Source organism: Tachyglossus aculeatus, chromosome X4 (assembly GCF_015852505.1).
Source record: "Tachyglossus aculeatus isolate mTacAcu1 chromosome X4, mTacAcu1.pri, whole genome shotgun sequence".
NCBI lineage: Eukaryota > Metazoa > Chordata > Mammalia > Monotremata > Tachyglossidae > Tachyglossus > Tachyglossus aculeatus.
In genome coordinates this window covers 57,532,732-57,676,910 of record NC_052098.1, presented here as the reverse complement: position 1 = coordinate 57,676,910, position 144,179 = coordinate 57,532,732, and the positions used below count along the sequence as shown (strand labels likewise).

Sequence of the window (144,179 nt, the reverse complement as noted above, 5' to 3'; positions counted from 1 at the left end):
CTTAATCCTAATGAGGAGCAGACTAGATAACTCTTGTAGGATGCCGGGAAGATCCAGTGTGCGGATACTAAGTGATTTGAGACAAGCATGCATCGTAGAAATGTAGAACATTTTAGTTTTGCAAAATGGAGGCTATGATGTCATTGCACTGGGCAGTGTGCCTCCTGTAACGTGTGTCTCCTTGTCCGGAATTCAGGAGAATGGCTGCTAGTAACCCCCAAGTCACGAGTGAAGGGCCGTAAAAAATCTAAAATCAATGCAAAGTTACTCCCTTGCAGAAGCTGGGAGATTGGATGCAGAGTGAACTTTTATGACATATCAAGGAGCCTTGTTTTTGCCATGCTACTTTTGAGGTGGTGTTGTGATTTCCATTTAGGAAATCCCAAACAGAGAGATTTGGGGTTGGATTGTATGGAGCGGTGATCTGATTGGGTAAGGCTGAAGATTCATTCTGTAACTAAAAATAGAAGAATGGATGAGAGATTCCCCTTCAAATGGGGAGCCTCCAGATCAAACCACAGGATGAGCTTTTACTTCAGCCCCTAGTTCTAGATTGTTTCTCTTGCCTCTGCTTGCTGAAGCCAATGAAGCAGGTGTTTTTTTTTTTGTTGTTGTTGTTTGGATAGGTGGCTCTGTAAGGAACCACTAACGTTAGTGGCATTGAGGAGGAGACACTTGTGAAAATGACCCTGACAGAATGATCAGAGAAGTAGGAGAACAATAAGTCCAAGATGATGAATATAAGTTCCATGGGGAGTGGGGGAGAGCTCAGAAGTTTGTCAGTCGTAGTTTTGAAGTCAGCAGAAAGATCAAAGATTGAGTCGTGTAAGGGGAACTTTGACAAGTGAACTGGAGTGAAGGGTCTAGAGGAGAGTCCAGAGTACAGTAGTCTTTTAGAAAATAGAAACCCAGGTTGTACTCCAGCTCTGAAACTGGCCTGCTGTGTGACCCTTGAGCCAGCCACTTAACCCCCCTGTACCTCAGTCAATTCCCTCATCTGTAAAATGGTAGTAAGATCCCTGCTCTCCCTCCCTCAGGTTGCAAACCCCGTGTGGGACAGAGATTGTCTCTGATCTGATTATCTTGTATCTGCTCCAATGCTTAGCCCATAGAAAGCACTTAATAAATGTTATTTTTATTTGAGTGGGTCAAGAAGAGCATTGGAGGAGAGGCATTTTATGCAGCGAGTGCAGTTATCTTAATCCGCCAGACAAGAGGAATGCTCAATGAATTCTTGAGGATGGGAAGAGTTGGGATGTTTGAATGTACTTGGAGAGGAGCCAAAGTAGGGTACCAGAAAAAAAAAAACCTAAATTTCAGAAACAGCGGTTTCCTCTTGTCTGGTCAAATGACATTTGTGTCTTTGATTAAATGACAGATTGAAATGAACAATTCTAGTTCTGAAAGGATTTCTTGTTGTTTCTCTTCCTAGGGACAGTGTATGTTGTCTGGGTGAGGAAGAGGGTCTCTTCTTTCTGTCATCAACCAAAAATCTGCTATTATCAACAGACTTTGTGCTGTAAATCTGAACATCACTAATACAAATAGAACTTTTTAAAAAGTTCATTTGAACTAAAGAAATATCCAGAAAACCATTCTTGGTAAACACTGGTAAATTTAAGATGATTTTTGAGTTGTTGGAATTTCCAAAGGACTGTCATTCATTCATTCATTCATTCAATCGTATTTATTGAGTGCTTACTGTGTGCAGAACACTGTACTAAGCGCTTGGGAAGTACAAGTTGGCAACATATAGAGACGGTCCCTACCCAACAGCGGGCTCACAGTCTAGAAGGGGGAGACAGACAACAAAACAAAACATATTAACAAGATAAAATAAATAGAATAAATATGTACAAATAAAATAAATAAATAAATACAATAATAATACGTACAAACATATATACATATATACAGGTGCTGTGGGGAGGGGAAGGAGGTAACACAGGGTGGATGGGGAGGGGGATGGGGGGAGAGGAAGGCAGGGGGCTCAGTCTGTCAATTATTCTGTATGATGGAGTAGTGGAATCAGTCATATTTGAGTGCTTCCTGGGTGCATAGCACTACTAAATGCTTGGGAGGGTACAATGTAACAGAGTTGTTAGACGTATTCCCTGCCTACGTCGAGCTTACAATCTAGAGGGGTAATTTAAATAACATAATTCATATGTCAGTACATTCATCCTCTAGTGTACTGATGTTTGTCGCTATTCTCTGGAGATTAGAGGAAAAACCGAATATAGATGTTACTGTCCATTTCATTAGTTCAGAGTACAGTTAGCACTGATAACTCCAGGACTCTGCCTTTTGCAATATTCCTCTGTAGTCATGAAGCTGAAAGTGAATTCTTCAGCCTGTAGGCTGAAGAGATCGTAGATATGAGAAGTGAAATGAGCTGCTCTTCTTTTTCTGCAAAGTTTTTGAAAGAGGGAAGATTTGCCCGATATCTATTTGCCTTTCCTTCCTCCCCAGCTAACTTTATAGTTGTACCTCTCTTTTGACTCTCCCACCTCCATTTCCTTGCTTGTGCTTGGAATTCCCTCCCCCAGCAAATCCAACAGACCACAGCTCTCCTCTCATTCAAAGCCCTCCTAAAATCTCACCTCCTCCAACAAGCCTTTTCTGATTAATTTCCAGCAACCTAAATCATATTTTTAAAAAGCCCATCAGCCATCCCTTGAACTTACTAATTTATTTATACCCACTCTCAGCACACTTGTCTATACATATATTCAATTATGTGTCATGGCTACTTTTTGTGTTTTTTGGTATTCATTAAACACTTACTATGTGCCAGGTCCTGTAGGATACAAGCTTATCCAAGTTGGACACAGTCCCTGCCCCACATGGGGCTCACAGTCTTAATCTGCAATTTTCAGATGAGATAACTGAGGCATAGAGAAGTAAAGTGACTTGCCCAAGGTCTCAGAACAGACAAGTGACAGAGCCGGGATCAGAACCCAGGGTCCTTCTGACTCCCTGGCCCATGCTCTATCCACTAGGCTGTGCTACTTCATTTTTGAATATTTTTATGTCCATCTCCCCATTTAGAGTGAAAGCAGGGAACATGTCATTTGGATAAGCTATTCTTCTTTAAAAGGAGACGCTTCCACTTAATGGGTGTAAGATCTTATATATACATTCTCTCAATGTGTGAATGCTTGACTTAGAAGAATTCAGCAGGAATAATATTTTCCAACTTTTCAGACTGGGGTCCTTAATGTTCAGGTTTGAAAAACGTGATCTGACTGCCATCACATATTTAATCCCATTAGATCTGATTTACCTTTGGGAGGCACCCAATTCCTCTGCTTTTATGTCCAGGCTAGGCAGGCAGAACTGTAGTTTTTTTTTTTAAGTGAGTCTTAATGGTGATGTAGCCTTAGTGATTTGAAGCCTACCTCCAGACAACACCCTCTGCACTTCAATCAAATACATGTTTGCGTCATTCTAATACCTCCACCTCTGTCTCCTTCTGCACTGCCTTGTTTGGGCAACCAGGGAAATTGAGGGAGGAGAAGTAGATAGGGGAGATGGAGGGAGGACCGTGGATCCCAAATATGAACAGTTTCCAGTTTGGTACGGAAAGTGATAGGACACAGTTGAAGGACTTTGAGGAAGAACTACATGATCAAAGCATTGAGATTATTTTAATGGAAGCACTGTGTGCCGAATAGAGAGGAAAGAAAGTAAAGAAAAGGAGCAAGTCTCAAGGTACTCACCGTACCTTGATCTCATCTATCTGGCTGCCAGTCCCTCGCCCACCTCCGGCCTCTGGCCTGGAACTTCCTCCCCTTTCATATCCAACAGACCATCACTCTCCCCACCTTCAAAGCCTTATTAAAATCCCATCTTCCCCAAGAAGCCTTCCCTAAGTCCTCATTCCCCTACTCCGTCTCCTTTCTGTGTCGCCTTTGGACTTGGATTTATCATTTATTTTAATGTATGTCTCCCACACTAGACTGTGAGCTCCCTGTAGGCGGGGAACATGTCTACCAACTCTGTTACATTGTACTCTCCCAAGAACTTAGTACAGTGCTCTGCACACAGTGAGAACTCAATAAATATGATTGATTGAAGTTTAGCTGTGATGAAGCCAAAGAAGCAGGATTTAGTGATTGGGTCATTGTTTAGGGTTTTTGTGTGTGTATGTGTGTGTGTGTGTGTTTTCATATTTAAAGATGATACCTTTAAAGCCATGAGAAGCAGCATGACTTAGTGGATAGGGCATTGGGCCTGGGAGTCAGGAGGACCTGGGATCTAATCCCGGCTCCACCACGTGTCTGGTGTGTGACCTTGGGCAAGTCACTTAACTTCTCGGGTCCTCAGTTCCCTCATCTGTAAAATGGGGATTCAGACTGTGTGCCCCATGTAGAACAGGGGCTGTGTCCAACCTTATTAACTTGTATCTACCCCAGTGCTTAGAACAGTGCTGGGCACATAGTAAACACTTAATGAGTACCATAATAACTATTATTTATTATTATTATTACCGCTGAAGCTGAAGTTTACCTATTGGCGTGTGAGTGGCTGACAAGGCTAATATAGAACTTACAGTCCCAGTACAAGGCTAATATAGAACCTACAGTCCCAGTCACACTACAAATTTCTTCCTTTGTTGTAATGTTGTGTTTTTTGTTTTCACCTCCTCGCTCAAAGCCCTACTGAAATCATATCTCCTCTAAGGGGCCTTTCCTGATTAACTCCACATTTCCCCACCCTATTCACCCTTCCTTCTGCATCGCTTATGCTTTTGGGTCTGTATCCCTTAAGCACTTTGATAACCCACCCTCAGCCCCACAACATTTAGGTACATATTCTTATACTCTGCCATTTCCTCTATCTATAATTGATTTTAATCTCTATTTCCCCAAATAGACTGTAAACTCCTTGAGAGCAGAGATTGTATCTTCCAACTCTGTTGTATTCTACTCTCTCAAGTGCTTAGTTCAGTACACTGCACGTAGTACACACTCGATAAATACCATTGATTGATTAGGGCTGTTTTCACTTAAAATATCTAGAACTTTGCTGGGGGCAACTTTGTGAACCATTTTTTTTTCTCCAGAAATCTGGATAGGGATTCATACTTGTTTGCAAACCATGCAGTTATTAATAAAAAGTACTGTATAAAATTAATGTTATGGAAATGGGTGTCTTCTTCCTATAAATATTTTAACATGGGATTTATGCGTGTCCTTTTGAATTATGTCTCATAATTGGCCTGCCTACAATATATTTGCACAGCAAACTGAAAATCAAATCTTCTGGTTGTATTCGAATAACCCTTTGCAACTCAAGAAATGGCAGTTTTATATTATGTAGTAATTTTGAAATGAATTGTGATCGGCCAGTATTTTAAGTTTGAAGGGTATAAGAGCAATTCTTCTATAACTCTCATACTTTTAGAGTACTATAGACTGCTGTAAAATCTCACTTTTGAGCAAAACTACCAAATTGGTTCTTGCACAATCTGGAGAAAACTTGATTCCCAGTATAACACACACTGCTGATAATAGGTGTATTGAAATTGCTGGTGCAATATAGTCTGTTTTTTTGAATATACTTGCTATTTTTTGCACTTGTATACCTCGAAAATAGCTTGAGTTGGGGAGAGAGTGGTGTACATGTAAACAGAAAATGTGATCTTGTTTGTTTTCATATTGAGGTTTTTAATGACAAAAGTTTAATGCTTGTGTTTCTGAGTGTGCAATTTAATATCTTCAAAGGGGATTTTTTCAGTGTTATTTTAAGAATGAAAATGAAATACTAAGTCCAGAGGAGAGTTAAGCCTTCATCTCAGACACAGTTTTTAAATATTATTTTTTTTCTTTCTAATCCCGTAGTATGGATGTTAACAAAAGCTGCTAATAACAAAAGGGTTGCTTCTCTGAAAGTGAGTAGCCACCAGATCTGACCGTGGAATGAGCTCTGCCTCCCCCCGTTTTTGGATTATTTCCAGTTTATTTCCTGGCTGGAGACCTATGAGATAGGACTTTTCCTGCCAGATAATGGCACCTCCTACTCAACCAGAGCTTTATTGGGTCTCAGCCAGAAAACCCCAACTTTCTCCTACTTTCCCTTCAAGGGAAATTTTCAAGGTTAGGCCTTTTTGCTTTCTTCCCCCTCCCCCTGCACCTGAGATTGTTTTGGTCAGGGTGAGAGGGGCTTCCTTATTTGGCGCACAACTTAAAGAGAGGTCAGGGAATAGGGGAGGGTGGAAATTCCCTTGGGCAAGGACCCCACTTTCAGATTCTCATGCAACACAGAATTGGGGACCCTGTTCCCTCACTGGGATTCTCACCCATCGTTTTATCACTGCTCACCCTCCCTGCCCTTGCTTGGTAGAGTTTCTTAATAGAGAAGCTCTTGGAAGTGGACAGCATAGCCCAGTGGACAAAACACGGGCCTGGGAGTCAGAAGGACCTGGACTCTATTCCTGGATCTGCCACTTGTCTGCTGGGTGACCTTGGTCAAGTCATTTCACTTCTCTGGGCCTCCGTTACCTCATCTGTAAAATGGGGGTTGAGCTTGTGAGCCCACATCTGTAAAATGGGGATTGAGATTGTGAGCACTCTGTGGGATGGAGTCCGTGTCCAACCTGATTAACTTGTATCTACCCTGGTGCTTAGTACAGTGCCCAACACATAGTAAGCACTTAAACCATGCCATTTAATAGAAAAAAACAAAAATCCCAGAATAGTAGGAGAGTGGAAGGGATTGTACCCTGATCTTGCATTCACAGGTGCAGCCGAGCTCTCTCCTGGTCTCCCGTGCTCTAACCCGTGGCAAAGTTGTGAAGCACTCACCCCGCCTACCAGACCAGGTGACCTGCTACACAGTAGGGAGGCATATTCCCTGGACCTCCTCCTTGCCTCACTCATGCCTCCCTCCCACCTGAAACTCCCTCTCCCCACTGCTCACTGCTCTCCCCATCATCATCATCATAATTGTGCTGGTTGTTAAGCTCTTACAAGGTCCTTGTGAAATTCCATCCTATATGGAAAAACTCTAACCTGTCTAAATTTTTGGTCATTTGTATCGCCAATTCCAGTGGATGGATTTTTATTCAGCCAGATTGGAAATTCCTTTTGGTCAGGGATCCCACCTTTACCTTTATTGTGTTGTTCCAAGAGTTTAGTAGAGTGCTCTGTGGTACTGTCCAGAATGGCCTAGTGGGAGTCAGATGGTCATAGGTTCTAATCCTGGCTCTGCCATGTGTCTGCTGTGTGACCTGAGGCAAGTCACTTTACTTCTCTGTACCTCAGTTCCCTCATCTGTAAAATGGGGATTAAAACTGTGAGCCTTTGTGGGACATGGACTTTGTCCAACCTGATTACCTGTATCCACCCCAGCGCTTCGAACAATGCCTGACACATAGTAAGCCTTTAACAAATACCATAATTATCATCATTGTTATTGTTATTATTATTATTATTATTACAAGCATACGCTGTTTGGAGGGTAACAATCCCCCGAGATACAAGAAGACATAGAGAGCCCAAGTTTACAACAGGTCTATCTTCACTGTAGCATTCCAGTGACCACTGGCTCTCCCCCTATCCCACCCCCCACCCCCAACCCCAGGATTCACAGTCACAGCATAATCTGGAAGATAGAACCCCAGAGAAAACAAAGAAACAAGCCCCTCACAATCAAAGCAAAACTTCAGCCCAACTCCTCACGCAAATGACTACAAATTTTGTAAACAAGAACTTGCCCAAAATAATTGATTATAACACTTGTGGTTTGTAAGCGCTGAACAAATACCGTACTAATACAGCATCCCTTACACTCTCTTTTGTCATGTTGCTGCTGAGGCAAGAAGGCAACCAGCAAGCAGACAGGCAGGGGTGCTGTACCTAGCGAAGTCGAAGTGAGAAGATTGCCCGTATGCAGGTTGGAAGTCAGTTGAAGGGAGGAGGGTTTAAAACAGTTGACTACAGTGAGGATTGAAGATTACCGTTGGATTTAATCTATCTATACTATCCCCCTCCCTGCAGTGCTCATTATGTTTACAGGCTATGCGAAATTTGTCAGGGTTGCTAACACTCAGAAGACAAGAATAATATTTAGGGTGCCCCTGATAGATTAGAATAGGGTGTGTGTGGGAAGGTGTCTATCATAAACAAGCAGCATGGCATAGTGGATAGAGCACAGGCCTAGGAGTCAGAAGATCATGGGTTCTAATCCTGGCTCTGCCACTTGTCTGCTGTGTGACCTTGGGCTAGTCACTTCACTTCTCTGTGCCTAGTATCTTCATCTGTAAAATGGGGAGTGAGACTCTGAGCCCCACATTGGACAGGGACTGTGTCCAACCCAATTTGCTGGTGTCCACCCCAGTGCTTAGTACAGTGCCTGGTAAGTGCTTAACAAATACCATAATTATTAAGACATGTTCAAGGTAGTACCCATGGAGACAAAAATCAAAGCACAGAAACAAGGTAGGGGAAAAACTAGGTAGGTCCCAGCATAGTAGAAGGTCACCTAGGAGGGGCGGGGGATTATAATGAACCCAGAATAAATGTTAGTAATGGACTGTGGTTTTATATAGAGTTTGAGCCCCATGTTGGGACAGTGACTGTCTGAACTGATTATCATTATCTACCCCAGCACTTAGTACAGTGCTTGACACAAAGTAAGCACTTAACAAATACAACAGTTGTTATTACTTTTATCGTATAGATTGGGATAAAATGCAAGCTGACAAGAAAATAATCCAGGTGCTGACTGGGTGTCAGCACCAACGAAAAGGCCAACCATATTGGAAATAGTACGAAGAGTACTACTGCTACTTGTGGTGTTTGTTAAGCACTTACTCTGTGCCAGGCGTTGTACTAAGCACTGGTCTAGATACAAGTGAATCAGATTGGATACAGTCCCTGTCCCACATAGGGCTCACAGTCTTTATCTCCATGTTACAGATGAGGTAATGAAGTACAGAGAAGTGAAATAATTTCCCCAAGGTCACACTGCAGGCAAGTGATGGAGTCAGAATTAGAACCCAGGTCCTTCTGACTCCCAGGCCCATGCTCTACCCACCAGGCCCCACTGCTTCTCCACTACTACCAGGCTAATTGTGCTAAAATGTTAATTTTAAGGTTAGGGAGCAGGTTAGATCTGATAATGTAGCATTGATTTTGTGCATTTGAAGATGATATTCAGTTGGGAGTTGTGCTCTCAAAGAACCTTGTGTTATGGGAAAATCACATTAGAATAACCATCAATTCAATGGAAATTAATTACTTAGGGGGCAGGTGGTTTGACGATACCACCATGGTTGAAATATTTGGATACAAATTCCAGTATAATTGTTTTGTCCAATAGGAGCAGAATGCTTTTCATTCTTGCCACACATTATTATTTTACTGCATTTAATAATGATGGTATTTGTTAAGCGCTTACTGTGTGTCAAGCATGTAAAATTGCAAAAACACAAATATGGTACAGTACAGCAAGGCTGAAGCAGAGTCTGGGAAGCGTAGTTGACTGACAACACACATTGGTGCATAACTGTTTCTTCCTCCACCAAACCTTACTTATACCAACTTGTACTTCATATTATTCCCAGAACAGACTCGTTCCCAAATCCTTCCATCATGGTGTGTCCAGTTTGGGTCATGAAAACATGAGAAGTAGTGTGGCCTAGTGGAAAGAGCCTGGGACTGGGAGTCAAAGGACTTGGGTTTTAATCCCAGCTCTGCCACGTGTTTACTGTGTGACCTTGGGAAAGTCATTTAACTTCTCTGTGCCTGTTACCTCATCTGTAAAATGGGGATTAACACTGTGAGTTCCATGTGGGACAGGGACTGTGTCCAACCAGATTAACTTGTATCTACCCCAGTGCTTAGTACAGTGCCTGGCACATAGTAAGCACTTAATAATAGATTATTATGGTATTTAAGTGCTTAATATGTGCCAAGCACTGTTTTGCAAATACCATTTTAAAAAAATGTGTTATAGTAGAACTGTCTGTACTTAAGAACTTGCAAACCTTGAGTAGTTGACTTTCCACTGAAAATGTTTGGCTATGTAAGAACTGGGAAGAAATCATTTTGTTCTTTACTTCGGTCAGACCCTGCTTGAGTAATTGTGTCCAGTTTTAGTGACCATATTTAAAAAAAGGATTTGGAGATACTGGAAACAAAAGTGATAAAAGGTGGGAAAAGGGTCCCTGGAAGAAAAGGTTAAAGAATTTGAACTTGTCTAACCTGAAAAGAAGAAAGCTGAGGTGACTTTGTTCTAGTCAAGTATATGCAGGTTTCTCTATAGGTGGAGTAGCACAGCCCACCATCCTTCAGTGCATTCTTCTCCTGCTTAAACAAGCTACCAAGAGAAGTTTTGGAATCTCTGCCTTTGTACCTTTCTACCTTTCTACCTTTAAATTAAGAATAAACCACCATCTAATAATTAGTATGGTATTGTGTTTCCTATGTATCAAAGCCTTGTGCTAAGTAAGAGACGAGGTAGATTCAAAATAATCAGATCAGACACAGTCTCTGTCCCGCATGGGCTCACATGCATTAATTCAATCATATTTATTGAGCGCTTACTGTGTGCAGAGCGTTGTACTAAGTACTTGGAAAGTAGAATTTGGCTACAGAGTCTTTAAGAAATGGATAGAGTAGATGTCTTGGCCACATTTTACAGGCCAAGAGGCCAAGAGGCACAGAGAGGTTGTGACTTACCGTAGATCACACAACAGGTTAGTATATGAGTGGGAACTAGAACCCAGGTCTAGAAAACTGCATGCAAGACTGTAGATGATTAAGATATATATATGCTCTACTTCCCTGTCTGTGACCTCAAAAGCTCACCATTCTAAAATGGAAGCTAAGGTGAAGGGTGGTTGAGAAACAGAATTGTAAGAAATGTTCTGGTCTCCTTATTTCCCAAGCAGTTCCAGGAACTGTTTTTCTTTCTTTCCTTCTTCCTTCCTTCCTTTTCTCTCTTCTTTCTTTCTTTTATTTGTTAAGTGCTTATTATATACCAGTCACTGCATGGTACCAAGCACTGAAATACAGTTTAGTCAGGTGGACACAGTTCCTGTCCCATATAGGGAACACAGTCTTAATCCCCATTTTACAGATGAGGTAACAGAGGCACAGAGAAATTAAGTAACTTGCCAAGGTCACATAGTTATAGGTAAATAGTAACTTTCTACCTTCTAGCCTGAAGTTCCTCAAGTGAATACAAAGAGTGATTACTAAGAAGCTTAAACTAGAAGATTCATGGTGAAAGATTTTGTTAATCCCAATCAAGCACAAAGAAATGAATATCTGAGGTATAATTTTTATGCAGTGGTTTTATCAGTGGTTAAATATTTATCAGTTTTATGAAGTTCTAATAATATGTGCTGGTGGCTAGAAAAAATAATTGAGTATTTCTGATTTACATTTTGTACCAATGCTTATAGGAGCAAAATTTTCATTGGGGCAGGAATGGAAATGAATGCTCATGGCTGAATCAATCAATCTGTGGTGTTGATTGCATACTGTGTGCAGAGCACTGTACAAGTACAATACAGCAGTCAGTCAGTTGTATTTATTGAATGCTTACTATGTGCAGAGCACTGTACTAAGTGCTTGGGAGAGTACGGTATAACAATACACAGAGACATTCCCTGCCCACAACAAGTTTACAGTCGAGAGGGGGAGAGAGACATTAATATAAATAAATAAATTACGATTATAAAAAATCAAGGAGAAATTAAGAAATACAATTCTGAACATTAAGAATTTTTAACATTTACATACCCAAGCTTTTGATTTGATAACTTTAAGGCTATAGGTTTACTGTGGAAGAAATTTTCTGGAATTTTTTTGAAAAATCTTTTGACTATTTTCCTGGGATACAAATGATTCTCAAAACCTTTATATAAGCTTTAACTTTTCAAAATTATTATCCTTCGTATGTCATGCATATGATTTGACTGAAAGGTGCAACTACTGTTACATGTTAAAACCATGGCATGTCAGATAAAAGTTTTATCACTGGGATTCCCAACCCAATCCATTTTCCATCCATAGAAATGAACTGTTCTTTGAAGAGTAACATGCAAGAATTTGGGCAGATTTCCTGGTAGGTAGCATCAGTGATGTGGTCATAAAACATGCGTTTGTTTTAAACACAGCAATCAATGATAATGAAGTGTTAGCTCCTCCTGGGCAGGGTTGGAGTCTGTCAATAATAACTCTCCCCCAGCTTCAAAGCCTTTTCCAAGGCACATCTCCTCCAAGAGGCTTTCCCTGACTAAGCCCTCCTTTCTTCTTCCACTCCCATCTGTGTCGCCCTGACTTGCTCCCCTTATCCATCCCCCCTCCTAATCCCACAGCACTTATGTCCATATCTGTGATTTATTGTTCTGCAGTGTTATGAATTATTTCTCCAATTTTCAGTTGGTGTGATGCAAACATACCTTTTTCATTACTATGAAGAGACAGTCTAGTCTAGTGTGCAGAGCCCATGATTGACAGGCCAAAATTAGTGAGTTTTTCTCAGGACTTTGTAAATGGGTCTTCCAAAATATCTACACATTTCTCATTATATCTTTGATCATTGTGGTTCAAGTTTTAATTTCTTGGGTATGATCTTTAAGGAATCAATAATGCATATTATATTTGTGTGTGTGTGTGTTGTGTGTATCACCTCTGAAGAACAGAAGGCATAGATGAATTAACATTCACAACATACATTTTTGGTGCAAAATACCTACATTATAATTATACTTGGAATTAATATTTTAGATGGGCTACAGAAATGTGGTTGGTATTGGAAGCTAGTTGAAGGAACAGTACACCAAATGATCTCAAAATTATGAACAAATGATTAGACACTGAAAAGTATTGAGTAAATCTTCTGGTTCAGTCAATGGAGAGGGTGCTCCAGATGTTTGACCCCTACTTCAAAATAAATTTAGCCAGTTCTCCTGTATAGTTTCACTATGCATTCTGGCTAGCTTGCTGTTGGTGAATTAGAGACTGTTCTTCACCAGTGCTCATTTAGATGACTAGAACCCAGTACGGAGTTTGAAAAAATGGCCGTGTTCAGCATCAGTCGAGGTGCCAGTTTGTTTTTTTACATATACCTCTTCAAGAATGTATCCCCTATGTTATAGAACAGACTAGCTCATTGGCGATTATAATCGTTGGTGTATTTCTCGTATCCATAGGAATATTAGATGATTAGTAATATCCAATGACTCATATGGGTCTGATTTAGCAATCCTTGATTTCTGTGGCTTGTTTTTATATAAATGATCACCTATCCATCAGTAAGCTAGAGTGTTCCATTTCTTTTCTATGTTTTCAAGTCTTCAAATAAAAATGCTTCAGGTTAAAAGTATTAGACTTTTTAGTAATATCGACTGCTTAATTTAAATGTCACAACACTTATCATTTTAGTTCATAGGTGACCACAGTGTTTTTATATACAAGTAATGATTTGAAATCATTCTTCTGCTCTCCCTCAGCACAGACATGCTGAGAGGTTTAAAAATAATCTATGGACATCCAAAAATTACTAGGTCTTGCACTTTTCATTTCCCTCACCCACACTTGTTGGTCTCACACCTCACTTCCTCCTCCAAATCACACCCACAGCTACAACTCCCCTTATTACTTGTTAGTGAATGCAAACTTGAGGGTATCCTAATCCAAGCACTTAGTCAATCAGTGGTATTTATTAAGCGCTTACTATGTGCAGAGCACCAAACTGAGTACAGAGTAGTGGAATTAGCAGGCACGATCCCTGCCCCTACTGAGAGCTCACCTCCTCCAGGAGGCCTTCCCAGACTGAGCCCCCTCCTTCCTCTCCCCCTCCCCCCATCCCCCCCGCCTTACCTCCTTCCCTGCCCCACAGCACCTGTATATATATATATAAATATGTATAAACATATATATATATATATATGTTTGTACATATTTATTACTCTATTTATTTTACTTGTACATATCTATTCTATTTATTTTATTTTGTTAATATGTCTGGTTTTGTTCTCTGTCTCCCCCTTCTAGACTGTGAGCCCACTGTTGGGTAGGGACCGTCTCTATATGTTGCCAACTTGTACTTCCCAAGCACTTAGTACAGTGCTCTGCACACAGTAAGCTCTCAATAAATACGATTGATTGATTGATTGCCCCATGATGAACTTATAGTGTAGAATGGGACAACAGTCTAAATCTGGAGACTCTATTGTCAGTGGCTATCTTGTTGCAGAGGGTCAAGACAGAAAGAGGAGGTGGTAATGGCAGCTCTTGGGGGATTTATGTATTTGTAGAAGGTTCTCTGCAACTGTAGATTCACAGTTGGGTTGTTGAGTTATGCTTCCTTCCTCCCTCCCTCCCTATCCCCTTTCCTTGCCTCCAGAGTGGCCTAGAGGATAAAGCATGGGCCTTGGAGCCAGAGGACTTGGGTTCTAATCCCCACTCTGCCACTTGCCTGCAGTGCAACCTTGGGCAAGTCACTTCACATAATAATGATAATAATAATAATAATAATAATAATAATAATAATAATAATGGCATTAGGTGCTTATTATGTGCCAGGCACTGTACTAAGCTCTGGGGTGAATACAAGCAAATTGGGTTGGACACAGTCCCTGTCCCACAAGGGGCTCAAAGTCACAATCTCCATTTTACAGATGTGGTAACAGGCCCAGAGAAGTGAAGTGACTTGCCCAACGTCACAAAGAAAAGTGGTGGAGCCGGGATTAGAACCCATGACCTCCTGACTCCCAGGCCCGTGCTGTAAGTTTCCTCAACTTCAAAATGGGGATCTGGTACCCGTTCTTCCTCCTACTGGACTTTGAGCCCCATGTGGGACAGGTACTGTATCTGGCCCGATTAACATGTATCTACCCCAGTGCTTAAAACAGTTTTTGACACATAGTATGCGCTTGGCATATACCATAAAAAAAAAACTAACTCTCTCTCTCTCTCTCTCTCTCTCTCTCTCTCTCTCTCTCTCTCTCTCTCTCTCTCTCTCTCTCTCTCCAGGGCATACATAGATCTCAGGCAACCTCGGGGTTTATAATTAAAACCCCTACTTCCCAGTGTTTCTACCTCAGAAGAAATTGGGAGACCTGAGGTCCAACTGATGCCTTTGTTAGCCCTGTATGGAACTATATATTTCCTCTGCACCCCCAAATCTCCTGTTTTAAATGGTGGTTACTTATGGGGTAGAGAAGGCCATTGGTAGTGATTCTGCTAGTACATCCTGTGGGGAGTGCAGTCCCATTTGGTTCTCCCAAGCCAAACCTAATCAGCGTTTACTGACCATCACCAATTACTTCAGATTGTAAATTCCCTGAAGGCTGGGACCATGGTTTTTTGCTTCAGCTGTATGTTCCTGAGGGCCTAGTGTAGTGCTTGGCATTTGGAATTTGCTCAGTATATGCTCCTGCTGGTGATGTGAAAGCCTAACAGAAAAGTAATGAAAAGGAAAATAAAAGATTATTAAAGTTATTTTAGGCCTACCACTTGATTTCTTTTTGGCCCCATCTAATTTGTTTTAGGTCCTGTGAAAATGTGAGATTGACTTAATCAGAAACCTTTGACATCATTCTCTGAGCTGCAGGACACTTTAATAAGTTTGAATCACAGCATAGTTTTTCAGAAAAGAATTTTCTGTTGTGTGGGAAAGTTAAATTAGTAGCTTAATCAACTTTTCCTTGGAATTTTGAAAGCTCCGCTTACTACTAAAGAGGCTTAATCAGCAATTGCACTTTCTTACTGGCCCCACACTGTTCAGTTGATGCTGAATCTGGACCAGACTTGTCAGTCAGTGAGTCAATCATATTTACTGAGCTCCCCAAAGTCACCCCTCCCCCTTCTCCATCCCTCCCCCCCAACACTCTCTGATATATATATATATATAGTATATATATTTTATATATTTTGTATATAGCTTTAATTCTATTTGTTCTGACAACTTTGACACCTGTCTACATGTTTTGTTTTCTTGTCTGTCTCCCCCTTCTAGACTGTGAGCCCGTTTTTGGGTAGGGACCGTCTTTATATGTTGCCAACTTGTACTTCCCAAGTGCTTAGTCCAGTGCTCTGCACACAGTAAGTGCTCAATAAATATGATTGACTGAATGAATGAATGAATTTATTGAGCACTTAGTGTGTGCAGAGCATTGTACTAAGCACTTGGGAGAGTACAATATAACAATAAGCAGACACATCCCCTGCCCACAAGACTATTTCTATGCCCCGTGGCTGTTTTCTCTAACTTGCTTTCTCTTTGAACTCTCCTTCCCAAATTACATATTTATATACACATCATCTTTAGTTCATATTAATTTGCCTGCCCTGGATATTTGTTCTCTTTCTTAAGACATATATCTGAATAGCACATCTTAATCACTTCCACAATAACCGGTTATCGTGTATTTAATAGGAGGCTTTGAGATCAATGACTAAAGGTTTCTTTTCCATACTAAAATCTAATATCGAAAATTAGGTAAGCATTTTTTCAGTCTATAATTTTTCAAGAATACCCATGTCAGTGGCATCTGTGAGTCTTACCTCTTTTAAATATCTCTGAAAATACTGAGTTCTATCATGTGAGTTACATTCGGCTGTGTGCATGTGTACAACCATTTTTTTTTGACACCACATCGTGTTCTGGGTTAGAAAAATGTTCATTAATTCTGCCATTGCATTCTATCCAAAATGCATAGCGAGAACACATGTTATAGGAGAACTGACTGTACTCTCCATTCATAAATAGGCTTCTAAAAATAAACAAAAAAACCTTCAAAGATTTATTTGCACATTGCAGGAGAGAAGAATACATTTAGCTTCCCCCTTTTTGAATTTTAATCTGCCAATAAATAGGATTGTCAGTGTGAAATGTCAGGTTTTCCATTGAGAACATCCAGTAACAGACATTCAAAGCAGGTCTTACTGGAGGAGAAGAGAGGAAAAAAGAAAATCAATATTTGTGACAGGCCGACTGTGGGAGTATCTTTTGACTGTCATTGCATAATGATAGTGGGAAGCCCAGAGGAATGCAGTACTCCAAGAAGAATGCCTTTGTCTGTTGTGATTGATAACTTTCAAAGGATGATACCCGAGTCTCCATCATGTTCTTGAAATCATGCTTTCCAGCATCATTCTCCGTCCTTCACTAATTCCAGAGAGGCAGGGAGGGGCAAGAAGAGAAAAGGGGAAGGGAGAGAGCAGGAGAAGAGGGAAAGAGAAGGCATGAGAGAATGGGGAAGAGGAGCAGAGGGGAAAACCAGTAAGGGAAGGAGGGGAGCAAAGGGAAAGATGGGAGTTAGGGCCAGGAAGGAGCCGGGGGCTCGCCACTGCCATTCACTATTGCGTCCCGTCAATCAATCAATCAATGCTATTTATTGAGTGCTTACTATGTGCAGAGCACCGTTCTAAGCACTTGGGAGAGAACAATACAAGAGAAATTAGCAGATATGTTCCCTGCCCCTAATGAGCTTATGGACTAGAGATAATCAACAGAAGCCACGTTGGAGGCCTCTGGGAATCAACTGGGATGTAGGCACTGTGTGTGAGAATCAAGCAGCCTCTTCCTCCATTCCTTTACTTTCCTGCTGCTGCTTTTTGGACAGTGGCCACAACACAGTCAAAAGTGATGTAAAGCAAGGTTTTGCGGGGCAAAGCAAGATATTAATGATTGCAAGTGAAGATGGTTTAGACTTTTCTATAGTTGTCTGTGTAAATGGGTGTTTTCATTACGTGTTCTGAATAGAATGCTATTGAGAAACTAGGGGATGCTCTGACAGCCCACTTCTGGATTGAGCATGATCTGTCAGAAAAAAGTTGTACGCAAGCACCCTGTATATAATGCTTCTCCATAATGCACGGTTCTTCAAGAATGCAACTCTTATGTTTTAGGGAATCTGACTGTAGATGCCCAAAGGTTTAAGAGCTCTAAAGAGCAGATAAAATGCAAAATGTATTTATTTTACCACCAACTGAGTTTAGCAGTGATCAGGTACCTTTCAGTTACTTTTCTCAGTATAATAAGGGTGGTCTTTGCTTAGCAATTTACTCCGTGCCAGGCACTGTACTAAGCGCTGGGATGGATACAAGATAATCAGGTTGGGCACAGCCCCTGTCCCGCAAGGGGCTCACAGTCTATTGAGGAGTGATAGTGGTACTGTGACTTTCATTTCTCGTCGTCTTCCTTGAAGTGTGGTTGTTATTTTCTTAGTATTAGGAATGTTCTCATGAATGTTATCATGAGAATTAAAGTGATTGTCATGTAAATGCTTCCTCTACCTTGTAAGAACCCCAACTTTATTTTGGAAAGATTAATAGAATTTCATTTGTTGTACTGTTGCCAGAAAACTGAAGAATACAGGTCTTAAGAGTATCATATTTGTGGATTCATAAGTCAATCATCTTTCTTAAATCACTATTTAACTCCTTATTGCTTCTAGTAGAAAGCAACTTCAAAATATTTAGTTGGCTCATACATGTATTTAGTTGGCTATGATTTGGAGTACATTCTTTATACATTAGCACTCCTGGAAATACCACATAAATCAGATGGAATTTTCAAGCAATCTCATAGCAAAAGGAAATGAATCTCTGTGGTTTACTTTTTATGTGTCTTTGCGTGCAGTTAAATATCAATACCATTGTGCCAATTAACTTAAGTTTGTGACAGAGGCAGGAAAAAGTAGGAGCAGGGAAGTAGAGTTGTCTTAATATGTGCCAGTGATCTCGTAGCTATAGATCATAAGCAAAGATTAAGCAGAAATATATCATGGACTAGTAAGAGGCAGTGGATTCTAGTAGTAACGTTTGGAAGTCGATGACTGTCCTGGGAAAATAAATATCCCATGATTGTTTAAATGAGGGAACATGTTGAAGTCTCAGAGAAATGTTGAGTTTCTAAGTAGTCTTCAGAAAACTGACAATGCTGTGATTGCTTTGGTCTGGAAAAAGATGCATGCTGATAAGCAATTTGTCATTACTCCTGGTTGCCCTCTAGACTGTAAGCTCATTTTGGACAGGAAAGGTGTCTGCTAATTCCTTTTTATTATATTTTCCCAAGTGCTTAGGACAGTACTCTGCCCATAGTAAGTGCTCAATAAATAACATTAATTAAATAAGCTCCTTCTCTGGACTGTAAACTCCTTGTGGGCAGGGAACATGTCTGCCAACTCTGTTGAATTGTGCTCTCCCAAGTGCTCAGTACAGTGCTCTGCATATAGTCAACACTCAATAAAGACCATTGATTGGATATTGATTGTCCCACCCAAAGGAAAAATCATTAACATAAGGCATCGATCACCTGAGCGTGCCATTGAGAAGGAAGAGGGAGAGGAGGAGGGAGCTAGCTAGTCAGAGAAGAAGCCCAGCCATCTTCGGGAGTTAGTGAGGATGAAGCGATCATGAGAGTCCACTGCAGGGCTCATCTGATGCATGGAAATCCTGAGGCTAAGTCCTGTAGACAGTGAGTCTCTGAACTGGGGGTTCCCTGAGAAGGACTGTGATCAGCAGGTGAATGGACCAGAGAAAACTTCCAGCGTTATTGCAGGTGCCTCATTTGGTGAAATACTATTAGCCTGTAATGAATTAAAAACCCATTAAGTTCACTAACCTCTAGAGTCTGTGTGAGCAGAGTGCAGGAAGAAGACTCCCCGCCGTCTGGGACACCTTCTTGCAGAGTGGGGGAAGTGAAAGAGAAACTTCTCTGAGCCCCAGCAGAGAAGCAGCGGGGGGGCCCCTCTAGAAATCCAGGATATGGTGGCAGGATTCTTAAGTGGTGAAACTTGGGGGTACACCTCAGTGTGCTCTTAAAAAGCATTATTTCACCTCATAAGGGACAAGATGAGGGTTCATAAGTGGCTGAACGGACCACCTCCCTCACCCCCGTCCCTGCACCCCCAAAAAAAAAACTGCCACCGTGCAACCAGCAATCTGATTGAGTTAATGAAGAAATGATATGCTGTGCGACAGTAGCTAAGATGGGACCTGAGAAATTTGACTGTTAAATCACTTTTGGGTGTGAATACAGTAGAACCTGGGAAAAAAGGGGTAACACATCACGACATATTCCCTCTAAGTAATACTTCAAGACTCTGTACGTGACACTTTATCACGGTCAGTGTTATATAATTTTTTTGTAGAATTGTAGCAGAATTCTGGGTAACTATTTTTGTACCCAAAAAGAGTTGGCTTAGTTCTCCAAACGAAAGTGCTAGTCAGCTATGCTCCATCTTTGCATATGTATGCACTTTCTTTTCTTTTGCTTGGCCTGTTTCAGTTTGATATATCTAGCTACCACCCTGCCTCTCCTCACTGTTGATTAATTACACATAGGATTCTCAAAAAATGGCTAGCTACAAAGTCAAATCTTGGGGTGAACCCAGTCTCATTTTCTGTCCCCACATCACTTCCAGCCTCTCCTCTGCACTGGGTCACCCACCCCACCGTTGATTCGTCCACCCCAATTGCAGCGGAGCTATAACAGAGTCGCTCCAGGGCTATTAGTGTTTCTTCTTCTACACTTGCATCCAAAGGCTTAGGAAGTTTGGATATATTTGATAAATTGTCAGACTAAGCCCCAAATCATCTACTTTCAACTGAGAAAATTCTAGTGTTTGTGTGAAAATGTACAGAAGTCTTAACTGAAAACTGTGATGTGAGCAAATGCAAATTCTTACAAAAAAGATCTGTAGTAGCAAGTATCATCGCCAAGGTAAAAGTTTAGAGAGTACATGAAGTACTCTAAACTGTTAGCTCGTTGTGGGAAGGGAATGTGTCTGCCAACTCTGTTGTATTGTTCTCTCCCACGTGCTTAGTACAGTGCTCTGCACACAGTAAGCGCTCAATAAATACCATTGATCGATTGACTGAAGTATTACGTAGGCCCGAAATAACAGCTAACCAGTTCAGCCTTTGATGTAAATGAGAGCAAAAGGAAGTCTTGAAAGGAGTAAGCCTGCAGTGATAGAAGACAGCAATCTTTATCTCAAAGGTGAATATAGGTCTCCTCAGCTCATCAGTTAAATAGGAGCCTTCCAGGATGCCAGAGAGACCGGTACTGCTGGGGAAAAAAGGCTTCTGGGGCTGCCCTGCCTAGGAGGAGACCTAAGACCCACCCAGGTGGCTCCGGCTCTTCTTCCTCCTCCTCAGGGTGCCTGTGCAAAGTAGCCCCTCCAGCTACAGAGTTTCTTTGTCTGCTAGAAGAATCTCACCGCCATTTGAAGCTTTCCCCCGCCCCCTCGGTGAACTGCAGAGGAAGCTTCTACTGCAAAGTAAGTCCCACACCTTCCAACCCAGTACAGGGTAGGGGGAGGGTAGAAGGACATGATCGCCTCTTCCCCCTAAAAGATGGGGTATCCCCGCACCAGGAGTCAGTCTGTGGAGTGTCTTGACAGCTCCCTCTTTGGGCCCTTCCCCCTCTGCTCAGGCAGAGTGAGTGAGGAAAGGGAGTTTCTCAGTTGGGGTGCCTCCTGGGCTTCCCAGATGGCCCCTGGGAGACCTTTCCCCTGGCCTTCCCTCTGGTCTGATGGTCAGCATCCCTCCTGTCCTTCTAAACCCAGTGGCTTCTCTGCCATCTGGGCTGCTCCACCGCCCCCCAGGAAAAAGCCTGACAGTGGGGAGGAAAGGTCTCCAGCAGGGAATCAGACCTCCTCCCTCCCAGAGCAATGAAGGTGGCTTGCTTGCCCTCCCCACCACAAGGAAGACCTGAGCTCGACCCCCTCCCATCCCCCCTGCTCCCCACTCCTGGCGGCCACCTCTGGGGTGGGGGAAGGGTCCCAGGCTCCCTCGGGGAGCCTCCTTCCCCAAGCACCACCCCCGTACACCACCTGGCCAGATCCACACTGGCCCCTCCAACTCACATCTGTCTGGAGCACTAGTTGCCTGCCTCCTCCTGCCGCATCAGCCCAATTCAGGTGGTAGAAAGGGCCTTCTTGAATTCCAGCTGGGACCAAACTCCTAACGAGAATGGCAACCATCTTTTGAATAACAGTGTGGGAGATGTGAACCGTCTCATACTTTCTTTCCGATTGGTCATTGGCGGAGGGATGTAGAAGTGATATTTCCCAGAGCACCCCAGCCCTTTCCTCTTCTCCCATCCACCCCCTTAGAGAAACAGGCTGCTTTTCCAGCCAAAGAAGGCTGGGGCTTCTAGCCTTTTAAAGGATGGTTCGGGGTTTGTTTCTTTGTTTTTCCACTGCTGGAGAAATGGGTTTGGTAACAGTCACCCTCCTCTGGATCAGAACTGGCAGGGGGATTCCTCGGGGGAGAACTCACCTCCCTGGGGGAACTGGATGATGGAGTCTGGGAGAGGGACCCCTAAGGGGTAGATCCCCAAAGAGGAGGCCCCTTATGGGGTTCGCCCGCTTTCCTATCAGCTTAGGAGCTAGAGGCCAGCTTCTCACTGCTCTGGCGGCTTTTCCTCCTCCTGCTTGTAGGTGCAATGGCTTCGACTTCCAAGCGTGCAGCCTGAAAGTGGCCATCATGAGGATCAAGTCTTTCCAATCACCGGATGGAGCAGTGTAAACGCTGCACGGATCGCAGCGCTCTACCGGCGCCTGATGCACCGCTGCTGCCCATGGGAACCCAGACGAGGTAAGCCGCCCTGCGCCGACCACAGCACCAGCTGATCCCATCCCGGTCCCCTCAAGCCCACCCACAACCTCTGCCTCCTCCAAGACAACAGAGGGCCCCCGTGCTGGTGCAAGCCCCAGTCCACCCGCTACCGGACCTTCTCAAGAAATTGATTTGCTTCAGTGGTCCCGTAACAGGTCCCTTCATGCCCTCACCAAGTGGGCAGGAGATGCAACAAGACAAGGGAGGCCACTGGAAAAAAGATCCCCTCCTGCAGGGATTCACTCTGCTCTTTCTCCCCAGCAAGCGGTAAATCAGAGGGGCAAGTCGGCGTCGACGTGTCGGCTTCCCGAGCGGACAAGGAACAGAATCCCAAAATACCTAGCTTTATGGAGATTTTGGAGAAGATGGAGGAAGAGGGCGCCCTCAAGGAACTGGTCCCTGTATCCTGAGGCCATAGAGCAAGAGTGAGACATCCCTCCCGGTCCCCCACCCCAACTTTTCTCCCAGAAAATCCAGGCCAATGGCTCTATTCCACCCCAGGATTATGGAAACCAGAGAGGCTTTCCTGAAGTTTTCAAATCCCCAACGCTCTCCATTTGGCAAGGAGAAGCCGTTCCGAATGCACAGGAATGCACTAAAGTTCCAGAAGGCCCCAGGGGCCAATAACTTTGTCGAAGATGGGGAGGAAAGTGAGTGAAAACCTAATCCAAAATCTCCCGGTGCTGCACTGGATGCCATGTCCAAAGGACAAGACCAGTCCACTGTCAAGGTCTACCATGCTGTGAGCAGAGCGAGCAGAGTAGCAGAGCCAGCTATGTAACCTACCTCACCCGATGCTAATGAAGACTGCGGGCCAAAGAGGAGAACAATTTCCCCAAGGTCTCACTCTCAGCAGTGCTGCTGATCAGTGCTGATGACAGACTGGATAATAATTATAATAATAATAACTGTGGCATTTGTTAAGCAATTACTGTGTGCCAGGCACTTTACTAAGCGCTGGGATGGATACAAGGCAATCGGGTTGGGCCCGGTCCCTGTCCCACATTGGGCTCACAGTCTTAATCCCCATTTTACAGGTGAGGTAACTGAGGCCCAGAGAAGTGAAGTGACAAGCCCAAGGTCACACAGCAGATAAGTGGCAGAGCAGGGATTAGAACCCAGGTCCTCCTGACTCCTCTGTGTCTAGCAGTCTAGCAGTTTTTCCAGAAGGGATACAGTCCAGCATCTAAGATAGGATGCCCTGTGAGGGGCGCCTGTCATGGCCAAGCCATGCATGCAATAATCCATCCTTCAGGAAAGAAACCCTAAGAAACTATTACAGCCCTAGTTTCAACCCCAGTGGACCCCAGATTTAAGGAGTTTCCAGGCTTCCTCATGATGCTTACCCTATCGAGAAAGCAGAGAAAAAAGGTTTCTTGGAACTAGGAGTGTGCCAGAGAGCAATTAATGAGCTAATACTCCAGAAGTGTGGCCAAGACCAGGGGAGGAAGACTAATAGCTACCACCCACCTCTCATGCAAGTGGAGCCCCACCTTCAAATACTTTAGGAAAAGGGAGACTGCAGAACCCATCCACAGGATCACTGACATTGTTACAAATATCACATAAATTAATAATAATAATGGTATTTAAGTTCTTACTTTGTGCCAGGCACCGTACTAAACACTGGGGTAGATACAAGGTCCTCTAGACTGTGAGTTTGTGTGGGCAGGGAATGTGTATGATGTTATAGTGTACTCTCCCAAGCACCTAGTACAGTGCTTTGCACACAGTAAGCGCTCAATAAATATGATTAATAAAGAATAATAAATAAGATAATCAGGTTGGAGATAGTCTGTGTCCCACATGGGGCTCACAGTCTTAATCCCCATTTTACAGATGAGGAAACTGAGGCACAGAGAAGTGAGTGACTTGTCCAAGGCCGTACATCAGACAAGGGACAGACCTGGGATTAGAACCCAGGTCTTCTGACTCCCAAATCCATGCTCTTTCCACTAGGTCACGCTGCTTCTCTGTTCACTTTAAGACCATTGGGCAGACCCCTAGAGAGCTCTCACCTCAAAGGGGACATGGAGGCAATTCTATGAAAAAAGCGAGGCTCTTGCAAGATAAAAATGGAGTCTATTCCCAGAAAAGAATGGGGTAAGGTCTTCTACTTTCTCTCCTCTCCCCACACCAAAAAAAAAAATTAAAATTGGGAGGTATGAGGCCCATCCGGGAATATCAGAATATCAGTCTTCTAATAAAGAAAGAAAGGTTCCAGATGATCTCCCCACAGAAAATCACCCCTCTTGTATAAATGGGGGAAGAGTTATGCCTCCTAGACCTCGATGCTGCCTCCACATCTGCATACACCCAATCTATCGAAAACCCCCGACGCACGCATGCGCGTGCGTGCGCGCGCGCACACACACACACACACACACCCCTCCCCCCCCCCCCCCCCCCCACACACACACACTTCTAGTGCAAGGCCCTGCTAGTTGGGCTAATCTCAGGCCCTTGGATATTTACCAAATGCTTGAGTGCCACGGTAGCCTTATCAGAAAGATGGAAATGCACGTGTTCCCATAGTTGGACGACTGGCCCCTCAAGATATGCCCATAACAATCAACCCAGAGGGGCTTCAGGGTGACACTTCACAGTTGTGTTTACATGGTTAGACTTCAAACTCCCCAAATTCTGACCTCACATTACCAAGACTGTCATTGGAGTGCCACTTAACACAGGCCAACGAAAAGTTTCTCTCCAAGAGAAAAGAGCTGAGGACTTTCAGGACATGATCCACTCTAATCATGTCTTCCTGAAGGACCTTGGCACAGACCTTTTCTTTTTTAATTTAAATGGATGTCACACAACCTTGGACGCCATACCACTCGAGAGGCGCCAAATGTGGACACCGCAGTTGGCCTTGAGGACCGGATGGTCTCCGGCATCTCGATCCCTGCCAAAGATATCAGAATCAGTAGCACGGTCACCAATTCCTTACAGAGGTGGGCATCTACCCAGAAGACTATGTCTGGAAAGAAGTTCAGGACCTCACTGTACCAGGTGTGCTCATCACGGATGCATCACCAACAGGATGGAAAGCCCTCACGTGAGGAAAAATATACCAGGACATCTGTTTACCCCAAGAGTCAAATCTACATATCAGCATCTTGGAGACGGGAGTGGCACCGAAGAGCTCTAAGGCCTCACCAGACCTACTCTGAGCTCAAGATGTCAGGTTCAGATGGACGATCAGGTCACAATATGATCATTTTTAAAAGCCAGGTGAACCTGTTCCCCATAACTGTGCGAAGATACGCTGGAAGTCTGGCAGCGGAGACTAAGGAACAGAGCCTGGCTATCAGCCTCCTATCCAGCAAGAATGCAAAACACAGTCACAGATGACTTCGACTCTGATGCAGGTACTTTCAGCAACCTGGCATCTGAGGCAGTTGGAAGCCGTGGAATCTCAGCCTTTTCTGCCAACTGAATGGAGCGCCTGGTGGGCCGGATGAAGCCACAGGCTGTATGTTTTGCCCATCTGTGCTTTAGCTGGTAGTCTTAACTGTTTCCTGGATTCATAAAACTTCTGGAGCTTTTATCTTAGAACTAACCATAATGACCAGCTACTGATTCTAGAATACTAACTTTAATGCATATCATGATGTACAGGAATAGTTCTGTTCCTATTACACAGGTTAAACTATATTTTGGCAACTCATTCTAATTCATATTTACAAAGAATCTAAATACATAGGGTCTAAATTTTCAATTTCCCTTCCGTAGTGGATGTCAGGTATCCCTATGGTCTGTGCTGAAAACATTGCTTTTTTTTTTATATGTCCAAAACTTTTATTGAACATTCACTCTGTGGATTCTGTACTGTGCTAGATTTTATATAATAATTATTTAAGGTCATCCCTTCCTCCAAGAGCTTGCACTCTATTAGGAAAGACGGGAGAAGTAAAATTAAATGGTAGAAACACATGAACGTATTTTTGACCTACTGCAGGCGCCTAAGTGATTGAGAATAATTGAAAAGGTGGGAAGGATAAGTGATTTTGGAGAGGGTAGAGTGATCGTCAGTTGTGGTGCATCTGGAAAGCCTGAAGCAGAGTTTTGAAGGAATCGAGGACATGGTTTGGTGGAGAGAAGGTAGGGACGGTGCACTAGAAAAAGTGTGCGTGACATCTCAGAAACAAGTGAGGGTGAATTGTGGAGGACAGTAAGCAGGTTTACATAATGGAGAGACCGGAGGCAGGGACACTGACGAGGAGGTTGCTGTGGTAATCCAGATAAGAAAAGGCCAAGTAGGTGGTGGTGGGAATCGAGAAATATAACTGAAAAAGAATTGGCGGGCTTGGTGACAAGCTAGATTAGGGAGTGAAGGAGAAAGAGGAATCAAAGGTGATTTCACAGTGGTGTGATCCGGAGGGTCGTGAGATGACCAATGGGGAGGAGAGAGGGAGAAGGATTTTAAGGAAAAGAGATTAGATCTTTCATTCACTTGGGTTTTGTGTAACTTTCTACATGGTATGTGGAAGTGAAAAGTGAAGGGTCCCCCTCGGTTAAAGTGTGCGCCATATTTTTGACTCCATTTATCCATTACCGCCATGTATAATTTAGGAGATTCATTTGCAACTATAACGTGTTTAGGAGTTTATGAGAATGAGCGTTGCCATCGCTCTTCCCTAGTATCATTATCACTGTTTCCGTCGTTATCATAAGGGGTGGATTCAGCTCATTTCTATTTGCCAAGCACTTTACTAGGCTCTCTTTCCTCAGCAGTGGCAGCAGACATTGTGGTTAATCAGTCAACCAATCGGTGGCATTTATTGAGTGCTTAGCGCGTGCAGGCAACCGTCCTAAATGCTCGGTAGAGTCCGATAAAGTAAGTAGACCTGACCCCTGCCTCAGGTAGCTTACACCGTAGTGGGGGAAAGGACTGTTTCCTGTGGGTTTCCGATGTGACCATAGTGATGTGGTTGTTGCAAGCCAGAAATCTGTAGGACCACTTGTTCTCAAAGTGGTTGTGCTGACAGGATCCTGCACCAACCACCAAGCTGTGCCAGCAGGAGCACTTCCACCATAATCTCAGGGGCAGGAATTCCTGCAGCATGGTGGTGGAGCTTCTGTCACATCCATCCCACAGAGCAGAGGGGTGGAGTGTCCAGATGGTGGCTGCAGGCTCCCATTGGTACCGCCCAAACGGCAATGGACAGTGAGAGTCCCCATCTCCCCTTCTCCCTTTGCACATCTTTTCCTCCTCCTTCCTCTCCCCACTTCCATTCTCCCATTCCCTTTCCCCTTCCTTCCCTTCCTCCTTTCTCCCTCAGCTGTTTCCCACCCTCTAGGCTGTAAGCTCATTGTAGGCAAGGAATGCGTCTGGTGTATCGTTATAGTGTACTTTCCCAAGCGCTTAGTACAGTGCTCTGCACCCGGCAAGTGCTCAATAAATATGACTGACTGACATCTTTGGCCCCCATCCACACTCAGGCCCCCCCCCCCCCAAGATTTTGAGTCACATAATTTATGACACAGCACCTGGACCGTTGATGCCCGGGTGTAATAATGCCACCCCTCTTTCCTCCCCCTGAAAATGATGCCCAGCCCACACCTTCATCAGTGGGCCCAGGACTAGATCTGGTCATCATCACCCTGAGCCTCAAAATTGTGACTGACTGGCTTCCTCAGACGTTACTCCTCATCATTCAATTGTCATATTTATTGAGCACTTACTGTGTGCAGAGCACTGTATTAAGTGCTTAATCGCACAGGCAATGTGAGTTTTCCTTAGATCCTCAATTTGGGTTGAATCCCTTCTACTTCTAGCCTATCAACCAGGTTCTGCAGAAGATTGCCCATGCCTGTCCTGACCTCATTTTATAAGCCTTCAGGGCATAACGCAAGAGTCATTTAATCATTATTGTTACCATTAGCATTTCTTGAGGGCTAACTGGATGATAGGTGCTAAACATAAAATTAGATCTAATCCTTGTTCAGACTTTTCTCCAAATACCAGAGAGACAGGAGAAGTAATTATGGGTGTTAAATGTTAATGATGCATTGTATGTGTGCGTGTGTGCTTGCAGAGGCACATGCTTGAACAGGCACATCGTATCTGGTGTTGATAAATGTTTGTTTAATATATTCTCAAATACATATCTACAGGAAGGATCAAAATTATTAAAAACAGATGGGCATTAAAATACACTGAATTGCCCGTGAATCTTATTCAAGCATGTAAACTTTGATTTACATGTGGTATTTTTTTGTCATTTAAAAATGATATAAATGAGTTTCTTTTGGTGAATAAAGGTCCCAGATGCTCTCATTTGAAATTGTGAACTATAAAAAATGGAAACCCCCTATTCAGTGGGTCAAAACGTGATACATTGTTGGTTTGAACTTAAATCTGAGGTACACTTTGGGGTGAGTTTAATAATTTATAATCTGGGGAATGGACACTTGCTGTTCTCGAAAGGCAGTTGAAGTGCATTTTGATTAAAAATGATTATGTCGACACCCTTCAAAATCAACTCTTTAAGAATCTGTTCTTCCCCTGTAATTAATCCCAAGGAATAACAGCGGGGGAAGTGGCCATTTCAAATTGATCGAGGTTATGTGCAAAACATCAATCATTCAAACTGATTTTTGTGCCCAACCAATTTGTGATTAATTGGGTGGGCACTGGTCTGAGGCACCTGAGTACTCAAACTGTGCCCATTTCCTGTCTTATTTGAGTAATGAATCAGCTGGGTTTCTGCCATTCAGTAATGTCCGTCCCACTTTATCATGAAATCAACAGGATAGCATTTGAAAGTGTATGAAACATCCAGTTGAAGTTTTTCTTGAGTTATCTTTAGTTTTAGTTATACAAGTTCCAGATCTTCTTTTCTCCTCACGTGTTTCCGTGAATTGACTGCATACCCAGTTCTTCTATAGGCGTACGTTTTCAATGGGCATTTTGACTGGGATGCTGTTAAAGAATTAGGGATGATTTTTCCAACAAGACAAGTCTGCTTGGGCTTGGCGAGCTGCATTATTGGAAGAAGGTGCTCATGTGCATGTGCCTCTCGTGAGTGATGCTGGGCTGGGTGCTTATGGCAGAGTACATTTTTCTTAATATACAGTTTTGCAAGGACACAACCCTCAAATTATAGAACTGGCCATATTGTGCTTCTAGTTCCCCAGAGTTAAGCTGTACTGCTAATGTAACCCTATAAACCTAAGTAAATCTTAGTTTAGCGCCTTATAATTTTCTTCATTACACTATGAGTTCCTCTAGTCTCTAATAAAATCTAAGCACATCTGCAAGGATGTAGAGCAAAAGCTTTGTTTTTCAGCACGTTCGGGGAATGAATGGTGGGAGTTAATAAAACACTCAAGATAACCGAGAGGGTCTTTTAATGTAAATTTTTAAAAGTTTAAATGCTCGATTGAAAAGTAATTATAATCAAGTTCTCCTATGATGCAAAGATTGCATTCTTGTGAAACCTCACCTTAAGGAAAACTCGTGTTGTAGTACCAGTTCCGCTGCCACGAATGCAAGCAGTTTCTTCAATGATGTTGTATGCCAAGCCCAAACAGGCTCTCGTTGTCAGAAGAACGTTCCCCAATTCCCTAATCGCATTCTATCCAAAATGACTATTGACAGCCCATATTATGGAAGAACTGAGTGAAATTGAAATGCAGTAACATATATTAAGCTTACAGAGAAACTCAGCAATCAAGACAGTACAACGCTTAATTTTAAAAAACAAAGACACAAGGTAAGATGTAACAGAATATACTTGACACTGAAATTAAACTGTATATACGCTGATGTATTCTTTCTTTTGAGATTCAGGAGGCACCTGAGAACTTGACAATGCCTTGGGGTCAACATCAGCAATCAATTTTATACATATTCATGTGTGTAAGTTTATATATGTCTATGCTTCATGTTTAAAGATGACACTTCTAATGATAAAATCATTTATGTGCATGTGGGTGTGGCTGAAAAGACCAATGCATAACTGACATACTATTTCATAGAGTGTACCCTGTAAAGATCCTTGCCGCACAGATGCATTTGCCCTTCACAGGGGCTGTCTTCATTTTTGAAACTTCCTCTTGGTATCCTGGTCCTCATGAAGGCAATTTGTCTCCTGATAGGTGTCCACCAGTCTGTTCTGTCTCCTGTTAAGGTCTTTCAGATGGTCCGCGCTCTATCACATTGTTTGAGGCTGTGCCTCACTTTGTTGGAATACATTTGTTAATAATAATATAAATTGGTGGTATTAGGTGCCTACTATGTGCTGAGGGCTGAGGTAGATACAAGGGAATCAGATCAGACACGGGTCCCTGTCCTGTATAAGCCTAAGGGGCAGGGAGAAGAAGGATTGAATCCCCATTTTACAGGAGAGGAAAATCAGGCCCAGAGAAATTAAGTGACTTGCCCAAGACCATACCAGAGGTAAGTGGCAGAGGCAGGATTAGAACCCAGGTCTCGTGATACCCAGGCCCATGCACTTTCCTTCAGACCGTCATACTTCTGCCCTCCCAGCCTATGTGTGTCCCCATTCAGCTCACTATAAAGCAGCTAATTGGACAGCTTGCTCCCATCCTTTCAAAACCTCACATATCCTTACTGAAGCTGTGTTGATGCGAGCATTGTTTCAATACTGGTAAATTACCTCTGTACCAGGACCTTGTTGCTGGTTATCTTATCCTTCTTGCTGTTAAGTGTGGTTTGTAAGTGATGCCGGTGAAATTACTCAAAAAGTTGGATGTCTTACTATGGGCCAAGCACTGTTCTAAGCATGCACTGTTCTAAGCACTGGTGTAGATAAAAGTTAATCAGGTTGGACACAGTCCCTGCCCCATATAGGGCTCACACTCTTAATCCCCATTTTACAGATGAGGTAACTGAGGCCCACAGAAGTTAAGTGACTTACCCGAGGTCACACAGCAGACACATGGCGGAACCAGGGTTAGCACCCAGATCCTTCTGACTCCCAGGCCTATCCTCTTTCCACTGAGCCACACTTCTGTAGTAGATCCAGCTCTCAGCCATTTAGAAAGTTGGATCCCACTACAGCTTTAGAGGTTTTCAATTTGGTATGAAGCTTGATGCCCCCTTGTCACCCAAGTCTTGTTTATTAACATTAATTAACATAGTACTAACTTTAGATATATAATAATAACTATTATTATGGTATTTTTAAGCACTTCCTATGTGCAAGGCACTGTACTAAGCCCTGGGGTAGATACACGCAAATCAGGTTGGACACAGTCCCTGTCCCATGTGGGGCTCCCAGTCTCAATCCCCATTTTACAGATGAGGTAACTGAGACACAGAGAAGTAAAGTGAATTGGCCAAGGTCACACAGCTGATAAATGGCAGATCAGGATTAGAACCCGTGACCTTCTGACTTCCAGGCCCATGCTCTATCCATTCCACCATGCTGCTTCTCTATGTATAAAAGGTTGAGAAGATTGCGTTGATTCTATACTGACTTTAAACCCTGTTGTACTGCTCCCCAGATTAAACAATTGCATATTCTGCACTTTATTTTCAGGCAGTAAAAGCAGAAGACAAGTGAACAAGGGGATATCAGTGAGGTCTCTGTACAGTTTTCTTGGACTTTATGAAGGCATTTGGCACCATTAGTAGACCCAGATTTTGGACATTGGTTAGTTAAATTTAGCTGCCCTGAAAAGTTCATTAAGAATCTTAGATGACTTCATGGTAATAATAATTGTGGTATTTGTAAAACGCTTACTCTGTGCCAGGCACTGTACTAAGCGTTGAGTTGGATACAAGCAAATTGGCTTGGACACAGTCCCTGTTCCACATGGGGCTTACAGTCTTAATTCTTGCTTTACAGATGAGGTAACTGAGGCACAGAAAAGTGACTTGACCAGAGGTCCCACACGATATCCCGACAGGCCTTATCAGAACTGACAATGGTCCATTGCTCATCTCCAGTGGGATAAAGCAGGATCCCATTTAATGTATTCTAGGCAGCCATGTGGGAGGATGCAACAACCAGGATGCAGGGATTAGACTATGCTTCCGTTCCTCAGGGAAACTCTTCCAACTTAACAGACTGGGGGCATTATCCAAAGTTGCAGAGATAGGTGTTCAAGAATTGCTGTTCTCAGATGACTGCACCCTAGAAACACAAACTCAAAAAGACATGCAGAGGATCTCCAAATCAGCTAGGCATTTATGGGCTAACGTTAAGCCTGTAGAAAACCGAGCCAATGTATCAGCCTATGTCAGGGAAGCTGTACCCATGGTCAAAAATTCTCTATGGGCAGCCCAGAGCTACGTGCTTTCATGGGCAACACACTGACCCACAACACAATAGACAGGGCAGTAGATATGGAATGAAAAAGACCAGCGCATCCTTTGGGAGACTTGGCAAAAGTGTGTGGTGGCAACATGGTATTGGGCTGTAGACCCAACTCAACGCCTAAAGTGCCAAACTAGCTGGGAGACCCGATCCTTGAGCAGTTCCACCAGGGTCACTTATGGGCTGTCGGCAACGTCAAATGGCAAGACAGGATCACAGATAATAAAGTCCTGGATCGAAGTTAGTTTACCTTGTAAGTTATGGTCACCTCAAAACAATTCTGCTAGGGCAGACACATGAGACGGACGGAGGGCAGTAGGATACCGAAGGAGCTATTTCATGGTGAGCTGAAATTGGCAACCTGAAAACAAGGAGGACACAGGTCATGCTCTATTTCAGATGAAAGCTGGGAGTCAGTGACCACAGACCAACTAGCAAGGGGTCTTACAGCCAAGAAAGGAATGGCTATTTTGGAGCAGGAGCTTCTTAAGGATTGTGAGACAAGGAGGCAAGTGGGAAAGCGGTGCCAGATGCTGGAAGCGACCTTGGAGAAGTAATGTCGCCTGATAGAGCAGGGGCCTGGGAGTCAGAGGGATCTGGGTTCTTAGGCCAGCTCTGCCACTTGTCTGCTGGGTGACCTTGGGCAAGTCCCTTCACTTCTGTTAAGTTTCTGGTTACTCTGATGTAGGTTCGTGCAAAGTATAGTGATATCTGACAACTTTGTTTCAGGACTGTTGATTGAACTTGCAAAAAATTGGGGCAGTTTTTCTGTCTGATACTTATTGTAATAAATCACGGACAAGGGGACATTGTACTCTTCCACCAAAACATTCCTAAATCTCCTTTTCAAGTTGCAAAAAAAAATCTCATTTTCCATGGTAATGTCAGCACACCTCTCATGCGCCTCTCTTCCGTTTTGCCTGGCATTTTTTATTTCGTAAGTGTAGGGCAGCAATGATACTTTATCAATGATAGGACAATCCATAGAAGAATCAACAGATACATGACAGTATGGACCCAGACAGAAAGAACAACTTTTTGCTCTTCTTGGCTAACCTGTGTATAGTCCAAATGGTCCTGGAAATGTTCAGGTCCTAAAGTTCCTTAGCATTGATCCCAGGTGCTACATTAAAGGTTTGTATTGGAGTGAGGGAACCCTCATCGATGCCTGTTCTTAGAGCTTTCCAGTTGATAAGATGCTGCTTGAAAAGCTTTTATTATAAGTGTATAAGAACATAAAGAAAGAGAGATGGGGAGAGAGAGCTAGACATTCTTCATATACAAAGATGATGCTAACGATGGTGATTATGGTATCCGTTAAGCGTTTAGTATGTGTCATGCACTGTCCTAAGTGCTGGAGTAGATACAAGTTAACCAGGTTGGACACGGCCTTAATCCCCATTTTACAGATGAGGGAACTGAGGCACAGAGAAGTTGTTTGCCCAAGGTCACACGGCCGACAAGTGGCGGAGCCAGGATTCAAACCCAGGTCCTTCTGACTCCCAGGCCCATGCTTTATCCACTAGGCCATGCTGCTTTTCTATGATAATTGATGATGATGATGTTATTAAGCGCTATGTGCCAGGGATTGTACTAAGCACTGGGGTGGATACCAGCTAATCAGGTTGGACACAGTCTCTGACCCCCATAGGGCTCACAGTCTTAATTCCCATTTTACAGATGAGGGAACTGCCCAAAGCCACACCGCAGACAACTTCTGCCATAGTATTTCCAGGTAGGAGTTACTGAATATGAAAGCAAGCCTGATAAGGAAACGGTCCATCTTTACATATAGTAAAGAAAAGACAGTCACAGCTGTCTTTGAAACCCATGTTAGCCATCTATTTTTTTTTTTTGGAGGGGGGGGAGGGCGTATGGAGGATTTCTGCTGTTTCTGTTCACATTGTGGAATGCTCTGGGTTGTTCTCCAGTCTGAAATCTTCCCCACTGATGACATAGCCTCCACAGTTATTCCCTTACATGCAGAGCCAAAACTAGAATCCAAGTGCCCTGATTCCCAATGCTGAGGTCTCTCCACTAGATCAACAGCTTAAGTGGCCGAATTCAGTGACAGCACTAAGTTCTTTGTTGCCAATAAAGACCTGTAGTTGTGCATAGGGCTTTCCATATTTGGGCTGATACAAAAACCTCAGTTTTACTCATACCTACCAGTCTGTATCATTGTTCTGAATTTGGGAAATGATTCATACTCATCTACATGTTGCTTTGCTTATGTGCCTCAAGAGTACAGTCATCAATATAGGGCAGTTTCCAGATGCCGTCTCAAAACCTCAGAGTATTCATTATAATACTCATAGTCTGCTGTATGGGAATAGATGCCTAGGTCAGAAGTTTAGAGGTGTACTCCATGTTAGTTCCACTCCACAAGATGTAACATCTGGAGATAAGCCATTGTTGACATATCCCATAAGCCCTGATCCAGAAGTTCTGTTTGGTCCTGACTGGTAAATCAGTTTTCCATTTCCCACCCCTTCCAGAGCTGCTCTGCTTCCAATCTCCTGTTTGAGCAGTTTTGCACTCCCCCCCACCCCCCCAATACAAACCCCAAATTAGAGCCCTTCCTCTCTTTTCCCCTCTGGCCCGGTATTTTTTTTTTTAAACCAATGAGCCCCTAGTGACCTTCTCAAGCCTTACACCCTCACTGCCAGCAGGAGAGAGGTAGGAAAATGTTACCAGGGTCCTTGTTGGTGCTGTCCAAAAGCACAGATGCCGGGGTCCTGTCCTGCCTCCTAGTCCCAGATGCTAGGAAAATAGCATGGCTTTACTAGGTAGTTCAGGTCTGCTGATAATGTTAAGTCAGGCAGTCAGTTGTATTTATTGAACACTTACTTTGTGCAGAGCACTGTACTAGCATAGCCTAGTGGATAAAGCACGGGCTTGGGAGTCAGAAGGTCATGGGTTCTAATACCGGCACCGCCTCTTGTCTGCTATGTGACTTCACTTCTCTGGGCCTCAGTTCCCTCATCTGTAAAATGGGGGTTAAGACTGTGAACCCTCTGTGGGACAGAGATTTTGTGCAAACAGATTATCTGGTATCCACCCCAGCCCTTGGAACAGTGCCTGGCATGTAGTAAGCGCTTATCAAATTCCATAATTATTATTATTACTAAGCACTTGATAGAGTACAGTATAACAAAACAGACATATTCCCTGCCCACAATGAGCTTACAGTCTAGAGGGTGATTTTGAATGATCTATGAAGACATTATAGAGGTTTTGATACTGCTCCCTGCATTTCTGTGGTTGTACTGGGTTTTGGTGGAGAGCTACTTTGCAGTTCAGGTGTTGAATTGTCAGCAGTCATAGCCTGTCCAAATGGATTCTGCCTGGGATATATATTGCTGGCAACGGAGAGGATTGAGCTACTCTAAGAGTTTCTACAGTCAGCTATCACCCTTCTATTTATAGATCGTAAATATATAGAGAATATATTATATATAATATATGATAAAAGTAATATAAATACTATCTGTTATAAATTATTTAAATGAATGTATGTCTTCCCCTCTAGACTGTAAACTCACTGTGGGCAGGGAATCTATCTGCTAATTCCCAAGTGCTTAGTACAGTCCTCTGCACATAGTAAGCCCTCTGTAAATACCATCGGTTGATTGATTAATTCTGTTTGAAGATAATGGTTATGCAATCATCTTTAAAAGTCCCGGGTATTTTTCCAGTGGTCCAAATTTAAGGAAACAGCCATGCCAACACCAAAGTGTAAAAACTCCCCGCTACTTGGATGTTGCTTCAAGAATATCTTCAGATTCAATTCTTTATCACAATTTATAGCTTTGATTGCAATAGTGACGTCTTCAAAACATGGAGTTACTGCCATTCCTGTTCATTTTGGTTGTTTCCTGTACTTCATGGGGCCCCATGCTAGGTGGTAGGAGCTGTGCTTAGAAGATAGCTGTAAGGCTGTCAACCCCATAGGACTCCCTTATCATCTGAGATGAGTGAAGAACCATCTGCATTCTAAAGCAGAGCTGTGATAGCGTTCATGGGCACATCATCATCAATTAATAACAATAATAATGGTACTTGTTAAGCACTTGCTATGTGCCAGGCACTGTACTAAGCGGTGGGGTGGATACAAACAAATTGGGTTGGACACAGTCCCTGTCCCACGTGGCCCTCACAGTCTCAGTCCCCATTTTTACAAGTGAGGTAACTGAGAGAAGTGAAACAAGTTAACAATAATAATAATAATTATGGTATTTGTTAAGCATTTACTATGTGCCAAGCACTGTTCCAAGCGCTGGGTCAGGTTGGGCACAGTTGCTGTCCCACATGGGGCTCACACTCTTAATCCCCATTTTACAGATGAGGTAACTGAGGCACAGAGAAATGAAGTGACTTGCCTAAGGTCACGCAGCAGACAAGTGACAGAGCCGGGATTAGAACCCACGACCTTCCACCTCCCAGGTGCGTGCTCTATCCACTATGCCGTGCTGCTTCCCTTCACTTGAGTGTGGACTGCGTGCAGAGCACTGTACTAAGCACTTGGGAGGGTGCCAAGTGGAAGAAACAATCCCTGCTCGTAAGGAACTTAGAGTCTAGCCAGGGAGCTGGACAATTAAATTAATTACAGCAAGGGGGAGTGATAGAGTTATATGAGATCCAGATATAAGTGCTGTAGTGGCTTTGGTAACTGAGGCAGATGGCATTTGGGGGACACAAGGTGAGAAGAGTAGTGATTACTCAAGGAAGAAGGTCGGGTAACTTTTTGGATGAAGACAAACCTTTGATTTGCTGACGGTCAGCATAAGCCTGGATTGCCTTGGATCCCACTACTGATCACACATGGCTTTGTGGGCTTCGCTTCTGTTGCAGTTATGAGGAACTACAGAGTGTAGATAGCTCCAAGTAACTGCTTGCTTTGCTCCAGGGAATTTTTTGAATCAAAGTCATTTTCATCGAAGCAATATTTCTGGTGTTGTCAGTCAGTCAAATTTACTGAGTGCTTACTGTGTGCAGAGGACTTACTAAGCACTTGGGAGAATGCAATATAACCATAAACAGCACATTCCCTGCCCACAATGAGCTCATGGTCCAGAGGGGGAGACAGACATTAATATGAATAAATAAAATTACAGATATGTTCATGAGTGCTGTGGGGCTAGGAGGAGGGATGAATAAAAGGAGCAAGTCAGGGTGACAGAAGGGAGTTGGAAAGGAGGGCTTAGTCAGGGAAGGCCTCTTGGAGGAGATGTGCCTTTAATAAGGCTTTGAACGTGGGGAGAGTAACTGTCAGATATAAAGAGGGCAGGTGTTCCAGGCCAGAGGCAGGCTGTAGGCAAGAGGTCGACGGGCGAGATCACAATACAGGGAGAAGATTAGCATTAGAGGAGCGAAGTAGGAGAACTGGGTTGTAGTAGGAGAGTAGTGAGGTGAGGGAGGAAGGAAGGAACAAGGTGGTTGACTGCTTTAATACTATGGTGAGGAGTTTCTCTGATGCAGAGGTGGATGGGTAACCACTGGAGATTTTCGAGGTGTGGAGAAACATGGCCTGAACATTTTTGTAGAAGAATGATTCAGGCAGCAGAGTGAAGGTATGGACTGGAGTGGGGAGAGGCAGGAGGCTGAGAGGTCAGCAAGGAGGCTGATATAGTAATCAAGGTGGGATATTATTCTAGAGAAGCAGCGTGGCTCAGTGGAAAGAGCCCGGGCTTGGGAGTCAGAGGTCATGGGTTCGAATCCCAGCTCTGCTGCTTGTCAGCTGTGTGACCTTGGGCAAGTCACTTAACTTCTCTGGGCCTCAGTTCCCTCATCTGTAAAATGGGGATGAAGCCTGTGAGCTCCACGTGGGACAACCTGATCACTTTGTATCCCCCAGGCTTAGAACAGTGCTTTGCACATAGTAAGCACTTAACAAATACCAAAAATATTATCTTCTAGACTGTAAGCCCGTTGTTGGGTAGGGATTGTCTCTATATGTCGCCAACTTGTACTTCCCAAGCGCTTAGTACAGTGCTCTGCACACAGTAAATGCTCAATAAATATGATTGAATGAATAAGTGATTGGATTAAAATGGTAGCAGTTTGGATGGAGAGGAAAGGGCAGTTTTTAGCAATGTTGTGAAGGTCGAACCAACAGGATTTAGTGATGTATCGAATATGTGGGTTGGATGAGAGAGATGAATCAAGATACGCCAAGGTTATGGGCTTGTGAAGCAGGAAGGTTGGTGGTGTCATCTACAGTGATGGGAAACTTAGGGGGTTTGAGTGGGATGGTAAGGAGTTCTGTTTTAGACTTGTGAAGTTTGAGGTGATGAGAAGACATTCTAGTAGAGATGTCTTGAAGGCAGGAGGAAATGCAAAACTGCAGAGAGGGAGAAAAGTCGAGACTGGAGATGTAGATTTGGGTATCATCCACATAGAGATGGTAGTTGAAGCTGGAGTGAATGCATTCTCCAAGGGAGTGGGTGTAGGTGGAGAATAGAAGGGGACCCAGAAGTGAGCCTTTAGGGACACCCACAGTTAGGGGGTGGGAGGCAGAGGAGGAGCCCGTGAAAGAAACTGAGAATGAGAGGCCAGAGAGTTGAGGAGAACCAGGAGAGGACAGTGTCAGTGAAGCCGAGGTTGGATAATGTTTCCAGGAGAAGAGGGTGGTCGACAGTGTCAAAGACAGCTGAGAGGTCAAGGAGGATTAGGATTAGGCCGTTGGATTTGGCATGAAGGAGATCACTGGTGACCTTTGAGAGGGTGGTTTCTGTGGAGTGAAGGGGGTCAGATTAGAGGGGGGTCAAGGACAGAATTGGAGGAGAGGAATTTAAGACAGTGGGTGTAGACAACTCGCTCAAGGAGTTTGGAGAGGAATGGTTGGAGGGAGCTGGGGGGTCAAGGGTGGGGGTTTTTAGGATACGGGAGACATGGGCATGTTTGAAAGCAGTGGGGAAGAAGCCATTGGAGAGCGAACAGTTAAAGATGTCAGGGAAGAATCAATCAATCAATCGTATTTATTGAGCGCTTACTGTGTGCAGAGCACTGTACTAAGCACTTGGGAAGTACAAGTTGGCAACATATAGAGACAGTCCCTACCCAACAGTGGGCTCACAGTCTAGAAGGAGGAGCAGGCAAGACTTTTGATAAGGTGCGAAGGGTTGGAGTTGGATGTGCAGGTGGAGGGGGTGGATTTTGAGAGAAGGCAGGAGATCTGCTGGAAAAGATGGGAGAGTTGAAGAAGGGGCTGGGGGGAAGGGACTAGGGAGAGGCGAGGAAGATTTTAGGGTGATCATGTCTGTTAGTGTCAGTTTGTTCAATACAGTCAGTGGCCTGGTCATTAGGGGTGAGGGATGGATGTAGTGGAGGCGGGGGGAGGTTTAGGAGGGAGTTAAGCATCCAGAGCAACTGGTGAGCGCCATGGGCGTGGGTGTTGGTAAGGATGGAGAAATAATTTTGCCAGGTTGAGGAGAGGGCAGAGTTAAAGCACACAAGGAAAAGTTATAGCATGCAAGGATGTCTTGCCCTTCGACATTTTGGATGATTGCCTGGTGGACAAAATCGGAAAGGATAAGTAAAGCCAACTTTGCTTGGGCTGTAATACTCCCAGGGAAGACTGTTTATGCAGATCTCATAGTCATTATTCATCTATGGAACAGGCTCCTTGTAGATTCAGTAGAGTATTAATGCTCATGGGCATTAACAAAATTACTAAAATGGACAACTGTACACCATTCCTCTTCTTTTTTCTTTTTTTTTAAATTTAATATCAAGCCCCAGCTGACCCTTGTAGGTAGGTCATTTTGATTTTTTAAAATTGGAATTTGTTAAGCACTTACTATGTGCCAGGCACTATACTAGGCACTGGGATAACTACAAGCTAAGCAGTTTTGACACTGTCCATGTCGCAAATGGAGCTCACAGTCTTAATCCCCATTTTACAGATGAGGCAACTACGGCCCAGAGAAGTTAAGTGGCTTGCCCAAGGTCACACAGCAGACAAGTGATAGAGCTGGGATTAGAACCCAGATCCTTCTGACTCCCAAATTCATGCTGTATCCACTGGGCTATGCTGCTTCTCCAGGTTTAGAACCAGAAACCTACCTAAATCTTCCACCCTGGAATACCATAAAGGCTGACCTATGTCAGGCAGTAAGCAATGGGGCATAGTGGAAAGATCACAGAAACTGGAGTCAGAGAACCAGGGGTCTAATCCCAGCTTCACCCTTCACCTTGACCTTGGGTAAATCACTTAACATCTCTGAGTCTGTTTTCTCATCTGCCAAATGAGGATTAAACACCTGTTCTCCCACCCCTCTAGGCTCTGTGCCCCATTAGAGACAGTGACTGTGTCTTCTCTGATTATCCTCTATCTACCCCAGTGCATAGCACAGTGCTTAACAAATAGGGAAGCAGCATGGTATAGTGGATAAAGCACGGGACTGGGAGTCAGAAGGTCTAATCCCGGCTCTGCCACTTGTCTGCTGTGTGACCTCAGGCAGGTCACTTCACTTCTCTGGGCCTGAGTTACCTCATCTGTAAAATGGGGATTGAGACTGTGAGCCCCACAAGGGACAGGGACTGTGTCCAACCCGATTTGCCTGTACCCACGCTAGTGCTTAGTAATAATAATAACGATAGCATTTATTAAGCACTTACTATGTGCAAAGCACTGTTCTAAGCACTGGGGAGGTTACAAGGTGATGAGTTGTCCCACATGGGGCTCACAGTCTTAATCCCCATTTTATAGATGAGGGAACTGAGGCCCAGAGAAGTTAAGTGACTTGCCCAAAGTCACACAGCTGACAAGTGGTGGAGTTGGGATTTGAACCCATGACCTCTGACTCCAAAGCCCGTGCTCTTTCCACTGAGCCACGCTGCTTCTCTTGCAGTGCCTGGCACGTAGTAAACACTTAACAAATACCATAATCATTGTTATTATTAATGAATAACACTATTGTTATAATAATTAATAAAATGTGTCCAACACATACTAAGCACTTCTGAATAGTTCACCAATAGCAAGACACACATTCCCTTGCCTTCAAGGTAGGTACAATCTAATGGGTGAGTCAGCATTGGTAAGTAACATTGTCATGTAGGAATATTCATTCAGTCGTATTTATTGAGCGCTTTTTGTGTGCAGAGAATATCCCCGAGGCTGCTCACGATTAGAAGTGTGCTTTGGGGATGCCTCATGTTTATTTTGGAAGCAGCACAGATTTTCCACAAACTGGTTGTCATATAAGCATTTAGGCAAAATAGACATGAAGGCGTTGTATCATCACAGCAGCACAGATGCAATAAAGTTGCTAGGCCGATCCCTAGGAATAAAAAATTGCAAAGAATTTGATCTTTCTTTGACCTCACTGGGGTGTGTTCATAGTAAATATTAAGAGAACTAGTAAGATCTTTTCAAAAGCTGTAATAATGCCTCCAGGGAATGTTTCTGAGTAGCTTCACTTTCATCTTTTTTGTTTTCTTTACTAGAAAAATATAGGAAATTAAATGTAAGCACTGAAAATAATTCTTAAATTCCAGACTTTAATTCAGAAATAAAGCAGAATGAGGTTCAATAGTTTTCTTGCCCATATTGTAATATTTGTAAAAATATGAATACTACTAAACGTACTTTAAATTTTACATTATTCAATAAATTGTTAGATTTTATTTTGGAAAGCTTTCCTGGAGAATGCTACTTTGGGACTACTGTTCATTTGGGCTGTTAGCTGCATCCAATCACGGTCTTGTCTTATGCCGTCTAGTCATCTCCGACCCATAGCGACGCCATGGACATATCTTTCCCAAAATGCCCTACTCCACCTGCAATCGCTCTGGTAGTATATCCATAGAGTTTTCTTGGTAAAAGTACGGAAGTGGCTTACCATTGCCTCCTTCCATGCAGCAAGCTTGAGCCTCTGCCCTTGACTCTCTCCTGTGCTATTGCTGCCCAACACAGGGGAGTTTTGACTTGTAGCAGATTGCCTTCCACTCGCTAGCCACTGCCCAAGCTAGGAATGGAGCGGGTATGCCTCTGTTTGACTCTCCCTCCCATAGTCGAGACTGGTAGAGGACTGGAAACTCTCCACGTGTGATCCTGAGAGGGGGCCAGTCACAGTGCCGTGATCTGTTTTGTAAACATTCCACTGCCTCTAGAATCAAGAAAATTAACCAAGCATTTAAGAGGCTTAGAGATGAGGAATCAAAAGAAACTAAGTGGGAACGAGAGAAGGAGAGCCATGTGGAGTGTACAAGTGAAGAGTGGGGATGGGGCAAAATATTGCCTTTCTCCCTCCCTAGTTGCTGAAAGTTGGAACAAGGGGTCTTATCTGAGTGCTACATTTACAAATTGGTAGTTTGGCAAAACTGCAGTAAATCACTCTTTGAGTACGAGAAAATACAGCAGTGATATTAATGAATGGTACTACAGATCTAATGTCTTAGCTCGGACTCTTCTTGGCCAGGTACTTGGAATTGTTGCTATCATCTCAGGAGGAGAGTGAATAAGGCAGGGCCAGAGAGCTGGAGATTTCTTCCAGGAGCACTGAAAACTACCCTCTATTTGTAGCGGGATTGACTAGGTTCCTGTGCACCAATTAGCCAGAACCCATTTCCTTTCAGAAAGCCTAAAATTTTCAGGGAAATCTGGGATTTGTAGTTCCTACTTGGGAACTACTGTCAGTGATTACTATTATTGTCATTATTAGTACTAGTACTAATTCAATTCAGTTGTGTTTATTGAGTGCTTACTGAGTGCAAAGCACTGTACTAAGCGCTTGGGAGAGTACAGTATAATAGCAGACACATTCCTGCCCATAACAAGCTCACAATCTAGAAGGGGAGACAGACATTAATATAAATAAATTAGAGATATATACACATATCACCTCCTCCAGGAGGCCTTCCCAGACTGAGCCCCTTCCTTCCTCTCCCCCTCGCCCCCCTCTCCATCCCCCCATCTTACCTCCTTCCCTTCCCCACAGCACCTGTATATATGTATATATGGTTGTACATATTTATTACTCTATTTATTTATTTATTTATTTATTTATTTTACTTGTACATTTCTATCCTATTTATTTTATTTTGTTGGTATGTTTGGTTCTGTTCTCTGTCTCCCCCTTTTAGACTGTGAGCCCACTGTTGGGTAGGGACTGTCTCTATGTGTTGCCAATTTGTACTTCCCAAGCGCTTAGTACAGTGCTCTGCACATAGTAAGCGCTCAATAAATACGATTGATTGATTGATTGATTGACATGTGCTTTGGGGATGGGAGGGAGGGTGAATGAAGGAGCAAGTAAGAGTGGTGCAGAAAGAAGTGGGAGAAGAGGAGAGAAGGGCTTAGTCAGGGAAGGCTTCTTGGAGGAGATGTCTTCAATAAGGTTTTGAAGTGGGGGAGAGTAATTATCTGTCTGATATGAGGAGGGAGGGCGATCCAGGCCAGAGATAGGATGTGGGTGAGAGGTTGGCAGTGTGACTGTAGTAGTAATAAATAGTAGTAGTAGTAGTAGTAGTAGTAGTGTGTTCGTTCAGCACATGATATGTGTCAAGCACTGTTCTAAGGGCTGGGGAAGATACAAATTAACCAGGTCAGACACAGTCCCAGTACCACACAGGGCTCATAGTCTAAATAGGAAGGAAAACAGGTATTGAATCCCCATTTTACAGACGAGGGAACTGAGGCACAGAGAAGTTGTGATGTACCCAAGGTCCCCCACCGTGCCCTGCCACAATTTTTTTTATGGTATTTGTTAAGCACTTACTATGTGTCAGGCACTTTTCTAAGAACTGGGGTAAGATACAAGTTAATCAGGTTGGATAACCATCCCTGTACCACAGTCTAAGTAGGAGGGAGAACAGGTATGTAATCCCCATTGTATAGATGAGGCAACTGAGGCCCAGAGCAGTTAAGTGACTTTCCCAAGGTCTCACAGCAGGCAGTTGGCAGAGCCAGGATTAGAACCCAGGTCCTCTGATTCCCAGGCCCATGCTTTGTCCAGTAGGCCATACTGCTTTCCTGTTCAAGTGAAAAAGTTGGCACCTCTGCTTTAAGCACATTCATACCTGAATCTTAACACATTCAGTCTTTGCTAATATTGAGGAAGAAATGTTCTGCCACAGCAGCTATAGAATCTTAAAAGAAAATTGAAGGAAACTACTGTGGTATTTCTGGGTTCTAATGGATGAAGAGAGGAGTCCTAGACTGTGAGCCCCATGTGGAACAGGGACCCAATTTGTCCAACCTAATTATCTTGTATCTAACCCAGTGCTTAGTTTAGTGCTTGGCACAAGGTAAGCGCTTAACATGTACCGTTAAAAAAAAAGTAATCAATTTTCAGATTCTGGGAAAATTACTCAAACTATTGGGATGGTCTTGGTTCACATTAATGTTGAGTGTCAAATAGCAATAACTAGGGAGGATATTAGTACTGAGTTTAAGAACCTAGTCAACATCCCCACATTTCCTCCAAAAAGAATAGATATCTGCCCTGAGGATTAAAGGCCCCCTCTCTTTTCCTGCCATCCTTCCCCATTTTTACTAAGTAAAGTAAATTTGAAGTAAAAATTACCTTCCATTCAAGTGCTAATCTAAAGTTGAGTAATTTAATTGTTGCAAGTACAAGAGTGCAACATCGATTGCTACTGCTATTTTCTTTCAACACAATTTGTAGAATTTTTAAAAAAATGATGCAATAGTCTGAGAAAAATAGCTTCTGAATTCTTAAGAAAACACCTCAAAGGTCTCTGAAAGGCTAATTAAAATGATATTCACAATATTTTAAAAAAATCATTGTTAAAATATCCCTGCCCTTCTTTCCACCTGATTTTATTTATAGAAATTATAGATGGAATAATCGGCCTGTGATCCAAGAACTCTATTATAAAACAACAGCCTGCTTGGAGAATACTTAAAACATTGAGTAGTGAAGAATCCTTCCCAGAGTGTAACCAAAGAAATTACCTTTAGTCAGCATGAGAAACTTTAATCTTTGGACAAGAAATCTGGAAATTGTTACTATTAAAACTTGGAAACCCTCAGGATGGTATTTATAAACTGTTTCCCAGTAGCTGTGGTAAAGCCGGCTAGTCTGAAAGTGGTGTGATTCAAGTCTAAAACGATGTGAATTGGCCATATTCCATGAATGAATATCACCCAGAGGCCAAGAATTGGGAAGGGCTCAACATGTTTTCACTGATGGCTGTAAAAGATGACTCTTTTTTTCTTATTTCCTGGTAGTTCACCAAAAACAAGAGAGAGAGAGAGAGACATACAAAAATAATAAAGGGGAATTGGACCTACAGAAGATGAAGTAAAAGTTTTCTGAAATCTATTAAACAGAATCTTGAGGATGACTAAGATGGTGGCAACTACATTTCGAGAGCTCCTAGTTTTGAACTCTGACATTGATTGTGTACCATGCACATTCCCGACAACCTTAAAGTTATCTTAGTAATTGGGAACACTACCCCTCCTGATTATCCTGTATCTACTCCTCCTTGGCACGTAGTTAGCATTTAACAAAAAAATTGTTTTTATTATTATTATTACTATTGTTATTATGACAAGGTGAAACTCAATTTTTGTAGTGAAACTACTCTTCCAGAGTGCTGTTAGATTAATTTGCCCCATTTTCCCCATGGTCCAAAATGGGATGGAACAATCTTTTTATTATTATTATTATCATTATTATTGTATTTGTAAAGTGCGTACTATGTGCCAAGTACTGTTCTAAGCTCTGGGGAGATATAAGGTTGGACACGGTCCCTGTCCCACAAGGGGCTCATAGTCTTAATCCCCATTTTACAGATAAGGTAACCAAAGCTCAGAGAAGTTAAGTGACTTGCCTAAGGTCACACAGCAAAGTGGCGGAGCCTGGATTAGAACCCATGTCCTCTGACTCCCAAGCCCGTACTCTTGCCACTAGGCCATGAGAGCCACAAAAAGAGATATAAAGAGAGCATGGAGAGGCAGAGAAAGGAAAGAGCTGGGAAGGGGAGAACCTACCATGGCACCAACAGCCTTCATGGCCATTAGCGATGATGATGATGATAATAATAATACTGTCGTTTTTCTTTAGTGCTTATGTGCCAGGCACTGTACTAAGCCCTTGGGTAGATACAGTGGAATCAGATCAGATACAGTTTCTGTCCCATATAGGGCTCACACTCAAAGTGGGAGGGAGACTGGGTATTGGGGCCCTATTTTGTAGAAGAGGAAACTGAGGCCCAGGGAAGTTGTCACTTGCCCAAAGTCACGCCGCAGGCTAGTGACAGAGCTGAGATTAGAACCCAGGTCCCTCGATTCCCAGGTCCTGTGCTCTTTCCAGCAGGCCATGCTGCTTCTGATTGATGGGGATTTCTGATTTAGCCAGGTGAAATGTTACTGGCTGTATTCCATCATCCACCCAGAAGGGCCAGTTTAACCCTTATGGGGAGGATGATGGGCTCATTATGGGCAGGGAATGTATCTAACACCTCTTATATTGTACTCTCCCAAGTGTTTTGTACAGTGCTCTTAGTACAACTTCTCAATTTTAACCCTGAGTCGCATTTTAGAAGCTGGAAATAATTTATTTTAAAATGACACCTATCCAACTTTGTTAGATTCTTTTGATTTTTCAGTACAGTCTCTCTGGATTGTTTGTAGAAAAGGCTATCAGAACAACCATTTGTATGTACTAAATCAGAGTTAGCAAATAATTCTTACCTTATCTAAGTTTAACATCTTGAACAAGCTAAATATTGTTTACTGTTAATCTGAAATTGTATCTTGGTGAAGATCAGTATAATGGATCTTTCCAGACTAAACTCCTAGAGGGTAAAAATCAAATCAAAAATCAAAGTTTCATCCCCATTTTACAGTTGAGGTAACGGAGTAACAGAGAGGTTGTGACTTGCCCAAGGCTTTCCACTGGCTAAGCTGCTTCTCCAGAGAAGAGAGGAGAATGACACTACAGAGTCTATATGTGCTTGGGGTTATCCTGGGGCAATGGGGAGTCAGCCAGTCTATCGTATTTATTGAGAGCTTACTAAGCGCACTGTACTGAGCGCTTTGGAGAGTGCAATACAGCAGAGTTGGCAGACACATTCCCTGCCCACAATGAGTTCACAGTCTAAAGAGGAGCTGAGGGTGGGAGGCAGCTCCCCCTCTTCCCCCTCTCCATCCCCCCCACCTTACCTCCGTCCCCTCCCCACAGCACCTGTATATATGTATATATGTTTGTATGTATTTATTACTCTATTTTATTTGTACATATTTATTCTATTTATTTTATTTTGTTAATATGTTTTGTTGTCTGTCATCCCCCTTCTAGACTGTGAGCCCACTGTTGGGTAGGGACCGTCTCTATATGTTGCCAACTTGTACTTCCCAAGCGCCTAGTACAGTGCTCTGCACACAGTAAGCGCTCAATAAATATGATTGAAATCAATCGTATTTATTGAGTGCTTACTGTGTGCAGAGCACTGTACTAAGCGCTTGGGAAGTACAACTTGGCAACATATAGAGACGGTCCCTACCCAACAGTGGGCTCACAGTCTAAAAGGGGGAGACTGGCCTAGTGGCAAGTCTAGTGGCCTAGTGGGGAGACAGTCTAAAAGGGTACTAACTGTGAAGTGCATGTGTGCTCCCAAAAGTCAGGGCCTCTTAATATTTTGAGTTGTTGGTTTTGGGGTTGGGGGTATTTTGGGTTTTTGGTTTTGGGGTTTTTTTGGTTTTTCATTATTCTTTAAGCCTTTCTTAGGTTTTATCAAAATAATGAACTGTGATGACCAGACCCCACATGAAAAAAGGAAACCAAGCTGGAATAGGAATGACCTAGTGGAAGGTTTTGAAAGTTAGTCAGACATTTTTAAATTGTATTTGTTAAGCTCTTACTATGTGCCAGGCACTGTACTAAGCATAGGGTAGATAGAAGGTAATAAGGTTGGACACAGTCCTTGTCCCACGTGGGATTCACAGTCTTAATCCCCAATTTACAGATGAGGTAATTGAGGCACAGAGAAGTTAGGTGACTTGCCCAAGCTCACACAACAGACAAGTGACAGAACTGGGATTAGAATCTATGTCCTCTGACTCCCAGGCCCGTGCTCTTTCTGCTAGGCCACACAACTTCTCTAGATGTATTCAAATATGCCAGATGAATTCAATTACGTGGGAATTAATAGCTGTGTTTTAGGATTCTTAATGAATTGCTTCAAAGCCACTCACTATGATCTTTGATAATTTGGGGAGAATAATGTGGTGCCTGAAAAAGGGCTAGCCATGTACTTTGGTTTTAAACTGTGAAAAGGGATGACACAACTATTTATAGGCTTCTGAAACTGGAGAAACCTTGAGATCAATAATCAAACACTCAATTTGCAATCTCTTAAAATATTTAAGGATACTTTTTAATAGCATGGTTATTAGACAAATCTCATTTCATGATGGAGGGATGGGCCTGGAAGAAAATGGTTGTGGCATCTAGATAAAAGTCTAGTTTCATCCTTAGCTTTATGTTTTATGTTTTGATGTGCCTGCCTCCTGCAGCTCTCTAGTATCCCAGCACTCTAGATGAGGAATTAAAGCATTACCAGTTACCATGCAAATCTCCTTTCTATTATTATTTCTGGTGTGTATTTAATCATATTTACCGAGCACTTACTGAGTGCAGAGCGCTGTACTAAGCACCTGGGAGAGTAGAATATAACAACAAAACAGACACATTCCCGGCTGAGGAGGAGGGGAGCACAGAAGAGCAGGACAGCACAGTTATTTTATTTTATTTATTTTATTTTATGGTATTCAAGTGCTTATTATGTGCCAGGCAGGCACTGTACTAAGTGCTGGGGTAGATACAAGCTAATCAGGTTGGGGGTTCACAGTCTCACAGTCTCATGGGGCTCACAGTCTTCATCCCCGTTTTACAGATGAGGTAACTGAGGCACAGAGAAGTGAAATGACTTGTCCAAGGTCACTCATCAGACAACTGGCAGAGCTGGGATTAGATTTCAGGTCCTTCAGATTCCCGAATTCATTCATTCATTCATTCAATCGTATTTATTCATTCAATTGTATTTATTGAGTGCTTACTGTGTGCAGAGCGCTGTACTAAACTGTTGGGAAGTACAATTCAGCAATAGAGACAATCCCTGCCCACACCAGGCATACAGTCTAGAAGGGGGGGGGAGGCGGACATTCATTCATTCATTCAATCAATCGTATTTATTGAGCGCTTACTGTGTGCAGAACCACAGTGGCCTGCCTATCCACTAGGTTTGGGGACTGCTCTACTCACCTCCCCACCATGCAGCGGGCTAAGTCCCAGGGGCTAAGGTGCTAAGGATCTAGCTTGTACTTCCCAAGCACTTAGTACAGTGCTCTGCACACAGTAAGCACTCAATTAATATGATTGAATGAATGAATATTTAGGTGAGGTCAAGGTGCCCTGGCTCAGTCTGTCAGTGAGACAGTACCGTGTAAGTGACATGCATGAGATGTTTCTAAGTCATTTAATAGGCATGCTGGAGTGGACTGGTGAAGTGCTGAAGGGCATTAGATCAGGGAAAATTTTTCAGTTTCCAACTGGGTTTTTCTAAATGTCAAGCACGTTGTTTGCTAAATGCGACTGTTTGATCCGTTTTTGTTGACATGGATTTGAGAAAAAATCTCCCTAATTCTAATTGTGAAAGAATTTACTACTTTTCATTTTATTCAAGGATGAACACTTGAACAAACTCACAGAGGGTAACTATGAGGAGATATTTCTGCTTGTTCTGGAAGAGAGAAGTTTGAACCAGTTTCCTTTTAAAGACCTATTATGAACTCAAGTAACTTTGAACCACTGAGTTTTGTGTTAAATTTTACCAAGTATGTTAAACGTGTTTCTCATACATTTTCACTTTAAAAATATTCAAAGTTGATGTTTCAAATGTTATTGAACTGTTGCATATTTACAACTTAAAATGAATTGGTCCTAGAGAAGTTCTGCAAACTTGAGAAGTTGGAACTGGTTTTAAAGACCCAGTCTTTATCTAATGAGCTACCTGTCATCACTAAGACTTTTTTTTCTAAGAACAGCTGGTTAGACCAACACAACTTTGGTGCACAACTTGTTAGGAGAACAGTACTCAAAGGGTAATCGATAGTTTAATATTAGCTGGGGGAAACTTAATGATGTATATTCAGCGGGGATCATCTGGATGCCATGTTTCATACTCCTTATTGATGACCTAAATAGTGGAATAGAAATCATCCCCATGCATATTGTAGCAGGCAACAGACTGGGTAGTAGTGGTGGCTGCAGTGTGGAGAGCTGACATCTTGTTTCAAACAATCAATCAGTCCATGGTTTTTGCTGAGCGTTTACCATGTGTGGAGCACTGTAAGTGTTGTTGGAAAGGTGAAAGAAAAGTTTCAAGCTATAGGGCAGAAAACCAAGCTGCACAAGTACAACTGTGAGAATGACTGATTATAGATGAGTTGAACAGAAAAAGGCCAGGGGTCACTGGAGACCACAAGTTGAACTTGTTAGGACTAGACAAGTCATTGTGGTCTCATCAGATTTCCCTTCTTTGATTCTCTCTCACCCTGGAAGGGAACCACCGAATTGATGAGCTGACGAGACTTATACCACTTTGGAGAGAAACTTGTCTGAAGGCCAGTTCGATACCAGGATATAACGTGTAGCAGTCTATAGGGAATCATTTAATTGAACTCGGTGCAAGTTCACAGCTTCCCACCATTTGGGCTCCACAACATGAGTTATGGAGACGTCGGAGAGGGTTCAGAAAAGAGCTATAAAAATATTTAAAGAATTGGAAATTGAAACCTGTGTAAAAAGAGGAAAGGAGATTGGATTAATGTAGAGAAGAAAAGGTTACAAGGTGACTGGGACCATGAAATATTGTTCCCTGGGGAATGGCGTCCTGTATTCCTTGGGTAAGGGTAAACTCGGGGAAAGAAGAGAAGAAGGGGTGAGGCATGGCTTTGTGCATTTTCTAGGTTAAAAAGATAATTGTGTTTAGCTGAAGAATTTTCAGCAATCTGGATGACTTATTAAACATAAATAAAGTTTTTAAATGACAAGTGGGCTTTGGCTGTTATCCAATAGAAAATGGATCATATTTTGTTAAGTAAGATGAGAATGGGGTTGACTTGGGCCTGGGCTAAGGGGAGGTGCGGGGGAGAGGGAGAAGGGCAGGCAGTGACAGAGGCAGAAAGGAGGGTGGGGGGGACAGGGAAGCACGGGCAAAAGACATGTGAACAGTTCTCCTATAAGGTCTGTTTTAATTACGCATCGTAGATAGGACGTAATGATGGAATTAGGGAACATTCTTCCAACCCCGGGTGTTTTGTCTGAACACAGCATGATGTGGTGTTGGAAGAAACGGTTGTGTGCATGCACGTGGCATCAGACGCAGGTGAGCACCACGATCCAAGTTTCCCTTAACATGGGATTCTGCCAGATTTCATCCCCCACATCCTAGGAGAACTGGGGGTACATACCCACAAATAGAAAATTCCCAGCTACCACTTCCTGGGTCATCTTCCGGCCCCTGTTTCTCATGCCACTGCTTCTTGGGCTGTGGTGGAATGTAGTGCCACTGCCACTCAGGCTGGGGCAGTAAATGAGGGGAACCTGTAGCTGTGAGGCAATCTTTTTCACTTTTTCTTATGTTTCTAGTGACCTCGACTTTTGAGGTAAGCACGGTAGAAATCCAGGTCACCAGAGACCTGCAGTGGTGACAGGTAAGGAGTGGGGAAGGTTGCCCAATGGCATTGGCCACCCACCACTGCTTTGGGCTGTCAGTTGCTCCTCCTTCTCGCCTCACCCTTCCCCCTCCCACTGTCACCCTAGCTGCCTCCACCAGCCCAACCGAAAGCAGGATCTTAAGGGTCCCAGTGTGGATGGGATCCTGGAGGATCCAGTCCCTGTATACTGAAGCAACAAGAATTCTAGATTTAAAGAGTTGTATAAGCATTGACCTGACTTGCCTAGGAAAGTAGATGTTGGACCTCCTCTGGGGATTTTAAAGAGAGAATAGAGTCTCACCCGGGACATTTAGGTGTGCAGTGCTAAAGACAGAGCAATAGACTAGGTGACATTTTCCGGCCTTATCCCACCCTCTGATTCCCCACCAATTCAGCGAAACATCAGGTGATTGATTTAACCTGTCTGTACTTAAGAATCTTCAAGTTAATGATGGACTAACAGTGCCTAATCTTTTACTTCATAAGGATATCATACAATCTTTGACATCATAAGGATGAGTTTGATCATTTCTTTATGGTGTACACTCTGGGGAGAATGCAGACCTATTGGATAGAGCACGGACATGGAAATCAGAAGGTCATGGGCTCTAATCCCAGCCCTAGCCACTTGTCTGCTGTGTGACCTTGGGCAAGTCACCTCACTTCTCTGTGCCTCACTTATCTCATCTGTAAAATGGGGAATGAGACTGTGAGCTCCACATGGAACAGGGACAGCGTCCAACCGAATTTTCCTTTATCCACCCCAGTGCCTGGCACATAGTAAGTGCTAGACTGTGACCCCTTCTAGACTGTGAGCCCGCTGTTGGGGAGGGACCGTCTCTATATGTTGCCAACTTGTACTTCCCAAGTGCTTAGTACAGTGCCCTGCACACAGTAAGCACTCAATAAATACGATTGAATGAATGAAATGCAGTTTTTGATAGGAGTGTTACATTGGGAAAGTCCAACTGCAGCTCAGGCAACCTAGGGCTCACCCATCTTCCCCAACCCCAGAGTGTTTCCCTGGCCAGGGACAGTCATTTTGGGGGATATTGCCCCTCGTGATAGACTGTGAGCACATCTTCCTTGATCCATGGGCAACTTGGCAGCTTTGGAATAAACCTGAATTGGGACATGGTTCTTGGTCTTTGGAAGATATCCAGATGCAGCTCTGTAGACAACTAGGTTCATTCAATCGTATTTATAGAACTCTTACTGTGTGCACAGCACTGTACTAAGTGCTTGGGAGTCTCTGGAATTTTGTTCTGCTCGGTAAATATAACAGAGCTTAGTTCCAAGAAAGCAGAGAAAGAAGTTTCCTTGCTAGCCAAGAACGACAAATGTACCTGTAGGCCCCTGATTCTGCTCTATTTACAAAGAGCTGGGCATCCAATGGACTTTAGCCTCCCATGAGCTGGATTAGGCATAGTGCTATTAGGCTTGTATTAATATGTATTTATACATTTATTTAGATGAATAATTAGTACTTTAGTACTAATTCTCTGCAGCTTAGAATTGGTGTGGCCTCTTCAGCGCAGGATGAGATAGTTGGAACAGCAAAAATATCTTTGGTATTCCATTAACAAATTTCAATGAAGAAGGCTACCTGAAGGCATTTAGCATCAAAACCTTTCTGTTGTGTGAAAAAAGGAATTCTCACTTCTGTGTTGGTCTGTTTTTTTGTTGGTTTTTTTTTTTTCTGATCATTGGGTTTTGCAATTTAATGAACTTTTATTTCCTTTCCCCCCCACCCCCATCTCTTTTTAGGTAATGTTGGCGCTTCCTTCCAGTGCCATTCAATCCATCATGACCACATTTGTAATGACGACACTGACAAGGTGAGGCCTGTGCAAATGTCCTCCGTGAAAATACATGTTGCTCCTATGTTGGTTGAATTCTCTTCCTTTAACAGTGTGTGCTCTCGCTGCTTTTTATTAAACTTTTTGCCCACAGTTTGAGATTTCTCTGACATGAATTTTTTGGCTCTCCTATTCCACTCGGCCCTGGGCAGGTTTTCTCAGCCTAATAGAAGTGGAGACTTTAACCCAGATAATTCACGCAAAGGTCCTCTGAAGACTGAATTTTCTAGAGGCTTAGATGCTTCTCTATGGGGTGACCTGGCTTTTATCTGAATGTTTTACCATCTGAGGAATACATAATGAGGTATCACTTCTGCACACGTTCACTCTCTGAATACTTGGAAGTTTTGACTGATGATATGTTGTAAGCCCTCACAACAGGCCTCAGGAGCAGCTTATACTATTGAGCTATTGGTTTTCAGCAACTTTAATAATAGTAATGGTATTTGTTAAGCGCTTACTCTGTGCCAAGCACTGGTCTAAGCGCTGGGGTAGATACAAGGTAATCAGGTTGTCCCACATGGGGCTCACAGTCTCAATCCCCATTTTATAGATGAGGTAACTGAGGCACAGAGAGGTTAAGTGACTTGCCCAAAGTCACACAGCTGATAGTGGTGGAGCTGGGATTAGAACCATGACCTCTGACTCTCAAGCCAGTGCTCTTTCCACTAAGCCACACTGCTGGTGCCTTCTTCCTACCAAACTAGAAGTCCCCAAACTATTAGCTTTGGATTTGAACTTGGCTGTGAGACTTAAATTCCTCAATGATGCTGGTGTCGGGAAAACCAGAGCCGAAAGACTCTTAAACCAACATTATCGAGGAATTTTACTAAATCTCATAGCCAAGTTGAGATCCAAAGCTAATAGTTCTGCTAGACTTCTGTTTCATGACAGAGGCAAGGCCACACTTTAAAACCTTCTCCATTCATTTCTCATTTCCTTACCTAGATTTTTGCTTTCCTGTTGTTGGTTGTGTATCGAGTAGTATTATTGTGGATTCTCTAATTCTGTTCTTGGGCATGGACATAAACTTCTCATGCTTGACTTTGGGCTGGGCAAAAATACCCAATGATGCAAATTATTTCCAGATATAATTGCTTGCAAACATGCTCATGGCTCCTCGAAACAACATTCTCTTGACCCCATAGCTTCTTCCAGTTTTCGCCCCATCTCCCTCCTACCATTCCTCTCCAAACTCCTTGAGTGAGCTGTCTACACCCACCATCTATCTCCGTTTCCTCTCTTCCAGTTCTCTTCTTGATCCCCTCCAATTTGGCTTCCGCCCCCTTCACTCCACAGAAACTGCTCTCTCAAAGGTCACCAGTGTTCTCCTTCTTACCAAATCAAATGGCCTCTACTGCACCCTAATCCCCCTCTCCTGGAAATGTTACCCAACCTTGGCTTCACTAACACTATCGTCCTAGCTCTCTGGCCCCTCATTCTCAGTCTCTTTCCCTGGATCCTGGTCTGCCTCCCACCTCCTAACTGTGGGTGTCCCTCAAGGCTTGGTTCTGGGTCCTCTTCTATTCTCCATCTACACCCACTCCCTTGGAGAACCCACTCGCTCCCATGGCTTCAACTTCCATCACTATGTGAATGATTCCCAAATCTCATCTCCAGCCCTGATCTCTCTCCCTCTCTGCAGTCTCGCGTTTCGTCCTGCCTCCAGGAAATCGCTACTTGGATGACCCTCCGACACCTCAAACTTAACGTGTCCAAAATGGAACTCCTTATCTTCCCACCCAAACCCTGTCCTCCCCATGACTTTTCTGTCACTGTAGACCGCACCATTATCCATCCTGTTTCACAAGCCTGTAACCTTGGCGTTTTCCTCAACTCATCTCTCTCCTTCAGCCCACATATTCAATCCATCACCAAATCCTGTAGATTCAACCTTCACAACATCGTTAAAATCTGCCCTTTCCTCTCCATCCAAACTGCTACCACGTTAATCCCAGCATTTATCCTATCCCTTGATTACTGCATCAGCCTCCTTGTTGACTTCCCTGCCCCTTGTCTCTCCCCATTCCAGTCCATACTTCACTCTGCTACCCAGATAATAATAATGATAATAATGGCATTTATTAAGCGCTTACTATTTGCAAAGCACTGTTCTAAGCACTGGGGAGGTAACAGAGTGATCAGGTTGTCCCACGGGGGGCTCACAGTCTTAATCCCCATTTTACAGATGAGGTAACTGAGGCACAGAGAAGTTAAGTGACTTGCCCAAAGTCACACAGCTGACAGTTGGCTGAGCCAGGATTTGAACCCATGACCTCTGACTCCAAAGCCCGGGCTCTTTCCACCGAGCCACGCTGCTCCCATGCTTGCAGATCAAGAACCTTCAGTGGTTTTGCCCATCTGTCTCCGCATCAAACAGAAACTCCTTACCACTGGCTTTAAAGCACTCAATCAGCTTGTCCCCTCCTACCTTACCTCCTTGATTTCCTACTACGATCCAGCCCACACGCTTCGCTCCTCTAATGCCAACCTACTCACTGTACCTAGATTTCATCTATCTTTCCACAGACCTTTCGCCCACATCCTGCTTCTGGCCTATAATGCCCTCCTTCTTCACATCCAACGGACGATCACTCTCTCCACCCTCAAAGCCTTATTAAAAGCACATTTCCAAGAGGCCTTCCCCGACTAGGGCCTCATTTCCTCTTCTCCCACTCCCTTCCACCTCACCCTTGCACTTGGATTTGCACCCTTTATTCACCCCTCCCTCAGCCCCACAGCACTTATGTACATAGCCAAGATTCATTTATATTAATGTCTGTCTCCCCCTCTAGACTCTAAGCTCATTGTGGCCAGGGAATGTGTCTACCAAGTGCTTAGTACAGTCCTCTGCACACAGTAAGTGCTCAATAAATACAGTGGATTGAATGACATGAGGGAAGTAGGAGCATTCATAGTGTGCCCATTTGCTGCAATGTACTGTACTAGGCACTTGGGAAGTACAAAATAATGAAGTGACATGTTCCCTGCCCCTGAGGGCTTCACTTTTTAACGGGGGAGACAAACCTAAAAGTATTTATAATGAGAGAGGGCGAGTGTAAAATAAAATAAATAATAAAAGAAAATATACGAGGGCTAAGGAGGGCATAAATAAATTCGTAAGTGAAGGGAGGATATGGCCCAGGGTGCGAGGAAATTAATCTGGAAAAGTTTATTAGAGGAGGTAGTACTTTAGGAGGATTTTGACTGTAGGAAAAGCTGTGGTCTTTCTGATTTTGGGAGGGAAGGAGTTCCAAGTGAAGAGACGGAGGTAGGTGAGTAGAGTGTGATGTACAGCTAGAAGGTTGTCTCGGGAGCAGCAGAGACAGTGAATTGGGTTATAGCAGTTGAAGAAAACAGATAGGTAAGGTGAGGGGATGGTTGGAAATAAGGTGGAGTCTGTCTTTCCTCCCTTTGGATCCACAAATTGGAATTTCTAAGTTGATGATTTACCACACTTAGTCTCTAACCATGATAATGTCTTTTCTGTTTGATAAAGCAATTTTTAATCACAAAGTACCTTCATTTCTGAAAGTCTCTGAATATTGAATCAATCAATTAATGGTATTTAGTGAGTGCTTACTGTGTGCTGAGCACTGTACTAAGTGCTTGAATCATAGTTGTTTAGATAAAACCAATAAATTCCTTAACGAGATTATAAACGCCTCGAGGGAAGGACTATGTCTTTTACTTCTATTTTATGTTCCCATGTGCCTAATACAGTGCTCGGGACACAGTAGGAGCTCAGTAAATGCTGCTGCTGATGGTGGTCGGTAACTAAGGAAGCATGGTGGGTATGCTTCACTGACTCTTTTAGTTTTCTGAACAGTTGTACCAGCGATAGCTGGGTCTGTGTGGGTGCCGACAATAATAATAATAATAATTAATAATTAATAATAATAATTGGGGTATTTGTTAAGTGCTTACTATGTGCTAAGCACTGTACTAAGCCTGGGGTAAGTACAAGATCATCAGATCCCACATGGGGTTCACAGTCTAAGCAGTAAGGAGAACAGGAATTGAATCCCCATTTTTTGCAGATGAGAGAACTGAGGCTCAGAGAAGTTATGACTTGCCCACGGTCAAATGGCAGGCAAGTGGCAGAGTCAAGATTAGAACTCAGGTCTAATCTGAGTTTTTAGTTGCGGAGGCGACTGATAGGTGGTAATAATAATAGTAATAATAATAGTATTTGTTCGGCACTTAGTGTACTAAGCCTTGAGGTAGATGCAAGGTAATCAGGTTGAACACAGTCCCTGTCTCACATGGGGTTCACAGTCTAAGCAGGAGGAAGAAAAGATATCAAATCACAATTATGCAGATTAAGAAATAGACAGTGAGAAAGTTAAGAGACTTGTCGAAGATCACACAGCAGGCAAGTAGCAGAGCCGGAATTAGGACCAAGGTCCTCTCACTCCCGGGCCTATGTTCTTTCCACTAGACCATACTGCTTCTCGTTAAAAGATCTGTAACTGCATTAGTCCGGATTTTGCAAGAAATTGTGATTTAGAGTATTTATCCTGTTGGTTTTATGAGAGCAAAAGATACATTGCTTCTCTTTTCTAATCCATAAAGATCCTAGTTTTAACTGCCCTAAACTAGGGCAGTTGAAAAGGGGTGTCTGGAAGAGACAGGAAATTCTGCCAGCACCTCAGCAGGCAGTCTCTGAGGAAAATGAGGAGACACGCCTAAGGATGCCATTTTGTAGGGAGAAAAAAAACGCCATTTTATCCTTCCATGTTGAATCGTGACAAGCACTCATAGGAAATCCCCTGTGAAGAAACAGGTAACAGGTAAATGTCAACCAAATAAGAAAAAGGAAGATGCCTGAAAATGCTTTTCTATTTGGAGTGACTTTTACTCCTTTGCAGTGATTCACTTTTCTTCTTTTCTTCCTTCAGCCAGGCAGTTTAACTGTTTTGGGTGTTTTTTTTTAAGGTATTTGTTAAGCGCTTATGATGACCAGGCTCCGTTCTAAGCTCTGGGGTAGATAAAGTAATCAGGTTGGACACAGTCCCTGTCCCACATGAGGCTCACAGGCTTAATCCCCATTTTACAGATGAGGTAACTGAGGCACAGCGAAATGAAGTGACTTACCCAGGGTCACACAGCAGACAAGTGTTAGAGCCAGGATTAGAACCCCAGGGCCTTCTGACTCCCAGACCCGTGCTCTACTCAGTAGCCCAGGCGGCTTCTTAGCATGGCTCTTCCAGGCAGTGCCGTCTTAGCAGGACAGAGAGAGGCTGAAGCTGTTTGCTTTAAGAGAACACCTCCTTCCCCATCCTTCGTTTTTCCTCTTTCTCCCCTTTCTAATCTACTTGCAGCCTAATCAGATGAAACACAAAAGCAAAGGGGATCAGAACAACTCCTTTAATTGGAGAATGCTGAGGCAGACCACAAATTGAAAAGCAAGAGCTTTGGCCCCACACCCAGCCCTCTCTATTTGCAAGAAAGGTGCAGTTGGGATTTGCCGATCTCTCTCACCACCAGCCCAACTCTTTTCCTTCCTCCCATTCAACAGCAGCACCTCCTCTTGTCAGACTCCCAATTTCCCCGATATGATGCTGAAGGACCTCTTGTTCCATCATACATAAATGATATCATAGTGAAATTCAGATAGCCACCATATTCTGATGGGGACCTGTACTGAATTGATACCAAACAAAATAACCCTGAATTTAAGGCTGTCATCCCCTCCCAATCTGATGCATCACAATCAAAAAGTAGCAAACCACCTTATAAACTTTCAAATCATTTTCATATATTTCAGCTATATTTTTAAATGATCAAATATCTCTAATGAAGGTATGATATATTTCCTAAAAGGAAGTGATATGAATTTATAAACGATTACCAAGCACTTTCCCAGATGTCCACACACAAACTAGGCACCCCTCAACACACACACACACACACACACACACACACACACAGAGAGAGAGCAAACAAATCCCTAAAAGCATGAACAAACACTCAGAAAAACTGGATGTCGTTTTGTATAACAGCTTTTTCTCCAGGGGTATGTATCTCTGTTCCATAAAAGAAGCTACCATAACTTCATCTGCACGTGGGATCTCTGTAGTGTAGATTAACTGTGCACTTCCCCTCAGTTTACCCCCTTTTCTAGCATAGTCCTTGGCAGCTGTTCCTTGTTTACAGCAGACTTCATTGCTTTTTTTTAAATCATTACCAGCAACAGCAACAACATTTATCCCATTCCCCTGCTCCTAAAGCACAAACCACGCCTCTAACACACTTTAAGGTGACTAGTTTCCCAGGAGCTAAAGAGAGAAGGGGCAAGGACATCCAAGAGGTAGGGTCAAAAAAAAAAGGTTGGGGAAGAAGCCAGGGACGGAGAGGAAAGGAAAAAAAGGAGACCCAGAGAGGAGGGATGAGTACTTGAGCCACTGTCCTCCACCTCCTAATCCCAAAAGAACCGGCCCCATTCGGGCTAAAACTTCAAATAAAGATCCAAAGAGTTAGTTCTGCTGGGGTTGGGGAAGCCAGGCAACTGCCACCAACATCAGTCAGCAGTGTTTTCACACCGGAAACAGACTGGAGTGGTACGTAAGTGAAGAGTGGCACTCCTGAGAAGTAGAAGCGACTCTGATTTGTCTGTAGCATCAGTTGTAGGGTTTGAACATAAAGGTTCTAATACCTAGCCAATTCCCGCTTGTGCCACCCCTCTTCCTGAGAAAACGCCTCTTGGTGCCACGGGCACCAAACCAGAACCTCCACAGCTCTTGCTAGGCCGTTCTAATAGCAGCAGCGGTGACAGGCATCAGGAGTGGGAAATCTGGTAGAGCCCAACCGCCTCTACAGGCTAGGAACAACAGTTGGATGGCAAATCCAGATATTCAGGAAGTACCTCACTCGAGGATTGGGGCCTGTTCGTCTACCTTGGTTTGTTCTCATCATAGTGCTCAGATGTGCCGGATGTCAAAGTCAAGGTGTTTTATAATGCGATTGAGATTATTCAGTGCTTTTCCTTGGCATGTAGTTTAACAGTTATCTTTCAGATTGTGCAGTAGTAGTAGGAGTATTTACTGAGTGCCCGTTCAGAGCGGTGTTCAGTACTGGGTCCTTGGGAAGCACCAAATAACAGAGTGACATGTCTGCCTACTAGGAGCTTGCAATCTAACAACTGTAAAAATATTTCATGATTGTCCAAATAAATCAATCAAGCTGTGACATATTCATTCATTCAATTGTATTTATTGAGCGCTTACTGTGTGCAGAGCACTGTACTAAGTGCTTAAGACATATACGCAAGAGGCTACGGAGGATGTAAGTTCAGAAGAGCTAGAGCTGGCTGAAGGGAAGATAGGGCTCAGGGGGGTGGGGAAACTAAGTAAGACAAACTTGTTGGAGGAGGTGAGATTGGTGGGGGCGTTATATGTAGGAAGAGCTGTGGTCTGTCCGACGTGGGAAAAGGAGGGAGTCCTAGCCAGGGCCTTCATTTAGAAATAGATCCAACTGCTCATAAACCTTTTTAGCAATGATTGTGGTATTTGTTAAGTGCTTACTATGTGCCAAGCACGGTTCTTTAGGGAATAATAGGCCTGGAATTCATATTTTAGAAAACCAAAAAATCCTGAGTTGTAGTTAAAGAAGAAAGAAGTCAGAATACACTAAGACCGAAACTGAATTTTCTGGTTGATATAGAAGCCAGAGTGTAAAAACCAAGGAGTGACATATATAGATGTGGAAAGAAACCTTGGGGGATGAAAGAAATGATGGGAAACTGGTAAAATAAGATTGACTGTAATAGTGTGGTTATAGTAGCTTCTGGCACCTTGTCTTCTCCTATTAGGTGTCTTGACATTTCAGGAGAGTGCAGAGTCGAATTATCACTGTCCCATAAAAAAGTCTGGCTGTTTAAATGAAAAGTCTGATTTGTAAAACGAATTAAATTACTTATATCTGTCAAAGAAATTTCAGATTTCAGTGCCCTTTACTTTGAAAGGTGAAGATGGCACAAAAATGTTTAGTTATGCTCCAGTGAGTGGAGAAAGGTAGGAAATAATTTTCTGTGGCTTGCGGAAACTGCAGTTTTTATATTAAAATACACAGAGTATCATCACTTTATAGAAAGCAAAATTTCTAACTACGAAATGAGGGAAATGATTCGTTGGAAGGTTCCATTTTCTCCAATCTCCGACATCATTCTTAATGTCATACCCTAGTGTTTAAATTGTGACTTGAAATTCGAGTGCCAGACGTATAGTGGATTGAAAGATGTCAGAGAAAGAAACAGGTATACAGGCTTCTTGAGTACTGCTAAGAAATACTAGACAAATTTAGTTACTAAGTTTTGAATCTGCTGTGACTGTCACAAAATGTTTTGTTGTCTGCCCCCCACCCTTCTAGACTGTAAGCCCGTTGTTGGGTAGGGACCGTCTCTATATGTTGCTGATTTGTACTTCCCAAGCGCTTAGTACAGAGCTCTGCTCACAATAATCGCTCAATAAATACGATTGAATGAATGAAAATGAAGCGTGCAACTGGACAGCATAAAGAACCCAAGAGAGATTAGCAGATGACAACCAATTACGTTTTTATGCAGTTAATGAGTTGTTGAGAGAATAATAATAAGCTTTCAAATTTCTGAAGTGTACCACGAGTGGTAGATTGGAAATATAATTGCCAATCATCAATATTTATCAAGCATCTACTGTGTAGAGAGCACTGTATTAAGGGCTTGGGTGAGTACAGTAGCCAGTAGACATGAGCCTTGCCTTCAAGGATCTTACAGTCTGGAAGGGGATCTAGGCACTAAAATAATGTACAGATAAGAGGAAGGAAAAGTGGCCTGTATAGATGTGTGAGTGCTTAAGTAATGAGAAACTAAAGTAAATTGATAATGTACAGAAGTACTCTAGTGTGTAGCTGGCTCAGAAGTAGAAGCAGCATAGCCTAGTGGCAAGAAGATGGGTCTGGGAGTCAGGGGATCTGGGTTCTAATTCTGGCTCTGCCAATTGATTGCTATGTGACCTTGAGCAAGTCACTTCCCTGTGCCTCAGTTTCCTCATCTGTAAAATGGAAATTAAATATCTGTTCTCCCTCCAGTTCAGATTGTGAGTCCCATGTAGGACAGAGACTGTCTCCAAACCTGACAAACTTGTATCTACCCCAGTGCTTAGAACAGCGCTTGACACATAGGAGGTGCTTAACAAATACAATAACAGTAGCACCAATAAGAAGTTCTGAGGTGGTAGTTGGGCTTGCAAGAAAAATGAAGGGAAATCGATCAAAGAAGTCTTCCTGGAGGAGGTGTGATTTCAGCATGGCATCAGTGCCTGGCACATAGTAAGTGCTTTGAGAAGCAGCATGACCTAGTGGATAAAGCATGGTCCTGGGAGTCAGAAGGTCATGGGTTCTAATCTCCCCTCCTCCATGTCTGCTGTGTGACCCTGGGCAAGTCACTTTACTTCTCTGTGCCTCAGTTCCCTCATCTGTAAAATGGGGATTGAGATTGTGACCCCCACGTGGGACAGAAACTGTGTTCAACCCAATTTGCTTGTATCCACCCCAGCACTTAGTACAGTTCTTGGCACATAATAAGCACTTAAAAATACCACAATAACAATTATTATATTATATATGATCAATATATTATATTAATATAATTTATTGTATAATCGTATATTAATATGATCATTAAATAATTATATGTTTTATTATTATTTATTAAAAGGGCTTTAAAGATGGGGAGGGAGTTCCAGGCGGGGGGAGGGTGCAAGCTGGGGGTCAGAGACTGGACTAGGTTAACTTGAAAGCAATGAAGTGTGTAAATTGAGATGTAATGGGGGAAGAGAGTGGATAAATAAGAGGGGGTCAGCTGATGAGTGCCTTACTGCCAATGGTCAGGAGGTTCTGCTTGATGCAGAGAATGGTCAGTCAGTCAGAAGCTTTTGAGGAGCAGGGGAGATGTGCACCAGTATGCTTTAGAGAAATGATCTGGGTAGCGGGGGAAAAGACTGGAACTAAGGAGACCGGTGAGGAGGCTGATTCAATAGTCGTGCCAGTACACGACACCTGCCTGGACCAGGATGGTGGCTGTTTGGATGGCGAGGAAGGCCCAGATCCAGGAAGAAAAACTGTGGAAGAAAAACTGACCAGATTTAACAATAGGCCCAAAATGGGAATCGATTGAGACGGAATAGACCAGGGTAGAGCCAAAGCTGTGGACTTCGGAGACCCAGACGATGGTGGTGCTGTCTACTGTGATGATAATAATAATTATGGTATTTGTTAAGTGCTTACTATGTGCCAAGCACTGTTCTAAGCACTGGGGTAGATTCATTCATTGTCGTATTTATTGAGCACTTACTGTGTCCAGAGCACTGTACTAAGCGCTTGGGAAGTACAAGTCAGCAACATATAGAGACAGTCCCTACCCAACAATGGGCTCACAGTCTAGAAGGGGGAGACAAACAAAACTAAACATGTAGACAGGTGACAAGGTAAGCAGGTTGTCCCACGTGGGGCTCACAGTCTCAATCCCCATTTTATAGATGAGGTAACTGAGGCCCAGAGAACTTAAGTGGCTTGCTCAAGGCCACACAGCAGACAAGCGGCAGAACGGGGATTAGAACCCACGACCTCTGATTCCCAAGCCCGTGCTCTTTGCACTAAACCACGGGAAAGTGAGGTGGAGGAAAGGATTTGGGAGGGAAGCTGTGAGGTGTTCAGTTCGGGATATGTTGAACTTGAAGTGACGGAGAGATATCCATGAAGCAGCATGGCTCAGTGGAAAGAGCCCGGGCTTTGGAGTCAGAGGTCATGGGTTCAAATCCTGGCTCCGCCAACTGTCAGCTGTGTGACTTTGGGCAAGTCACTTAACTTCTCTGTGCCTGTTACCTCATCTGTAAAATGGGGATTAAAATTGTGTGAGCCACCCGTGGGACAACCTGATCACCTTGTAACCTCCCCAGTGCTTAGAACAGTGCTTTGCAGATAGTAAGCACTTAACAAATACCATCATTATTATTATTATTATTATGAAGAGATATCCCAGAGGCCAGAGGAGATGCAAAATTGTAGTGGAAGTGAGAGGTAGATTTTGGAGTCATCTGCCTATGGGTAGGAGTTTAAAAGCCAAGGGGATGGATGAGCTCTTCACTTCACTTCTTCAGGCCACCTTACCACTAGGAAAGCAATAAATCACTGCTTTATTGCAGTGGGTTAGGGACAGATGATAATTGGCCTGGGCTTTCAATGGGTCTTGCTAGTATGCTGTGTAAGTAACTGCAGGTAAACTTACTGGGCGGTAGTCTGGTACAAGGATTAATAGGGTAGGAAGGCGGCAACTGGTGTCTAGCGATTCTGGCGGTTTTGGGTGCGGATGAGTGGTGAAAGTGGGCCTGTTACCTGTTGACCCCATACTGTGTGTGTTTGGGTGTAGGAAGGGAAGAAATACGTCTTGGGCAATACGAGTGACTGCAAGGTATCCGGCAGGCTGAGGATAATAATAATAATAATAATGGTGGTATTTTTTAAGCAGTTACTATGTGGCAAGCATTGTACTAGGTGCTGGGGTGGATAGAAGCCAATCGGGTTGGACCCAGTCCCATGTACAGTGCAACGCACACAGTAAGCGCTCAATAAATAAGACTGTGAGCCCGTTGTTGGGTAGGGACCGTCTGTATATGTTGCCAACTTGTACTTCCCAAGCGCTTAGTAAGTACAGTGCTCTGCTCACAGTAAGTGCTCAATAAATACGATTGAATGAATGGGGCTATTTGTTAAGCACTGTACTAAGCCCTGGGGTGGGTAGAAGCCAATCGGGTTGGACTCAATCCGTGTCCCATGTGGGGCTATTTGTTAAGCACTGTACTAAGCGCTGGGGTGGATAGGCGCCAATCGGGTTGGACCTTGTCCCATGTGGGGTTCACCGTCTCTATCCCCATTTTCCAGATGAGGTCACTGATGCCCAGAGAGGTGAAGTGACTTACCCAAGGCCACACAGCAGACATGGTGGTGGAGGGCGGGATTCGAACCTGTGACCTCTAGCCACTACGCTGTGAAGGGAAAGATGGGATGGGGGGGGTCCACGGCCCTCCTTCTCGAGGGGTCGCTGGGGGCGTGGCCGTCTCCTCGGCCCGTCCCCCCCTTCACCGCCCCGCCAGTGGTACAGTCCGAGGTCGATTGGCTGGGAGGCGCGCGGGGCGTGGCGGCGGTCCGGCCTCCTGCCTCTTATTGCCGGAACTGGGATTTAGCGGGTCGCTCCTCCCGCCGGCCGCGCGGGTCTCCTCCTCGCCGAGTGAAAACAAAGAAAGCTCCGCAGTGGAGGGTGGGGGAAGAGGCGGGGCCGAACGGTGGAGATTCGGGGGCGCTCCGCTGATTTGCGGTTGCCGGGCGGGTCGTCGCGGGAGAGGCGGGGCTGGAGGTGGACGGCGGTTAGGCCGGCGGGGCTGGGCGGCTGCCGCGCGAGCGGACGCACTGCGCCGGCGCGCTCGGTGCGTGGCCGGTAGGTGAGTGGCGGTTGCTCAGTGCGTCTCGCGCTCTTGCGCCGTGAGGAGCGGCGCGGGGTGGAGGTGCCCGGGAGGCCCGGGGGCGGGCGGGCGGCGGCTGCTGCTGCTACTGCTTCTTCTTCTTCCTGTTATTATTCTCTAATAGGAAGAAGGAAGCTTGCTGACAGCTTTGGAATCGCTTGCGCGGCTCTAGGCGGCCCCGGGAGGCGCCGCAACTGAGGCGACCGAGGAGGAGCGGGCCCTTGTGGGTTACCGTAGGCGGCCGAGGGGGCGGCCGGGCCCTGGTGGCGGCCAGGTTGGGGGAAAGCAAGGGAAGCAGCTCTCCCCCCGGGAGTCTCCTTCTGCAGGTTACAGGAGAGGTAAGGCCAGCCTCTGGTCTCCGGGGGAGAGCACGGAGCCCTTCGGAGAGATGGGCTTGTAAAGCCTTGAGGGGAAGAAAGAGCAAAAGCAGGCTCTCCACTTTTTGCTGTTTTGCTTTTTTCTTTCTCTCCCTCCCCCCCTCCTTCCATCGTTGCTGGTCGTTTGATGTTTAGGCGGTAGCGATGTGCGCGGGCTCTGCCCACAGATTGCTTGGAGATTCGGTGCTGGGGTGCAACGCTGGACTCTTTTCACTCTCTTTGTTTTGATTAGCCATCCCGGGCGGTGGTGCCAATCCTCTGATGGTACTTAGGGAGGGAAGGAGCTGGAATACAGCTTGCTTCTCGAGGAAAAGGCGCAGGTAATATGGTGCCGAGCAAAAAAAAAAAAATGAAAATACGTCTGTTCACGATTTTAGGGAAACCGTCATCGCTCACCTAGTGAGGGTTTCGTTGTGGGGCGAAGGGGTTTTCTTCTGCTTGGGTGTCCCCCGTTGGAGGTTTGCGGACTATTGTTCTGTGTCGTCTGCGGGGTGGAGGAGTAATTCTGGCTTTCCGTTTTCCTTAATCGCCTGCTAGAGGTACAAGTTTGGAAAAATACCTGAAGAATGAGCGTTCAGTTCGGGACGGCCCTTTTCTTGACGCACATTCCCGGGATTGGTGCTTCAATATAGACTTCAGGAAAAGTGGGGTGTGTGGTCCCCCTCGATGCCACTAGAGCCTAAATCGTTAACTAAGCAGTGATAAGACGGTCGAGCATCTTGCTTAAAGAGATTCCCCTGGAATGGGGTGTAGCAAACTTTATCTACTTGTCGGGGAACCGGTGGCGGAGGTTATTAACGGTGATTTTTTTCGATGCACTTTGGTGACGTCGAAGCAGTCTTTGCTGTGGAAGAAAAAGGGGTCCACTTGGTGTGGCCTCCCAATCCGGTTTGGAGGGAAAAACGTGCAATTTGCTTGCAGATTTCCCCGGCGTGGAGGTTAACCGTTTTCCTCCGAGGCTTCGAAGGATAACTGCGTAGTGTAGGTTTTCCGGGATTCGTCTACGTAGTTTGGAGAGAATGGGACGTTTCTCTGACAGTGCAAATGATCGTGTGTGTGCATGCGTGCATGGAGCATCAGGCGTCGTTAAATACCACCCGCCAAATTAAAAAACCCACCAAAAAGGGGTTCAACAAGAATGCAAACACCACCACCACCCCCACACACACACGTTATAGGCGAACAGGGTGCATTTTATGTCCCACATTTCTGTTGAGAAAGGTACTTTTTGTCAGGTCCGTTAATCTCAGCAAATATTTGAGTTCCTGCTATGCATAGGACACTGTGTGCTCTGCAAAACTAAAGAAAAGGAAAAACGCGTGCCAGTTAAAATTGTAAATCCCCGAGTTACGGTGGCATAGACAAAATGGGTTGCACGGACCCATTACTGTCTGGGATTCTTGATTTCTTAAGTCTGGTTTGTAGACCTGTTGCATTTTGACTTGGTAACTGCAGTTCATTTTTGGAGGGAAAAAGAAACCCGGTGGCACAAGGCGGGAATACGGACTTGATGCCTTCCATAGTTTGAACAGTGCAGGGCGCAAGGTATTAAGAGCACAGATTCCCCACCCCTATGACTGCCTTCCTATTTTACTAAACCTTTGCCTCATGCATCGCCTTTTTTTTTTAAGAAGAAAAAAGCCTGTAAAAAGCAGGTGTATGTTCCGTGTGTTGGGCATACCTGGGCTAACTGAGCAGCTATGGTGCACCAACACACAGCTGCTGAACAGAATGATACAGTGCAGAACATCATGTTCTCAGAGCAATTTTGTAATAGTGCAATGTAGTCTACTGGGTAGCAACAGGGACCCGTAGTCCGCCCTATAATGTTCAGGTGGCGCTTTGGAGCCCAGCCAGGTACTGCAAGTTGCAAACCGTAAGAACTGGGTTGAAGATTCTAGATGCAAGCGAGCACCATATTAACTTACATGAATCAGCTTTTGCAATTTTTTAAAAAAGGTGCTTTTTATGTGTGCATATGTTAATGTTGAATTTAAATAAGCAAACTTTTAGGATTTGTGCATTTTTACCTTGCTCTTGGATTGTGTAAGTTAAACGATGTTAACTAATTTTTTTAAATCAGTTTTTTCTTTTGATTAGTTTTTGGCGGGAGAGGAATCCTGGCGATGCAGTAATGCACTTTGCATTATTTCCTAATGGAAACCATAATTTAACGCTCTTTGACTTCACACTCTTTTCATTGAACCAATTAAAAGTGTGCACTGGAGTTTTTTGGGAATCTTAAAATTCTAGGAGTATTTTGGACAAAATCTCTCGCTTGTTTTTCAGTCATTCCTTGGTATTTATCAGGTGCTTTCCTTATGCAGAGCATTGTGCTAAGAGCTTGGGATAGTACAGTACAACAGAATTGTTCAACAGGTTCCCTGCCCACAAGGTGCTCCAGTTTTATGCTGCACTTTTATTTTGATGCAGCAATTTCAAAGTCATCATTTAAAAAAATTCATTTTCCCTCCCTCCCCGTTTGCAGCTGTTTAGCCCAAATTAGGTATTTTCTAGTACTGATTTTTAGGATTTATGGGTAGCAATTACCTAAACCTCTTGTTTTCAATTATTTGATGGTGACAAATTGGTCCATGAGAATTGATATAAGGATATACAGACGTTGTATTGGATAATTTATGTTATAAATCTTACCCTAGTTTTAAAAGGCTTATCTTAGAATCACCATTCTTGCAAATAAGTCCCCAATTTTGTTAGAGCCTCACCTCCCCCATAAAATTCTGATAAAGTAGCTTGCATAATCATAGTAAATTGCAGTAAACTTCTGAGAAAATATGTGCCATTTATTTACAGAGCGAGTTATCGTTGTGGTAGTAGTAGTACCCCTAATATCTTGTATCTTCCCCAGTGCTTAGAGCAGTGCTGGACACATAGTAGGTGATTTAAAAATGCTGTTGTTAGTAGTCGTAGCAATAGTATGTATTGAGTACCCACAGGGTGCAATGCACGGTTCTAACTGCTTGGGAGCTACAAAGCAAAAAAGTGAAATTTTTCTTGTCCACAAGGATCTTATAAATAACCTTTCCCTCATCTCCTCTCTTCTCACACAAAAACTTGTCCTCCTTCTCTTTAGAATCTACCGTCGTGGAAATATTTTCAGGCATAAAACTGTTTTTGAACTGTTAACAGCTAGAGCTCTGGAAATCGTATAGAGGAAATTCCACCAACGTTGGGCCTTGAAAGTTTAGATTTCAAATGCCATAAAGCCCAATTCGTGTCGTCTTCTTGTGACTCTTGGACTGCTGGCTATAAAAAGTCAGTGCAGTGTGAATTCTTGGAAAAAGACGGTTTGGTTTCAGATGGTTATAGGCTCCCCCCAGCTCATTTCAGTGCCCCTGAATGAAACGTAGCCAAGTATATGCGGGTGGTTGTGTATAGGTGTGGTTCCACCAAGTTTCCTAAAGCCTGAATCTCAAAGAAAGGTCAGCAGAACTAGGGGCCTGGATAGCTTTGATTTCCCCCAGCCTGACTTCCTTGATAAAACCAAGCACCCGTGTAGCTCTGTCAAGCTGCTTGGCCTGAGCACCAGGTGGCTTACTTAGCATAGCCTTCCTCTCCATGCTCTACTAGCTGTGCCTCAGGGAGAACCAGGGAGGACTTGTTCCTCAAGCCTGAATGAGTATCCAAATCATCCAAGTCCAGATGGAGCTGATTCTGGGCATGCAGGATGATGCTGAGCTACCTAGGCCTGGCAGAATGAAGTCTCCTCTAATCCCCGTGAAATTTAACCCAAACTGTGGGAACCACCCCTGTGCAGAGCAAATTTGGGGGAAGAAAAAGTGGGTGTGCTTGAGGCCATGCAGAGAGAATCTGTATCAATCAGAATCCGACTGAGCTCCTTGTCTTCCCTCCCAAACCTTGCCCTCTCCCTGACTTTCCCATCTCTGTTGACGGCACTACCATCCTTCCCGTCTCACAAGCCCGCAACCTTGGTGTCATCCTCGACTCCGCTCTCTCATTCACCCCTCACATCCAAGCCGTGACCAAAACCTGCCGGTCTCAGCTCCGCAACATTGCCAAGATCCGCCCTTTCCTCTCCATCCCAACCGCTACCCTGCTCATTCAAGCTCTCATCCTATCCCGTCTGGACTACTGCATCAGCCTTCTCTCTGATCTCCCATCCTCGTGTCTCTCTCCACTTCAATCCATACTTCATGCTGCTGCCCGGATTATCTTTGTCCAGAAACGCTCTGGGCATATCACTCCCCTCCTCAAAAATCTCCAGTGGCTACCAATCAATCTGCGCATCAGGCAGAAACTCCTCACCCTGGGCTTCAAGGCTCTCCATCACCTCGCCCCCTCCTACCTCACCTCCCTTCTCTCCTTCTACAGCCCAGTCCGCACCCTCCGCTCCTCCACCGCTGATCTCCTCACCGTACCTCGCTCTCGCCTGTCCCGCCATCGACCCCCGGCCCACATCATCCCCCGGGCCTGGAATGCCCTCCCTCTGCCCATCCGCCAAGCTAGCTCTCTTCCTCCCTTCAAGGCCCTGCTGAGAGCTCACCTCCTCCAGGAGGCCTTCCCAGACTGAGCCCGTTCCTTCCTCTCCCCCTCGTCCCCCTCTCCATCCCCCCCACCTTACCTCCTTCCCTTCCCCACAGCACCTGTATATATGTATATATGTTTGTACATATATATTACTCTATTTATTTATTTTATTTGTACATATCTATTCTATTTATTTTATTTTGTTAGTATGTTTGGTTTTGTTCTCTGTCTCCCCCTTTTAGACTGTGAGCCCACTGTTGGGTAGGGACTGTCTCTATATGTTGCCAATTTGTACTTCCCAAGCGCTTAGTACAGTGCTCTGCACATAGTAAGCGCTCAATAAATACGATTGATGATGTATAAAGTGAGGATGTTCTGTCTTTCTTTTTGATATTGTATTCTAATAGCTGACTTAGCCATCCCTTAAATGCAGAACTAATGCTGTTATTATTGCCACTAGCTCTAAACTGATCTTTAGGCTGCATATGGGTATTAGTTGTTATTGATATCTTTATGGTATTTATGTGTTTTCTATGTGCCAGACACTGCAGTAAGCACTAGGGTAGATACAAGCTAATTGGCCTAGTGGACAGAGCATAGGCCTGGAAGTCAGAATGGTCTAATAATAATAATGATGGTATTTAAGTGCTTATTATGTGCCAAACACTGTTCTAAGTGCTGGGGTAGCTACAAGGTAATCAGGTTGTCCCACGTGGGGCTCACATTCTTAATCTCCATTTTACAGATGAGGTAACTGAAGCACAGAGAAGTGAAGTGACTTGCCTAAAGCCACACAGCTGACAAGTGGTGGAGCTGGGATTAGAACCTACAGCCTCTGACTCCCAAACCCGTGCTCTTTCTACTAAGCCACACTGCTCCTCTGGCTCCACCGCTTGCCTGCTGTGTGATCTTGGGCAAGTCACTTAACTTCTCTATGCCTGTTACCTCATCCTGTAAAATGGGGACTAAGATTGTGAGCCCCACATGGGACAGGGACTGTGTCCAACCTGATTTGCTTGTATCCACCCCAATACTTAGAACAGTGCTTGGCATTTAGTAAGTGCTTAACAAATACCACAGTTCTATTATTAATTATTATTTGGTTGGACACAGTCCATGTCCCACATTGGGCTCACATACAGTCTTACTCCCCATTTTACAGATGAGGTAACTGAGGCCCAATGAAGTGACATGCCCAGGGTCACACAGCAGACAAGTGGCAGACACGGGATTAGAACCCAGGTCCTTCTGACTCCTAGACCTGTGCTCTGTCCACTCTAGGCCATGCTGCTGCTTGATGCCTATAAGGTTTTTTTTTCTTTTATGGGGTTAAGTATCAGGAATCAATTGGCTACTTAAAAACAAGTTCTATTTTGCTTTGTGTGAGGTCAGCATTTTCCTTTATTTTGGAATTAAATGTCCATTTGAAAACACTATTTTCTCATTTTGGCTTTTTTATGCATTCAACTTAATAGACAATGCTTTATTTGAGATTAATTTCTAGGATTTTTTTTAAACTGACCTTCAAAGTTAGGTGATAAAAATCCTGGAACCAGCTCCAGAAATTGTGGAGTCGCCATCCCTGAAGAACTTTAAATAAAGGAGAGAGAAAAATGCCTGCCCTGGTTGTTTAGTCCCTCACTCTCTTGAAGAAAGGCAATGGGACAAGATGATCATCTCTTCCATAGTAATTATTTTTGAATTCTAAGACCTAGTTCTGTTAAAGAGGACAGGAGGTAATAATTGGGTTTACAGAGTACTGTTCTTTTGAGGAAAGCAGAACACCAGGTAACAAAATGCCATCATTAGTATTTCATCATGCTAATCTGCCGGTGTGGTATTCCAGCAGAGCATGAGTCAGCCAGCCATTATGGTGGAAATAAAGCCATAAAGGATGTGGTGCCACCATGATGCAAACTCCATAGAAAAGCCGTGGATGAGCGGTAGGGGTGGCACTCTAGGAGGGGGCAATAAAAACCTAAAAAGGGGTTAACAGCAAGACCGGTGATATCAAGGTACAGTGAGTAGATTGGTGTTTAGAGGAGTGAAGTGTTGTAGTAGGAGATTAGCCAGGTAGGTTGATTGAGTGCCTCAAAGCCAATGGTAAGTAGTTTCTCTTGAATGTGGAGTTGGATGGGCAACCACTGGATGTTTTTTGAAGAGTGCATAGATGTGAATTGAATATTAAAAAAAATCTAAGCAGCAGAATGAAGTATGGACTTGAGAGAGGAACAGGAGGCTGATGCAGAAGTCAAGGTGGCATAGGACAAATGCTTAGATCAGCATGGTAGCAGTTTGGGTGGAGGTGAAAAGGTGGATTCCAGCTATGTTGTGAAGGTAGGACCGACAGGATTTGTTGACGGACTGAATGTGTAAATTGGATGAGAGATGAGTCGAGGATAACAAGGTTATGGGCCCTCCACAGGGAGGGTAGTGGTGTCTGAAGAGATGGGCGTCAGCAGAAATATGGGGTTTCAGTGGGAAGATGCGTTCTATTTTGGACCTGTTAAGTGTGAGTTGTCAGCGGGATATTCAAGTAGAGAAGTCCTGAAGGCAAGAAGAAATACGAGACTGCAGAGGAGAGAGGTTGGGGCCGGAAAGGTCAATTTGGGAATCATCCATGGGGAGGTGGTAGTTGAAGCAGTGGGAGCAAATAAGTTTTCCAAGGGAGTGGGTGAAGATGGAAAATAGGCGAGCCAGACTGAGCCTTAACAAACTCCCACAGTTAGAGGGTGGGAGACAGAGGAGGAGACTGAGAATGAACGGCCAGAAAGATAGGAGAACTAGGAGAGGACTGTGTCAGTGATGCCAAGGTCAGATGATGTTTCCTAGAGAAGGGGTGGTCAGCAGTGTCAAAGGAGGCTGAGAGGTCGAGGAGGATTAGGATGGCGTAGAGGCCATTGGATTTGGCAAGAAGGAGGTCCTTGGCGACCTTAGAGAGGGTAGTTTCTGTGGAATGAAGGGGAAGGAAGCCAGAAGGGGTCAAGGAGAGAATTGGAGGAGAGGAATTTGAAACAGCTGATGTAGACAACTTGCTCAAGGAGTTTGGAGAGGAATGGTAGGAGGGAGATGGGGTGATAAATGGAGGGATCCATGGGAAGGTTTTTTATGAGATAGGGCAGACCAGGGCATGCCCAGTGGAAGCACTGGGAAAGAAGCCATTGAAGAGTGAGCTGTTCAAGATAACGGTCAGGGTAGGGGCAAGTGTTTTAATAAGGTGCAAAGCTATGACCTTGGAGGCACAGGTGGAGAGGATAGATTTTTAGAGGAGGCAGGAGGTGATGCAGAAATATTGAAGTGGCAATAGAGAGGGGGTTAGGATAGAGTGAGATAAGAGATTAGTCAGGAGAGACCCCCAGAAGGTAAAAGAGGTTAGATGGTGTTTCCTAGAGAAGGAGGTGATCAACAGTGTGAAAGGCAGCTGAGAGGTTATGTTGTACCCAGGAGGTGAAATGATTTCAGAAGGGCCTTGAAGATGAGGAAAGAAGAGGTGTGCCAGATGTGAAAGGCGAGCGAGTTCCAGAGAGAACTAAGGCAGCTCTGCTAGGTTTCTAGGAGAAGCTTATAATAATAACTGTGGTATTTGTTAAGCGCTTACTGTGTGCCCGGCACTGTACTAAGCGCTGGGGTGAATTCAAGGAAATGGGGTTGGACACAGCCCCTGTCCCAGTCTCAATCCCCATTTGTAAACTGATGCGGTAACCGAGGCCCAGAGAAGTGAAGTGATTTGCTTGAGGTCACACAGCAGACAAGCGATGGAGTCAGGATTAGAACCCATGACCTTCTGACTCCCAGGCCTGTGCTCCATCCCCTACGCCATGCGGTTTCTCTATACAGAACCCCAGAAGGGGCATAGGCAGCATTAGGCCTGTAACTGTCTCCCAGTCTCCCACTGTAGTACAGTGCTCTGCACACAGTAAGCACTCAATAAATAATTGATTGATCAACTGGGAGAGGAAACTCAGTAGTGGTGAGGTGAAGTGTTTGCTAATCAGATTAGCAGAGACTTTATGCAGATATCCCAGGAGAGTGGCAGGCTCACCAGGGAGGATTCCAATAATACAATCTCCCCAGGGGGTCAATTAGCCAGAGCTCCCCTTAAATGGAGCAATCATATTGGCAGGGCTTTCTGGTTTAGAATTTATTCAGTCATACTTATTGAGCGCTTATTGTGTGCAGAGCACTGTTCTAAGCACTTGGAAAGTACAATTCAACAACAAAGAGAGCAGTTTGGAAGTTATCTACATTTTTATCCAGGAAACATTTCTGTCTCTTGTAGTGGTCACTTACCTTTTATAATCTTAGACCTTCTTTCCTTTTTGTTCTGTCCCATATTTTCATTTCCTTGGGTTTGGTTTTTGGTTTTTTTATGGTATTTAAGTGCTTACTATGTGTCAGGCGGTGGAGTACATAGAAGGTGTTATGTTCCACATGGGGCTCAGTCTTAATCCCCATTTTACAGATGGGGTAACTGAGGCACAGAGAAGTGAATTGATTTGCCCAAGGTTACAGCAGGCAAATGGCAGAGCTGGGACTAGAACCCTGTCCTTTTGACTCCCAGGCCTCTGCTCTATCCACTAGGCCACGCTTCTTCCCTCCCACACATGTACTTTATCCCAATCTTTTCTCAAAATTTCACACTGGTTTTTTTTTCCCCATTCTTCTTTCTTATTGCCTTCATCCTTGATTTAGAGAGCTTCTTGGGCTCAGGTCAGCCCATGGAACTTGCAGCTGCAGGACCAAGTTGGACTGACCTGAAATCAAGTCGAGTTTAATCTGGGACTCCCCTAAGCCTCCCGAATAATTCAGACATAACCCACTGAACGTGTCAGTTTTCCAAGTGGCACTCAGTGCTCCAAAAGGGGCAAATATATTCTATGGCTTGTAGCAACCCCAGTGGAACTTCCTTGCTGTTGAGCAGACCTTTGAACACTGCCTGACTCCATATTCAGTCAGAGCCTCCTGGCAGCCATTCACAGAGACCACAAAAAAAAAAAAAAAACCAACCAAAACCCAGCATTGCCACGCTGGAAGGTTTGGGTTGAAAAAGACCCCGAACTTTACCGAGACAGCCTTTACACTGTGGCCAGGTTTGAAGTAATTGGTATATCCTAGATAAATGCACAATTTAAAGACATCCATTTGCTACCAGAGCTGTATTCTAAATCTGGTGATGTCACATTTTGCTGGTAGGTGAGTGCCAAGATATATATATATATATATGGGTGAGCAAAGAGATAGTTCAATATACAGTCACTAAATCCCATTGCTGTTGGAGACAGAGGGGGGTGGTCCACCTTTTCAATATTTTGAGCATGTGCGTTACCTTGGGGTGGGCATCCAGTGGAGTGGGACTAGGGGATAATGAAAGGCACATATAATTGGGCAGTGGTGTTCACTCAGACACGTTCGTGCATGTGAATGGGAGAGAGCTGCAGTCCAGAGCTGTGTCATGACTGACTTCCCACTGACCCCTTCTTACTGTAAGAGGTAGATCAGGACAGGCCTCTCCAAAGCTGTGGAAATGTTCCAACTCCGTGGCAGTAGAGGCACCCGTAGCCTTTCTTTTCCCCCTTCCTGCATCTCTTTCCCCTTTGGAGTCGGTGTCCCGGTAGGTGGGCGTATAATAAATGCCATCTTGCCATCCAGATGCTCATTTTCCTGAGTGCTCTGGAAACCTAAAGATATTCAACTGCCCAGTGGGTGTTGGTCTTTGCTGTCCCTTTTTGGGGAGGAGAAAAGGGCATTCCTTCAGGGCCTGGAGTTCTCTGCCACCACCGTCTACTTTTGAGTTTGGTCTAGTGGCTCAAAGCAAGGACCTGGGTGTCAGAAGGTCAAAGGTTCTAATTCTGGCTTCACCACTTGTCTGCTGTGTGACCTCGGGCAGGTCACTTTATTTCTTTGGGCCTCAGTTACCTCATCTGTAAAGTGAGGATTGAGACTGAGCACCCCACATGGGACTGGGACTGAGTTCAACATGATTTGCTTGTATCCACCCCAGTGCTTTGTACAGTGCCTGGCACATATTAAGTGCTTAACAAATACTACAATTATTATTATTATTAGCTGCCTCTTCTTTCTGAAGAGGGCCCCTCTATATGGCAAAGGAGTCGAATGATGTGAGCAGAATAGAATTTGTAGGCAAGCAAAACAGTTTTCTTTTTCTGTATGCTTTTGATTGTCTGTACGTCACCCAAAAAACTCATTTGGGTCACCAGATCCCTGTCTACCCACAGGAGTCCTCAGCAACTGCTGCTCCAGGGCAGCCAGGTCCCCAAGGCCGTGATGATAACTATGGTGTGTAAGTGCTTTACTATGTGCTAAGCAGAGGGGTACATACAGTATATGCAGATTGGACACAATCCCTGTCCCATATGGGGCTTAAGTGTATTCCCTTCTCTCCTCCCCACTGGCTTTGCCCAATCTGTCCAGCAGGAACAGAGGACCCAAAAACATAGTATCAAAGGAACAGATTATCAGGTTTTTCAGTTTTCCATGGTAATCCTTCCATCTATTGATGTGAATAATTGAGATTTCCAGGGTGATCTACTGGTTGGCCAATTTGCATATTTTTAAGGGTAGCTGGAATTGCTTTCACATTTAATATATAAATACTTGCACATTGCCTGTTGTTTTGCACATTCTAACTCAAGACCTATACAGTCACACCAACAACCGAAAATATATAATTACTCATCCTGTAGTCAGATCATGAAAGAAAACCAACTGTTTTTCACTTTCTAAGGGCTTTTGTACACATCAGTCAGTGGTATTTATTGAGCACTTATTGTGGGTAGAGTACTATACAGAGCTCTTGGGAGAGTCCAGTAATAATGATAATAATAATAATGATGGCATTTGTTAAGCGCTTATTATGTGCAAAGCACTGTTCTAAGTGCTGGGGAGGCTACAGAGTGATCACGTTGTCCCATGGAGGGCTCACAGTCTTAATTCCCATTTTACAGATGAGGTAACTGAGGCACAGAGAAATTAAGTGACTTGCCCAAAGTCACACAGCTGACAATTGGCGGAGGTGGGATTTGAACCCGTGACCACTGACTCCAAAGCCCATTCTCTTTCCACTGAGCCACGCTGCAGTGCAACAGAGTGGGTAGACACGTTCAGCATGTTGGGTTCCTCTGAGTACTCCTGGGGATCTCGGAGAGTGTCGTCTGTCATGCAGGTTGAATGGAGGAGGAGAGTCTCTGAACAAAATACATTCTTTTCTTTTCAATGTATGATGACAAGCAATGGTCAAGAACAGTTCCTACATCTTGAGAAATGCTTTCTAGTTGTATTTGCCTCAATTTCCACCTCCTCTTTTGGCAGCCACAAAATGACCTTGGCTAAAATGCCTACGAGCAAAAAAACACAAATAATTAGGGGGAGGGAGGATGAAACATGAATTGTAATCCTGCTAGCCAAGCAGATAAAACAGTCTCGGCATCCTAAGTTACCAATGCCAGTTTGCTCTTAAGATACAGTCAGTCCTGTTGTAATAATAATAATGATGGCATTTGTTAAGTGCTTACTATGTGCAAAGCACTGTTCTAAGTGCTGGTGCACAGGTTCAGTTGACAGTAGCAAGCATTACTGAAAACTTGAGTTGCCGTACTTGACTGCTGTATGCATGTACAAAACCAATTCTTCCAACATAGCACCGTGTTGACAGAGGAGCTTTATGGGCAAAAAACTTCCCCAATTTCTGTGTTCTATCCAAAACACATAAAGCACATTATGGCAGGATTGACTGTATTTGATTCCAAGACCAATCAGTAGTATTTATTGAGTGCTTACTATAATAATGATGGTATTTGTTAAGCGCTTACTATGTGCCAACCACTGTTCTAAGCACTGGGGTAGATGTAGGGTAATCAAGTTGTCCCACATGGGGCTCACACTTTTAATCCCCATTTTACAGATGAGGTAACTGAGGCACAGAGAAGTTAAGTGACTTGCCCAGGGTCACATTCATTCATTCATTCATTCATATTTATTGAGCGCTTACTGTGTGCAGAGCACTGTACTAAGCGCTCAGGAGACAAGTGTCGGAGCTGGGATTAGAACCCACGTCCTCTGACTCCCAAGCCCGGGCTCTTTCCACTAAGCCATGCTGCTTATCAATGTTACTATGTGCAGAGCACTGTACTAAGCGCTTGGGAGAGTTTGATGCAACAGAGTTGGCAGATCCGTTCCCTGTGCACAAGCTTACACCACATCTTCCAGTAGTCTTCAGGAGGGAAAACAGTAACATTCCTCTTTGCTTCGCTGCCCTACTGTAGTGTATCAGAAAGTACAGTGAGCAACAAGCTTTTCTTCAGCAGCATTCCAAAAATCACTAATTTTTTTCAAGTTATCAGTAACTAGAGGTGTAGGCTATGCCATCCTGTGTTTGTGTCTCTGAAACTAACTGAGGATTTTTTCTAGTCTTCTTTTTAAGGAGCTCACCAAGTAACTGGAATCACCAGACTATCTGTTCACAGGGATGGTTTAATAATAATAATAATAATTGTGGTATTTAAGTGCTTACTATGTGCCACGCACTGTTCTAAGCACTGGGGTAGATACAAGGTGATCAGGTTGTCCCACGTGGGGCTCGCAATCTTAATCCCCATTTTCCGGATGAGGTACCTGAGGCCCAGAAGAGTTAAGTGACTTGCCCAAAGTCACACAGCTGACAAGCAGCGGAGTGGGGATTAGAACCCACAACCTCTGACTCCCAAGCCCGTGCTCTTTCCGCTAAACCACGCTGCTTCAACGTTGGTGCAAGTTAGCCATGAACTATCCTTTTCTTCTCCCTCTTTTTCTCAGATCTCTCTCGGGTCCAATTCAGCATCTCTACCTGACCATCCTAACAAGGTGATTTGTGAAAGGGTGAGACTTCAGAACCTGTTCCCTCTCATCTCAGGTGATCAGGACACTTCCGTTCAAGAGGATGATCACTTCAAACCTTTCTTCCAGGTTCTTATATATGTTTACACTTCCCTAACAGGGCATTAGTCTCAGAGCAATTCCAAAGTATTTGGAGGAAAATTGGAAAAAGGCGAGTGATGATGATCCTCAGCCCATAGAGGATTAGGTCAGGGTTACTTTTAGCTGTCTTCTGGTGGTTGTCAGTGTCCCTCTTTAGACTTCTTTAATATACCTTATGCTCTAAGCAGTGGTTCTGTTTTGTCTTCTCTTACATTGCTGTTGTTTGTCTCGATTACTCTTGACTTGTCCATGCTTCCTGGTCTTTTGTCACATACCGTTCAACTAACTGCCTGTTGGGAACTACAAGCAGGGAGTGGGATGGATCAAGGATTCCAGTGCATTGCCCATAGTAGGCACTCAGATACAAGTGAGTGAATGAATGACCCAAGAGACCTCATCCAAGAAGGTAGAAGTAAACAAGCAAATAAACCTTTTTTGTTGTTGTTTTAAGTCATTGTTGAATTTTTGGCTAAGTTACTTCAACATTGAGAGGCAGACAAGGTATATCCTTGTGGAGCCTACAATGTAATGGGAAAATTTTGCAAATGGAACTTTAAAAGTACATTTTAAAAAACAAAGAAAACCTAGAAAAAATCAGAAAACACAAATTCGGATTTCTAAAGAGTGAAATTATGTGCATTGAGAAATGTAGGCACTGATAAAGATTGTTGACTGTTCTGCTGAGGTATTTTCTAGCCTTCATCTAAAGTAGAAAATGCAATGCTCTTGTTTCTGGATCCATTACTCAAGGAAGAGAGGGAGATTTTTATTCAACTTCAAATATTTTATGTCTAGTAATTCCTTTCAGTAGTCTGAACATTTACTTTTGGGGCAGGTTTTAAAAAGCACTGATGTTCTCTAATAGTTTGATCAAGTATAGTGCATTCAGGTCTGGGACAGATTTTTCTGAGAATTTCTTACAAGAGACCAGTTCCAGTAACTTTTCAAACAGTTGGATGGAGTACATATAGTCAGTATTGTCCTTTATAGGTTACAAAATGTTGATTGCCCCTGCTTGTGCAGATAGTAGCCATCCTATTCCCAATTTGTAACTTTAACGGAAACTCTTATCTTTTTCCCTCCCTAACCTTGGGCTTTTTAGCCTGGTGGAGCCAAAGAAAAAGAACGAGTATTCTACCTAGAGAAACATATTTCCATATCTAGCCCTCTGCAGGCCTTGAAAACTTGACTCTTGGTTTTCCAACTTTGTTTCGCCAGACCCTGCCTTTGGGGAATCTCTGCTGTACCCAGAATGTTTGAAGTTTATTGTTCCCTTTTTGTTGTACTGCTCAGGGTCTGGGAGATCTCTTACACTGGTCTGTAGGGTGAAGACTGGAGGGTGGGGGGGATGATTTAGGTCCACATGGTCCTCCATGTGGAAGCCTTCCCTCAGTCACACCTGGGCATGGGTCACCCCCGTGGATTTCTTAAGAGCAGCCATGTCTGTCTTTGAATTCCATCACTACCCCTAGGCCGGCCCCAAGATCCCGGTGAAGGAAGAAGGGTGATTTAATGCTGCGAGGAGTTAAAAGTACCAAAATCCTGTTTGCAAAGGTTAAATAGGGAATGGAAATAGAGGAGAGGTCAGGGAGCTTGGCAAATGGCAATACCTGTGATTCAGAAGTTAGTGGGCTAATCTTTTCTTTCCCAGAGGAAAGAAACTACTAGGATGGGGTGACCAAAGTGAATGAGGGCACAACTTTAAAGAGAGGTGGGGGGAGGCATGTTTACGCTGCCACAACCCACCTTAGAGTATGTACAATTTTGTGTGTTTTGTTATTTTTTAATTCACCTGTATGATCGGGTCATCACACTGGGGCTGGTTCTGAACCAAGCAGAGTGCATGTTAAAGGGAAAACTTACTCTTGGGTCTAGCCGTTTACAGTACATTCCCGTTTTTGAGGACTCCATCAGGGCTGTATCGTGGGGTAAACTTGTATACAGTGCATCGTGTGGGTGGTTGGGGGTGGAGGCCTGGCAGAACTGCAAGTACTTATAGCAGGGAGAGCAGACAGGAACTCTATATTTTAAAGTGCTGTTTAAATCAGCAGGAAAAAGAGATGCTGGAGTGAAAACAACAAAGCTCCTTTAAACAGAAAACGGAGAATAGCAAAGGAGAGGCCCATGGTCACCAGAATTAGTTCCTTATTTAATGTCAGAAACAAGAGCTCAGAGTGTTGAACCTTCAAGAAGTTTCAAGAATTTCCAGGACTAACTTGGGAATCTGTTCTTTCTCTCCCCTTCCCCTACCTCCATCCTGAACATCCCCAATGCCACATTTTGAATTTTTGGTATGCTTAAAAAAAAAAAATACCCCCCCCCCCAAATCTGGGCAAAATGCTGCAGAAGGAGCCTTGAAAAGCAAAAGAGGAAACTTTTATTTAAAATTCTGACTTGTTTTTTCAAGATTTACATTTTATTTGGTCTGAGTGATGGATATCATTTCAATCACCTAATCACTGCATATTTTCTGTACCGCTTTAAGGAATGGAAATGTCAATTTTAACTTAGATTGGGATAGGTAACATGTGGGTGTGCTTTTAAAATATTTTGCTAGTACACTTAATGTCTCAGTTCTGTAGTTTCTATGGTGGCCAATGACCCAGGCCATTTGCTCTCAGTCCTCCCTACTGACCATTTCATCAGCTCATCAGCACAGCACAGAAAGGAGAGGGGAAGGAGGAATCATTTTAATGAGTCAGCCTTATTGTTTTTTGGCAGCTCTGGTAATAGATTTGCTGGGTGAAGAGATTGGAAGGCTTGGCACAAAGCTCTTGGATGATCTCTGGATTTCATTTGTGCATTCTATCCCTGGCTTCCGTTGCCACAGATAATGGCGTGAAAACTCGGACATATGTCATAGTGTGTTAAAGATGGAACTTTTAAGGACTTTTTTTAGTAGTTAATAATATCCAGAGGTTCCAGGATGCAAGTTTTCACCTGACATTTAGGATAGAATGCTATTGGGGAGGGGTCTTCAGACAACATAAAATCTAAATGGTTAGAGTGCAGGCGTGCCATAATAGAAGTTTTTTCCTTAATCTTGCCCAGAAAAGTAGCATCCATGTTATGGGAGAATTGAGCGTACAGACATTTATTAAGCATTGTACAGGGGCTTTGGTGGAGCCTCTGCTCTGGCAGGGAACAGGACTTGGTGTGTGGAGGGTTGAGGTGACTGGTCTTCAGGCTACTTCTCTACGATGATAGTGAGTTATAGCTCCAGGCCATGGGGAACCAAGCTTTTGTGTGGCCTCTGATTCTGCATGGTTCCCTTGGTGTCTTGTCAGAGATTGGAGACAGATCTAACCCTCGGGTTGCCCTACCACAAACTGCAGACCTCTGGTGATGATTAGTAGACAAAGGGAGCAAGTAAATATTTTCAAATACGAAGGTGAATCAGTAGGCGAAGAATTGATGTTGTGTATGGGCAGGGAACAGGTCTACCAACTTGGTTGTACTGTACTTTCCCAAGTTCTTACTACAGTGCTCTGCACACCACGAGTGCTCAGTCAAGACCATTGATTGATTGTGTGGTTGTAAGTATGGCCTGTTATACAAACTATTTTTATAAAGATTTGAGGTAAGTTATGTCAAAGATATCTAGCTCCGCTTTAAAGTGGTGCGTAAAGTGAACCATGAGGGAAATTTCAGTCTGTTTTTGTTTTTCGTTTTTGAATAATTCTGATTAAAAGACATCCTATTGGAATGTTTTTGAAATGCACATTTTTAGTCAGAGATGCCCACGGTGGTTTTGACCAACCTCAGTTAGTGCAGTGAGGTGCATTTTGACTTTTTCTCTCTGCTTCCATTGTATTATTTATCTGAAAGCCTGGTTAAAAAACTTCCAAGGATTGACATAGTTTTTGGAGAAATGCTAACTGTGGTCTCTAATTGAAAAATCTACCTTTATGCAACATTAAAACAAGTGCTTTTTACCTTTGTTTCTATTAGGCCCCATTGAAATTAAATTGATGTATTTGAGAAGCAGCGTGGCTCAGTGGAAAGAGGTCATGGGTTTGAATTCTGCCTCCGCCACTTGTCAGCTGTGTGACTTTGGGCAAGTCACTTAACTTCTCTGGGCCTCAGTTACCTCATCTGTAAAATGGGGATTAATACTGTCAGCCCCCTGTGGGACAACCTGATCACCTTGTAACCTCCCCAGCACTTAGAACAGTGCTTTGCACATAGTAAGCGCTTAATAAATGCCATAATGATAATAATAATAATAATAATTATTATTATTATTAGAAAAGTAAGGAATGCCGGATGTTTTTATATTTGGAAGGATTTGAATTACTGTTTGCATTTGTATTTAAAAGACATTCAGTAATATGTCTTTGACATGTAAATAGAATTGAAATTCAGTTTGAAGAAATTCCCTGAGATTGCCATGCTCTTTTGGACTTAAGTTGCTTTAGCATTACAAAAGTAGTTACTTCATTTGTAAGGCATGCAGTGCATCTGTATCTGTATTCTCTTCGCTTGTGCTTGTAGATGGAAAACTCTTGTGAAAGTATATCCCTGGCGAACAGAAAATATATTTCCTTTTCTTCCCCCATTTGGTTACTGAAGAGCATTTTTAGGTCTGTGTTGGATCGTGTCATGATTGAGTACCTAATTTCCTAGCTATAAATGCAGTAATTTTGTGCATGAACGAGCAATGGAATTATCCTGCTTAATCATCTACTCTAGTGCAAGAAGGGTGCTGATTATCAGAAACTCATGTGCATATAGCAAGAGCTTTTGGACCAAGCGTTCGTCCTGCTTCTCTGAGGAGAGGTGAGTCAGCCCCTGGAAAGTTTTGGGGGAGTAGTGGCTGGGAAGAGAACTTGCTCCACTGCACTCGGTGTCTGGCCTTTCCCTGGGCTTCCTGCTTCTGTCTCCTCAGCCACCTTTCCGACTGCCCTGCCGTGGCGCTTCCTCTTGGCTGCTTCTCGGCATTTAACTGGGACTTAAGACGAAGTAATGGCAAAGAATCTAACCAATTAATCAATGGCATGTTTTGAGCACTTACTACGTGCAGAGCACCGTATTAAGCGCTTGGGAGAGTACAACAGAAATAGCAAATACATTTTTCCAGAATTTATCAAGTCTTCTGTGTCTTCATTTACTTTAGTTGCGACTTTAGCATGTGATTTTGGCAAGTAGCTCCCTTCTATGTTTCCCTTGCACTTGGATTTGCTCCCTTTAGTCACCCCTCCCTCTGGCCCTCAGTACTTATGTACATATCAGTAATTTATTTCTTTCTATTGATGTCTGTCTCCCCCTCTAGACTGTAAGCTCGTGGGCAGGGAACGTGTCTACCAACTCGGTTATATTGTACTCTCCCCAAGCTTCTAGGGCCGTGCTCGGCACCCAGTAAGCACTCAATAAATAGAATTGATTGCTTGATTTTACAGCATGTTTTTAAAACTAGCACAGAATTAGTGAAGGAAGGCCCAGAATGAGGAAGACTAGTAACTCAGTATAGTAATGGCACATACTTGTGTGCTCAAGGTGCCATCCTGCTGGAATTCTACCTAGAATGGCTTTAGCACCTATCCTTCCCCTCCACCCCCTACCCCAAGACCCTGGGTTGGGCCCACCTGGCCAGGTAGATGTCAGGATAGGGTGACTTCCAGAGCCTCTGTGGCTCTCTAGTTGTGGGGCAAGGGGCATAGGTACTGCCAGACCCCTTCATTTTGAATTCAGGGGTGTAAAGGGGGGGGGTGGGAGTAGGGAGTGACTGGCAAGTTTTGGAGTGCTAATGGGACAAAAAAAAAAACAACCCACCCCCAAAATGATTTGGTATAATAATAATAATTTTGGTATTTGTTAAGCACTTACTATGTGCAAAGCACTGTTCTAAGTGCTGGGGAGGATACAAGGTGATCAGATTGTCCCATGTGGGGCTCATAATCTTAATACCCATTTTACAGATGAGGTAACTGAGGCACAGAGAAGGTAAGTGACTTCCCCAAAGTCACACAGCTGACAAGCGGCTGAGCTGGGATTTGAACCCATGACCTCTGACTCCCAAGCCCATGCTCTTTCCACTGAGCCATGCTGCTCTTTTTCAGCCCTGCTTAGAAGCTGTTGGGTTTTGTTAGTCACCTAGCATGCTGAGACTGACAGTCGAGCCCAAAAAATAGGTGGGAGTGAAAATGGCCTTGTTTCCACAGATGGAAATTCTGGTGGGAAGTGAACCTCATGGAGTTGACAATCCATGGTTGCCCATCCACCTCTACATCGAACAGAAACTCCTTACCATTTGCTTGAAGGCCCGCAATCACCTTTCCCCCTCCTACTTCACCTCGCTGCTCTCCTACTACAACCCTGCCCACACACTTCACTCCTCTAATGCCAACCTACCCAGTGTACCTCGATCACTGCTCCAAGGAACAGTTTTGTGTAGTGGCTAGTGGAACGAACGTGGGCCTGGGGGTCAGAGGATTTGGGTCCTAATTCCGACTTCACCATTCATTCAGTCCTATTTATTGAGTGCTTACTGGGTGCAAAGCACTGTACTAAGCACTTGGTATACTACAACAATAGACACATTCCCTGCCTGCCCACAACAAGCACACAGTCTAGTACTTGCTGTGTGGCGTGGGCATCACTTCACCTCTGTGCCTGTTTCCTCATCTGTAAAATGGAGATGGAAGACCTGCTTTCCCTTCCCTCTGAACCCCATATGGGACAGGGACTGTGTCTGACCTGATTATCTTATATCTACCTCAGTGCTTAGTACAGTGCTTGGAATATAGTAAGTGCTTAAGAAATCCCACTATTACTGTGCAAAATATATTTCATACATTTGCATTTCTTGTAGCTCCATTTAAGACAATAGTTTTGAGAGTATTGAAAGGAAATATTTGGTTTTATAGATTCCAAGAGTTTTTCATGTCATTGAAATTTAATGATTTTTTCATTTAACATATAGGAAAGTAAAGCATCATTAATATGCACATTTCTTCATCTCAAAAAGTCTTAGCCTTCATTTATATCTGTAACCCATCGCTCACTTAACGAGCCCAATGTTATATCGTTATTGAACAAGATTTTATATTAAGAAAGCACTTGACTCTCTTGTCTCAAAACATGATTTTCCAAATTTCTTGAAGGTGATTGAGGAGCCAAATTTTCAAATTTATTACTATTGATGAAGCAGATAGTCGTCCTATTGAACTCTGAGGGAACTCCCATGTTTACATAAAATGTCCATTATTCTGATGTTTTGCTGGTGACTTAAGATGTGCCTCTTTTGCTTTGATTGGGCCGTAACATGAATAGTTTTTCAAAGAGACAAAAATGAAAAACCTTTTTAAAAATTTTCACTGAGGAAGCATAAATTGCTAATTTGAAAACCTTGTTTGTATTGTACTCTACTGTGTATGCACATATTAAATTAGAGCAATCTTTGAAGTGAACTGATCTCTCTCTCTCTCTCTCTCTCTCTCTCTCTCTCTCTCTCTCTCTCTCTCTGTCTCTCTTCCTCTCTTCCTCTTCCCCCTCCCCCCCCCAACTCCCACGGTAGTTGTTTTCAGATTTAACGGTTTTTTCCTACTTGCCTCTAGGTGCTAATTCTCAGTGACTATTTATTGAGGCTCCCCTAGAAATAGTATTGAAACATGGATGGCCAGGCTTACCCCAGCCTAGGGTCACTTTATTATTTTTTTTATGGTGTTTGTTGACGCTTACTATGGGACAGGCACAGTTCTAAGCTCTGGAGTAGGTACAAGTTTATCACGTTGGACATAGTCCCCGGTCCCACATGGGGCTCACAGTTAAAGTAGGAGGGAGTAGGACTTAATCCCCATTTTACAATTGAGGAAACAGAGGCATAGAAAAGTGAAGTGACTTACCCAAGGTCACATACAGCTAACGATTGGCAGAGCCCAACGCACGCTGTCTCAGTCGCTCTTAGTAGGCGTCTTTTGGCTGTTCCAAGGACCGGGTCCAGAGGTTGGTGACGTTGCTTCCTGGAGCAAAGTGGGGTGGGGGGTCTTCAGTGGCCTATCTTTGCACTTTCCCTATTGGTCATGAGCCCAGGGAGTCTGGACCAATGAGGACAAGGACTTACCAACTGCCGTTCAGGATAACGACTCCTGGCCCTAGCAGTGTCTTAAACATGGAGATTTCTCTGGGATAAAGTCAACCACTTGGCAATAGTGAAATCATCAGGCCCATGGCTTAATCTGGAAATAGTAGTATTTGTCCACAGTTAAGCGCTTAATAAATACGATGGAATGAAGTACGATTGAATGAATTTGAGGAGTATCTACTGTCTGCAGAGCACTTTGCTGAGTGCTTGGGAGAGTATAATAGAGTTGGAAGCCTTGATCCCTGCACACAAGAAGCTTACAGTCTAGTAGAATCACAGCAGCCTGTAATGCCTGCTCCCCCAACCTCAGACTTGGGGGCCCCTCCACTGCAAGCCACAGTGGGATTAGGAAAAAGTTGCACCACCAGGGCTGCTGGTCAGGGTATCACAAGCGGCGTTGAAAAGGCTAAGGAGCCCCAAGCAGCTTGTGAGCCAGCACAGCTATCATTGTCCTGCTCCATCCCATGTGGGGTGAAATCAGGGCCCAACCTTGTGTAAAATGTGCACATGCTACAAAACCTTCGATCTTAGATGATTTTCAAGTTTGGAGTTAAGCCATGGGCCTGGTGATTTCACTGTTGCCAAGTGGTTGTCTTTATCCCAGAGAAATCTCCATGTTTAAGACACCGCTAAGGCCGGGAGTCATTATCCCAAATGGCAGTTGGTGAGTCCTTGCCCTCATTGGTCCAGACTCCCTGTGCTCATGGCCAGTAGGAACGGTGCAAAGATAGATAGGTGTGTGCAGTTTCCTAGGCCACAGTTGAAGCACACCCCCCCCCCCCCCACACACACACACACACTTGTCCAGGAAGTGACATCCCCAACCTCTGGACCCGGTCCTTGGAATGGCCAAAAGACGTCTACTAAGAATGGCTGAAGCAGTGCGAGTTTGGGCTCTGCCAAGTGCTTACTATGTGGCAAACACTGGTCTAAGCACTGGGGTAGGTACAAGTTAATTAGGCTAGACATGATCTCTGTCCTGCCTGAGGCTCAAAGTCTTAAGTAGGAGGGAGAATAGGTATCCCTATTTTACAGTTGAGGAAACTGAGGCACAGAGAAGTGAAGTGATTTGCCCAAGGTCACACAGCAAGCGATCAGTAGAGCCAGGATGAGAACCCAGGTCCTTCTGACCTCCAGGCCCATGCTCTCTCCACTAAGCTATGCTGTTTTTCTGCGCTACCCTTTGGTTGGTTGCCTTTTGGCTCTTTTTAATACTGTCTTCTATATTCTTTCTTTCGTACCTTCTCTCATTATTATAGAAGTGTGTACCTAAGATGGGAGAGGCAGGGATCTCAGAGAAGTGAAATGATTTGCCCAAGGTCACTCAGCAGACAGGTGGCAGAGCTAGGATTAAAACCCAGATCCTCCGACTCCCAGACCCGTGCTCTTTCCACTAGACCATGCTGCTTCCTGGTGGTTTTTCAGCTGAGATGTACAAACAAGGAGGAGAGCTGCTGTTTGGTTATTTTCACAAGCTCTTCCTCAACCTTACAAGACACTGAGGAGATGCCACCATTGTCACCACCTTCAAGAGGAAGGAGAGAGCAGAAACTAACTTGGAATTTCAGTGCTCTCTGAGCAGGTGCGACGTGACAGTACTTAATTCTAGGAGACAATATGTACAGTAATCACAATCCGTGCAATTTTTAATACTATGGGGACTATGCTGTAATAATAAAAAAATGAGAAATGTGAGAGGAAATAATATGGGAAATTTCTTGGTGGCATTAAGTAAAATACAATATAAATTCATTGGCTAAAATATAGATTTTTATATCCCACAGTAAAACAATAAAGCACACCAATTCAAGAAACCCAGTAAAATAATAGATCGCATAAATTCTGCAGGTTAACTCTTATTACAATAGGAACACCCTGGAAGATTGGCCAAGTCTCCCAATTCTAATTCAGCAAAGGGAATGAGACCATTCTTCTCTCCCTGGAATCAATCTCTCATTGTTTTGGCGGGGGGTGTTCCTCAAAAAAAAAAAGTATAGCTCTGCTGTTCTGGCCAAAAATGTTTCAGGGGATTTTTTGTGTGTGTGACAGTCTAATCTATGCTACATTTGTAGCCTTGGTCAAGAAGTGCAGAGCTTGTTATCACAAGTTACCTCTAGTTGTTCTTTCTCTCCCCAACTTTCTCTTTTCCCACTACATACGTATTAAAACATTCTTACAACTTTCTTATCGTACTCTCTGACCTCAATTCTTAGGATCTTCGTGACCACCTCTTTTCTCACGGCCTGTGGCAGTTTCTGGTTTTCAGGCCTCTGGCTCTGATGTTCCAATGACCCTTCCACTGGCTGCCTTCTATCGCTCCTCCACTCCGCTGACCTCCTGCTCCACCCCACCACTCACCAACTTGGACACCCAGCCGATCTCATCATTACTAGTCACTGTACAGTCTCTATCCTCACCAACTCTGGAATCCCTCTATCCCACCACAACTTCCTCACCTGCCTTCTCTCCCACACACTCCCTCCCTGCAAGTCTGACTTGTTCCCCCAAAGAGACCTCCAATCTTTTGCCCCATACCAATTTTCTCAAGTCGTTATGCCCCATTTATTTTCCATTCCTTAACTACCTGCCCTTGATGACAAAATTGACTCCCTCAACACCAGCCTCTCTTCTGATCTCAACTCAGTCAGTCCCCTATCCCTTCGCCGATCTCGTACCGCTAACCCACATCCGTGGATCACCTCCACAGTCCACCTCCTTGGGTCCTACTCATGACTGGCTGCTGGCAGAAATCCAGATATCAGGATGACCTTGTCCATCTCAAACCGATCCTTGCCTGCTTTAGCACTTCCCTGTCTGCGTAGCAATGTTATTTCTCCATCCTTAGGTGGACTCCCATGCCTGTTGTCCTCACCACTTTTATCTCCCTCTTTTCAACCCCCCTTTTCCCCTTCCTCCTTTATCTCTTGCCCCTAATGACCTAGCCACATACCTTATTGATAAAATTGAAACTATCAGGTGTAATATCCCGTAAAATCTCCCCTACAATCTGGTCCCTCCCTCCCACCCCTTTTTCCCCTCCCATCTTTCCCAGCAGTATCTCAAGAGGAGATCTCCCAACCTTTCCACCTGTGCCTCATCCCTTGGCTCCTTATCAAAACATCTTTCTCCTCCCTGACCGCCATCTTCAACTGTTCACTCTCCCAATGGCTTCTTCCCCACTGCTTTCAAACCTGCTCATGTCTCCCCGTCCTAGAAAAAACAAAAACCCTTCTCTTGAGCCAACTCCCTCCAGTTATTGCCCCGTCTCCCTTCTACCATTTTTTTTAATGGCATTTGCTAGGTGTTCACTATGTGCCAGGTACTGTACTAAGCACTGGGGAAGATACAAGATAATCAGGTCACATTCTCTGCGTGGCTTACAGTCTTAGTCCCCATTTTACAGATGAGGTAACTGAGGCACAGAGAAGTGAAGTGACTTGCCTATGGTCACACAGCAGACAGGTGACAGTCAGGATTGGAACCCATGACTCCCAGGCCCGTGCTCTATCCACTACGCCATGCTGCTTCTCAAAACATGCTTCATCAAACAAACTCCTTATCATTGGCTTAACAGCGCTCAATCACTTTGTCCCCTATCTCACCTCTCAAGATTTCCTTCTAAAACCCAGTCTGCACACTTCACTTCTCTAATACCAACCTACTCACTGTACCTTGAACTCATCTGTCTCGCTGCCGACTTGGTACTCTCTCCCCATTCATATGATAAGAATAATAATAATAGTGGTATTTGTTAACTGCTTAGCATGTGCCCAGCACTGTACTAAGCGCTGGGGTGGGTACAGTTAAATAGAGTTGGACACAGTCTCTGTCCCACTTGGGTTTCACAGTCTCAATCCCCATTTTACAGATGAGGTAACTGAGGCCCAGAGGAAGTGAAGTGACTTGTTCAGGGTCACGCAGCAGACAAGTGGTGGAGCGGGGATTAGAACCCATGATCTTCTGACTGCCAGGCCTGTGCTCTATCCACTGTGCCATGCTGCTTCTCATATCGGACAGACGATCACTCTCCCCATCTTCAAATCCTTATTAAAAGCACATCTCTTCCAAGAGGCTTTCCCATACTAAGCCTTCATTCCCTCTTTTCCCACTCCCTTCTGTGTTGCCCTTGCTTTTGGATTTGTACCCTTTATTCATTCAGGCATTTATTAGGCGCTTACTGGGAAAGTACAATACAACAATAAAGAGTAACAATCCCTGCCCACAACGAGCTCACAGTCTTCATTCCATCCTCAGCCCCACAGCGCTTACGTACATATCCATAATTCATATTAATGTCTTTCTCCCCCTCTATACTATAAGTTTGTTGTGGTCAGGGAACTTGTCTAGCAGCTGTTATATTGTACTGTCCCAAACGTTTAGTACAAAGTTCTGCATACACTAAATACTTAGTAAATATGATTGATTGAGCTCTTCACCTGATGTATGCTTAGTATATTTGTCTAGCTTTGTGTCAAGTAGGGAGCATGTCACCATAATTCTAACCACAGGCTTTTTAGGCTGACCTATCCTTCAATCAGTGGTGTTTATAGAGCACTGTACTAGCAGCGTGGCCTAGTGGTTAAAGCACGGGCCTGGGAGTCGAAAGAACCTGGGTTCTAATCCTGGCTCTGGCACGTGTCTGCCGTGTGACCTTGGGCAAGTCACTTTGCTTCTCTGAGCCTGTTATCTCCTCTGGAAAATAAGGGTTAAGACTGTGAGCTTCATGTGAGACAGGGACTGTGTTCAACTCGACTAGCATGAATCTACCCCAGCACTTAGAACAGTGCCTGGCACGTAGTAAGCACTTAACAAATACCTTAAACAAGCAAACAGACAAACAAAAGCACAGTACCACAGAGTTGGTAGACCTTACAGTTTACAGTCTAGTGAAGAACATCACTAGCCATGGCATCCTAGAATTCCAGTGTAGCTTCAGACCCTGTGGGGCACAGCAGACCTGATCTTTGCCTGGTGACAGCACTGAGACCTCTTTACAATCTTCTGAGTCTTTACAGTAGACCTGACGTAGTGATTATTGAAAAGGTTTGGCTCCTCTGAGACATCTTTCAGCATCCTAAAATTGCTCAATAATCACATGGCTGGCCCCGAGGGCCCCATCAAATCCTGTGCCATTTACCAATGGGATGAAGCAGGGCCATTCGGCTGGTTCTTGGCCCAGTCCTCTTCAGTCGATTCTCAGCCAGGCTCAAGGATGCAACAAGGGATCTTGAAGTTTTTGGGGTTTTGGTGCTCCCCCTCTTCCCCTACCTTTTAATGGTATTTAAGCACTTACTATGTGTTAGGCACTGTACTAAAATGTTGGGTAGATTTGGACAGTTCATGTCCCTCCTGGGGAATTGCAGTCGCAATCCCCATTTTACAGATGAAGTAACTGAGGCTCAGGTAAGTGAAGTGACTTGCCCAAGGTCACATAGCAGACAAGTGGCAGAGTTAGGGTGTGAACTCGGAACCTCTGAGTCACAGCCGTGTGCTTTTCCCAATAGTAAGACTGGTACGACATTTTCCAGTGTTGCCAAGATAGACAGCGGGGGTAGAAAACAGAATCAAGAAGGCTAGGTTTGTTCTTTGGGAGGTTCAAAGACCAAATGTGGTGCCAGCATGGCATCAAGAGTTAGACGAAGCTGAAGATAGGGAGAGTAATTGTATTAACCAGACTACTTTATGGCTTTGAGAGACTTGTACCTACCACAGACACTTCATTTAACTTTTAGCACCAACTGTACGTACACTCAATACTTAACATCAGGTGGCCTGACAGGATCAGTCAGTGAAATACTGGAATGCATTCAGACCACCAGTGGCTTATCAATGCTCATCGCATCACACCGCCACTGAGTGACCACAAGGTACCCAAACAAGTGCTCTAGGAGATTGGTAGAAAAGGTGGACAGAAGAAAAATTCTAGGCAGAGTAAAGCAAAATTGCTAAGTGTCCAGTTGGAAGATGGCCACAGAAGACAGGTCAGCCAGGTGTGTAGCAATTAGAAGCAGATTAGTTCCTATTGCTACCCTGTAGGAAATTATAATCTAATGGTAGAGAAAACACATTTCAGTAGACCCTCAAAGAGCACTGTAATTATGGTCTTGAAAAGCATTGCCTCCCAAAACCACTTCTTATGAATCAGAACAGTGGTAATTTGGGAGCTACTGGTTATTGAGGTCTCCAGTTTCTCATAGCTTTAAAATTTTTGTGTATGTAAGTATGTTACAGATGTAAATACGTTATTTAAAATCCCATCAGGCAAAGCATGACTATTTGAACAAGTGAAACTAAACTGACCTGAGATGTCACTTAAGAAAGTTCCTACAGACTTTATCCAAGCTAGCTATTTCAGTTATTGGTTGCTATATGAAGTTGTTTCAACCTTACAGTTACTCCTTAGCAGTTGTGGAGAAAATAGGTTCGCGGGTTAAATGCATTCCTTTCATAGCATTTTGTTACATCCCACCGTGTCTCCGTTGTGCTTTTAAACAAGAGGTTTCTCACACAGCTCCCCCTTGCCTAACTACACTTGTTTACCCTTCAAGAGGTTAAGCAAAAAAAAAAATTAGACGTGGCCTAATAGTCTTCAAGCTAGGATTGCTGAATTTTATTTTAATTTTATAAACTTTTTCTCATTTATGAATGCATCGTCAGATAAATAACAGTAATAATAATGATTAGACTTGTGCTTACTATGTGCCAAGCACTGTTCTAATCACTGGGGTAAATACAAGTTAATCAGGTTGAGCACAGTCCCTGTCCCATATGGGGCTCACACTTTTATCCCCATTTTACAGATGAGGTAACTGAGGCCCAGAGTAGTTAAGCAATTTGCCCAAGGTCAGACAGCAGACATGTGGCAGTCAGGATTAGAACCCAGGTCCTTCTGACTGATTGATTACCTGAATTGCTTATGTGAAATATTCAGTGAAGTAAGAGAGTGCCTGTTTCTAGGATCAGAAATAACAGATGGATTTTAACAGTAATGAGTAGTTCCATTAGATACTTCATTCAGGAAGGCAAAAAGTTCTTTTTCAAACTTTCTCATGTATATGCTTATTTCAGAGAGCCCACATTTTCTGTGTCATAAACATTCTGTAGGGCTTGAAGTGAATATTAATTGATATATTATGGTCTTTGTTCATTAGATGGATGAAATTGAAGCATGTGACATATCTCATCCAACATAGTTCAGGGCAGTGTAATGAAAGAAATGCAATTCAATCACATACACTGTGGGAAATTGTATATATGTGAGTGGAAATGAATTACAGCTACCTTATTTCTTCCTCAGTTCTGATGATGACAAACTTGCCTGTATGGTTTGGCGATAGGTTTGTATAAATTCACCATGCTTTCAGGAAAATTACGAACATACTAGGAGGCACAGATGAGGGAGGGGGAAAAACCAGCAATTAAAAGTTCATTCTCTCTTTTGTTGGGAATTCTTGAAATTTGTGCTATTAGATTTGACCAAATGAATGAAAAAGCAAGAACATGTATCAACTGGTCTTGCTAGATCATTATCACTAATAGTATTTGGTAAAATTTTATTCAGTACAGTAATTTGAAGCTTTTATCTACCCCCTTGATGAATTCTGTATATTCCCCCATAATTCTTGCCACCTGTCTTTTAATCATAACCTTTAAGCCTTTTCTCTCCATTAATATTTATTTAAAAATTCAGTGCATACATAGATTCCCCGTAGTATTTGTTAAGCGCTTACTGTGTGCCAGGCACTGTACTAAGTGCTGAGATCGATACAAGCCAATCAGGTGTGACACAGTACTTGTCCCACAGCCTTAATCCCCATTTTTCAGATGAGGTAACTGAGGCCCAGAGAAGTGAGGTGACTTGCCCAAGGTCACACAGCAGACAAGTTGCAGAGCCGGTATTAGAACCCAGGTCCTTCTGACTCCCAGGCCCGTGTTCTGTCCACAAGGCCAGTCTGCTTCTCGTGGTTCTGGCCGGTGTAGCTTTGTGTGAATAGCATTCCCAGTCTGAAGGTTTGAATACAGCAACCTCTTTTAAAATAGTAGTTCTTGGGATTCTATGTGCTGAAGTTGTTTCCCAAGCATACTTACTCCAAATGCCATTTTGATTGTTTTTAATTCAGCGTATTCCTCAACAGCAGCAAATGTGCTAGCATGAAGAGGAATAGATGGAATAGCAGGATGAGGAGGAATCAGGAAAGAGGAGAGAATGAGAATGCCTGAACCCCACCCCAGCGCTTGATTGTTCTGACCCCAGAAAGACCTTGTCCTTGTTTCATGCCGTTGGTCTGTTTTTAAAAAAAGTGAATCTAATTTGTATTCTGTATGCATCAGAGTGAATGGCAAGTTGAGGAATAATGTTTTAAGAATTTTCTCCCTTCTGGTTACAGTGTCTGTTGCCAAGGATAAGAAAACACTTTTGAGTTCCTTCTTTTTCCCCATCTTTTGCACGTCTCCACTTAACATTGTTGTTGACTTAAAGAAATCTATGCTCATTACATGGATCCCCTTCCTGTTGTTTACTGCAAAATTAGTCTGAAGACTAAGTCCAAGTCAAATACAGTAATGAGCTTTGAAAAACAGATATTTTTTTAGGGGAAATTAGGGGGAAAAGAACTGTAGTTTTGTAAGACAGCCAGTTTGTTTGAACAGAAGAAAGGATAAAGTCAGGCAGCAGATTTGGCCTCTGCTTTCCTCCTTCTGAGCCTTGGTAGTAATAATAATAATGGTATTTGTTAAGCACTTACTACATGCCAGGCACTATATTAAATGCTGGGGTTGATACAAGCAAATCAAGTTGGGCACAGTCCATGTCCCATATGAGGCTCTCAGTCTCAATCCCCATTTTACAGACGAGGTAACTGAGGCCCAGAGAAGTGAAATGACTTGCCTAAGGTCACACGGCAGACAAGTGGCAGAGCCAGGATTAGAGCCCTTGACCTTTTGACTCCCAAGCCCCTGCTCTATCCACTACACCATGCTGCTTCTCTGGTACTCCTGCAGAGGCCTTGAGATATATAAAGAGGAGGTTGTTGGTCGATATCAGTCTTTGAGGATTCTGAATATCAGTGTAACTGATAAGGAGATGATATCTGCTTCTCCCAAGCACTACTATGCAGTGGCTGCCCTCCATGCAAACATCGAGAGCAAATGTCACATGACTGGGGCTTTCGTTTTCAAAGTGCACTCCTATTGTCTCGTTTTACCCTTACATCATCTGTGAGGCAGGGGACAACAGGATTCTGTGGCTCCGACTTGTTCCATTAGAGTGTAAGCAGTTGGTAGCCAAGGAGAGTGTCTTTTGTGTGTTCCCTTTAACACCTTAAGAACTAATTCTCCAAGAAGTATCCCACTGTACTCCCCCCCATTTGTCCTAAGGCTGAGAGTTGTTGTGTTGCATATTCTGCATTGATCTAAATGCATAGGGCTGCATCTTATGTCTCAGGTACCATATCTGGCACTCCTTGGAGCCAAGTGGGTCTCTTGCACTGAGGAGCGAGGACAAGGAATTTGAAATGTCCGCCTAAAATGTACTGCATGGGACGCTGTCACCGCACCCTCCCTTAAAGCCATGTCAGGTGGTGCAGAGCCACTGGGCTCCATCCAGTGACTGGCTCATTGTCAGCCGTGGTGTGAGGAAGTCAGCAACAGGCAGCCCATTCAGGAGCCTACCTTCTGAAGGTCACGGATCTGGTTCCCCACCTCAGACCCACTCCACCCGGACTGCCCGCTCTGGGCTGTTCAGACCGGAAAATCCTCAACCCCCTCCACCAAGGGAGGAAGTTCCCACCCCTTCATGGAGGGGAATCACTGCCCACCGTGGATGCTACCTGGGGCTCACCAACTCTTCTGAGCCGGAAGGGAAAGAGAAGCGAGGGCCTGCAGGTGAAGCAGGAATAGATTTTAGGTATCCACCATGCAGTCCCAGGAAGCCTTTTTCCCCATCCTCTCACCCAAACCATACAGCTGAACCCCGTCACCGGGGCTGCAGGGTCTGGGGGAGACAGTTCCCCATTGGGAGCTGGGGAGAGCAAGGTCCCCGGAAATCTCCCTGCAGCCCCTGTTCTTTGCTGGCGGGTCTGGGTGACTAGGGAGGGGCCGCCCGCACCACTGCTGCTCATACCCAGTGGAATGGGCATGGTAATGGTGTCTCCCATCCCTGAAGTGAGGGAAGGGAAGGGGGAAGACTAACTTCAGTCAGTGCCAGCCCGTTATGCTGCTTCTCTTCCCTTCTTCTCCCTTCTCCTCCCCTCCCTTCCCTCTCTTCCCTTTCCCTTCTTTCCCTGGCTGATAGCCGTAGCTGTTGCTGTGAAGTAGCCATGAAGTGCAGCAACATCATCACCTTGTTCCATGTGCAGCATGACATGATGTCGCCTGCCGCACGAGGGACTCATAAAACCAAGTAGCCAATTCGATTTATTTTAAAACCTCTGGTTGTAAAGGCAGCTATTACTTTTTATTTCATAATCATATGCACCTTCCAAACGGAAAATCAAAATCAAATAAGTTAAACTCCCATTCATTTGGCCAAAATTTTAAGATTGGACCTTGTCTTTAAAAATGGATATTCTTTTCCTTTAATGGAGATCTTTGCATTTTGGTTTTTTTCCAAAATGCAAGCTTCATGATAGAGGAGAACTAACTGTATTTGTAAATCTTTTAAAAAATGGTACCTAGTAGATATGATGTACAGCAAAACTATTATGACATCCATTTAGCCTTTTCCTGTCTTTATTGCATGTTTAAATTCTAGGGCATGGTCTGTAAAGCAGTGCAGGAGGGCTTCAGGATACAGGCAAAATATGTTCCTTGAAAACATGGCTGTATTGTGGGGTACGTTTACCCATAGACTTATAATTTATTATAGGTTCTGTTCTAGAACCAGCCCTGTTGATCAGGCCCTAAAGGTAAGCACAATATCACAGTGTAAATCCCTCCCCACCATTCCCTTCACTTAATTTATTCCTCTCCCCTGATCCTAGGAACTTTGATGCCTGCTATACCCCAAACTCGGCCCCTTCTCCTCTGTAATCCCACCCCTCACATTCCAGTATTTCGATTTCTTTGAACGTGTTCATAGCAACAGCTGTTGCTGCCAGTGTGGTTAGCTCCATCACCCCACCTTTCCCTACCTCCTGGCCCCAGCTGGGAAGAAGAAGAGAAAGGGGAGGGGAAAGGGGACTGCTCCCACAGCAACAGCTATTGCTCCCACCCTGCCCCAGTCTGTCCCGGTCTCCATTCCCACACCTGGTGTTGGGAGGCAGAAGTGGGATGGGAGTCGTGGGTTGTAGGTGTCAGCGCTGTGCGGGACACGATCACAGCAAGAGAAGACGTACCATGTGTTTGGCACAGGGCTGGTGGAAAGTGTGTTCAATTCAGCTAGTGAGAGATCCTGCGGCTCTAAATGGCAGCAGTGAGGGTTGCTTGGCTTTTAAACAGCCACGGTGAGGACTCAAGTGGTTGTTGGCAGCAGTGGTGGGGGAGGAAGGGGAAAGAGGAGGCATCTCATGACTTTAAAACAGCCACAATGAGAACGCCCACTGGCTTGTGGCGATAGTGGTGGGGAGGGTTCTCCTGACTTTGAAGAGCTGCAGTATGGACTCCCATGGTTACCAGCAGTGGTGGGGAGAGGCTAGTGGCTTTAAACAGCAGCAGCAGTCCACGTAACCTTCTGGAGTCCCGGGGGCGGGGTAGAGAACAGGAAGCCGAGTTCAGGTGCGGGAGGCCAGAAAAGGCTCAAAACGGGAGAGCGGGAATGGAACAGTGAAGTTTGGGGAAAGGGGCTGGGAGGAAATTGATTTCCCTGCATCTGGCAGGGCTTATAGATCCTGGGCATTGTCATCAGTTAGTGTATATTGTATGTGGTCCTCACAGCCCCATTTGGCCATAGTTGTGTTTGGGACTCCCGCTTCCTTATCAGGAGCTGGCTTGATGGATGCAGTGTATTGCTGATACCCGCAATACAATTCAGTAATATGAATGGGTGCTATGCCCCACCCCTACTAGAAAGTAGCATCTCTCAGTTCACCTGGGAGAGACACTCCCCAGGGGCCCCTTCCTGTCCTTCTGGAACTGGGCAGGAAGAAGGAAAAATGGCAGACCTCCTTGCAGTCATTTAAAATCTTGGGAAGGTTGTCGCTGTTGTGACGGACTCTGGAACAGCCTGCTGGAGTGGTGAGTAACCTAAAATCTGTTCCTTTAACCCTAATTGAACCGTAACTCTTATTGAATTTGTTTTCTAATGCTGTTTTGCCATTTACATTATTTTAATATTTTTGGGGGGAGGGGTCAGTCAGTCGTTAAATCCGCCTTCCCTTCCTCCCCTTAATCTTAGATTGTGGAGCCACCTGTGGGCCAGGTACTATGTCTAAACGCTCATCTTTGTTCAGATTATTAAATGATTCCTCATTTTTCAAATACATTCATTGTCTTAAGGGACTGAGGGGAAAGTTCTGCTAGCCCCTCTCACCTCTCAGCCCCTCAGCTGCGAGGATGGGCTGAGAGCCTGAGAGGAAGGTACTGAGGCAGGCTGAGGGCAGGGTACAGAGCTGAGAGATGAGAAGGGCCTGAGAGGAAAGATCTGACGTGAGGTTGAGGATCAGGGCGGAGATGAGAGATGCTGATGGGACCAGCATAGAGACACGAGGGAACGGAAGGAAAAGTGAGTCCGGAGAGGTGCTGAGGAGAAGGGCCCGGAGACAAGAGGCAGAGGGTGCTGTGGGAGACTTAGGGAAAGTGCTGAGAAACCGAGGTGGAGGTTGAGGGGAGGGACCAAGAGCCTGAAGGAAAAGTGCTGGGGTGGGGCTGAAGTAAACTGAGGGGCTAAGGCTGACTGGAGGAACTGAGGTAATGAGGGGAGGAGCTAAGATTGAGGGGCGGAGCCGAGCCCATCCTCACAACACACAGACCGGAGGCTGAAGGGAAAGTGCTGAGGTGAGGGGTGCTGAGGGACTGAAGGGACGGTGCTGGGGTAGGCTGAGAGAGAAGGGTCTGAGGAGAAGGAACTGAGGTAGGGTGAGGATCTGGGCAGAGCTGAGAGATGCCAAGGGGAACAGCACAGAGAGAGGAGGGAAAGTGAGGGCCGAGAGGCTGAGGTAGACTGAGGGGAAAGTGCTGAGGGGAGGGACCGAGAGCCTGAAGGGAAAGTGCTGGGAGGCGGGGAAGTGGGGGGTGGGGGAGGGGCCGACTGGAGGAACTGAGGTAAAACGAGGGGGAGGGACTAAGGCCGAGGGGAGAGGCTGAGGTAAGTCGAGGAGAACTGCACAGAACCGAGAGGCTGAAGGGAAAGTGTTGAGGTAAGCTGAGGGAAAAGTACGGAGCTGAGAGGTTCTGAGAGCCTGAGGGGAAGGCGCTGAGGTAAACTGACGGGAAAGGAGAGAAGTGAGTGGGGCTGAGGGGAAGGAACTCTGAAGTACTCTGAGGGAAGGGTACAGAGCCGAGAGCCTGAGTGGAACGTGCTGAGGGAAGGGTACGGAGGTGAGAGGGGCTGAGTCTGAGGGAAAGGTAAGGGAGCTGAGAGGTTCTGAGAGCCTGAGGGGAAGACACTGAGGTAAACTGAGGGGAAAGGAGAGAAGTGAGAGGGGCTGAGGGGAAGGAATTCTGAAGTAGGCTGAGGGAAGGGTACGGAGGTGGGGGGCTGAGTCTGAGGGAAAGGTAGGGAGCTGAGAGGTTCTGAGAGCCTGAGGGGAAGACACTGAGGTAAACTGAGGGGAAAGGAGAGAAGTGAGAGGGGCTGAGGGGAAGGAATTCTGAAGTAGGCTGAGGGAAGAGTACAGAGCCAAGGTGCTGAGGGAAGGGTACGGGGGTGAGAGGGGCTGAGTCTGAGGGGGAAACGTTGAGGTAAACTGAGGGGAAAGGAGAGAAGTGAGGAGCTGAGGGAAGGGTACGGAGGTGAGAGGGGCTGAGTCTGAGGGGAAAACGCTGAGGTAAACTGAGGGGAAAGGAGAGAAGTGAGAGGGGCTGAGGGGAAGGAACTCTGAAGTAGGCTGAGGGGAGGGTACAGAGCTGAGAGTCTGAGAGGAAGGTGATGAGGGAAGGGTACAGAGGTGAGAGGGGCTGAGTCTGAGGGAAAGGTACGGAGCTGAGAGATTCTGAGAGCCTGAGGGGAGAGGAGAGAAGTGGGAGGGGCTGAGGGGAAGGAACTCTTACGTAGGCTGAGGGGAGGGTACAAAGCCAAGAGCCTAAGAAGAAGGTGCTGAGGGAAGGATACGGAGGTGAGAGGGGCTGAGTCTGAGGGAAAGGTACAGAGGTGAGAGGTTCTCAAACCCTGAGGGGAAGACGCTGAGGTAAACTGAGGGGAAGGAACTCTGCAGTAGGCTGAGGGGAGGGTACAAAGCCGAGAGCCTAAGAAGAAGGTGCTGAGGGAAGGATACGGAGGTGAGGGGGCTGAGTCTGAGGGAAAGGTACGGAGGTGAGAGGTTCTCAAACCCTGAGGGGAAGACGCTGAGGTAAACTGAGGGGAAGGAACTCTGCAGTAGGCTGAGGGAAGGGTACAGAGCCGAGAGCCTGAGAGGAAGGTGCTGAGGGAAGGGTACGGAGGTGAGAGGGGCTGAATCTGAGGGGAAGGCGCTGAGGTAAACTGAGGCAAGAGGAGAGAAGTGGGAGGGGCTGAGGGGAAGGAACTCTGAAGTAGGCTGAGGGGAGGGTACAGAGCCGAGAGCCTGAGAGGAAGGTGCTGAGGGAAGGGTACAGAGGTGAGAGGGGCTGAGTCTGAGGGAAAGGTACGGAGGTGAGAGGTTCTCAAACTCTGAGGGGAAGATGCTGAGGTAAACTGAGGGGAGAGGAGAGAAGTGGGAGGGGCTGAGGGGAAGGAACTCTGATGTAGGCTGAGGGGAGGGTACAGAGCCGAGAGCCTGAGAAGAAGGTGCTGAGGGAAGGATACGGAGGTGAGAGGGGCTGAGTCTGAGGGAAAGGTACGGAGGTGAGAGGTTCTCAAACCCTGAGGGGAAGGCGCTGAGGTAAACTGAGGGGAGAGGAGAGAAATGAGAGGGGCTGAGGGGAAGGAACTCTGCAGTAGGCTGAGGGAAGGGTACAGAGCCGAGAGCCTGAGAAAGGTGCTGAGGGAAGGGTATGGAGGTGAGAGGGGCTGAGTCTGAGGGGAAGGCGCTGAAGTAAACTGAGGCGAGAGAAGTAGGAGGGGCTGAGGGGAAGGAACTCTGAAGTAGGCTGAGGGGAGGGTACAGAGCCGAGAGGCTGAGCGGAAGGTGCTGAGGGAAGGGTACAGAGGTGAGAGGGGCTGAGTCTGAGGGAAACGTATGGAGCTGAGAGGTTCTGAGAGCCTGAGGGGAAGGCGCTGAGGTAAACTGGGGGGAGAGGAGAGAAGTGGGAGGGGCTGAGGGGAAGGAACTCTGACGTAGGCTGAGGGGAGGATACAGAGCCGAGAGCCTGAGAAGAAGGTGTTGAGGGAAGGATACGGAAGTGAGAGGGGCTGAGTCTGAGGGAAAAGTACGGAGCTGAGAGGTTCTCAAACCCTGAGGGGAAGGTGCTGAGGTAAACTGAGGGGAAGGAACTCTGCAGTAGGCTGAGGGAAGGGTACAGAGCCGAGAGCCTGAGAAGAAGGTGCTGAGGGAAGGGTACGGAGGTGAGAGGGGCTGAGTCTGAGGGAAAGGTACGGAGGTAAACTGAGGCAAGAGGAGGGAAGTGGGAGGGGCTGAGGGGAAGGAACTCTGAAGTAGGCTGAGGGGAGGGTACAGAGCCGAGAGCCTGAGAAGAAGGTGCTGAGGGAAGGATACGGAGGTGAGAGGGGCTGAGTCTGAGGGAAAGGTACGGAGGTGAGAGGTTCTCAAACTCTGAGGGGAAGGCGCTGAGGTAAACTGAGGCGAGAGAAGTGGGAGGGGCTGAGGGGAAGGAACTCTGAAGTAGGCTGAGGGGAGGGTACAGAGCCGAGAGGCTGAGAGGAAGGTGCTGAGGGAAGGGTTCAGAGGTGAGAGGGGCTGAGTCTGAGGGAAAGGTATGGAGCTGAGAGGTTCTGGGAGCCTGAGGGGAAGGCGCTGAGGTAAACTGGGGGGAGAGGAGAGAAGTGGGAGGGGCTGAGGGGAAGGAACTCTGACGTAGGCTGAGGGGGGGGTACAGAGCCGAGAGCCTGAGAAGAAGGTGCTGAGGGAAGGATAAGGAGGTGAGAGAGGCTGAGTCTGAGGGAAAAGTACGGAGCTGAGAGGTTCTCAAACCCTGAGGGGAAGGTGCTGAGGTAAACTGAGGGGAAGGAACTCTGCAGTAGGCTGAGGGAAGGGTACAGAGCCGAGAGCCTGAGAAGAAGGTGCTGAGGGAAGGGTACGGAGGTGAGAGGGGCTGAATCTGAGGGGAAGGCGCTGAGGTAAACTGAGGCAAGAGGAGAGAAGTGGGAGGGGCTGAGGGGAAGGAACTCAAGTAGGCTGAGGGGAGGGTACAGAGCCGAGAGCCTGAGAAGAAGGTGCTGAGGGAAGGATACGGAGGTGAGAGGGGCTGAGTCTGAGGGAAAGGTACGGAGGTGAGAGGTTCTCAAACTCTGAGGGGAAGGCGCTGAAGTAAACTGAGGCGAGAGAAGTGGGAGGGGCTGAGGGGAAGGAACTCTGAAGTAGGCTGAGGGGAGGGTACAGAGCCGAGAGGCTGAGAGGAAGGTGCTGAGGGAAGGGTTCAGAGGTGAGAGGGGCTGAGTCTGAGGGAAAGGTATGGAGCTGAGAGGTTCTGAGAGCCTGAGGGGAAGGCGCTGAGGTAAACTGGGGGGAGAGGAGAGAAGTGGGAGGGGCTGAGGGGAAGGAACTCTGACGTAGGCTGAGGGGAGGGTACAGAGCCGAGAGCCTGAGAAGAAGGTGCTGAGGGAAGGATACGGAGGTGAGAGGGGCTGAGTCTGAGGGAAAGGTACGGAGGTGAGAGGTTCTCAAACCCTGAGGGGAAGGTGCTGAGGTAAACTGAGGGGAAGGAACTCTGCAGTAGGCTGAGGGAAGGGTACAGAGCCGAGAGCCTGAGAAGAAGGTGCTGAGGGAAGGGTACGGAGGTGAGAGGGGCTGAATCTGAGGGGAAGACGCTGAGGTAAACTGAGGCAAGAGGAGAGAAGTGGGAGGGGCTGAGGGGAAGGAACTCTGAAGTAGGCTGTGGGGAGGGTACAGAGCCGAGAGCCTGAGAAGAAGGTGCTGAGGGAAGGATACGGAGGTGAGAGGGGCTGAGTCTGAGGGAAAGGTACGGAGGTGAGAGGTTCTCAAACTCTGAGGGGAAGGCGCTGAGGTAAACTGAGGCGAGAGAAGTGGGAGGGGCTGAGGGGAAGGAACTCTGAAGTAGGCTGAGGGGAGGGTACAGAGCCGAGAGGCTGAGAGGAAGGTGCTGAGGGAAGGGTTCAGAGGTGAGAGGGGCTGAGTCTGAGGGAAAGGTATGGAGCTGAGAGGTTCTGAGAGCCTGAGGGGAAGGCGCTGAGGTAAACTGGGGGGAGAGGAGAGAAGTGGGAGGGGCTGAGGGGAAGGAATTCTGAAGTAGGCTGAGGGAAGGGTACAGAGCCGAGAGCCTGAGAGGAAGGTGCTGAGGGAAGGGTACGGAGGTGAGAGGGGCTGAGTCTGAGGGAAAGGTATGGAGGTGAGAGGTTCTGAGAGCCTGAGGGGAAGACGCTGAGGTAAACTGAGGGGAAGGAACTCTGCAGTAGGCTGAGGGAAGGGTACAGAGCCGAGAGCCTGAGGAAGGTGCTGAGGGAAGGGTATGGAGGTGAGGGGCTGAGTCTGAGGGAAAGGTATGGAACTGAGAGGTTCTGAGAGCCTGAAGGGAAGAGGCTGAGGTAAACTGAGGGGAGAGGAGAGAAGTGGGAGGGACTGAGGGGAAGGAATTCTGAAGTAGGCTGAGGGAAGGGTACAGAGCTGAGAGCCTGAGGAAGGTGCTGAGGGAAGGGTTGGAGGTGAGAGGGGCTGAGAGCCTGAGGGGAACGGACCAAAGAAGGCTGAGGGAACGGTACTGGGCTGAGAGTCTGAGGGGAAGGGCAAGGCTGAGGGAAGGGTTCGGAGGTGAGAGGGGTTCAGTCTGAGGGGAAGGTACAGAGCTAAGAGGGGCTCAGAGCCTTGAGGAGAAGGTGCACTGAGGTAGGCTGAGGGAAGGGTAGAGCTGAGGGGCTCAGAGCCTGAGGGGAACAGCACAGAAATGAGAGGCTGAGGTAAAGTGAAGGGAAAAGTGCACAGATGAGAGAGTATAAGGGGAAGGGCACTGAGATAAGGGATTGGGGGAGGCATAGGTGGGAAAGTGAGGGAAAGGGATGAGGTGAGGAGCCGAGGGCATGAAGAAAAAGTTCTGGATTGATTGGCTGAGAAACAATAGCGTGGTACAGAAAAGTTGACGAGAAAGTGTTAATGTGTTTTGGGGACAGAAGAACAGAGAGACTGAGGAGAAGGCATTGGGTGGGTGGTTTGGGGGGAGTCTGAGGGGAAGGGTTTAAGAGGAGCTCATGGAGGGTGGGGCGAGAGAGGGACAAACACATCAAGAGCCCCAAAATGAGCCTCCATTTTATCTTTCTCCTCTCACTTTCCTGCTGGGCTAACATATAGACCTCTTTCAGCCAGCCTACCTTTGATTAGTTTTGCCCTGCCTTGCCTGAAGTATTCCTGAGTCAGTAAAGGTAAAGTAGACTGGTGCACCACCATTTTGATAGATTGTGGATTCCAAAACATTGTGTTGCTACTCTTATCATCCCTAAAAGTGAGAAACCAAATTGAGCTAGCTCTGAAAGGCATTTAGATTTTTTTTGAAGTATGAAGGGGAAAATCGTCACTAATGATGCCACTTGTTATGATTTCAGCTTAACTATAGAGCTTTTCATTTGCAATTGCTTCTCAGTAATGGAACTCAGAAAATAATCATTGCAAGCAACATGTTCAAAAATTCCAATTTTTATGCCAGTGTGAAATATTTCTTGATTTTTATGTTTCCACTTTTGTGTTATAATCGCACTGTGAATTTTAATGGAATAGAAAAATCAATCAGTTCACATATCAAATGAAAATAATATTATATATTGTGGTATTGTAGAATCACCTTTACCTTACAGAATGAAAGCATAAAAAATCATTCGGGGAGGGGAAGAGTATGCAGTTGAGTTTCATAATTTAACCAAATATATACTTCATTTTTAAAATGTTTCATTATTATTGTATATATTTAATGTTCATCATGTACAGTTTGCCAAGCCTAGACCAGATAGTAGCTCTTACCCTTACAGTGTTCACATTTCAAGATTTCAGCTCCCAGATAGCTAGTAAATTAGTTTGAGCATGCAATTGGAAATTTCTTGATATTGTTTGTTCAGAGTGGCTCTACCGAGCTATTCCTGACACTCTTGCCCCTTGTTGCTAGGCCATGACCTGCTATTACTCCGTTCTCTTCCCACTTCGGTTAATACTCTGCCATCAAAGGTACCATTCAGTAAACGTAGTTTTACCTCAAGTGGATTCCGGCTCCCTCTTTTCTCCAACATGGTATGAGATAACCAGCCTCCTACAAGGGAGCCAGGATCGATTAAGATCCTACTCCACCCTTTTGAAATCCTGTCTCTACTTGGATAATGGAAATCTAATTCCTTCTGTCCCCATTGACTCAGTAATGTTTTCCAAGAGTGTAATGGCAATGCTATATGAAGTCTTCCTGAATCAAATTTGTTATATTTACAGTATAGATTGCACACTTGTAGTGCTTGCAACCAGTCCCCATGTGAGTATATGTTAGCTCATTTAAATGTCATTCTGTCAATAAATCTAATTTTTTAAAGCATATGGTTTTTCCACTGTTCAGCTCAGAGCCAAAAGTATATCACAACGTAACAATTTATTAAAGTAAAAAAATTTGCAAGTGTTCTTTTAATGACACCAGTTTATGAAGAAGTTAAGGGCTTAGCTTTAGGCTATTTTGGTTTTTGTTTTCAATGCAGAAAAACATAATTGTATATGGTTCAGAAAATTGCTTTGTCTTTTCTTTTTTAATGACAAACAAGTTGGAGTGGAAATATGGTTGCTTAACATAGAAGACAATTAACATGGTATTTGGAATTACTCTTCTAAGGAGTAATTTGGAATGATGAAGGGTAATCATTTTGCAGTTGGTATTATGTTTCTGACAATTTCAGTAAATTCACAAGTTCTGTCCTTCATATACCTCTTCAAATCTAAATCAAACAGTTAGTATGCTAGCGATTATCTTATAGAGAAAGCTCTTTAGTCATCTTTAGTGCTAACAAGAAGTATCCCGTTTGTCGCCCAATATGCAGTAGCTATGCCTGGACTACAGTGGACTAGAGATAGCCCTGTTAGGGATCTGAAGGTCCAAACTACCTATAGATTACTAGTTCATGGCATCTGTAGGAAACCAGAAAGTCGGTTTCTGTTAAGCCAAAGGCAGTGTTGTGATCATCTAGAAACATAGTTTAAGACCTGGAGGTTTGACACCACCACTTTGAAACTAGTTTCAAGAGGCTAACTCTACATCCTATTTTTAATTCCAGAATTCATCCATACTAGAGGCCTAAATGATTTCTTAAATGCTTACTATGTGTCAAGCAGGTATTTAATTCCCATTTTACAGATTAGGAAATTGAGGTACAGAGAAGTTAAATGACTTTCCTAAACTCACACAGCAGGCAAATGGTGAATCCAGAATTAGAACCCAGGTCTCGGGTCTTCTGACTCTTGTTACTACAAATGTGGCCCGATCCAATCATGTTGTTTCTCTTTGGTAAAGGCTAGTGTGTAATCAGTACAGTGCTGAGTACCCTTTAGCTGTTTGATAAATATTAATTAAATCTTAAGGAATAAATTTTAGGAGACAAATTGGGAACAGAGTATTAGCTCTGTATCACAAATCATATTTTCCAAGCCTCCCTTTAGCTATCTTTCCAACCCCCTTTCTGCTTTTGCCTCTCTCCATTGTTGATAGATTAGGAAAGACTCCAACTGATCAGTAAATGCCCCCTTTTCAACCTTCTCACCTCCTTTGCTGCCGTTTTTATTCTCCATTTATCATGCCTGCTGCTCTGATAGCAAGAATATGGGGTCCTAAAAGCTCCATCTGGCAACCTGTTTAAAAAGCCACAAAATATGCATCCTATTAATGGGAGTTCTTTCTTTGAAAAAATACATTTCAAAATGGTAATCCAAAACATTTTATTCCATGGAAATGCACATTTTTTTCAGTTTTACATTCGCATAGAATCTTTCTTTTGAAGTCACAGGTATCCCAACTCTAGTTTAAAATACCATGAGGAAAAAAGTTAAGAGAGTTGTTGGAATGTTAATATATTGTTGATGCAACTTTAGAATTCCCATCATGATACTGCCCCATTAAAGTCATTCTCTTTTACAGTCTATTAATTAATAGACTTTGGAGCCTGTATTGATAAGTGTTCTTTCATAAATAATGTTACGTTATCAGTGTGAGAAATTTTATACTTAGTGGATTTCACCTGTTGGTTTTGCAGAGTGAAGATAGTCCAAGTCCCAAGAGACAACGCCTTTCTCATTCAGTCTTTGATTGTACAGCAGCATCCCCAGCCCCATCCCCGCCTATGCGGCCTTGGGAGATGGCGACCAATAGGCAGCCACCTCCTGTTCGAACCAACCAAAATAACTTCTCAGGGGAGCAGTGCAACACACCTGCACGTAACAGAAGAAGGTGAGTGGATTCGTTTAACAGTTAGTGGAGAAGATTTGTGGGGGGCTTTCTTTGTCTTTTACTTGAATTTGCTATTCGTTGCTTAAACAAAGCATATTAGAAAGACTGTTACCTTTTCCAAGCTCGAACCTCTTAAAGCAGACTGTTAAACAAGACTGATTGCATCTGTTCTTTCCTTTTTTCTTCAAGTAGTGGCAACAGGAAAAGAGTATGTGGCTGGGAGTCAGGAAGCCTGGGTCTAGTCCTGGCTGGCTCTGCCACTGACCTTTGTCATTTTGGGCAAGTCATTTATCTCTCTAAGCCTCAGTTTCCTATTCTGTTAAAAAATTAGTTAAGGTACCTTTCATTTCCTTTGTCACAGAGCTGTCGTAAGGACAAAGTGAAATATTTAATTTTTATTGCTGTTATTGCTATTTCATTCTCATTCCATCCTATTTTATATTTATCTTCCCTTCTCCCAAATTAATAGGCAGTCCATTAGATAGCTCACCTATTCTAGTTCATTTATATTGTTGGAGTATCATATTGTGACACTCCAATATCCCTAATGTATTTTATCTGTAATGTATATGTTAATGTGCATCTCCCTCTCTAGACTGTAAACTCCTTGTGGGCAGGGAACATTCTCTTTTTGTATTGTACTCAAGCACTTAATGCTCTGGCCACAGTAAGTGTTCAGTGAATACCACTGAGTGATTGATTGATTGTGCAAACTTTTAAATGAAACATTTGGCAAAATTCAGTGCTTGTGAAATAATGCTTATTTGGTGTTAACTGACAGACCATCTACATTTCATTGCACGCTGGTATTAGAAAACCTGCCTAATAAAATACTGAGAAGTGTAATTTCTGCTAGAGCACAGTAGTTGTGTTCTTAAAGAACCTCAGGTTATGGGAAAATTTTGTTATAATAGCTATTGATTTGGTGGGAATTAATAGGTTCATGACAGGCATTTTTTGATACAAATTCCTTTATTATGTCTGTCACTAGCAGGGTGCTTTATATCTTTGCCCTTTGTTAATTTACTATATGCAATACTGTAGAATTGCAGAAACACAAAGTACTGTAATGTGTATTTCAGTACAGTGAGTCGGAGGCTGGGAAGTGTAGCAGCATCATTCCTTGACTGATCACACACAAGCACACAACTGTTTCTTCCTACAGTGAATCTGCTTGTCAACATGTGGACTGTGTAATGTCCAAAACAAATTTGTGAGTTGTGGAGAACATTCCCTAAAATTGTCAGTTCTCCCATAATATGTGCTTTCATTACACATTTTAAATAGAACACTCTTAGGGAATTAGGAAACATTCTTTTGACAATGTGGGGCTGTCTAAATAGAATGAAATACAATTTACAAGAATAATAATTGTAATTGTTGTGGTATTTGTTAAGCACTTATATGCCAGCCACTGTGCTAAGTACCGGGGTAGATGCAATGCAGTCAGTTTGGACACAGCCCTTGTCCCACATAGGGTTTACAATCTAAGGTTGAGGGGGTCAGGGAGAGAACGGCTATTTAATCGCAGATTTACAGATGAGGAACACTGAGGCCCAGAGAAGTCAAGTGATTTGCCTGTCACAAAACAGGTAAGTGGTAGAGCTGGGATTAGATCCCAGGTCTCTTGATTCCCAGTGTTGTACTCTTTCCACTAGACCACTCTGCCCCATGCTGGCTTCTGTCAAGGTGTATGTAACCCAGGTGTTCTTAATTCAGGTTCTCCAGGAACATAATTTCTGCATACTTGGAGAAGTGACTACTTCCACTGTGTTAGCCAAATTATGTAGTAAAATCACATGTTCTGACAGAAGTGACTGTATTTGCTAGAATTAAATGTTAAGGCAATACTTTTATCCAATCCAGAGGATCCTATGTTCTCTCAAAGGTAGGTATAGGTCTCATCAGGTAGTTTCCTTCCAGGGTATCAGAGAGGATCGAAGAAAGATTTATGTTTAGGCGTGGAAGGTAAGTGTGCACTCAGCAAGCAAAATCTTGACAATTACTCTGCCACACTTCAAAGAGGCTTCCCCTGACTCAATCCCCCTTTCCTCTTCTCCCACTCCCTTTTGTGTTACCCTGACTTGCTCCCTTTAGTCATCCCCCATCCCTGCCCCACGTATTATATACATTATATATATATATATTATATACATATCTGTAATATATTTAGTTATAGTAATGTCTGTCTCCCCCTCTAGACTGTAAGCTTGTTGTGGGCAGGGAACTTGTCACCAACTCTGATATATTATACTCTCCCAAGCACTTAGAATGGTATTCTGCATGCAGTAAGCACTCAAATACAATTGATTGATAGTGGTGGATTCCTCAGAGTCTGTCATGTAGTTGTAGTTTAGATGTACTCTTCTCTATTACAGATGCATCAAACTCATTCCTGGGAATGAGCCACTTACTAGTGGGTCACACTTCAAAATGTGCAAATTACTGATAAAATTCTTTGGACAGTGATTTGCAAATTGCTGCATTATTAAATAGAGCAAAAGGAAATTGGTGACTAGAATGATCATTAGTAATTTCTTGCTGTTGCAGTGTTGCTGGGCAGGACTTCTATGGGGGTAGGGATGATGATTCAAGATGGTTAGGGAGGAATGGGCTGGAAAGGGAGACAGTGGGGACACACTTTGACAGCGTGAACTTGGACGGGTGGTCTGACATGGAGATAGATCATGAATTCACACAGACACCCTCCCTCCCCCCCTTCCCCACACGCGCCCCCCCACCCCCGATACCCTTCCCTTTAGAGAGTTGGCTGGCAGCAGGAGAAAGAATCATCGCCAACAGTGCCCCTAATCCATTTCTGTCAGCAGTCTGGTTTCTTGCTTTGGGTGAAAGGACTGCTGCCAGGGATTGCTCTCTGGGACTGGGATTGTGTGTGTAAAGCAACTTCCTTCCCAAGACCTGAGGAGGAAACCCTAGCAGTAGCTCCTTCAGCCCAGGATAGAAGCACAGAGTCCAACTGCCAACAGAGGGAGAGGAATTCCCTCAGGTGCATCTCGACCTGCTTCCCTGCTGGGCCCTAGATACCCTAACAATAGGTCCCAGGTTTGACATGTCTGTTGTAGATGCATTCCACTGCCCTTGCTCACTTGGAAGTTCACCTGATATACATTTCTTCCCACTCTTTCAACTTGGAGCTATTCCACAGTTCATCTCCAGCAACCTGGCATTTCATCACTTAGGAAGACTTAGGTGATCCATGCTCATCACATATGATTGCTTTCTTTTATCCCTGGAGATCCAAGTGTTATAAAGCACAGAGGGTAGAGGAAAGGAAGTTGGTAGTGACAAGAAGAACAAATTTCAGTATTTCATGGAGTCCTGCATGTGTGTGTAGTGAAGCATTCCTTCCTGTTGCTGTGGTTTTTATTTAATCCATGATCTGTATCTTCTCTTGGGTTAACAATATCTCATGGAAGACTAAAAGGATTTTTAGTCTTTAGTTCTTTTTTGCTTGTAAGGGGATCGTGACTATTAATCCTTGTATTTTTATTTAAGGTGTAGTTTCTTATCTATAGGTAAACCCTCAAATAACCCTCAGAAATCTTTGGTATCTAAATTAATCACTAATATTTATTGAGAGTGCCTATTATGTGCTTATGTACATTAAGCACTTGGGAGAGTATACCAAAGGTAGAAAATGTGGACCCTTCCCTCAAAGAGGTTACAGTCTAGTAGGGGGAGGCAGACATTAATTATTTACTAAAAGTGAGAGCGGCAGGAAGAACAACTAGTAACGGGGATATGTCAGATGAAATGTACCCAATTCTTATATAATACAGTGGTAACATTATTCAACCATCCTCTGCAGAATTAACATAAGGGTTAAGGAGAAAAGCTTTATGGTGAAAGCACATATATGGTAATTGATTTATTTTAAAAACCGGTAGATTACATTTGGAATTTTAGTAAATGCCATATTGTGGAGCAAAGAGATATAGGTGAAAGGAACTTAGGGCCTGAATATTGCAGAATCAGTGGCTACCTTGCCAAATATAGACCACGAAGCAGCGTAGCTAGTGGAAAGACCAGGGGCCTGGGAGTCAGGAGGCCTGGGTTCTAATCCTGTCTCTGCCACTTGCCTGCTCTGTCACCTTAGGCAAGGACCTTCTCTGTGCCCCAGTTTCCTCATCTGTAAAATGGGGATGAAATACCTCCTCTTCCCTCCCTTTAGATTGTGAGCCCCACGTGGGACAGAGACTGTGTTTGATCTGCTTATATCTACCCTAGTTCTTATTATAGTGCTTGGTGCAAAATAAGTGCTTAACAAAATACCACAATTACAAACGAATGAAAAAATTTGTTAGGTGTTAGTGGCAGGCTATTGGGTTAATGTGAGCTTGGAAGAATTGGTCTAAATGGGATCAGGGAAGTAGGCCTACTGAGTTTTGGAAAAAGAGGATCGGTATAGAAGGGAGAAAAAACCTAAGGCTATGAAGAGGAAAAGAAAACACAGGTTATAGAGATGACTTCCCATTGTATTTTCTTTGCTTCTCTCTGTTTCCTTGTTGTGGGTTTTAATTTTTTTAAAAGAGAAAAAGAAAACAAACACAAGCCCAAAAAAACCCAAACCCCAGTAAAAGCGTAACAGAAAATGGGGAGTTGGGTGGGAAAAGCCATGGCCAGAAAGAGAAGCAATGTGGCTTAGTGGCAGGAGCCTGGGCTTGGGAATCAGGGGTCATGGGTTCTAATCCTGGCTTCGCCACTTGCCAGCTGTGTGACCTTGGGCAAGCCACTTTGCTTCTCTGTGCCTCAATTCCCTTATCTGTAAAATGGGAATGAAGACTGTGAGCCCCATGTGGGACAACCTCATGACCTTGTATCCACCCCAGTGCTTAGAACAGTGCTTGGCACATAGTAAGCGCTTCACAAATGCCATTATCATCATCAAAGAACAAGAGTAATAAAATTGGCACTAGAGTGGAAAACTGGCAGCCCTGTGTGTAATATACACCCTACATATAATGCATAACTTTAATTTTTCCCTTGAACAAATCCATTATAATGGGCCTTAAGTTCAGGTGCTAAGTTTTTGAAGGCAGGGTCCATGTCCTTATCTTTCATTCACTTCTTTCAGCCATTAGTACAATGTTTGCATTAAGGACCCTCATGTTCTGCCAGAACATGTGTTTTCACTATGCATTTTGGCTAGAATGCAAAGGCAGAATTAAGGAACACTCTTCCAACAGAGAGACTGTGTGTGTTTGGGGGAGGGGTACTGTGGGGAAAAAAATGATCGTGTGATTGTACACTGTCAGATGCAGGGTAAGAACTCCAGTGCAAGTTTGCCTTAATGTGGGATTTTGCAAAAATGTAGCCCCTGTTACAGGAGAGTTGGGTATAGATTTTTAGTAAATCTTGTAGGTGATAATTCTTTAGCAACAATCTTATTAGAATCATTGCTTTCTTTACCTTCCTAGAATACTATTAGTGGGAAGAATCATGAAGTAATCAGGCTAAAAAAGCCTTTGAGGACATTTAGTTCATTCTACCTTCATGCTGGACTGATTTCACCGATTCAGTCATTGTATACAAAGGAGTTAGTTCTGTTTCTAATGATACCCATAAAAGGGGGGGTCTGACCTCCTTTAGCAATCTATTGCAATATTGACCAGCTCACACTCTATTTTTTTTTCCATTTAGTTAGCCAACCTGTTCTCCTGGAATCACCTGTCTTCTGGCACATGCGTGCCGTACCCATTACTCTATCCCTCTGGGTGGAGAGGAGTTCTCCTTGAAGATTTTTGGCCTCCTTGGCCCCTTATCCCTCTTTCTTCTTTCATGCTGGCATGTTCATGATCCTAGGGTCATTATTTATTTATTTCTATGGTCTGGGAAAAATAACCCAGATCTTCAGAAATGACTAGAATCAAGGCTGGCCCTGGGGACCATCAGAATTGACTGCAGAGGTTTTAGGTCATGTGTAATCTGTGGTTTAGGGATAGATCCACATTGGCCCTAGTACATTTTCCAATTTCAGCCTGACTTCCAGGAGGGTGAGTGGGGGGGGCGGGAGGGGGGAGGACTTACAGAGGCATATGAAGGCATTACTGCCTGGAGCACTAATAATAGTAATTCTGTTATTTAAGTGCTTACTATGTGCCAAGCACTGTACTAAGTGCTGAAGTAGATATAAGGTAATCAGGGTGGACACGGTCCCTGTCCCACATAGGGCTCCTGGTCCAAATAGGAGGGAGAACAGATAGCTAATCCCCATTTTACAGATTAGGAAACTGAGGCACACACACACGATACATACATGTCTCTGAGTTGCTGGGAACCATATCATTTTCTCATTCATCCTCTGGTCAGAGAAGGTCCAACAAGGGGTCATTGGTCACCTGCCTGAATCTGATCCATTTTTCGACGGTCTTGCCCGTATAACTACCGTGGGAGTCTGAAGACTCCATTCTGCTGCTTGTGACATTGACACCTTCTCCTCTGTTTTTACTATTTTTAACTTCAGGGCACCATTCTCTTCCTCGTTCTTCTGTCACCTCTTTGTTAAAGCTGAGTGAGAAGACAGAATCAAAGACCATAGAGCAAAAAGCCTGTTTTTATTTCTAATCACCTTAGGCACCTCATTTATTATCAGGCAGTCACCATGGCCACTGGCATCCCAATTATCAAACCATCTCTCCTTTCCCCTGTTACCGTATATAACATGGTTGCACGTACTCTTAACCCTTTACCTTTCCCCATTGTCACCCAAGTCATACAGATTCTCCACTCACATTAGCCCCACCCCTGTTCACTTGTCTACATGGCAACAGCCCCATTGTGCGCAGCCCTATTTGAATGCTCACTCTGGCAATAGTCTCCCAGTCTGTAGCCTGTCCTCTAATTGGGGTAAGTAGGCACCATACTCTCCTGGTTCTAGCTCCTCTGTGATAGAGTTGAGTAGAAAGACATTAGAGCCAAAGGCCATAGAGCAAAAAGCATCTTTTATTTTCTAATCACTGTAGGCCCATCATTTATTATCAGACAGTTGCCATGGTTGCTGGCACATCAATTATCAAGCCATCCTTCCTTTCCCCTGTTACCCTAGATTGTGTGGATACATACATTCTTAACCCTTTGCCTTTCCCTGTTACGTCACCCAAACCCTACCTTCTCTCCACTGTCATAAGCCCCACCCCCATTTGTCTCCATGGCAACAACCCCATTGAGTACCAGCACAGCCCACTCAAGAGCTTATGGTGGTAGCAGTTTCCCATCCTGGTGCTTGTTTTGATAGCCTATCTTCTAGGGTAAGTTAGCTTTCTCATCATTTCTCCTACACTATCTCCTTACAAGTGGTTATTTTTGTCCTTGTAACCAGTGGTCTTGAATTATTTTACTCATTATGCCTCCTTCGGACATTAAAATTCCTGCCAACTGGATTTCCTTGGTTGTTAGCCACACTACGTATCCTTTCGTCTTTCAGCCCAGCACAGACCATTCCTTATGTGACCCTTTTCCTAGTTCCTCTTCTCCTTTCCTCTGTCCCCTATTCTCGACTATTAATTGTGCAGTCTCAGTTCTAAAGGCTTTTGAAGACACATTCTCTGCCCACCCGTGCGCCCTGCCTCCCACCTCCCCCCAACACTCCTGCAGGGGATAGTTCACTGTAAAACAATTTGTTTGTTTTTAAAAAAAAAAAAAAAAATACATGAAGAGATTGGAGTAATTTCACATCTAAATGAAACAAGCTCCAGGCAATTGGGTAAACCTCAAAATAGGTTAAAGTAAGTGATTTTACACCATTGAAGTTTTGATACATTTTAATGTGTTTAAAATCATTAAAACCTCTTGTTTAATGTGTTGCAGTCCTCCTAGGCGCCAGAGAGGAAGACGAGACCGTGTGTCTCGACAAAATACAATGAATCAAGATGAAAACTACCACCATCTCCCTTTTGGGCAACAACAAGCAATAGAGGAACCTCGAGCTTTCCATCCTCCGAATGTATCTCCTTGTATGTTGCACCCCGCAGCTCATCCGCCTCAGCAGAATTCGGTGATGGTTGATATACATGAGCAGGTAGAAGATTTAAATGGGTTGAGAAGACTTAAAGAACCAAAAATGTCTCTGCCGAAATGGGCCAGTCAAGAGATGTGAATTTAACTGATGTTCTTTCTGTTAAGAAGTGGTATTTAGTGATTTAAAAGTAATAGGAAAATGTTTGTCTCTTTTTACTCTAGATCCACCAGGGAACAGCCCCAGTCTCTTACACAGTTACAACGGTGGCACCGCATGGGATTCCACTTTGCACTGGCCAACATATACCCGCTTGCAGTGCACACCATGTCCCAGGATGTTCCGTGGTTTTCAGTGGGCAGCCCATTCCTGTCTGTAGTGTGCCTGCTCCAGTAAGTAGGCTTCCCTCACCTACGGTTTTAGTATTCATTTTTGAAATTTGTTCAAATACTTTTGACAAGCCACCTGTATTCCAAAAGATCTTAGCTTGGACTCCTATTTCTCCACATGCATTCAAAACAGCCAGCTGAGAAGAAGAGGGCATTGTGTTGGTGAAGTCACGAGATATACAGGATACAGACTGTCAGGAATTTAGAAATCATCAGTGGTATATGAGTGCTTGCTGTGTGCAGAGCAATGTACTGAGCACCTGGGAGAGGACAGTATAGTAAATAAACATGATCTTAGAATCTGCCTGGGGAAATGTCCCTTTCTGTCAAGATTCAAAACGACAGTGCCTTTTCCTGGAGTGTAAATGTTAGAATTTCTCAAAGTCAAGAGTAACCTAACTGATAATACAAGAGATGTTTGAAACACTAAAATGTCAAGCAGTATCAGGATTTCTCTCATCGGTTTTATTTCTTTATTAATCTAGATCATTGTCAGGGTTTCAGAAGTGTGTGTGTCTTTGACAGTGATACGTTGAACTCTAGGTGCACCACAAAAATTAGACCAAGAGGTTAATGAGCATTCTTTCTGTTTCAGATGATTCAGGCGTGTTCAGTTCAACATTTGCCGGTGCCGTATGCTGCATTTCCTCCTATTATTCCAAATGAGCCATTTCTTTACCACCCACCTCATGTTCCACATCATCATCATGCCCATTTGCCACCACCAGGGCAGTTTGTCCCGTTTCAAGCACAGCAGTCAAGATCGGTATGTACCTCTGTTTTTCTTCCTGTAATGGTCCTAAAACAGTTAGTCCCAAGACAGCAAACTCACCCCTTGTCCTTTAGCTGCAACACTCATATTTTTTTAACATTCATAGCAAATAACATCATTTTGGGTGCTAAAATGTTCCTCAGGCATTCCTCACAAAGAATTGTTCCTAGAATTTATTAGAATTTCCTGACCACTCTGACTGTGGCTTTAATTGGAAAGAATGTGTATTCTTAATTTTAAATTTTTTTTAGTCAATCAGTCATGGGTACTTGAGCACTTACTATGTGCAGAGCACTGTACTGTTACAGCTAATCTTGAGAGAGCAGTCATTTTATCCAGGAGTTACAACCTACTTCTCCACCAAACCTTTTATCCTAATATTGATGAGCACCAAAGTTTCATTTTCTTCCATTTTCATTTCCTCCCACCCATTGTGTAGTAGAGGTCCTAATGAACAGTGAAATTTCAGAAAGCAAGAAACTAGAGGAAGAGGGAAAGTCAAAAATGTGTGTAATCCTGAAGTGAAATCATTAATCGTGAATAATTGAAATCTGAATGGATATTACTCCTTTTATAAATCCTTAAATAACCCAAGAAGGTTAATGCAAATCTTACTTTCTATGGCTTAGTTTCCTTGGAGACTTAGGCTGTGGCCACTGGGCTCTTTTAAGACAGGCTTGAAGAAGTAGAGAATGGCCAGTTTGGAGATCCCGTCAACATTTTGCTATATATCAAGGATTATGGTTCTTCAGAGCATGCATTTGACCACAACAAGCACAGGCAGCTGTGTCCATGACTCTGCTCTTGAACCAAAAGTTTGGGCACAAGGCCAGTGACACACCTGAGCCACATGCCTGAGCAAAGGCATGGCTTCCTTTGCCACTACTGGAACACCAAGAATGAAAAGGGAGCCCCTCAGACCACAGGCCACCAGTTGTTAAAATGACTGTATTATTACTGGTAGTGACAGTTAAAGTTATCGCCATCAAATAACTTCAATCATCAAATAACACTCCAATCCAGTTTGACTTAGACACTTCAATCTACTGTTCATACATACTTAAATTTAAGGAACACTTTTTTTTATAAAATAACCTTCCATTGAGATGGGAGAGGAAAAGAAATATTCAAACAGTGCGCTGTTACTGTAGTCTCAAGAAATATACTTTTCCTCCACACGGGAAAAGATTTTTATGTATGAAAGACACTTTTGGACTAAACAGATGGTTAAAAGGTCATAAAGATGTGCTCATTTTGAAAGGTATGAAACAGCTACAATTTGTAACCAATTTCCAGAAAACACTTAATTTTAATTATGAGGATTTGGATTATCACAATATCAGCATTTGAGATTTAGCTAAAGATTTGCAAGCCTCCTAGTTCTTAGGTTTGTGTTCATGCGAAGATATCAATATTCTCCACTACTCCATGTATTGCAGGCCCACATTGTAAAAGATATTAGTTGATTGCCAAAGCAATTTTCAGCTATCATATATACCATATTTGTTCACGTAATTGCCTCCAATACACAATTCCCCCTCCCCCAAAATTTTTAAGGAAATAAAATATTTTTTGTAAGTAGCAATAGCACATATGCCAGATTATTCAGAAAGGTGCAGAACTGAACAGGGAAGGTGATCGGGTGGGGGTTTTTTGAAGGGATTTGTGTTTGTTTTTTAATGTGGGTGCACTGGGATAGGAGGAGGAGATGGTGGGGTGGTGATTGCCATAATTCACTGAGTACCTATTGTATGCAGCACATATCAATCAATTGTATTTATTGAGTGCTTATTGTGTGCAGAGCGCTGTACTAAGCTCTTGGGAGAGAACAATGTTAACAGAGTTGGTAGGCATATTCCCTGCCCACAATGAGCTCACAATCTACCTCTTTTCCTTCTCCTCTTTACCTCTTCCTCCTTTTTGTTCTCTTATTTCTCCTACTCCCCTTATTGCTAGACTTAAATTCCCACATAATAATGCCTCTTTTGCTTGGGGGTTGCAAAAATAAGCAAAAGTGGGGCAGTTACGTGACTAAGTGTAGTAGTGGCCCTATTGTTTGCTTGTTTTCTCTCAAGCCTGAAGAAAACTATAGATTATTCTGGTGAGCAGTGGATACCTAGTGATGAAATTTACCACTTACAAATATGAATAATGGAAAATATCCAGTAATATCCAGTAGCATTCATTGGTAGTGATGTGGTTTTTCAATCTAGTATAAGCTTAGTAAAAGGCAGGAGAGTTACTGTGTGGTCTCCGTTTTCTAAGCAGGATCATTAATGCATTACGACAGTGTTAATGTCAGAAACCTCTTTATCACAAGGTGGGGTGGGCGAATGGAATGGTGTCTGCAGTGATTTTGCAGAACAAGAAATGATGATCCTTGAATGTCTGAATAAGGGGGGAGATGATAAATCCCATTTTTACCTGCTTCAGCCACTGCAGAGAATAGAGAATGAAGTTGAACTTCTGGGAGAACACCTTCCTGTAGGAGGCTTTACCTACACGCCACCAGCCCATCCGCCGACTTTACCGCCAGCGGCTCCTTTGCAGTTCTTAACACATGATCCTTTGCACCCGGAGGTATCCTTTGGAGTCGTAAGTATTACTTTTAGCATTCATTTCATTCATACTGTATTTTTTTTCATAGGAATTACTATTCGCCAGAGCTATTTTATAGAAAGGACCAACAGGAGTATTTGGTGAAATTGAACCATTCTATGTCATTTCCTCTATTTTAACCTGTCCAATTTGAGCCGTCATTAGAGATTCTAATAAATCTGGGAAAATGCAGATTAAAATATTTTTCCTGACTGGCAGGTTTCTCTGATCGTGTCTTAATCATGCCTTTTTGTTCAATCAATGGTGTTTACTGAGCGCTTGCTGTGTGCAGAGCTCCGTATTAAGCCCAATGGAGTATACAGTACAACAGAGTTGTTAGACATGTACCCTGTCCACAAGGAGCTTTCAGTCTAAAGAGCTTACAGTCTTTGTTCATATAGTTGGGGCAGAATTCTGGTAAGCTTGCTGTTAATTGTTAAAGGAAATGTCACTTTTGCTGATGAAGTTTATCTCTTCTGCTTTGGATCTTGTCACCTCCCATCTAATGAAAACTTCCTCCATGGTAATTTCAGTGACATCTCCAACTTTGCCCTCTACCCACTCTTTTTGTTTTCCCTACTCAATTTGCCTAAGTATCCCAAATTATGCAAAGGCCACCATTTGATTCCATGCCCTTTTTGAACTGCATTCCTGTCTCTCTTCTCCAGTTCATTGCTAAACTCCTTGAATGTGCCATTTCCACCCTCATCTTGCTCTGAAACTGCTCTCACTAAAGTCACCCATAACTTGTTTTTTGTTAATACCAATGGCCTCTTCTTTGTTATCCTTCTGGAACCCTCTGCTACTTTGTATAATCCTCTTTCACTTTGACTTCAGCAAGATAGAACTTTCTTAATTCTTCTCAAATCTGGCTGACTACTCCAGAGCTATCATATTAGTGTCTCCACCCCCAAATGGTAATCTCATTATGGGCAGGGAACATATCTGTTAATTCTGTTGTATTGTACTCTCCAAAGCTCTTATTACAGTGCTCTGCACATGGTCAGTGCTCAATAAATGTGATTGATTGATTGACTGTCTCCATTGCTGGTTCCTCTCCTTTGCTGTCTCATTAACTGTGGGTGTCCCATAAAGCTCAGACTTGGGTGTACTCCTCTTCTGTTTCCTCCTTGGAGTAACCAGTTTTTTTTCCTCCCATGATTTAAAAATCACTCCCAAATCTACATATTCACCCCTAACTCCTATTAGTATGGTGTTCGTTAAGCACTTACTGTGTGTCAAGCACTGTTCTAAGCCCTGAAGTAGATTCAGGGTAATCAGGTGGGGCACAGTCTCTGTCCCACATGGGTCTTCCAATCTAAGTAGGAGAGAGTAGGATTTAATTCCCACTTTACAGATGAGGAAACTGAGGCACAGGAGAAGTTAAGTGCCCAAGATCACACAACAAGGCAAGTGGCAGAGCCAGGATTAGAACCTAGATCCTCTGACTCAGGCCAGTGCTCTTTCCACTAGGTCACGCTGCTTCTGTGCATGGGAATCGCAGGCAGGTTTTGATTTGCTAATAAATTATACATGCCTTTGGCCATTTAATTTTAAGTGATTTTATTATGCAACCAAGCATGTTGGAATAATAACAAGAAAAATATTAAATAAATTGTTTTGGACCAATGAATTCAAACATGACCAGTTTTAAGGAGAGATAAAACAATGAAATGACTAAGGACATTATTTTGAGTGTCTTGCTGCTGTTTTCTAAATTGTGATTAGCGTAGTGAAAGTGTACTAGATTTACACTAGTATTTTGGAAAAAAAGAACACCACTTCCATGTGCAAATTCAGACCTACATACAGATTGAAGATCAATAAACTATTTTTTTAAATGTGTTTTATTGAGGAATTCAACACTGAATTCCTTATATCCAGGTAAGGAGCAATTGCATCTCAAGAAACCAGTGAACCATTGCAACTTGGATGCACAAGGACCCTTCCTTCTTTTCACTCTCGCTCTCCCTCCCCCCCCCCCCCCCCCCCCCCGGGGTTGCCAAGAGAGATCATAGACGCACACTTCCCAAGCTTCCTTTTTGATACAATCCCTAATCAATCAATTGTATTTCTTGACTGCTTACTATGTGCAGAGCACTAATAGTAGGTCTGTGCGGAACTTCCCATATAGCAACTTCAGTAAGAATACATGATTCCTGTTCCCAAACAGAGTCCCTTGGAATTTTGAGGATTCCTCACTACTTCAAAAGGGTTGTAGGATTAAGAAGGGGGATTTTAATGCCCCCTGTATTTGGGAGAAGGAGCAGCAAAGACTAGTTTCTGAAAAGTTATTTCCCTAATAGTATGAAATAAAAATGATTATTCTATTGAATTTTTGGTAGAAATTTTTTATGCTAATAAATTTAAGGGAATTTTGCATACTTGGAAAAATGAAATGTTTCTCGATTATAATTCTTAGAACTTTTTTGAAAAAGAAATAACTGCTATTACAAGTTCTGTATATGAATGTTGTTTGAAATTTCAACTGTCATAAGTTAAACAGTCACAGTCTTGAGCTACTTTTCAAAATTGACTAGTTTTCCTAGGTTGATTTTTTTTTTTCCGTGCTTATTTTAAATGGGTGACTAGGTGTTGAGGAAGATATTAAATTGTGATTTTGTTCTCATTCAGCCTTATCCTCCATTTATGCCGCGAAGACTCCCGGGACGTGGTAGATACCGATCTCAGCAGCCGGTGCCACCTCCACCGTACCATCCTAACCTGTTGCCCTATGTGCTGTAAGTCCTTTTCAGGATGGATGTTTTTGCAGAATCCGTTTTAATACGCTCTCTGGTTTTTGAAAATTTTTGATTCCGTCTGGCACTTCAGACTCCATGTGTCCAAAATTGAACTTCTCGTCTTCCTTCCTAAACCTCTTCCTCCCAACGTTCCTGTCTCCGTCAATGACAGCATTGTCTTCCTCGTCCCAAAAGCCCATGACCTTGGTGCCACTCTCAATGCCTCACTGTCATTCAGCTCTTAGGTCCAATCAGCCTGCCGATTCTTCCTCCCAAACATTTTCTGGAGCCGTCCCTTTCTCTCCACCCATGTAGCCACCACCCCTAGTTCAAGTTATATCAGCCTCCTTGATGGTTTCCTTTCCACCATTCCCGTTCCCCCTTCAGTTCATACTTCTGCCTGGATCATCCTCCTGAAACATCGCTCAGCACCCACCTGTCTCCATTCGAGAACCCCCAGTTACCGCCTACCTTCCTCCATATCAAATAACTCCTTTTCATTTTTTTCAAGGCTCTCCACCAGGTTCCTCGGAATGTTCCAGTTGTAAAAATTGTTCAGTGGGGAGTGGTGCCCCCAGTAGAGATCCCCATCAAAAATAGGGGCTATTTTGAAAACAAAATCGCTCATTTTTTACATTAAACAGTTCCTAAATTATTTAAAATACATTATTGTTTGAACACTAATATTTTCCTTTCTGTAAATGTGTTGGTTTCCGGTTTCCTGAATAGTGAAAGTCACTTTTGTTTGGCTTTTCCTTTTCTTTTCTTTTTTTTTTTTCTTTTTTTTTTTTTTTTGATAGATCAATGCTTCCAGTGCCACCTGCGGTCGGACCAACTGTTAGCTTTGAACTGGATGTCGAAGATGGAGAAGTGGAAAATTATGAGGTTGGTAGATGACCTCTGAACAGGTTGGGGCACTAGTAGTGATGCCAGGCAGCTAAAATTCCATGTCACAAGCAAGAAAAATATTACATACCGTTAACTTGAGTAATTTCGCTTCACTGTATTTTCGTAAATCAATAATAATAATGAATTGGTATAATTGTAGAAACAGTCACTTGCTACAGTTTCCTAAAAACAGTTTATAGGGAAGAGGCATGAAGGAGGCGTCCCTCACAGTGGATTCAGCCTCACAGGAGATCCAGAGCTGATGTGTACACGAAGGTAGTGGCATTGCTGAGTTCTCAGTCATCTGCAGTCCCTTTAAGTAACTTCCTGCACCTCACTGGATCGTTACCCAGCCCGATATGAGGCCACTTTAAACATTTTTAAATTCAGTGCAACTCTGTGAATGGGTATTTAAGGTTTAAGTGGGCTCTCAGTGGGTCTGGGAATTAATCAAGTGCTTAGTGAGTGCTTACTCTGTGCAAAGCACTGTACTAAGCCCTCGAGTGAGTCCAATGGAGTGAGTAGGCACGGTCCTTGCTCTCTTTTAAGGAGCTTAAAGTCTAGTGGAGGAGAGTGACACGAAAGGAAATTACCAATCGGGTGAAGAAACAGTTTATGGAAGTGTTGGGAGTTGGAGGAGTACCTAAGAGCTTAGAGAGTGAGGACTCAAGTGCTTAGGTGACAGCAAGTGCTGAAGTGGCAGTGGGGCCTGGGGTAATAGGGTGGGAAGATGAGCTATAAGTCAGGGAAGGCCTCCTGGAGGAGATGTGATTTTTAGAAGGGCTTTGAAGATGGAAGAGTAGTGGTCTGTCAGAAAGGGGAAAGGAGTTCTAGGCAGAAGGGAGGATGTAAACAAGAAGTTGAAAGTGGGAAATATGAGAGTGAGGCATTAGAGGATTGAAGCTTGCTTGACTCCCACTGGGTTGAAGTGGGAGAGGAGCAAGGGTAAGTGGGAGGGAGGGAGATAAAAAGCCTTAAAGCTCTCATGGTCAGAAGATTCTCCTTGGTGTGGAGAGGAATGGGCAATCGTTGGAGAATTTGGAGATTGGGGAGACGTGCAGAATTATGTTTTAGGAAAATGATCTGGGCAGTAGAGTGAACCAAAGACCAGAACAAATAAAATCTTGAGTAGAGTATGTTAATCACTGTATATAGAAGTGGTACAGGTGATTGGGGTGCCTAAAGGCTGAGGTGGCACAAAAGTGCTGAGTTGTTTGGGCTGTTATGACTTGGGAAGAAGAAGAATTAAATCAAGAACAACCTCACAGAGGAGGTAGCATTTCAAGAGGGCTTTGAGCTAGGAAGAGTGGATTTGAAGGGGAAAGAAGTTCCAAGCAAGAGAAGGGTATGTGAAGGGATCAAGGCAGGAGAGTAGAGACTTAGGGTGAAGTGAGTGTAGGGTGTGAACTGGAGAGTAGTAGGCAAAGAGAGCTGAGAAATAATAGGAAGAGAACTGATGGAATACCTTAAAGCCAATGGTCTGGAGTTTCAGCTTGATGTGGAGAGGATTGGATGTCAATTGAAGGTTTTTGAGGAGGGGAGAGAAGTTTGCAGGTTGACATTTTAGAAATATGATCCATGCATCAGAGGGAAATGTGCAGCCAGGAAGGCAGAGGCTGGAGGCACAGGTGACCAATGAGGCAGCTAATAGAGTTGTCCAGCCACAATATGACCTGCACCTGGATCGGCATTGTGGGCATTTGGAAGAAGAGGAAGGGTGGGAGCTGGGGAATGTTTTGGGAGAAAAACTGTGATGGAAAAGTTAGGTGGAGGAGAGGACTTAGGAGGGAAGATGTAGAGTTCAATTTTGCACATGTTGAACGTAAAGTAATGGCAAGGACATCCGTATGGAGATGGCATGGAGGCAAAAGGAAATACAAGATTCCTTAGGAAATGCAAGATCAGAGCTAGCAAGGTAGATTTGGACATCATCTGTATATAGACTGAAGTCACAGAAGCAAATGAGCTTCAGAGGGAGTTAGTGTAAAGTAAGAAGAGTAAAGAACCCAGAATGAGCCTTGAGGTGGACCAGAGTTAGGAGATGAGAGGTGGAAGAAGATCCAGTGAAAGAGACCGAGAAGGGGTGTCCAGAGAGGTGGAGGGAAACCAGGAGAGAACTCTCGGGGAAAGCAAGGTTTGATTGCGCCTCTAGGAGATGGGAGTGGGTGTCGGCGGTGGCCAAGAGGTCAAGGAAAATTAAGTTAAAGTGAGGTCTGTTCAATTTGGCAAGGAGGAGATGATTAGTGACCATGAATAGTGCAGTCTCAATGGAATGAAGTGGGCGAAGGCCAGATCGTAGAGGGACAAGAAGGAACCTGGAGGAGAGAAAGCGGAGGCACCATATGTACAGCCACTCGTATTTTCTGTGCTCATTTTGTTAGCTGAGAAACTGAGGCACAGAGCGCTTTAGTGATTTGGCCAAGCTGACACAGCAGAGTGGTGGTAGAGCTGAGACTGGACCCCAGATCTTTGGATTTCCCCACACATGCTCTTTCACTAGGCCACAGTGGCACTGTGAGAGAGTTTCAAATTTCCCAATGACAGATGGACTGGTAGGAGGAGAAAACCGTATGGACAGAAGGCAAGTCCTTTTTTTTTCCTCCCCTTTCTCCAGCTCACATAGTGGAGAGCAGCTTGGATAAGTGAGTTGAAGCTCGGCCCTGCTCTTTTGAATTTGCCTTTCTCCCATTCCTCCGATATATAATTTCATGGCCCTGTTTCTTAGAACCCCACAACTGGACCGCAGTGCCATGGACCAGGCACATAGACCGTAGAATATCCCGACATGTTTATGTTAGTAGTTACCATTATAGATGTATTTATGACAGTGGCCTTTCTTCCATGACCATTTGCCCGCTAATTTGTTCCAAATGGTGTCTTCTCCTTTGTAATTCCTCAAAGTCAAATCGCTATGGTTCCTTTCTTCCAAATTGACCTCCGTTCTTTCTGATGAGTTTCAGAAGCAATTCTGGTGATGGTTTTGATGGCGATTAAGTGTGTGAAGAGAGTCATTGCTTCATTTCCACACTTACTAAGCATACAACATATTATTTCAAAACTCCGACAAGGTTTTCTTTGCCCATTTTGAGCACTTAAGAAGGTTCGTCTTAAAACTGCAATCTAGGCAATTGCATCATCATATCATTATCAACAGTATTTATTGAGCATCTACTTTGTACAGAACAGTAGTAGAGTTGTCCTTGAATTCGAAGATGACGGTGACGACGGTGAAACTGGATCCATGAGTGTGAGTGTCTTTGAGAGAGAATCTCTTGCACACTTGTACACTTTGTCCATGAAAATACAGTAGTCCACCTTTTCTGGCCCCTTGCCGTTTGGGTGAGCATGGCTCAAATGCCATTGGTTAGGAGGGGAAAGGTATGTCCTTCCAGCAGCAGGACATGCACTGGATTGTTGTTTATTGCAGTAGTGATGATGGCTTGCACTGAGGCATCCACACTCTCTCACCCAGTCCTTCTGTGCCCAGCGGCACACGTTGTGAGACAACTGGTAGGGAGAATGGGTGCAGTCTGTAGTCACAGAACACAGTCTCTCTGAGACCTCAACAGCAGCAGGCACCACTGTGCCCTCACCCATTCCTTAAGCCTTTGAGTATGCTGCTTAAGAGTGGCTTAGTAGGGGTTGGGGGTGGGTGTGGGCCGGGGGGCGTTCTTTTCCACTTCCTTGCGAAAACCGGGGGAAAGGCAAAAAATGAAATAAAAACAGCGTCAGAAAATGCCACAGTTGTCCTCTGCACAACTCTAAGAGAGTAGCCCAAGCATTTTACTAGATAGATGCTCTGGGAATTTATTGAGGGAAAAGGAGAAATTCCATTCCCAGTAATTGTGCTCAAACACTCCGGCAGCTGAAGCCATTTTGCTTCCTTCCTGCTGTTCACCAGTGGTGAGGGGGAAAAAAAAGAGCACTTGTGGCCCAGTGCTGAAAATGCTGGAGAAAGAAAGAATGGGGGTTTTATGTTCATTTTTGGGCCTTTCCCTTGTGTGTCTGGTTCTCTTCTCCCTCCATGTCTTTCTGCCTGTCTATTTTTTCTGTTGCATCTCCTGATGCTTCTTGAAGCCACCATCTGCTTCCTGATCTAATCATTGCATACAGTTGTGATTATATTTTTTAATGTAGATTGTCATTTAACAGGCAAAAATGGGGAAGGTAAAAAGAAAGATGACCTAAAGAGGTTACCTTAGAGAAAGGAAATGGAAGTGGTAAAGGGAGAGATGAAATGAAAGGATGAATTATTTTTTCATCCAATTTTAAAAAGGACATCTTAAATTGAAGATTAATTTGGTTTCAGAACATTGTAACAGTCTTCACATCCATCAGATTAAAAATTTAAAAAGTAGGTTGCCCTGAACCTCTAGTCATCCTGTATTTCATTCACTGTACAACAGTACAGTATGCTGCTGTAAGAGGTATCTAGGAACCAGTTTCCCTGTCTGCCCAAGAGCTCAGAAGTTTCTGAAACATTCCTGGGTGAAGCATGTTAGAAATGTGAAAAAAACTGCAGAAGTAATTGTCACAAAATATACAGTTAGTCTCAAGGAATTAACTTTAATCTTAAAATGTGACTTTCATAGGTAGTATAAGATCAGCAAAGGAGTCAGTAAAATGTAGGTGTGTCCTATTTGAGTGTCCAAGAATTGAGAGGCTTAAGCAAAAAAAAAAAAAAAGCCTTGTTTTGACCCTTTTCAACTAAACCAAATGTTCAGGGGTTTCACAGACTGGAGATCATTCTCCATTTTTCCTAATGGTAATAATTGTGGCATTTGTTAAGTGCTTACTGTGTGCCAAGTGCTGGAGTATAGTTACAGGATAATCAAGTTGAGCACAGTCTTCCCCTCACCTGAGGCTCAAAGCCTAAGGGAGAAGGAGAACAGGCATTTAATCCCCATTTTACAGATGAGGAAACATCGGCACAGAGAAGATAAGTGACTTGTCCAAGGTCACGGAGCAGGCAAGGAGCAGAGCCAGGATTAGAACCTTGGTCTCCTGACTCCCAGTTCTGTGTTATAGGCCATTTTGCTTCCTCAGCGAATTTTGGGTTCTGGATAGGGAAAGTTCTTGAGGGAAATTGTTTCTCTGAAAAAGACAATAGTTCCAAATTTATTAAAATAAACTTGGTAATTTCCAAAAATTTTACGTTTTTAAAATCAGTTGTGATTACTTTTTCCTCCACCATTCAGGCACTGTTGAATCTGGCAGAAAGATTGGGAGAGGCTAAGCCCCGAGGACTAACAAAAGCAGATATTGAGCAGCTTCCGTCATACAGATTCAATTCCAACAATCACCAGTCAGAGCAGACTTTGTAAGTACATTATTTTTGAGCCATTGGGTGTTAAACGATTGCTTTTATTGTTTTGGGGAGTTTGAAGGTCAGTGTGCTTGTCAGTGCAACATCAGTTTTACAAGAATTTATTAACTATTAATATCAGAATTGTACTGTAACAATTCCTTAAATTTCTAAACACCTTTCCTTTAAGTACCTCAAAATACTCCCCATATGATTATCTCATTCTCACAGTGTCTCTGTGAGAGAGATAATGCCAATTCTTGAGTACAACAGGTACTCCGTGAATTAATTCCTCCTCCCATGTTCCTCACATTCCTACCCTTCTGCTGCTGCTCCTCCTTCCAGCAAGCATCTATCACTGGTACGGGGTGGGGGGAATCTCTTCAAAAATCAGGGTGGGCAATTATGTGAGTAACTACGGTATTCGGTTTCTGGGAAAGCCTTGGCATAGCTTATTCAAAAAAAATCAGCAGAATATGCAAGTTAAGTGCCAATTCAGAACACTAAAAAAAACATAGCAGCTTTCTTCGTTGGATACGTAATTCTGCTTGTTTTTTGTTTTTGTTTTTGTTTTTTTTTAGGTGCGTAGTGTGCATGTGCGATTTTGAGTCCAGGCAGCTACTCAGAGTCTTGCCTTGTAGCCACGAGTTCCATGCCAAATGTGTCGATAAATGGCTCAAGGTAACTTATGTTTGGGCATATGTTAGAGAAATGCATTTAGCATGGTGTACAATTTGCTTAATATTTTTCTTTCTAGTCTAAAGTATTTAAAATGAACAGAAATTGTTCTTGACTCTGTGACCCTGTATAGTAAGTGAAGAAAATGTTGGTTAAAAAGCTGTGCCACTGCCAGGAAAATTTCAAATTGTTAGAAAATTAAAATCAATTCATTTATGGACAATATCTGTGGATAAAACCTTTAGAAGTTCAGGAATGAAGTATAATGAATTTGTCAACTTTATATTTTAGCCATTGAATAAGTGTAATTATATAAAAAATCCATGACAAAAATGCATTCCAAAGTAATTTTAAGCAAGAACATCACCCGATGTTTATATAGTCTGTCTCCAAGCACCTGAAAAACATTTTTAATCAGGGTGGGTGTAAATGGAGCATAGAGGGAGCCCAGAAAGGTAGGAGGAGAACAAAGAGAATGCAGTTTGGTAATGTTTTGGGGGAGAGAGGGACGATCCAACAGTCGATTGTATTTATTGAGTGCTTACTGTGAACAGACCACTGTACTAAGCGCTTGAGAGAGTACAGTATAACAGACTTGGTAGATGCATTCCCTGCCCACAGTTGATATTTTAAGATATCAGTTTTGCCTGATTAATTCTCTCTGCATCCCGTGAGATCCATACAGAGTAGCAGAAGAGAACTCGGACATCTTAAGATCCTGAAGCAAGTTGTTGGCCAAAGAAAGTTACAAGCAAGGGAGTGACTGGTGGAATGGGGGTGAAGGCCTGCTACTCCCTACTGAGGGAAAGTAGAATAGAGTAGCCATCAAGGGGGTTGCCACCCAGTAAAGGGAGAGAGACATTAAAAGAAATTGCAAGTAGGGTGAGCAACTGAGAATAAAGATATGAACTTTTAAAAGGTGTGGGGGAGATGAAAGGAGGGTTGAGTATGTAAGTTCGTAGGGATACAGACTCAAGTGGTGGTGATGATTATAATAACAATAAAGGTACTTGTTAGGTGCTTTCTAACAAGCACTAACTGGCACTGTTTCAAGCACTGGGGTAGGTACAAGTTAATCAGGTTGGACGTAGGCCCTGGCATACATCTGGCTCACATTCTTAATCCCCATTTTATAGATGAGAGAACTAAGGCCCAAAGAAGTTAAGTGACTTGCCCAAGGTCACACAGCAGACATGTGGCAGAGCCGGGATTAGCACCCAGGTCCTTCTGACTCCCAGGCTCCCCAGAGCACGGGCTCTAGCCACTAAACCACACTGCTTTTCCGTGCATACGTAATGCAGTAGGGAGGGAGGGAGGTGAAACGGTGAGAGTGGGTAGGTACTTCAGATGATTGGGTGGGTGTAAATGGAGCATAGAGGGAGCCCAGAAAGGTAGGAGGAGAACAAAAAGAACACAGTTTGGTAATGTTTTGGGGAGAAAGGGAAGGAAGATCCAACATGCACAGAAGTACAGATTTTAACAGTAAAATACCCAAGTGGTGAGGGTGGCTGATGCAATTAGAGTGTTAGGAATTAATTCATTCAATCGTATTTATTGAGCGCTTACTGTGTGCAGAAGGGTGGGTGGATTTCCGGAGGGCTTTTAAAATGAGGAGTGCTGTGGTCCCTCTAGACTGTAAACTAGTTGTGGGCAGGGAATGTGTCTACCAACTCTGTTATATTGTACTCTCCCAAGTGCTTAGTACAGTGCTTTGCACACAATAAGGCCTTAATAAATAAGGTTGATTGCTGGTGGTCTGGTGGAATAAAGGGTGGGGTGGGGGGAATGAATCACAGACAACAAATGAGCAACCAATCAGGACTCCCTCATCTGAGTAGCAGGCACCTTGGCACCTCGAGCCCCAAAACCTCCAACCTTTGCCGTGGGTTTTTTTCGAGGACACCTATTTTTCTTTCCTGTAGTAGGAGGGTTGCATTCTCACAGATCCCCGCACTAAGGAAAACTTGTGTCGTACTCACTGTGTTTTGCCACGGTGAACATGCACACAACCTTTTCTTCTGAGACCACAACACGCCGTGGCATTCTAGCCAAAGCACATAGTGGCTGAACGGAGTGCACAATGAAAAGGTCTCCCGGTTGCCGCTTGATGTCACCCCTATTATTTCAGTCCAAACACACTGTCGCTATTGTAGTATATCTGGAATGGATGGTTTCCTTGTGTTTGTGCCCATCTTTCTGTTGGCATTTCTGGGGCCACCTCTTTGTAGGTTTCTGCTTTTCGTCTGTTTTCTACATTAATCTTTGTGGCTCTGCGTGGCACTCTCTGTCTTCCTCTGATGGTCTTTTCCATTCATTCATTCAGTTATTTATTGAGCTTACTGTTCGCAGAGCATTGTACTAAGTGCTCGGGAGAGTACAATGTAACAGTAAACAGACACATTCCTGTAGTTCCCTGCCTCGTATGATCTATTCAAGACTGTATCTGTGACTGTTCCTTTGACTAGCCTTCTCTGTCGTCTGTCAGTTTCTGTGAGTGTATGTGTACTGTTTCTGATTATGTATGTCCATATCTGCCTATAACTATCCCTGACCATCTTTGTGTTTCTGAATCTCTGAATCTCTCTGTTTGTTTTAGCTTCATGTAAGGCATTTGCCTGGCTCCCCAGTGGGGTACTGCGTACTGTTGGGTGAGCGTGTAGGTCTGCTATTTCCGACAATCTCTCCTCCACCTGAGGCTTCTCTGGCGCTGAGGTCCCAGCATCTGCCAGGCAGCCTCCAGCGCTAAACTTCCCAGCAGTTCTAATGTCGGCTCCGCCACTTGTCTACCATGTGACCTTGAGCAAGTCACTTCTCTGGGCTTCAGTTCCCTCATCGGTAAAAGGGGTTGAGATTGAGCCCCACGTGGGACAGGGACTATGTCCCACCTGATTTGTTTGTACCCACCCCAGAACTTAGTACAGTGCTTGGCACCTAGTAAATGCTCAACAAATACCACAATTAATACTATTATTACTATTTAAGATGGAAAATTCATTCATTCAGTTGTATTTACTGAGCGCTTACTGTGTGCAAAGCACTGTACTAAGCGCTTGGAAAGTACAATTTGGCAACAGATAGACAATCCCTACCCAACAACGGGCTCATGGTCTAGAAGGGGGGAGACAGACAACAAAACCAAGCAAGTAGACAGGCATCAATAGCCTCAAAATAAATAAATAGAATTATAGCTATAGGCACATCATTAATAAAATAAATAGAATAATAAATATGTACATCTAAACACAAGTGCTATGGGGTGGGGAGGGGGTTAGAGCAGAGGGAGGGAGTCGGGGCAATAGGGAGGGGAGGAGGAGCAGAGGAAAAAAAAAAGGGGGGGCTCAGTCTGGGAAGGCCTCCTGGAGGAGGTGAGCAAGTGCTGCGGAGTTGACCCATCTGGAGGCAGAGAGAAGGGGTTGCTCAGACTTGAGGCTGAAGTGGAAAGCTCCTGTGGTCTCAACTCCTTGGCATGTTTTCTGAGTGTGTTGAACAGTGGGTCAGGTGGTCTGGAGCAGAGAGATGGTTGATTGATTAGTGATGGGAGTTTTAGAAGGTATCCAGAGTCAGAGTAGAGGCAGCAGTGCTACCTGTACCCTCTCTGTAGCCTCACAAGCACTCAATAAATGCCATCGATTGATTGACTTTTCTAGCACCCTTTCATTGTCACCCCATGGATAGTTCAATTCAACCATTCCTTTTCGGTCCTTCCTCTGCCTTTTATTTTCTGCTTTTTCTCCGTACTAATTTTATTTCAGGTGCAGGCACCAAAGGTCACTGTTTATGATCTATGTGGCCTTTTAGCGATTATAAAAAAAAATGGATCATTCTGAATTTTTCTCCATCATTGTGTAACATATTTAAGTATGCCTTGATTTTTTTAGGATACAAAGTAGGAGCATTTTTTCAAATAGCCCAGTTTGAATAATCATGTGTAAATCTCTAGTCAGTAAAACCTTTTTGGCTTTTATTTTACAGGCAAATCGTACCTGTCCAATCTGTCGGGCTGATGCTTCGGAAGGGCATCGTGATACCGAGTAACCAGCTGAAGAGCACAAATCTCATCTGGGTGTTTCTTGTCACCTGTACTTACCCGTGTGGTTTCCAGCCTTTACACAAAAGGGTCAATGGACCTTCCTTTGCACTGTGTGATTTAACCAATTGTAAAGCTTATAGTCTTCACAACTATGGGATTGTTTTACTAACGGTATGATTGGAACTCCAAAGACTTTTCTTTAGCTTAATTTTGTGTGTGCACTAACATTCCCTGGTTTTCGTGTGATTATTCCGAGTGTTGCTGCAAGATTACAGTGGACGTGATCTTTTAGCATGTGCTTTTATAAAAAAAAAAAAAAAAAAAGTGGTAGCTCCAAACAGTATAGCAATCTACTTTATATAGAGCCTTCAGATACTGTGAGTGGAAATGAATGGAACGAATGCACGTCCGTGGCGGTGCGGGCTGTGTGTGTGTGTGTGTGTGTGTGTGTGTGTGTGTGTGTGTGCGCGCGCGCATGCGTGCGTGCAAGAGCTGGTGAGAGGATGTAGCGAATGAATGTGAGAACCGATATACCAGCATGTATTGAGAATGTGTGTATGTGTGTGTGTGTGTATGTGTGTGTGGTAATAACTACGCTGCAACGTATACTCTTATGTGTTATTTAAGCAGTACTAGTACTGTACACTGGTTTCTTTCCTTGGATTTGCAGTTGCACACTGAATGCTAAGGGTGCAGCAGTTATAGGCATTTAATGTTCTCCCTTTTCCCCCCTCCCTTCTCTTGGTTAAGGTCCACATTACTTTTCTTCAGACAACTATTCTACTTTCCCCTTATCGGTAATTTTAAATGCCACTTAGGGGGGAAAAAATAGTGCATCAAACTCTAAATGCCTAGACCTAATTCTTAGCATCTGATATAAAAAATGAAGGCTTGCTGTTTACCGATAAAAATACTGCAAGCCCACCTCTTCAGTTAGCAATATTAATGTTTTCATTTGGTATTTAGAATGTTTCCCTTTCAAGGTGTTAGCTTAGTTGTTTCATAACAATCACAAGATTTTTATAGTTAGACTTTTATTGTAGTTGGAAAATGTTAAGTAATATATTCCTGATCGGAAATGGTGTTCGAGGGACATCACAGTCCATGTAGCCTAACACCATGTAATCGGTCAGCGTCTTTGACCAGAAAATAATTTGTAAACCAACTCTCGCTTTAATGCACCACCTGTATTCTTTATATTGTTGGACAAACTCTCATGTAAGCATTTAAGTGGTTAGAAGAAAATTTCCATTTATTTTTCTGCAAATTCACTTACTGAATTCAAGTTCTGAAAAGAGGTCTAGCTCTTCCTCAGTAAGGAAATGCCCGTAGAAAACCACTATAAGCCGTTGTCTGGGTGAAGTATATACTATGACACTTTCTCTCCCTTTGACCTTAAGTGATCCTGTTTTGGGGGGGCAGTTTTTGCATGAATGAGTAAAGTGTAATACAGCCAGTGTCCAGAATACTCGCAGTGTAAGAAAAGACTATGTTCTTGCACAAGTAAGAACAGATAATGCTGTGAAACAGGAGTTAACCTCCATTCAATTGACCTGAATAATATTATAATTTCTGTTTTGTTGGGAAAAAAAAGTGTTCCTTTAATGTATTTAAGATTGTTTTAAGGTCTGTTTTCCAGGAGTGTGTTTAGGTCCACATCTGTACCAAGATTATTCGAGAGATGCACTTTTTTTTTGCATCACTTTGCTTCTTCGTACATTTAGTGTCATTACTTTGATTGCAATAGCACAAGTGGCACAATTAGCAATATTGCTACAACTTGCTGCTGCCAGTCTCAGCTTTAATTTCATTCCGTGTCATAACTTCTGATGCTTTTGTATGCTGCTATGCTTTAGTATCAGTTATATTTTCAGACAGTGTTAATGTGTTCTCCAGTGCTGCTTGCCCTTCTTGGAAGGCTCTACAGAAAAAAAAAAAATCACAGCTTGTGGTTCAGTAAAATAAAACAAAAGCACAATGTAGCCCATATTTCAGACACTATTGCCTCTGCCTAGTTATACCTCTAGTTAGGATTCAAAATTTTCTTATCTTGTCCATATTTTAGTCCTTGAGTCAAAAGATGATAAAGCATCTAACACATGATTTTTCTAGCCCAATATAGCTTTCTCTGCCCTTAAAGTGCTAAAGAATGGAATTAGCAACCTGTTAATGAGCCACTAAATAAGTTAAATCCATAGAATAACCTTTATTTTTGAAAACTAATAAAAGAATGTTATCATTGCATATGCCACCTGTCATACTCAGTATCTTTTATATGGCTGCAGAAAAACCTTTCTACCTGTAAAGATGGAACATAACACTACTACAGCCAGTATTCACTTAAAGAAGCATGCAAAGTAAAGCACTTTTTCTCATTTAGATAGAAATACATAATTAGGGCACATTTTACTAATAACTAGGAAAAGTGGTCCTTTTTTCCTTGAATTGGAAAATTATTTGTGTATCGTCCCTATTTCAATGTTGTTTTGTGAGGCAGTTGGAGATTTCGAGGCAGTAGGGTCTAATTTGGGAAAATACTGAATTTAACTGTTGCACTCTTGTGGCTTATCTCTTTTGGAATGTTTCTTTTGTTTGCATGGGACTCCTGCAGATGTGTGCAGAATTGCTTCCTGTGGTTAGTGTGTATAAAAGGCACACATGCATGTGTTCTGAGCCAGTTCAGGCTGGCTACAACTGATACTTTCCAGTTGTGGCTGTCAGGAGGAGAGGAAGGGAATTGATTTGTCGCTCAGTTGTTACTGCCATGTGTTGTGCACATTTATGTGTCTTAATTTCACAGCCTGCAGTGGTGGCTGATAGCACCAAAATCCAGTATGGTTTTATGTCAGCCGTCTTCCTCCTCTTCCCTGCACCACCATCCCCTGCCCTCTCCCGCCCAAAAAAAAAAAAACAAAAAAAAACAAAAAACAAAAAAAAAGCCCTGTTGGCGTTATCATATCGGCACTGCTATGTTTTTGCATGAATTGTTCATTGAATTTGACTTCGTTTTATTTTGAAAACTGATGTCAAGACCTCTAGATATCTTCAAGATCTTATTTGTTGATTGTCTTTACAGAAGGTTTTTTTGGGCAGTTAGGGAATTTGTTAGTATATTCAGGTTTTGTACAATCTCTTAACTGTGATTTGTTAAAATTGCATCTCTTGTAATATTTAGAATGGAAACTACAAACTCAATTTTACTGGTAAAAACCTGTTTTTGACAGCGATATCTTGAGGCCTTCATTTAAAAAAAGCTGTTTTTTTCTTTTTTGGTACATTCAGTTACCTCATTTTGCTATTTGTTTCAGATTTGCTAATGATTATAAAAATGTATGGATTTTGTTAGAATTTTATTTGTTTTGTTTTCTTTAAATCATTCTTGTATCATTTAACATATAGTTTTAAATGTATTATAAATATCTGTAACCAAATCATTTGAAGGCTTGATAAATTTTTAACAAAGTTTGTACATTTTTTATGAGAGTTACTAGTAATGCTTTACTAAGTAGTGCAATGAATTTTTATTTTTAATCCCTGTGCCCAATTTTGGAGTTGAGAGGGTTGTTCAGTAATAAATGTATGTTGTTCAGTTAAACTCTTTTGTTGGGCCTCCTGTTTCTATATTGGGATTATTTGTAGCTGGTTTCTCAGAGGCAGGGAATCAATTTTGCAGTATTTGTTGTTTGGCTTTTGAAAGGACAAAGATGACGAAGTGGCAGGTGTTCCAGGACATTCCTTACAAGTACTTTTAATGTGACTGTCTTTGTCTTGCTCACTGCATCTGCCTGTTTAGACTGAAAATATGTTCGACTTTAGGGGCGCACCTCTTCTCGGGGGCAGTATCATCAGCTTTGAGGGGCAAGGTGGACAGTCTAACCTTCTCTGGGAGTGTTAGAGGTCATCATCATCATCAATCGTATTTATTGAGCGCTTACTATGTGCAGAGCACTGTACTAAGCGCTTGGGAAGTACAAGTTGGTAACATATAGAGACAGTCCCTACCCAACAGTGGGCTCACAGTCTAAAAGGGGGAGACAGAGAACAAAACCAAACATACTAACAAAATAAAATAAATAGAATAGATATGTACAAGTTAAATAAATAGATAAATAAATAAATAGAGTAATAAATATGTACAAACATATATACATATATGTCCAGAGGCTTCTTGCCTCCCTGCTGGTATGTTGCCAATTTGTACTTCCCAAGTGCTTAGTACAGTGCTCTGCACATAGTAAGCGCTCAATAAATACAATTGATGATGGTAGGAGAAAGAAAGTGATGAGACCAGCACAACATATGCGTTTTTCTGGTTCCTGTGGGGCAATTGTGGCTGGATGTGGATGGGGATTCGAGCTGGGGCCCCAGCAGCACACTCCCCGGGGGATTAATTGCACAGCAGAGGAAACTGGGTCGTTCTTACGGAAACAACCACAGCTGCAGCCATCAAAGCCTAGATGAGCAATCCCGGCCTGAGGATGAGTAGTTGAGTGATGGGACCTTTTGGGGCCCATGTCGCCACAATGGATCAGGAGGGAGCGAGGAGAGGCAACTGTGACAGGAGGCGGCAGGGGGGACCTGCTTAGCCTGGTGAGGACCAGAGGGGTAGGGTTGGACAAAGAGATGCTTTTCGTTTTATAGATTTTGCTTCCTCCCTTTCCGTCCCTTCCTCCCTCTTTTCCTTCCCTCCCCCTCTTCCTTCCTCCCCTGCCCCCTCCCAAAGTTCTAACCCCAAGTTCACCCCCACATTCAGAATGAAAAGCTGCCACCCCTGGTTTTTACATCTCCTTAGGGCACAACCCATTTGAGAGCTAACCGAGCGGTAGAGGTGTTTAATATCTGTATTTGTAGATTTATGCGTGTGTGTGTGTTACCAGAAACAAGGTCAAAAAGACATTTATCCAAGCAAGGGCCGTCAGAGTTCACCAGTATCACCAAGTCCAGAATTGCTTTTCCAGTTCCCAACTTTAAATTTGTATTAGGATTGTGGAAATTAGATGGTTTTTGGTTGTCCTTTGAGCTGGCTCCTTGACTTTTTTTAAAAGAACTACTTTGCCATACTTGCCTATCCAACACATCGGTAAGCCTTTGAAAATGACTTGAGGAAAATGACTAGTTGTTTGTGAAGCAGGTTTATTAATATCAGTCATGCTGATGAAAAGCTATAGAATCAATGTACAAAAGATCTAAGTTAGAACACATTTTACTTGATCTTTGTATTCTCTAGATGTGATATTTTGTTAAATCATATTTAGCGGCCAGCAAAATGAATGGTATTTATCAAGTGCTTACTATTTGCAGAGCACAGTACTAAGTACTTGGGAGAGTACAATCCAGTAGAGTTGGTGCACATGATCCCTGCCCCTAAGGTGGGCACAGTCACGGTCATCTACCACCCCCCACCAGGCCCTTCCTCCAACTTTTTGAACCGTTTTGATCCCTTTCTCACAGTCCTCCTTTCTCCATCCCTCCGTTGATCCTTGGCGACTTAAATAGCCATGTGGATAGTGCTGATGTCCCCTCCACTGTTGGCTTCCTCAAGTCATTCCTGTCGCTCAACTCGACTGACCTCCTGCTCCACCCCACCTCACCCACTCACCAACTTGGACACACACTCGATCTCATCAGCTCCAGTTACTGCCTAAGCTCTACCCACTCCAAGTCACACTATCCGTCCGCAACTTCCTCTCTTGCCTGCTGTCATAGTCCCATCTCTGTGTCAAATGAAGCAAAATGCACCTCTTAACAGTACTGGCTTGTTGAAACAGTGTGAAAATGCACAAAGAACTTCACCCCCATACGGGTTTAAGAACCATGTAATATTTCTTGTTAAGCACTTTTTTCTCCTAATAATTGTGGTGTTTAAGTGCTTATTGCAATCCAAGCACTGTGCTTAGCACAGGGGTAGATGTAATCAGATCAGACCCAGTTCCTGCACCACATGGGGTTCACAGTCTAAGCAGGAGGGAGAGCAGGTATTTAATCCCCATTTTACAGATGAGGAAAGTGAGGGCCTGAAGTTTGAGAGACTTGCTTAAGGTTACGCAGGAGGCAGGAGCTGGGATAAGAATCCAGTTTCTCTAACTCCCAGGCTTATGCTTTTTCCAACTAGGCTATGCTCTTTCTCTAGAGTATCTTCTTCCTCTGTCCAAATTTTGGCCATGTTTGTCTACTTCACTAGCCCAACCAAGTCCATTACTGAAAAGGAGCCCCTCTGTCCAAAAAAACAAAATAAAAAATCCCACAATTGTTATGAATAATTATTAATAATTATCGCTTAGCTCTGCTAAGAGATGAGAGGCATAGTAACACAGTTCATTGAGTACAATGGACTAATTCCTGTTAAAAATTCAGGGTCTTCATAATGACCCAAATTTGATAGTTTTAAGATAAGGTGTAAATATTGCTCTGCTTCTGAATATTGTTATTATTAATTGTTAAAAATAGAACACTATTATTTGATAAGAGCTCTGGTGGGTTGATTGGGTGTCTGAATACTAGCAGCTTTCCTCTCCTTTTCCCATTTCTCTTAGCCACATCCTCCTCCCTCTCCCATTTTTTCCCCTTTATTTTACTCGAATTAGTGTTTATTAAGTGCTTGCTCTGTGTAAAGCACTTTACTATATGCTGGGAGAAAATGCGAAGATGGGAATTAATCACCGTCTCTGTCCCTGAGAGATTATTTGATCCCTTAATTACCAAATGCTGCTCACCAGGTGCTAAGCCGTGTAGACACCTAAGGTTTTTGCTTGGGGAAAAGGGGGTTTGTGGCTAAAGTGATCTCAAATGAGGTCACCCGGGCATCCCTTTATACCAGTTATAGCTTAAGCAGAGATGAATCAATCAATCAATCAACTTCAATGAAACACTTCACCACATGTAGAACTCTACTTCTGGTACAGTCCCAACCAGAAGCATATCAGAAATAGCCAGGATGGGTGAAAAGCAACACGGAAAACTGAGAGTCTTTTAGAATTGTTTCTGAGGAAAATTGCACCTCATCCAGAAGAGATTGGAGCTCTTCCGCTATTGGCAGAGAGGCCCATCTCCACCAGAATTCCCCAGTGGCTTTTGGAAGATGTAGGCAAGACCAGCCCCTTTAATAATAGTAATAATGATGGCATTTATTAAGCGCTTACTATGTGCAAAGAACTGTTCTAAGCGCCGGGGAGGTTACAAGATGATCGGGTTGTCCCATAGAGGGCTCACAGTTTTAATCCCCATTTTACAGATGAGGTAACAGGCACAGAGAAGTTAAGTGACTTGCCCAAAGTCACACAGTTGATAGTTGGCGGAGCCGGGATTTGAACCCATTTACGAACTGCTCCTCTCCCCCTGGCCACCCCAATTGGTTCCCCCAGGCAGGCTGATTGGTGGGCAAATCTCCCTGTTAAGTGATCATCGTGCCCCCTTCTGATTAGTCCATCATGCTTGTAATATCCCTCCTTCCGTCATCGGTTGCATCAGGCTGATCGGACTGACGGGCAGATCTGTCTGCTAAGTGCCAGCCAGATGTGATTGGTCAGTGATGATAATTATTATGGTACTTGAGCGCTTATGCTCAAGGGAAGCACACAGTCCCTTTATCAGCAGAGGGGGGAGGGGGGTGTGATGGGTGGGCTGACGTGAACAATCCCACAGTACCTTCATCCTGGATGAATTTTTAAAAAATGTAGTGTTGCTTCTCTGGAGGTGGTGGCGGTGGCAGGAGCGTCACTCATTGCCAGGTGGCATCAGCAGATGGGCAGTAGGGGCCTTGGACTGCTGCGAGGAAATATGTGAGGGACAGGCAGGGCACTGGATGCCATTGCTGCCCAAGCCCAGATTGGATCCAGGAGTCTGGAACCACACTTAATATATCCAGCGAAGGGAGGGGGAAAGCCTTGTGTCTGAGATGGGATTTTTTTAGGAAGTGGATGGTAACTTTCAGCCCTGAGCATTTGCTCCGCTTTTCCTTTCCTTTCTCAAAAAGAGCCAGCTTGCTCTCCTTCCATCTCAACCTCCCCAACCCCACTTTCTTTCCTAAGTGGATTTCTTTTTTTAACCCTGTAGCAGGGCTAAGGAGATAGTCGAGAATATTAGACTGAAAGTTGTGGGGTCAAGACTGGATTCTCTTTGAGGCCTTGGATGATTTTCTGGGTGTCCTTGAGGAAAGTTAGTGGTAGAGCTGGGATTAAAACCCAGGTTTCCTGATTCCCAGTTATTCATTCAATCATATTTATTGAGCACTTACTGTGTGCAGAGCACTGTACTAAGCGCTTGGGAAATGCAAGTTGGCACAGTCCTTATATAATCCCCATTTTACTGAGAAAATTG

General features: G+C 43.8%; 1 protein-coding gene and 1 non-coding gene across 7 annotated transcripts; one reads left to right on the top strand and one right to left on the bottom strand.

Moving 5' to 3' along the window:
• Positions 1-42,819: 42,819 nt before the first annotated feature.
• LOC119948601 lies at positions 42,820-42,957 on the bottom strand. The gene has a single exon (XR_005456986.1). It is a non-coding gene; the product is annotated as a small nucleolar RNA SNORA7 (small nucleolar RNA).
• An 11,449-nt stretch (positions 42,958-54,406) lies between these two features.
• RNF38 (ring finger protein 38) lies at positions 54,407-139,449 on the top strand. 6 transcript variants are annotated; one of them, XM_038769651.1, is made up of 12 exons: positions 54,407-54,424; positions 110,294-110,487; positions 118,315-118,525; positions 118,687-118,854; positions 119,447-119,617; positions 122,057-122,218; positions 124,856-124,962; positions 125,763-125,847; positions 129,032-129,097; positions 131,049-131,170; positions 131,737-131,836; positions 135,806-139,449. In XM_038769651.1, exons 2-12 carry the CDS (start codon positions 110,381-110,383, stop codon positions 135,866-135,868), a joined length of 1,362 nt encoding a protein of 453 aa, XP_038625579.1. In that variant the 5' UTR covers positions 54,407-54,424; positions 110,294-110,380; the 3' UTR covers positions 135,869-139,449. The 6 variants fall into 6 exon arrangements, with proteins under 6 accessions (XP_038625579.1, XP_038625581.1, XP_038625583.1 ...); XM_038769653.1 differs by lacking the exon at positions 54,407-54,424 and adding an exon at positions 67,104-67,280; XM_038769655.1 differs by lacking the exon at positions 54,407-54,424 and adding an exon at positions 80,640-80,789.
• Positions 139,450-144,179: the final 4,730 nt, after the last annotated feature.

Bases quoted from the DNA above. Each gene is read 5' to 3' on its own strand.
- RNF38 (XM_038769651.1), top strand. From the start codon at position 110,381: ATGCGGCCTTGGGAGATGGCGACCAATAGGCAGCCACCTCCTGTTCGA. The intron at 110,488-118,314 runs GTGAGTGGATTC...AATGTGTTGCAG, and splicing joins CCTGCACGTAACAGAAGAAG to TCCTCCTAGGCGCCAGAGAG. The intron at 124,963-125,762 runs GTAAGTCCTTTT...TTTTTTTGATAG, and splicing joins AACCTGTTGCCCTATGTGCT to ATCAATGCTTCCAGTGCCAC.